Raw genomic sequence first — 144,179 nt, 5'->3', positions numbered from 1 at the left:
CCCAACTCGGCCCCACCCGTGAACGCGTCGGTGAGGCACCGTAGCTGGCAAGAGCGTCTCTCGTCGGGGTCTGTTGGGCCCGAAACGTGCGTTATTCAAACGCTGTGCGGTGAATTGCCGTCCTGGGAAAACCGCTGCAGCCATACATTCTCCGCGTAAAGCCGTGCATTTCCGAAACGATTGAGCCCAAAGCTCGGGAGCGGTTCCTCGGGCAAACCCAGCTCCGGAGCAGCGGGACGGTCGGTGCGGCGCGGTGAATTGTTATCTTCTGAAAACCGCTGCAGCCAAACATTAAAGCCATGGATTTCAGACACGATCGAGCGCCAAGCTCCGGAGCGGTTCCCCGGGCGAACACAACTGTAGGGCGATGGGGTAGGTGCTGCGGCGCGGTGAATTGCCGTCCTGGGGGAAAAACACGGCAGCCCTGGCATCGTCCGCCTGAGGGTCGCATTGAGCTGGGCAATCGCCGCGGTGCGAGAGCGCTGGCCGGCAGCCGCGGGGCCTGAGTCCCCCGCGAGAACACTGGCTGCTGGCAACAACAAGGGGAGTGCCAAAAAACCGGGAAGTTGCGGCGCGGGTCCCCCGCTCTCTGGCGAGGATGATATGGGAAATCTGCGGGCAGGCGAAGGGGCACCGGCCGGGCGCGGTCTCCGCGCGGAGGGCCGGGTCACTCCTCGGGGGAGTCCGCTGTGTATCCGCCCCACCCACGAGCGCCGGTCGTCCCCCCGGGTCGATCAAGAAAGACACAGGAGGCCTCGAGGGAGCGCACCGGAAGGAGGCAGGGCAGGCCAAGAGAGAAAAAGGGGAGGCCCGGCCCCGCCAGCGGGGACTGAGTGCCGCCGGCCCCGTGACAGATCTCCGAGTGGACCGCCGGAGAGGGAGCGGGCGCCCAGCACCGAGAGAGAGAGAAGAGAGCCCGCGCGGACAGGCCGAGGAGGGGGCCCCCGTTCCTGGCAGCCGCTGAGGCGCCGGGCGGGCCACCAAGAGGCGAGAGAGAGAGGGAGGTCAGGGCCTATTGCGAACCCATCGACCTCAGGTCGGGCGAAAGGACCCACTGGATTTAAGCATATCACTAAGCGGAGGAAAAGAAACTAACCAGGATTCCCCCAGTAGCGGCGAACAAAGCGGGAAGAGCCCAGCGCCGAATCCCCGGCCCCCAGCGGGCCCACGGGAACTGTGGCGTAGGGAAGTCCGGTCCTGCGGTCGCGGCCGCGCCCAGGTCCTTCTGATCGAGGCCCCCTCCGTCCCGTGGCGGCTCTCATGCAACTGCGGGCGCCGTCTGGCCGGCGACCAGGGCTTTCCGGGAGTTGGGTTGTTTTGTAGCGCAGCCCAAAGGCGGGTGGTAAACTCCATCCAAGGCTAAACACCGGCACTAGACCGATAGAGCTCAAGTACCGTGAGGAAAAGTTGAAAAGCACTCTGAAAAGAGAGTTCAAGAGTACGTGAAGCCGTCGAAGAGCAAACAAGAGGGCCGCGCAGATCGGGCCCGGGAGAGTCAGCGCGGCCGTTGCGGTGCCCGCCGTGGCCCCGCACCCGCCTAGCTGGGGGTTCCTCTCGTACCCTACAGTACGAGAGGAACCGCAGATTCGGACCTCTGGTTCAGGCGCTCGGTTGAGAGGCCGGTGGTGCGAGGCTACCACCCGAGATATTACGGCTGAACGCCTCTAAGTCGAAATCTCTCCCGGTGCGCCGCAACGCCGCCGGCGACCTGTCCGAGGGCGGCCCGCGTCAACGCCCACCCGCTCTCGACTTGGGGGCCAGGAGCTCCGGCGGAAGCCAAACCGCCGTCTCGAGAGGGACGCCATATAACTTGCAGACGACTTGGGTATGGATCAGGGTGTCGTGGCCAGTAGAGCAGCCGCCTCCCTGCGATCTGCCGAAACCAAACCTTTCGATTTAAGGGATTTGCCCGCGCCGCAGACGGGCCGATCCTGGGGGGGGGCCGGGTCGGAGGACGGGCGGCGGCGGCGGGAGGCGGCTGCCGGGAGAGTGGCGACGCCACTTGTGTGGCGGCAGCGAAGTCGGGACGGCGGGTTGGGGCGGCAGGCCGGTTTGTGAGGGGCCAGTCGGCTTGCGGCCTTCGGGCAGGCCGGACCCGGAGGAGGAGGAGACCGGGGAGGACCGGCGGCGGAGGAGCGGGCGAAGCCGGAGGAGGGCCCGCCGGGACTGACGGCGGAGTGAACTGGGGCTCGCCTGGCGGCCCTCAGGGAGGGGGAGTGGTTCCGAAGGACCGGCAGTGGGAGGGCCCCGTCGCATGGAGGGCCGGAGGTGGTGCCGGACCGGCGGCGGAGGAGGAGCGGGCGCAGCCGGAGGAGGGCCCGCCGGGACTGACGGTGGATAGAACCCCCGCTCGCCCAGCGGCCCGGGATGAGCTGCTTGGACGGGAGTCTGAGGGGGCCGCCCAGAACAGACTTGAAATCCAGGGTTGGCAGTACACCCCGTAGGAGGGCTCTGGGGGAATAGCGCCGGGGTGGCGAGTTGCCAAGTCGGTCCCAATGCCGTCGTGCGACGGGCCTCGTGCGGGGAGGGTCCGGGGCCTCAGGCCCGGGGACAGAGTCTTGCAGCGGGTGGCACCGGTCCCGCCGTGCGTGCCGGACGGGCGGCGTTGTGTGGGCGCCCGCTGAAGATTTCTTGCTCGGACTTCGTGGTCCGCCAAAGGTCGGATCTCCGGTTTCGACCCGACTCGGGCGCAAAAACTGACTCGTCCCCACCTGCGAACGCGTCGTCGAGGCACCCCGGCTCTCGAGAGCGTCTCTCGTAATCAGTACAGCCTTATATTGTCCATACGGTACGGCCATTCACACACAGTGGAGCCCAGGGCTCTGGTTTGATTCCCCCTGGGGTCTGGACAAGCCTGGCTCCGGAGCGGCGGGGACTGGTGGTGTAGCGCCGCAAATTGCCGTCCTGGGGAAAGAAAAACCCACTGCAGCCGCACGCCGTCCCCCTAAAGCCGTGCATTTCCGACATGCTTCCCCGGGCAAAAACGGCTCCATGCCGGCGGGGAGGGTGGTGCGGTGCGGTGAATCGCCTTCCTCGGAAACCCTGGTCCGAGAAGTTCGGATGTCCGGGGTTGCCCGCGGAAAGCGGGCCGGGCGCCTACAGCCTGCCGTCCATCGGCTCGCTGGCCCACCCAAGGTCTCTGAGAGGGCTTTGCGCCGGGACAGGTTGGGCCCAAAACGTGCGTATTTCAATGAGAGCATTTTGGACCTTAACCCCCACTCCCTGGTTTGCCTATTTATAGGGGGAAGGGTGGTCTCGAGCTCAGCTCCAGCTGCCAGAAATCAGTACAGCCATATATTGTCCATACAAAACGGCTATTCCTACACGGTCGAGCCCAAGCCTCGGGAGCGATTTCCCTTGGGGTCTGACAAGCCCCGCTCCGGAGCGGCTCGACGAAAGTGGCGGCTTGCCGTCCCGCCAGGAGGCCCTCCGGGCGCTCCGTCAACGGCGTTTTCGGCGCGGCCGGTCGACCCTTCATGCCAAGAAGAGCGTCGGCTGGCCCGCCCGGCCTTCCCTAGAGGTGTCGGGAAGGCCGTTCCCGGGGGCTCAGTTCGGCCGGACCCCGGGCCGGAAGAGCGGTGGTGCGTGGCCGGAAGCCTTAAGGAGGGGCTGGAGCAGCAGCCCCGCCCGCTGCGGAAGAGCGAGCGGGAGATAGAGGGAGAGGGGAGCAGGGCCCCTCGGAGAGCGGCGGGCTCTCCGCTGCCCCGAGCAGCAATATCTGGGACGTCTGGATTGGCCCAGCAGCTTCCAGAGGGACCGGCCCGCCCTGTGGCGGGCCGTATTAGAGCTCCGCCGGGTCCCAGCCGCCCAAGGCGCACTGACGTCGTGCGGTGGCGTCCCGGGCCCGGACAGCCGGCAGCGGGCCCCCCCAGACGGAGCCACTTGCGACCCCGCCGCCCGCCGAGCAGGCGGCAGGCGGCGCCCCAAGGTCGCTCCGAGCCGCAGCCGCGGCGGCAGGCAGGGGACCTCCCAGACGGAGGGAGCTCAGCTTGGCCAGCCTCCTGGCTTCCTGCCTGATCCGGGTGCCCCCTCCTGGATCGAGGCGAGAGGAAGCCGGCGCACCAGGCCGGCGGGCGGCATTCCAGCGGCCGCCCACGCGCCCGTGGAAGGAGAGGAAGTGCTGCCCGGGCCGGAGAGGGCGAGGGACCGTCGGCAGGCCGGAGGGAGCGGAGGCCGGGAGGTGAGCGAGAGCAGAGAGGCGCAGGACTCCAGCACCGCGGCCCGGCAGCTGCGGCGCTGCCGAGCAGTCTTGAGGGCCCGAGTTGGCGGGCCCCGGCCCCGAGGGGCTACCTGGTTGATCCTGCCAGTAGTCAAAGATTGTCTCAAAGATTAAGCCATGCATGTCTAAGTAAAAGCTTTACCAAGCGAAACTGCCGATGGCTCATTAAATCAGTTATGGTTCGAGCGCATACCCCTACACGGATAAGTGCGGTATTTCTAGAGCTAAAACATGCCAGCAAGCGCCGACCTTGCGGTAGGCGTGCTCTTATTAGGAACAAGACCAACCCGGGCCCGTCCCGGCTCCGTTGGTGAACTCTGGATAACCTGGCCGATCGCACAGTCCTCGCACCGGCGACGGATCCTTCGAATGTCTGCCACATCCAAGGAAGGCAGCAGGCGCGCAAATTACCCAATCCCGACACGGTGAGGTAGTGGACCATAAACGATGCCGACTGGCAATCCGCCGGCGTTACTCCAATGACGCAGTGGGCAGTCGGCGGGAAACCAAAGTCTTTGGGTTCCGGGGGAAGTATGGTTGCAAAGCTGAAACGTAAAGGAATTGACGGAAGTAAAAGTCGTAACAAGGTTTCCGTAGGTGAACCTGCGGAAGGATCATTACCGAGCAGAGAGAGCGTGCCCGACCGCCCCCCTTCCGACAGCTGAGGCGGTGAGGGCCGGCCACCGTGCTGTCTTCCGGGTGTAGGCGGGAGTGGCCCACGCCAGGGTGCACTGTAGCCCGAGCCGAGTGGGCGCGGGACTCCCAGCCCTCGCTGGGACCCCGGGACGCCGAGGCTCGGCCTCGAATGGACCGGGGGATTGGTGGGACGCAGTCGGAGCGGCCCCCCTTGGGGAAGGGAGCCGCCGCGTGAGAGGGGACAGGTCCCCGCTCGGCTGGCTCCTGCCGGTGTTTTTTTTTTTTTTTCGGATTCCAAAAAGAGCTGGATGCTCCTCGACCGGGCCACCGGCGCAGTTATCGAGATGTGATGGACAGAGCCAACCCCCCAAGCGAAAGACAATTCTCGGCGGTGGATCACTCGGCTCGTGCCCCGATGAGGAACGCAGCCAGCTGCGAGAATCAGTGTGAATGGCAGAACGCAGTGATCATCGGCATTTCGAACGCACATGGCGGCCCGGGCCCCCCGCGGCCCGGACCTCGTCCGCCTGAGGGTTGCATTGACCTGGGCAATTGCCACGGCCGGGAGGGGCCGCGGCGCGAGAGCGCCGGAGGGCAGCCGGGGGGCCCGAGGCCCCCGCGAGGACACTGGCTGCAGGCGGCAGCAATGGGAGTACCGAGACAGTGGGAGGATTCGGCGCGGGTCCCCCGCTCTCCGGGGAGGATGATATGGGAAATCTGAGGGCAGGCGAAGGGGCACCAGCCGGGCGCAGTCTCCGCGCGGAGGGCCGGATCGCTCCCTGGGGGAATTTGCCGTGGTGTGGCAGGTCAGCGCTGAGTATCCGGCACACCCACGAGCGCCGGTCGTCCCCCGAGCCGAACAAGAAAGACACGGGCGGCCTTGAGGGAGCGCGCCGGAAGGAGGCCATGCAGGCAGGCAGGGCAGGCCAAGAGAGAAAAAAAGGAGGCCTGGCCCCGCCAGCCCCGTGGCAGATTTCCGAGTGGACCGCCGGAGAGGGAGCGGGTGCCCAGCGCCGAGAGAGAGAGAGTGAGAGAGAAGAGAGCCCGCGCTGACGGGCCGCGGAGGTGGGCCCCTTTCCTGGCAGCAGCCGAAGCGCCGGCCGGACCCCCGAGAGGCGAGAGAGAGAGAGAGGCCAAGGCCTATCGCGAACCCATCGAATTCAGGTCGGGCGAGAGGACCCGCTGGATTTAAGCATATCACTAAGGGGAGGGAAAAAACCAAGCAGGATTCCCCCAGTAGCGGCGAGCGAAGCCGGAAGAGCACAGCGCCGAATCCCGGGCCCCCGGCGGGCCCACGGGAACTGTGGCGTAGGGAAGTCCGGTCCGGCGGTCGCAGCGGCGCCGAGGTCCTTCTGATCGAGGCCCCCACCGTCCCGTGGCGGGTATCAGGCCCCTGCAGACGCCGTCCGGCCGGCGACCAGGGCTTCTGGGAGTCGGGTTGTTTTGTGGCGCAGCCCGAAGGCGGGTGGTAAACTCCATCCAAGACTAAATACCGGCACTAGACCGATAGAGCACAAGTACCGTGAGGGAAAGATGAAAAGCACTCTGAAGAGAGAGTTCAGGAGTACGTGAAGCCGTCGAGAAGCAAACAGGAGGGCCGCGCAGATCGGGCCCAGAAGATTCAGCGCGGCCGGCGCGGTGCCCACCGCGGCCCAGCACCTCTGCAACCCCTTAGCAGGGGGGCGGGGCGCAGGAGCGCCTCCGCGCCCGGCCAAGTGCACTTCTCCTGGGCGCGGCGCCCGTGACCGGCTGGGCATCCGGGCCGGCATAGACCGGCCGGTTGGGGTTCGTCCGGCCACCCTGGTCCCCCGACAGGGGGGGGCGGTCGAAGAGCCTAGAGACCTGCCGTGGTCGCACCGGCCGCCCGGCTGAAGAAGGGACGACAGGCCGCACCCGCCTGCGCGTCGTCGCCTCCATGCGGCGGCCGCCTGGCTGGGTCTCCCGGTCCCCGGGTCCGCGGGCGATTGTTGCATGCCCTGCCGACCTGTCTTGAAACACGGACCAAGGATTCTATAGGGCCTACGAGTCGGGGCGCCGCCAGGCGAAGCCCCGAGGCGCAACGAGAGTGAAGGCCGGCCAGGGCCCGACCAAGGCGGGATCCGGCCGCGCGGCGGCCGGCGCACAAGCGCCCCACCTCCCCCCCCCTGCCTTGGGTACAGGGGCAAAAGACTAATCGAACCGTCTAGTAGCTGGTTCCCTCCGAAGTTTCCTTCAGGATAGCTGGCGCCCGGGAAAGAGAGAGAGAGCAATTGCATCCGGTAAAGCGGCAGGGCGCGCCGTGTCCTGGCGGCGGCGCTCCCCCCCCCCCGACTGCGGGGCCGTCCGCGCGCGGGCCCCCTCCGTCGCGCACGGCCGGCGGGTCGCGGCGTGCGGCGCCCGCGGGCCCCGGCACCGGGCAGGGGACCCTGTCAGGCCGACACGCCGGCTCTGGAGTCTCTGGCGCGCCGGGCGAGCCTGGACCGGCGTGGGACGTGCCTCGTGGACAGTCCTGGCTGCGCAGCCGCCTAGCTGCGGTCGCTTCGGCCGGCGCCCAACAGCTGGCTCAGAACTGGTACGGACCAGGGGAATCAGACTGTCTAATTAAAACAGAGCATCGCGACGTCCGCAGCCGGGGCGCTGACGCGATGTGATTTCTGCCCAGTGCTCTGAATGTCAAAGTGAAGAAATTCAGCGAAGCGCGGGTAAATGGCGCGAGTAACTATGACTCTCTTAAGGTAGCCAAATGCTTCGTCATTTAATTAGTTCTTAGAGATAAACATCGTGCCCAGTAGAGCAGCCGCTTCGCTGCGATCTACTGAAATTAAACCTTCGATCCGAGAATTTGCCCGCGCCGCAGACGGGCCGATCCTGGCGGGCCGGGTCGGACGACTTGCCACGGAGGAGCCAGCGTTCTCACCGCGGGAGCGGCTTCTGGGAGAAGGGCGCTTCCCCGGTGGCCGGGGAGGCGGGGATGATGGGGTCCAGCAGTGGGGGGAGGAGGTCGAGCGCGGAGGGCCGGCCGGTGCCGCCCGGTGGCCCTTGGGCGGACCGGACTTGGAGGAGGAGACCGGGGAGGACCAGCGGCGGGCCCGACGGGACTCCAACTCGGCGGAGGAGCGGGTGCTTCCCCGGTGGCTGATGATTGGCTGCTGGGCTGCATGTCTGACACGGCCGCCCCAAACTGACTTGAAATCCACGGTTAATAGTGCACCCCGCAGGAGGGCTCTCGGGGAGTTGCCAAGTCGGTCCCAATGCCATTCCTGCGATCAGCTGGTCGGCACGGATGAACCATGGCTTCCAGCCCGAGGGCGGCATGTTGCAGTGGGCGGCGTTGCTCCCGCCGTGGGTGCCGGACGGGGAGCGTTACGTGGGCGCCGGCTGAAGATTTCTTCCTCGGACTTCGTTGACCGCAAAAGGATTGCATCTCTAGTTACGCTTCGACTCGGGCGCAAAAACCGACTCGGCCCCACCCGTGAACGCGTCGGTGAGGCACCCTAGCTCGCAAGAGCGTCTCTCGTTGGGGTCTGTTGGACCCGAAACATTACTCCCATTTAAACGAATCCCAGTTAGTCTCCTGAAGACGGACAGAGTACACTGTTCGAAACGTCGAGTTATTCCCCGGTTCTTCTCAGAACCACACATACTCAAAGAAGAGATAAATACATGGTGTTACCGCAATCTTTACTATAAATACAATTAAATTGTTTTCATGTAAACCCTCAAAATGCACCTTTCTGTCTCAGTTTACCTTGCTTTCAACCTTTGTTTCACTATTTTCAAAGGGTGCACTAATTGATGCCTCTTGTTTTCACGGTAACAAATTTTCCCATATTCAAGCGCAACAGCCATACTTTCCCAGTAAGGGTTGGGGCTAGGGTTAGGATAATAGGGTTGGGGTTGGGATACAATTAGGGTTACAGATAGGGATGGGGTGAGGGTTGGGATTGTGGTTAGGGCAAGGTTTAGTGATACATAGGTTTGTGGTTAGGGTTAGGGGTAGGGTTAGGATAAAGGGATTGAGTTTAGGGGTAGGGTTAAGGTTAGGGTTAGGGTAAGTGATATATGGGTTTTGGTTAGGGCTAGGGTAGTTTTAGAGTAAGGGTTAGGGGTAAGGGCTAAGATTGGGGTTGTGGTAGGGTTATGTTTAGTGATATGTAGGTTTGTGGTTAGGGTTAGGGCTAGGGTTAGGATAATACGGTTAGGGATAGGGTTGGGGTTACAGACAGGGTTAGGGGCAGGGTTATGGATAGGGTTAGAGTTAGGGTTAGGGGTAGGGATAGGGGTATTGTAAGGGTTAGGATTGGGGTTGTGGTTAGGGTTAGCGATATGTAGGTTTGTGGTTAGGGCCAGGGTTAGGGTTAGAGTAAGGGTAAGGGTTAGGGTAAGGATTGGAGTTGTGGTTAGGGATAGCGATATATAGATTTGTGGTTAGGGTTAGGGCTAGGGTTAGGATAACAGGGTTGGGGTTAGGGACAGGGTTGGGGTTACAGATAAGGTTAGGGTTAGGGGTAGGAGTATTGTAAGGGTTAGGATTGGGGTTGTGGTTAGGGTTAGCGATATATAGGTTTGTGGTTAGGGTTAGGGCTAAGGTTAGGATAATAGGGTTGGGGTTAGGGATAGAGTTGGGGTTACAGATATGGTTACGGTTAAAGTTAAGGTTAGGGTTAGGGTAAGGGATAGGGGTAGGGGTATTGTCAGGGTTAGGATTTGGGTTGTGGTTAGGGTTAACGATTTACAGATTTGTGGTTCGGGTTAGGGGTAGGGTTAGGATAATAGGGTTTGGGTTAGGGATAGGGTTGGGGTTACAGATAGGGTAAGGGGTAGGGTTAAAGTTAGGGTTAGGGTTAGGGTTAGGGTTAGGATTGGGGTTGTGGTGAGGGTTAGCGACATATAGGTTTGTGGCTAGGGTTAGGGCTAGGGTAATAGGGTTGGGGCTAGGGACAGGGTTGGGGTTAAAGATAGGGTTAGGGATAGGGTAAGGGGTAGGGTATTGGAAGGGTTAGGATTGGGGTTGTGGTTAGGGTTAACGATATATAGGTTTGTGGTTAGTGTTAGGGCTATGGTTAGGATAATAGGGTTGGGGTTAGGGATAGGGTTGGGGTTACAGATAGGTTTAGGGTAAAGTTAGGGTTAGGGTAAGGATAAGGTTTGGTGTTGTGGTTAGCGTTAGCGATATATAGGTTTGTGGTTAAGGGTAGGGCTAGGGTTGGGATAATAGGGTTGGAGTTAGGGATAGAGTTGGGGTTACAGATTGGGTTAGGGCCAGGGTTAAAGTTAGGGTTAGGGTTAGGATTGGGTTTGTGGTTAGGGTTAGCGATATATAGGTTTGTGGTTAGGGTTAAGGCAAGGGTTAGGATAATAGGGTTGGGGTTTGGGATAGGGTTCGGGTTACAGATAGGGCCAGGGTTAGGGTTAGAGTAAGGGTTAGGGTAAGGGTTAGGATTGGGGTTCTGGTGAGGGTTAGCCATATATAGGTTTGTGGTTAGGGTTAGGGCTAGGGTTATGATAATAGGTTTGGGGTTAGGGACAGGAATGGGGATACAGATAGGGTTAGGGTTAGGGTTAGGGGTATTGTAAGGGTTAGGATTTGGGTTGCAGTGAGGGTTGCAGATAGGGTTAGGGGTAGGGTTAAAGTTAGGGTTAGGGTAAGGGTTAGGATTGGGGTTGTGGTGATGGTTAGCGATATATAGGTTTGTGGTTAGGGTTAGGGCTAGGGTTAGGGTAATAGGGTTGGGGCTAGGGACAGGGTTGGGGTTACAGATAGGGTTAGGGATAGGGCAAGGGGTAGGGGTATTGGAAGGGTTAGGATTGGGGTTGTGGTTAGGGTTAACGATATATAGGTTTGTGGTTAGGGTTAGGGCTAGGGTTAGGATAATAGGGTTGGGGTTAGGGATGGGGTTGGGGTTACAGATAGGGTTATTGTTAAAGTTCGTGTTAGGGTAAGGATAAGGATTGGGGTTGTGGTTAGCGTTAGCGATATATAGGTTTGTGGTAAGGGTTAGGGCTAGGGTTAGGATAATAGGGTTGGGGTTAGGGATAGAGTTGGGGTTACAGATAGGGTTAGGGGTAGGGTTAAAGTTAGGGTTAGGGTTTGGATTGGGGTTGTGGTTAAGGTTAGCGCTATATAAGTTTGTGGTTAGGGTTAGGATAATAGTGTTGCGGTTAGGGACAGGGTTGGGGTTACAGATAGGGTTAGGAATAGGGTTAGGGTTAAGGGGCAGGATTGGGGTTGTGGTTAGGGTTAGCGATACATAGGTTTGTGGATAGGGTGAGGGCTAAAGTTAAATTAATAGGGTTGGGGTTCGGGATAGGGTTCGGGTGACAGATAGGGTTAGGGGTAGGGTTAAAGTTAGGATTATGGTATTGTCAGGGTTAAGATTTGGGATGTGTTTAGGGTTAACGATACATAGGTTTGTGGTTAGGGTTAGGGCTAGGGTTACGATAATAGGGTTGGGGTTAGGGATAGAGTTGGGATTACAGATAGGGTAAGGGGTAGGGTTAAAGTTAGGGTTAGGGTTAGGATTGGGGTTGTGGTGAGGGTTAGCGATATATAGGTTTGTGGTTAGCGTTAGGGCTAGGGTTATGATAATAGGGTTGGGGTTAGAGACAGGAATGGGGATACAGATAGGGTTAGGGTTAGGGGTATTGTAAGGGTTAGGATTGGGGTTGCGGTGAGGGTTGCAGATAGGGTTAGGGGTAGGGTTGAAGTTAGGGTTAGGGTTAGGGTAAGGGTTAGGATTCGGGTTGTGGTGAGGGTTAGCGATATATAGGTTTGTGGTTAGGGTTAGGGCTAGGGTTATGATAAAAGGGTTGGGGTTAGGGACAGGAATGGGGATACAGATAGGGTTAGGGTTAGGGGTATTGTAAGGGTTAGGATTGGGGTTGCGGTGAGGGTTGCAGATAGGGTTAGGGGTAGGGTTGAAGTTAGGGTTAGGGTTAGGGTTAGGGTAAGGGTTAGGATTCGGGTTGTGGTGAGGGTTAGGGTTAGGGTTAGGGTTAGGGTTAGGGTTAGGATAATGGGGTTGGGGTTAGGGATAGGGTTGGGGTTACAGATAGGGTTAGGGTTAGGGTTAAAGTTAGGGTTAGGGTAAGGATAGGGATTGGGGTTGTGGTTAGCGTTAGCGATATATAGGTTTGTGGTTAGGGTTAGGGCTAGGGTTAGGATAATAGGGTTGGGGTTAGGGATAGAGTCGGAGTTACAGATAGGGTTAGGGGTAGGGTTAATGTAAGGGTTACGGTAAGGGATAGGGGTATTGTCAGGGTTAGGATTTGGGTTGTGGTTAGGATTAACGATATATAGGTTTGTGGTTAGGGTTAGGGCTAGGGTTAAGATAATAGGGTCTGGGTTAGGGATAGGATTGGGGTTACAGATAGGGCCAGGGTTAGGGTTAGAGTTAGGGCTAGGGTTTGGATAATAGGGTTGGAGTTAGGGATAGAGTTGGGGTTACAGATAGGGTTAGGGCCAGGGTTAAAGTTAGGGTTAGGGTGAGGATTGGGTTTGTGGTTAGGGTTAGCGATATATAGGTTTGTGGCTAGGGTTAGGGATAGGGTTAGGATAATAGGGTTGGGGTTAGGGATAGGGTTGGGGTTACAGATAGAGCCAGGGTTAGGGTTAGAGTAAGGGTTAGGGTTAAGGTAAGGGTTAGGATTGGGGTTGTGGTGAGGGTTAGCGATATAAAGGTTTGTGGTTAGGGTTAGGGGTAGGGTTAGGATAATAGGGTTCGGGTTAGGGACAGGAATGGGGTTACAGATAGGGTTAGGGGTAGGGGTATTGTAAGGGTTAGGATTGGGGTTGCGGTTAGGGTTAGCGTTATATAGGTTTCTGGTTAGGGTTAGGGCTAGGGTTAGGATAATAGGGTTAGGGTTAGGGATAGGGTTGGGGTTAAAGATAGGGTTAGGGGTAGGGTTGAAGTTAGGGTTAGGGTTGGGATTTGGTTTGTGGTTAGGGTTAGCGATATATAGGTTTGTGGTTAGGGTTAGGGTTAGGATAATAGCGTTGTGGTTAGGGATAGGGTTGAGGTTACAGATAGGGTTAAGGGTAGGATTAGAGTAAGGGCTAGGGTTAGGGTAAGGGTTAAGATTGGGGTTGTGGTTAGGGTTAGCGATATACAGGTTTGTGGTTAGGGTTAGGGCTAGGGTTAGGATAAGAGGGTTGGGGTTGGGAATAGGGTTAGGGTTACAGGTAGGGCCACAGTTAGGGTTAGAGTAAGGGTTGGGGGTAGGGTTAGGATTGGGGTTGTTGTGAGGTTTAGCGATATATAGGTTTGTGGTTAGGGTTAGGGCTATTGTTAGGATAATAGGGTTAGGGTTAGGGATAGGGTTGGGGTTACAGGTAGGGTTAAGGGTAGGGTTAAAGTTAGGGTTGGGGTAAGGGTTAGGATTGGGGTTGTTGTTAGGGTTAGCGATATATAGGTTTGTGGTTAGGGTTAGGGCTAGGGTTGGGATAATATGGTTGGGGTTAGGGACAGGAATGGGGTTACAGATATGGTTAGGGTTAGGGTTAGGGGTAGGGGTATTGTAAGGGTTAGGATTGGGGTTGCGGTTAGGGTTAGCGATATATAGGTTTCTGGTTAGGGTTACGGCTAGGGTTAGGATAATAGGGTTAGGGTTAGGGATAGGGTTGGGGTTAAAGATAGGTTTGGGGTAGGGTTGAAGTTAGGGTTAGGGTAAGGGTTGGGATTTGGGTTGTGGTTAGGGTTAGCGATATATAGGTTTGTGGTTAGGTTTAGGGATATATAGGTTTGTGGTTAGGGTTAGGGCTAGTCACCAAAGTTACTTGGTCAAGAATATGTCTCTTTTCAAACTCAAATAAAACACCACCAAAATTTACCTGCCATTTCTCAAAACCTAAGAAAATATCAAATGCAAGTATTGACCATTCCGTATTTCCCTAGGTGCTGTGCATGAAAACGGCATGATGAAACACCGTCTTTGGAGTTACGATGAACTCCTGCAAAAACAGTTGTGATTGTACACACACAACACAAAGTTGGCGTATATCTTCTTTTTTTTCTTTAACTCGTGTACAATTTGTCTAAAATGTACCTTTTTATTCAACCGCCGGCCTTGAGAATCAAAACCTTGACTTAACACTGGCTTGTACACAGACTGACGTATGTGAAATGACATAAATGATGACATGATCTTGTGATTTATAAATAAAATGTAACTTGGATAAAGATGCAAGATGACTTGTCAAAGAAAACATTAGATTTGACCACCTAAATTTCCAACCTCTTATTTCAATGACAGCTACAATTAAATTGTTTTCATGTAAACCCTCAAAATGCACCTTTTTGTCTCAAGTAACCTTGCGTTCAACTTTTGTTTCACTTTTTTCAAAGGGAGCTCTAAATAATGCCTGTTTTGTTTTCACGGTAACGAGCATTCCCATATTCAAGCGCAACAAACATGCTTTCTCAGTTAGGGTTCGGGCTAGGGTTAGGATAATAGGGTTGGGGTTAGGTCAGGGTTGGGGTTAGGGGTAGGGGTATTGTAAGGGTTAGGATTGGGGTTGTGGTTAGGGTTAGCGATATATAGGTTTGTGGTTAGGTTTAGGGATATATAGGTTTGTGGTTAGGGTTAGGGCTAGTCACCAAAGTTACTTGGTCAAGAATATGTCTCTTTTCAAACTCAAATAAAACACCATCAAATTTTACCGGCCATTTCTCAAAACCTAAGAAAATATCAAATGCAAGTATTGACCATTCCGTATTTCCCTAGGTGCTGTGCATGAAAACGGCATGATGAAACACCGTCTTTGGAGTTACGATGAACTCCTGCAAAAACAGTTGTGATTGTACACACACAACACAAAGTTGGCGTATATCTTCTTTTTTTCTTTAACTCGTGTACAATTTGTCTAAAATGTACCTTTTTATTCAACCGCCGGCCTTGAGAATCAAAACCTTGACTTAACACTGGCTTGTACACAGACTGACGTATGTGAAATGACATAAATGATGACGTGATCTTGTGATTTATAAATAAAATGTAACTTGGATAAAGATGCAAGATGACTTGTCAAAGAAAACATTAGATTTGACCATCTAAATTTCCAACCTCTTATTTCAATGACAGCTACAATTAAATTGTTTTCATGTAAACCCTCAAAATGCACCTTTTTGTCTCAAGTAACCTTGCGTTCAACTTTTGTTTCACTTTTTTCCAATGGAGCTCTAAATGATGCCTGTTTTGTTTTCACGGTAACGAGCATTCCCATATTCAAGCGCAACAGACATGCTTTCTCAGTTAGGGTTCGGGCTAGGGTTAGGATAATAGGGTTGGGGTTAAGGTTGGGATTGTGGTTAGGGTAAGGTTTAGTGATAAATAGGTTTGTGGTTAGGGGTAGGGTTAGGATAATAGTGTTTGGCTTAGGGGTAGGGTTAGAGTTACAGATAGGGTTAGGATTGGGGTTAGGGATAGGGTAACGGTTAGGATTGGGGTTGTGTTTAGGGTGTGTGATATATAGGTATGTGGTTAGGGCTAAGGTTGATGTTAGAGTAAGGGTTAAGGGTAGATGTAGGGTAAGGGCTAGGATTGGGGTTGTGGTTAGGGTTAGGTTCAGCGATTTATAGGTTTGTGGCTAGGGTTAGAGCAAGGGTTAGGATAATAGGGTTGGGGTTAGAGATAGGGTTGGGGTTACAAATAGGGTTAGGGGTAGGGTTAGGAATAGGGTTGGAGTTAGGGTTAGGGGTAGGGTTAGGGGTAGGGGTATTGGTAGGGTAAGGGTTAGGATTGGGGCTGTGGGCAGATTTACTTTTAGGGATATATAGGTTTGTGGTTAGGGTTAGGGACAGTAGGGTGAGGAATATTTTTGACGTTAGGGTTAGTGTTGGTGATTGGGTTAGAGAAAGGGACAGTTTTGATCAACATTTGACACAACTGAAAATACGACAACTCAAGTCAACATATTACAAATATGTTATAAAAATGACAGGAACAGTGCTCACTTTTCAAGTAACGAGGCTCGCATCACAGGGCAAAGTATCTGAATAACTAAACCATGTATCAGATCCACCTAACAACTGAACATTTTAGTCCTATTTAGCAGAACTCTTGGTGTTCCCGATTCACTCCCACCCCTAGATAAAATGGCCTACACCATACCATTAAGGTTGCATTTCGCGAAATGGTTATATTTCTGCGTGCAAATTCATTTATGTTTTGTGATCCGAGGGATTTTTACAATAAAACATGTCATCATCAGGAGGGATCACAGAAATATTTTTATGAATCCCGAATTTCCAGTTTGGGTTATTTCTTTCACAAAAAGCCCGAAGTTACGGGCCTGTTTGGAAAGACAATGAGAGCTGGGCGAACAGTTTTACTGTTTTTGATATATATTTGGGAAAAGGCAAATAAAAACAAATTGTGACTAAAACCCATAAAATTGAAAAGAAAAGTGATATACTGGCCATAATCTTGAATTTCCGGTGGAAAAAACGGAGACAAACCTTCTCCGAGAGTCAACAGGCGGCGCTATTTCGCTCTGATTTTTCACTGCTTTCTATTCGTGCACTGAACTAAAGGAAGCCTATTCGAAGACAAGGTAAAATCGACCACATTTGCATCCCAGGCGCCGGCAACTAAAGTCCTTCGGGCCTCTTAAACCTCCCTCGGGGCAACATGAAAAAAAAAATACAAACAAAACACAGAGTGTTCTTGGGTCATTCCGCTTTCTATTGATTTTTAATTTTTTAGGTTACTTAACCAATGAAATTTCTAATTATCCACCAAAAACAAACTCTCCCCAACCTAAAAAAAATGAAAGGTCCGAAGTCTGTCACCAGCAGTCATTTTTCAAATGAAATCCCTCCACCTTTTCAGTCTCTTGGAACAATTTGTCAGTAGCATTTTGCTGTGCTTGGCCCTGGGATGGGAGCCCTTGAATGTGGAGAGTTCATTCTGGGCCATTCTTCCACAATCCCACAATTTTTTGGGCCACACAATCTCCTCTTTTTCAAATAAACTATAGGGGTACTTTTTCAGCGCCTCAGTTTGGCGAAGAATTCTCCTTGAATTGGGCAGAGCACCCCAATGGGCGCGCATTTTGGTGTAGTGCAACCTTTAAGAGTTGAGACGTGTCCGGACGGACGTGCAGTCCGGGGACTTTACCATATTGATGCGCGCGCATTAATTTAAATTTATCAAGGAAGAGCTGCCAGTGAGATTTGTATGTAGGCCAATTGTGCATTTTTGCTACATGGTGCACTATTGTAGCGTTTTGATTGCTCCGTCTTTGCTGAGCAAAATTCTGTGCGGTATAATTTGGTTATTAATGTTTTTGTTATCTACGTAAATATGAACGACCCGAAGCAATTCTCTGAAATTGCCAAACGGTTAAGCTCGTGGTTATCAGATCGTCAGACCGTGGGTTCGAATCCGGCCGGTGACTTTTATTTTCCCAAAGCTTGCTGTCAGTCAGTAGCTATAAGAGACTCTAATTCACCCCCGCCAAATACCAACAGTACCTTAGCCCACGGGATAAGCTCTTCTGCTGGGACTGTCCGCGAAGTCCAGGTGAGCGCCTTAGTACAGGTTCGAGACGTATGGCCGACTCGGCGGCCAGGGCTTAGGGGCTTGTCTCGTTTCCTCCCTTTCATGGTCGCTCAAACTCTTTTTAGAGTTAAATGGATGGGCAGGGAGGAAGTGTGGTGGGCCGGGAACCCCGAGATCCCAGAAGAGTCCTATATGGAAGCCGGTAACTGCGATTCCTTGCGAATTTCAGGAGTCCGTGCGCCTGAATGCTTGGTCAACACCACATAACTTTTATATTTTTCCCTCACTTTTTTTTTTAATTTCCTGAGCACAAAACTCTTCAGGCTATTTTCTGGGTTGAATACACGGATCACTTTTTTATTCATAATGCAAATTTCTTAACTGTTTGACAATAAAGCCGATTTCAACCGTGTAGGGGTCCATTTCTGCCTAGAACTCGAAAAATTTATAGAAGTAAATGTGGATTGGCCATGTTGAAAGTAATTAAAGGGATGGCAAAAAGATTGGTCCAGCTGGATAAATTTCCAGGAGAGGCAGAATGCTCAAAAACATTCAGACTAAGTAAATAAGATAAGAGTCAATTTCAAAACTGAAGTAACACCTTAAATCTTCTCACCTGCAAGTCATACCATCATATGAGTAGGCCTTCATCTTGGGAGCAAATTGGTTTATGAGGTTGTGGAAGCTCTCCAGGGAGGACGTCTACGCTGCGGAAGACATTTTCCCAATGTCTTTCAGCAATGAGGTACCCTCCAGGATTTGGTACAGCTGGGTAGTTTCCTCTTTCCCTTTAAAGCCACGAGCGTGATTTGTTAATATCATTTTGTCTCAATTAATCTTCATGACTCCTATATTAAAGAACCATAAGGGAAAGCCTGAATGTAAATTCTTTTTTAATACCTGGCTTCGACTATTTCTTCTTTCGCCTCCCAAGTTGGCCATGGTCACACTTAGTATATAGAGCAGAGTGCCCTCGGTGTACTCCAACGATGTGGTTACATAAAGAGGCCCACTTGGCCTCCCGGAGATCCTCCTCTGTATCAGTGGTGGAAGAGGCACACCAGTGGACATGATTGTTTATGGATCTCTTCCATTCGGCCACACCCTCAAACCCTTTCCTCTTTGCTAACTTATCGACCGTCTTCTTGATCCCTTCATGAAAAAAAATGATACAAATTAAACTTCAGCATGTTAAGGCCTACGTTTCGTTTGCCAAGTGAAATCACTTTTTTGCAAAAAGGAAAGTAATTGTTCCATTAAAAAATTATATCTGAGATAATGCAAAGATACTTTGGGCCTTTCAAATAATTTCTTGCCATAACTATTTTCCTATGTATTTCTCAAGAACTCAGTTGAAAGTCTGTCAGTGACGAGCTTGCAGACAGTGAGGTCAGCTTCACGTAGGGTTGCCATTGTCCTTTTGAAGCCCTCCAGCTCCATGTGGTAGCTACTCTTGACTTCTTTGCACTGACAAATTAATACACAACAAAGAAATGTGCTAAATGTTAGTAACAAACAGTCAATCTGAGGCAGCGACAGCAGCAAATTGAAATAAGCAACTTTCAAATTGACTTTATATACAGAATAAAATTAGTGAAATGAATGCATCCTTTTGCTTGTACAAATTGTCCAGAACCATTTATCGAAAACCATCGCATGTACATCAACTCTACCTTTCTTTAGAAACAAAGACTCACCTGTACAAGCTGAATACCAACAATCTTGTTGGCGTGGAGTTCAGTTCCAGTGTAGCTCCCATATTTAGCGGAGTGGCCTGGACTATCTGCCCGTCCATCCCCGCCGATGACTAGCGCTTGATTATCAGCTTTCAAACGAAGCTTTACTTCGGTGATGTGTTGTGTCCACACCGCTTCAACTGATGGCAAGAGGTGTCTCTTCTGGTGGGAGAAAAAAGTGCGCAGCGAAATACAAGCTGCCCCCATACTGGTCAACATGCGGAGAACCTTTGATGGGCTGGCACCAGCAAACAGGACAGCTGCAGAGAGTAGCAGATTTCTGCAGGTGTTGCACCCAGCCATGGCTGGGAACCCCAGGTCGTCTCCTTAGACTTGCAGGCCCCTCATCGCTGAAAAACAGAAACGAAAGTCCCCACAGTTCGTTTCATCAGACTAATCTTCCGTGAACCGCACTTGAAACACTTCCTGAAAAGTTTGAAGAGCTCCCCCTCGAACACAGTGTACTTTGGATGATCTTGAGGAAGAACATCCGGTGATGTTGGAACGGTCCGTGGACTTCTCCCCCTTCTGTTTACAAAAGATCAATGGCATTTGGGTAAACCAAGGTGATACCACGGTGAGTGTAGGAATGAAAAGTAGTTTCTACTCTGCGATGAGAGAAGGTTAATTTTAAATTTAAAAAACATTTCGCTTTGTTTCTGATGTAACCTTATAAAATAAATTCTCGTTTCATATACTGCATCTATCGTACTTACTTTTTGAATGACCGGGTGCGAGAAGGTTATGAAGATGATGGCGAAGATGATGATGAGGATGGTTCATAGTCGGAGGAATCATCACGCTCTTGTTCCTCTTCTAACTCTTCCTCTTCTAATTCTTCAACTTCATTGTCTTGTACCTCCTCGACCTCTGAATCATCAAGCAGCTTGCATTGTATTCCAGTTTCGCTGACTTCGGGAATAGCTTGTATTTCGGCATCGGTATCTATCCGAAAAAAATTATATAAATTTGTTGTTTGTCATGAACTATGACGAGAGCAAGAAAACAGAATAAGAAGAAAAATGCCATTTATAAATCAATATGATAACAAAAATAGACATTTCAAATGCATTTTGATACTTACGTATATCACAACAAAGAATTTTCACTGGATCAGTCTGACAAGCAGCATCCACACTCTGTACGTGTAAAAGAACAAAATGAAAGTTATTTTAAAAATATTTCCAGAGAGAAAAATTGAAAGAACAATACCCATTTGTTCCTCTTGAATGTTCAACAATAGTTGAAGGGAGCAAGTGATTGTGATGGACTTACCGACACAGCTGGAATCATGCTACTAGCACCCGCAGTACACTCTGGGTCTGGCACACTTTCTATGCACAAGGTTCTATCTCCCACCTTTCCGACTTGGTTGCTGTCTCTTCTGGCTTGTTTCCGTGGAAGCACAGCCTCCATAACCTGATAGCAGTTTCCAATGAAAGAAAACAAATTAAATGAAATTAATCCTTGTTAAAATGAATAGGAGAAATAGTTCAGTAAAACAACAGTGTCATTTTTAAACTACCACAGTTGTGCTTATATAGTGAAAACATATTGAAAGGCAGAAGAAACAAAATCAGGGGCAGACACCTTACGGCTAATAATATTGTTGCTTCTGAGCTTCATGGCACACACATGAATGTCACGATCAGTAAAGCTTATGCTGATTGAAAAAGAACTGCACCTTGCATATTAGTGAGTGACCAGATTAATGTCAACAAGAAAGTGTTAACCGATTTCAACCCTGCCCCGTCATTAGCCTATCAAGATGTACAAATATTAAAGTAGGCTAATAAAATTGAATTTTGGGCAGTCGCCAGCATGGACAGTGCGAATAGTTGTCATTCGTGAAGTACGTGTGTACAGGTACAACTACAAGGCATGATGTACATGTACATGTATCCGTGTACACGTACGTGTAAGATTTGTAACTCTATAGTGTAAGCCCACGATGTCGTTCATTATACATGTACACGCACGCACCCACCCGGTAGCCACGTGTACGCACCCACCCCACGTACACGCACATATACTGTACATGAAGTGTACTTTGCATAACGAAACGTGTACAAACGATTACACGCACCATGCGATTATGAAACTAACGTGAATGCATGGCGAGTGAGAAACGATAAAACTTACTCAGAGTCGCTCGCGTTTTGCCAAAGCACCCTTCCTCTTCTCTTCCAGTACCGGCTCGCTTTTCTTGCTTGTTAGAAATATTGCGGGTACAGCATCAAGACGAAGCATATGCCTTGAACTTAATCTCAAACTGATGTTATTGATTGTTGGCGTTTCGATCAAAACAAGAAGGCTCGAAGTGTGCGGAGCAGATCAGTGAGTGCTCGTTTGGTCCGACCACTTGGCTCGGGTCAGCTTCACTTTCGCTGTCCAAATTTGTCGAAATTTTGGGTCAGATGGAAAACGATGCAGAGTAAAATCATCTTTGGTAGTGTTGCTGCAACCAGCAACAACACAGGTCGGTTGCATTCTGAAAAAACTACGTTATTTTCGTGAAGGAGTGCGGCGAAATTCTCAAGAAACTTTACAAGAAGTGCGTGTGATGCTGCTGATCAAGCTGCCACGTATTACCGGGAAAGTATGCCGATCTCCGGAGTTTACGTCACATATTCTTATGTTAACGAGGAGACAGGCGCGGCGTGTTGGTCACCCCTCAAACAAGTTTTTGTTTTTTTTATTGATATCAAGGCGGTGCAACCAAGGTAAAATGAGCAAACAATTGTTCAGGTAGAAACACTTTATCAATTGAAAAATAAAAAACACATAACATAAACCCTTTAAAGCCGTGCATTTCCGACACAATCGAGCGCCAAGCAGTGAATTGCCATCCTCTGAAAACTTCGCCTGATGTCCGGGGTTTCCTGCAGCCGCGCGGGCTGGGCGTCTCCAGCTTGCCGTCAAACAGCTCGCTGGCCCACCCAAGGCCTCTGAGAGGGCTTTGCCCCGGGAGCAGTTGGAACAAAAACGTGTGTATTTCAATGAGAGCATTTCCGACCTTAACCCCCACTCCCTGGTTCGCCTATTTATAGGGGGGAGGGTGGTCTTGAGCTCATAGGGATAGGGTGGCAGGGAGGCGGGGTGGTGGGGTCCAGCAGTGGAGGGAGGAGGTCGAACGCGGGAGGCCAGCCGGCGCCCAGTGGCCCTCGGGCGGGCCGGACCCGAGGAGGAGGAGACCGGGGAGGACCGGCGGCGGAGAAGGAGCGGGTGGAGCCGGAGGAGGGCCCGCCGGGACTGACGGCGGAGTGAACTGGCGCTCGCCCGGCGGCCCTGGGGGGGGTGGACCCGAAGGACCGGTGGTGGGAGGGCCCCGTTGCACGGAGGGCCGGAGGTGGTGCCGGACAGGCGGCGGAGGAGGAGCGGGCGCAGCCGGAGGAGGGCCCGCCGGGACTGACGGTGGATAGAACCCCCGCTCGCCCAGCGGCTGGGACGGGAGTCTGAGGGGGCCGCCCTGAACAGACTTGAAATCCAGGGTTGGCAGTACACCCCGTAGGAGGGCTCTGGGGGAATAGCGCTGGGGTGGCGAGTTGCCAAGTCGGTCCCAATGCCGTCGTGCGACGGGCCTCGTCTGGGGAGGGACCGGGGCCTCCGGCCCGGGGACAGAGTCTTGCAGCGGGCGGCGCCGGTCCCGCCGTGGGTGCCGGACGGGCGGCGTTGTGTGGGCGCCCGCTGAAGATTTCTTGCTCGGACTTCGTGGTCCGCCAAAGGTCGGATCTCCGGTTTCAACCCGACTCGGGCGCAAAAACTGACTCGTCCCCACCTGCGAACGCGTCGTCGAGGCACCCCGGCTCTCGAGAGCGTCTCTCGTAATCAGTACAGCCTTATATTGTCCATACGGTACGGCCATTCCCACACAGTGGAGCCCAGGGCTCTGGAGCGATTCCCCTGGGGTCTGGACAAGCCTGGCTCCGGAGCGGCGGGGACTGGTGGTGTAGCGCGGCAAATTGCCGTCCTGGGGAAAGAAAAACCCACTGCAGCCGCACGCCGTCCCCCTAAAGCCGTGCATTTCCGACATGCTTCCCCGGGCAAAAACGGCTCCATGCCGGCGGGGAGGGTGGTGCGGTGCGGTGAATCGCCTTCCTCGGAAACCCTGGTCCGAGAAGTTCGGATGTCCGGGGTTGCCCGCGGAAAGCGGGCCGGGCGCCTACAGCCTGCCGTCCATCGGCTCGCTGGCCCACCCAAGGTCTCTGAGAGGGCTTTGCGCCGGGACAGGTTGGGCCCAAAACGTGCGTATTTCAATGAGAGCATTTTGGACCTTAACCCCCACTCCCTGGTTTGCCTATTTATAGGGGGAAGGGTGGTCTCGAGCTCAGCTCCAGCTGCCAGAAATCAGTACAGCCATATATTGTCCATACAAAACGGCAATTCCTACACGGTCGAGCCCAAGCCTTGGGAGCGATTTCCCTCGGGGTCTGACAAGCCCCGCTCCGGAGCGGCTCGACGAAAGTGGCGGCTTGCCGTCCCGCCAGGAGGCCCTCCGGGCGCTCCGTCAACGGCGTTTTCGGCGCGGCCGGTCGACCCTTCATGCCAAGAAGAGCGTCGGCTGGCCGGCCCGGCCTTGCCTAGAGGTGTCGGAAAGGCCGTTCCCGGGGGTGCAGTTCGGCCGGACCCCGGGCCGGAAGAGCGGTGGTGCGTGGCCGGAAGCCTTAAGGAGGGGCTGGAGCAGCAGCCCGGCACGCTGCGGAAGAGCGAGCGGTAGATAGAGGGAGAGGGGAGCAGGGCCCCTCGGAGAGCGGCGGGCTCTCCGCTGCCCCGAGCAGCAATATTTGGGACGTCTGGATTGGCCCGGCAGCTTCCAGAGGGACCGGCCCGCCCTGTGGTGGGCCGTATTAGAGCTCCGCCGGGTCCCAGCCGCCCAAGGCGCACTGACGTCGTGCGGTGGCGTCCCAAGCCCGGAGAGCCGGCAGCGGGCCCCCCCGGACGGAGCCACGCGCGACCCCGCCGCCCGCCGAGCAGGCGGCGCCCCACGGTCAATCCGAGCCGCAGCCCCGGCGGCAGGCAGGGGACCTCCCACACGGAGGGAGCTCAGCTTGGCCAGCCTCCTGGCTTCCTGCCTGATCCGGGTGCCCACTCCTGGATCGAGGCGAGAGGAAGCCGGCGGGCGGCATTCCAGCGGCCGCCCGCGCGCCCAAGGAAGGAAAGGAAGTGCTGCCCGGGCCGGAGAGGGCGAGGGACCGTCGGCAGGCCGGAGGGAGCGGAGGCCGGGAGGTGAGCGAGAGCAGAGAGGCGCAGGACTCCAGCACCGCGGCCCGGCAGCCGCGGCGCTGCCGAGCAGTCTTGAGGGCCCGAGTTGGCGGGCCCCGGCCCCGAGGGGCTACCTGGTTGATCCTGCCATGCATGTCTAAGTAAAAGCTTTACCAAGCGAAACTGCCGATGGCTCATTAAATCAGTTATGGTTCGAGCGCATCCCCCTACACGGATAGCTGCGGTATTTCTAGAGCTAAAACATGCCAGCAAGCGCCGACCTTGCGGTAGGCGTGCTCTTAGTAGGAACAAGACCAACCCGGGCCCGTCCCGGCTCCGTTGATGAACTCTGGATAACCTGGCCGATCGCACGGTCCTCGCACCGGCGACGGATCCTTCGAATGTCTGTCACATCCAAGGAAGGCAGCAGGCGCGCAAATTAACCAATCCCGACACGGTGAGGTAGTGACCATAAACGATGCCGACTGGCAATCCGCCGGCGTTACTCCAATGACGCAGCGGGCAGTCGGCGGGAAACCAAAGTCTTTTGGGTTCCGGGGGAAGTATGGTTGCAAAGCTGAAACTTAAAGGAATTGACGGAAGGGCACCACCAGGAGTGGAGATTGCGGCTTAATTTGACTCAACACGGGGAAACTCACCCGGCCCGGACACAGTGAGGATTGACAGAATCAGAGCTCTTTCTTGATTGTGTGGGTGGTGGGGCATGACCCTTCTTAGTTGGTGGAGCGATTTGTCTGGTTAATTCCGATAACGAACGAGACTCTGGCTTGCTGAATAGACGCGCCGGAAGCAGCGCCGGAGGCTGACTTTTTAGAGGAACAAGTGGCGTTCAGCCACGCAAGATTGGGCCATAACAGGTCTGTGATGCCCTTAGATGTTCGGGGCCGCACGCACGCTACACTGAAATTATCAGCGGGTAGTCGCCCTTGGCTGGAAGGTCTTGGCAATCTGTTGAACCTCATTCGTGCTTGGGATAGGGAGTTGCAATTGTCTCCCTCAAACGAGGAATTCCCAGTGAGTCATCAGCGTGAGTCATCAGCTCGCGTTGATTACGTCCCTGCCCTTTGTACACACCGCCTGTCGCTACTACCGATTGAATGGTTTAGTGAGATCCTCGGACGGGCCGCGGCGGGGCCCCCGGCGCCTCGCTTTTGCGCCCGAAGACGATCGAACTTGATCATTTAGAGGAAGTAAAAGTCGTAACAAGGTTTCCGTAGGTGAACCTGCGGAAGGATCATTACCGAGCAGAGAGAGCGTGCCCGACCGGCCCCCTTCCGACAGCTGAGGCGGTGAGGGCCGGCCACCGTGCTGTCTTCCGGGTGTAGGCGGGAGTGGCCCACGCCAGGGTGCACTGTAGCCCGAGCCGAGTGGGCGCGGGACTCCTGGCGCTCGCCGGGGCCCCGGAACGCCGAGGCTCGGCCTCGAATGGATCGGTGAGACGCGGTCGGAGCGGCCCCCCTTGGGGAAGGGAGCCGCCGCGTGAGAGGCGACAGGTCCCCGCTCGGCTGGCTCCTGCCGGTGGTTTTTTTTTCGGATTCCAAAAAGAGCTGGATGCTCCTCGACCGGGCCACCGGCGCAGTTATCGAGATGTGATGGACAGAGCCAACCCCCCAAACGAAAGACAATTCTCGGCGGTGGATCACTCGGCTCGTGCCCCGATGAGGAACACAGCCAGCTGCGAAAATCAGTGTGAATGGCAGAACGCAGTGATCATCGGCATTTCGAACGCACATGGCGGCCCGGGCCCCCCGCGGCCCGGACTTCGTCCGCCTGAGGGTTGCATTGAGCTGGGCAATTGCCACGGCCGGGAGGGGCCGCGACGCGAGAGCGCCGGCCGGCAGCCGGGGGGCCCGAGGCCCCCGCGAGGACACTGGCTGCAGGCGGCAGCAATATGAGTACCGAGACACTGAGAGGATTCGGCGCGGGTCCCCAGCTCTCCGGGGAGGATGATATGGGAAATCTGCGGGCAGGCGAAGGGGCAACAGCCGGGCGCAGTCTCCGCGCGGAGGGCCGGATCGCTCCCTGGGGGAGTCCGCCGTGGTGTGGCAGGTCAGCGCTGAGTATCCGGCACACCCACGAGCGCCGGTCGTCCCCCGAGCCGAACAAGAAAGACACGGGCGGCCTTGAGGGAGCGCGCCGGAAGGAGGCCAAGCAGGCAGGCAGGGCAGGCCAAGAGAAAAAAAGGAGGCCTGGCACCGCCAGCGGGGACCGAGTGCCGCCAGCCCCGTGGCAGATTTCCGAGTGGACCGCCGGAGAGGGAGAGGAAGCGGGCGCCCAGCGCCGAGAGAGAGAGTGAGAGAGAAGAGAGCCCGCGAAGACGGGCCGCGGAGTTGGGCCCCTTTCCTGGCAGCAGCCGAGGCGCCGGCCGGGCACCCGAGAGGCGAGAGAGAGAGAGAGAGAGGCCAAGGCCTATCGCGAACCCATCGAACTCAGGTCGGGCGAGAGGACCCGCTGGATTTAAGCATATCACTAAGGGGAGGGAAAAAAACCAAGCAGGATTCCCCCAGTAGCGGCGAGCGAAGCCGGAAGAGCACAGCGCCGAGTCCAGGGCCCCCGGCGGGCCCACGGGAACTGTGGCGTAGGGAAGTCCGGTCCGGCGGTCGCAGCGGCGCCGAGGTCCTTCTGATCGAGGCCCCCTCCGTCCCGTGGCGGGTATCAGGCCCCTGCAGACGCGTCCGGCCGGCGACCAGGGCTTCTGGGAGTCGGGTTGTTTTGTGGCGCAGCCCAAAGGCGGGTGGTAAACTCCATCCAAGACTAAATACCGGCACTAGACCGATAGAGCACAAGTACCGTGAGGGAAAGTTGAAAAGCACTCTGAAGAGAGAGTTCAGGAGTACGTGAAGCCGTCGAGAAGCAAACAGGAGGGCCGCGCAGATCGGGCCCAGAAGATTCAGCGCGGCCGGCGCGGTGCCCACCGCGGCCCAGCACCTCTGCAACCCCCTAGCAGGGGGGCGGGGCGCAGGAGCGCCTCCGCGCCCGGCCAAGTGCACTTCTCCTGGGCGCGGCGCCCGTGACCGGCTGGGCATTCGGGCCGGCATTGACCGACCGGTTGGGTTCGTCCGGCCACCCTGGTCCCCCGACGGGGGGGCGGTCGAAGAGCCTAGAAACCTGCCGTGGTTGCACCGGCCGCCTGGCCGAAGAAGGGACGACAGGCCGCACCCGCCTGCGTGTCGTCGCCTCCTCGCGGCGGCCGCCTGGCTGGGTCTCCCGGTCCCCGGCCGGGCCGGTGTCGGCCGCGCCGAGGCGCCCCGGGTCCGCGGGCGATTGTTGCTTGCCCTGCCGACCTGTCTTGAAACACGGACCAAGGATTCTATAGGGCCTACGAGTCGGGGGGCCGCCAGGTGAAGCCCCGAGGCGCAACGAGAGTGAAGGCCGGCCAGAGCCCGGCCAAGGCGGGATCCGGCCGCGCGGCGGCCGGCGCACAAGCGCCCCACCTCCCCCCCCAATGCCTTGGGTACAGGGGCAAAAGTCTAATCGAACCGTCTAGTAGCTGGTTCCCTCCGAAGTTTCCCTCAGGATAGCTGGCGCCCAGGAAAGAGAGAGAGCAATTGCATCCGGTAAAGCGGCAGGGCGCGCCGTGTCCTGGCGGCGGCGCTTCCCCTCCGACTGCGGGGCCGTCCGCGCACGGGCCCCCTCCATCCCCTCCGCCGCCTGCCCCGTCATAGGGGCGCGGCCGGCGGTCGGGCACGGCCGGCGGGTCGCGGCGTGCGGCGCCAGCGGGCCCCGGCACCGGGCAGGGGACCCTTTCAGGCCGACACGCCGGCTCCGGAGCCTCTGGGGCGCCGGGCGAGCCTGGACTGGCGTGGGACGTGCCTCGTGGACAGTCCTGGCTGCGCAGCCGCCTAGCTGCGGTCGCTTCGGCCGGCGCCCAACAGCCAGCTCAGAACTGGTACGGACCATGGGAATCCCACTGTCTAATTAAAACAGAGCATCACGACGTCCGTAGCCGGGGCACTGACGCGATGTGATTTCTGCCCAGTGCTCTGAATTTCAAAGTGAAGAAATTCAGCGAAGCGCGGGTAAAAGGCGGGAGTACCTATGACTCTCTTAAGGTAGCCAAATGCCTCGTCGTCTAATTAGTGACGCGCATGAATGGATTAATGAGATTCCCACTGTCCCTATCTATCTGGCGAAACCACAGCAAAGGGAACGGGCTTGGCAGAATCAGCGGGGAAAGAAAACCCTGTTGAGCTTGACTCTAGGCTGACCTTGTGAAGAGACACTGGGGGTGTAGGATAGGTGGGAGAGCCCCGGCCCGACGGTGAAATACCACTACTCTCGTCGTTTCTGTACTTAGCCGGTGGGGCCGGGAGCGGGCCCCGGGCGGGCCCAGTCTTCTGGCGCTACGCGGCCGGCCACCTCACGGCGACGCCGGCCGCCACCCGCTCCTGCGACAGCTTTAGGCAGGGAGTTTGACTGGGGGTGGTACATCTGTCAAAGGGTAACGCGGGTGTCCTAAGGCGAGCTCAGCGAGGACGGAAACCTCGCGCGGAGCAAAAGGGCAAAAAGTCGTTGGATTTTGATTTTCAGTATGAATACGGACCGTCAAAGCGTGGCCTATCGATCCTTTCGAGCTTCGGAGTTTGAAGCAAGAGGTGTCAGAAAAGTTACAACAGGGATAACTGGCTTGTGGCAGCCAAGCGTTCATGGCGACGTTGCTTTTTGATCCTTCGATGTCGGCTCTTCCTATCATTGCGAAGCAGAAATCACCAGGTGTTGGATTGTTCACCCACCAATAGGGAACGTGAGCTGGGTTTAGTCCGTCGTGAGACAGGTTAGATTTACCCTACTGATGAGAGGTCGTCGCCACGGTAATCCTGCTCAGTACGAGAGGAACCGCAGATTGGACCCCTGGTTCAGGCGCTCGGTCGAAAAGCAGGTGGTGCAAGGTTACCACCCGAGAGATTACGGCTGAATGCCTCTAAGTCGAAATCTCTGCCGATGCGTCCCGCCCGAGGGCGGCTCGCATTAGCGCCCACCCGCTCTTGCATTGGGGGCCGGGCCGACTCCGCCGACTCCGCCGCGGTCCCTGTCCGGGGACCGGGAGCTCTGGCGGAAGCCGAACCGCCGTCTCGAGAGGGATGCCAGATCACTTGCAGACGACTTGGGTATGGATCCCCCGATCGTGCTCAGTTAAGCAGCCGCTTCGCTGCAATCTGCTGAAACTAAACCTTTCGATCTGAGGGATTTGCCCGCGCCGCAAACAGGCCGATCCTGGCGGGCCGGGTCGGACGTTTTGCCGCGGAGGAGGCAGCGTCGCCCCCGCAGGAGCGGCTTCTGGGAGAGGGGGTGGGGTCCAGCAGCGGGGAGACGAGGTCGAGCGCGGAGGGCCATCCTGCGCCGCCTGGTGGCCCTCGGACGGACCGGACTTGGAGGAGGAGCCAGGGGAGGACAAGCGGCGGGCCCGGCGGGACTCGGCAGAGGAGCGGACACAGCCGGAGGAGGGCATGCCGGAACTGACGGCGGAGTGAACAAGCGCTTCCCCAGTGACTGATGATTGGCTGCTGGGCTGCATGTCTGACACGGCCGCCCCAAACTGACTTGAAATCCACGGTTAATAGTGCACCCCGCAGGAGGGCTCCCGGGGAGTTGCCAAGTCGGTCCCAATGCCATTCGTGCAATCAGCTGGTCGGCACGGATGAACCATGGCTTCCAGCCCGAGGGCGGCATGTTGCAGTGGGCGGCGTCGCTCCCGCCGTGGGTGCCGGACGGGGAGCGTTACGTGGGCGCCCGCTGAAGATTTCTTCCTCGGACTTCGTTGACCGCAAAAGGATTGCATCTCCAGTTACGCTTCGACTCGGGCGCAAAAACCGACTCGGCCCCACCCGTGAACGCGTCGGTGAGGCACCCTAGCTCGCAAGAGCGTCTCTCGTTGGGGTCTGTTGGACCCGAAACATTACTCCCATTTAAACGAATCCCAGTTAGTCTCCTGAAGACGGACAGAGTACACTGTTCGAAACGTCGAGTTATTCCCCGGTTTTTCTCAGAACCACACATACTCAAAGAAGAGATAAATACATGGTGTAACCGCAATCTTTACTATAAATACAATTAAATTGTTTTCATGTAAACCCTCAAAATGCACCTTTCTGTCTCAGTTTACCTTGCTTTCAACCTTTGTTTCACTATTTTCAAAGGGTGCACTAATTGATGCCTCTTGTTTTCACGGTAACAAATTTTCCCATATTCAAGCGCAACAGCGATACTTTCCCAGTAGGGGTTGGGGCTAGGGTTAGGATAATAGGGTTTGGGTTGGGATACAGTTGGGGTTACAGATAGGGATGGGGTGAGGGTTGGGATTGTGGTTAGGGCAAGGTTTAGTGATATACAAGTTTGTGGTTAGGGTTAGGGGTAGGGTTAGGATAATGGGATTAAGTTTAGGGGTAAGGGTTAAGGTTAGGGTTAGGGTAAGTGATATATGGGTTTTGGTTAGGGCTAGGGTAGTTTTAGAGTAAGGGTTAGGGGTGGGGTAAGGGTTAGGATTGGGGTTGTGGTTAGGGTTATGTTTAGTGATATATAGGTTTGTGGTTAGGGTTAGGGCTAGGGTTAGGATAATACGGTTAGGGATAGGGTTGGGGTTACAGGCAGGGTTAGGGGTAGGGTTATGGATAGGGTTAAAGTTAGGGTTAGGGGTAGGGATAGGGGTATTGTAAGGGTTAGGATTGGGGTTGTGGTTAGGGTTAGCGATATATAGGTTTGTGGTTAGGGCCAGGGTTAGCGTTAGAGTAAGGGTTAGGGTAAGGGTTAGGATTGGGGTTGTGGTTAGGGTTAGCGATATATAGGTTTGTGGTTAGGGTTAGGGCTAGGGTTAGGATAATAGGGTTGGGATAAGGGATAGGGTTGGGGTTACAGAGAGGGTTAGGGGTAGGGTTAAATTTAGGGTTAGGGTTAGGGTAAGGGTTAGGATTGGGGTTGTGGTTAGGGTTAGCGATATAAAGGTTTGTGGTTAGGGTTGGGGATAGGGTTAGGATAATAGGGTTGGGGTTGGGGATAGGGTTAGGGTCACAGGTAGGGCCAGGGTTAGGGTTAGAGTAAGGGTTGGGGTAAGGGTTAGGATTGGGGTTGTGGTGAGGGTTAGCGATATTTAGGTTTGTGGTTAGGGTTAGGGCTAGGGTTAGGGTAATAGGGTTGGCGTTAGGGACAGGGTTGGGGTTACAGATAGGGTTAGGGATAGGGTTAGGGTAGGGGTATTGTAAGGGTTAGGATTGGGGTTGTGGTTAGGGTTATCGATATATAGGTTTGTGGTTAGGGTTGGGGCTAGGGTTAGGATAATAGGGTTGGGGTTACATATAGGGTTAGGGGTAGGGTTAAAGTTAAGATTAGGGTTAGGGGTAGGGGTATTGTAACGGTTAGGATTGGGGTTGTGGTTAGGGATAACGATATATAGATTTGTGGTTAGGGTTAGGGCTAGGGTTAGGATAATAGCGTTGGGGTTAGGGATAGGGTTGGGGTTACAGATATGGTTAGGGGTAGGGTTAAAGTTAGGGTTAGGATTAGGGTAAGGGTTGCAATTGGGGTTGTGGTTAGGGTTAGCGATATATAGGTTTGTGGCTAGGGTTAGGGTTAGGGTTAGGATAATAGGGTTGGGGTTAGGGATAGGGTTCAGGTTACAGATAGGGCCAGGGTTAGGGCTAGAGTATGGGTTAGGGTTAGGGTAAGGGTTAGGATTGGGGTTGTTGTGAGGGTTAGCGATATATACGTTTGTGGTTAGGGTTAGGGCTAGGGTTAGGATAATAGGGTTGGGGTTAGGGATAGGGTTGGGGTTACAGATAGGGTTAGGGGTACGGTTAAAGTTAGGATTAGGGTTAGGGTAAGGGATAGGGGTAGGGGTATTGTCAGAGTTAGGATTTGGGTTGTGGTTAGGGTTAACGATTTATAGGTTTGTGGTTCGGGTTAGGGGTAGGGTTAGGGCAATAGAGTTGGGGTTAGGGATAGGGTTGGGGTTACAGATAGGGCCAGGGTTAGGGTTAGAGTAAGGGTTAGGGTTAGGGTAAGGGTTAGGATTGGGGTTGTGGTGAGGGTTAGCAATATATAGGTTTGTGGTTAGGGTTAGGGTTAGGATAATAGCGTTGGGGGTTAGGGATGGGGTTGAGGTTACAGATAGGGTTAGGGGTAGGATTAGAGTAGGGGCTAGGGTTAGGGTAAGGGTTAGGATTGGGGTTGTGGTTAGGGTTAGCGATATACAGGTTTGTGGCTAGGGTTAGGGCTAGGGTTAGGATAAGAGGGTTGGGGTTGGGAATAGGGTTAGGGTTACAGTAGGGCCACAGTTAGGGTTAGAGTAAGGGTTGGGGGTAGGGTTAGGATTGGGGTTGTTGTGAGGTTTAGCGATATATAGGTTTGCGGTTAGGGTTAGGGCTAGGGTTAGGGTAATAGGGTTGGGGTTAGGGACAGGGTTGTGGTTACAGATAGGGCCAGGGTTAGGGTTAGAGTAAGGGTTAGGGTTAGGGTAAGGGTGAGGATTGAGGTTGTGGTGAGGGTTAGCGATATATAGGTTTGTGGTTAGGGTTAGGGCTAGGGTTATGATAATAGGGTTGGGGTTAGGGACAGGAATGGGGATACAGATAGGGTTAGGGTTAGGGTTAGGGGTATTGTAAGGGTTAGGATTGGGGTTGCGGTGAAGGTTGCAGATAAGGTTAGGGGTAGGGTTAAAGTTATAGTTAGGGTTAGGGTAAGGGTTAGGATTGGGGTTGTGGTGAGGGTTAGTGAAATATAGGTTTGTGGTTAGGGTTAGGGTTAAGGTAATAGGGTTAGGGCTAGGGACAGGGTTGGGGTTACAGATAGGGTTAGGGATAGGGTAAGGGGTAGGGGTATTGGAAGGGTTAGGATTGGGGTTGTGGTTAGGGTTAACGATATATAGGTTTGTGGTTAGGGTTAGGGCTAGGGTTAGGATAATAGGGTTGGGGTTAGGGATAGGGTTGGGGTTACAGATAGGGTTAGGGTTAGGGTTAAAGTTAGGGTTAGGGTAAAGATAAGGATTGGGGTTGTTGTGAGGGTTAGCGATATATAGGTTTGTGGTTAGGGTTAGGGCTAGGGTTAGGATAATAGGGTTGGGGTTAGGGATAGAGTTGGGGTTACAGATAGGGTTAGGGGTAGGGTTAAAGTTAAGGTTAGGGTAAGGGTAAGGGATAGGGGTAGGGGTAATTGTCAGAGTTAGGATTTGGGTTGTGGTTAGGGTTAACGATTTATAGGTTTGTGGTTCGGGTTAGGGGTAGGGTTAGGGCAATAGAGTTGGGGTTAGGGATAGGGTTGGGGTTACAGATAGGGCCAGGGTTAGGGTTAGAGTAAGGGTTAGGGTTAGGGTAAGGGTTAGGATTGGGGTTGTGGTGAGGGTTAGCGATATATAGGTTTGTGGTTAGGGTTAGGGTTAGGATAATAGCGTTGGGGTTAGGGATGGGGTTGAGGTTACAGATAGGGTTAGGGGTAGGATTAGAGTAGGGGCTAGGGTTAGGGTAAGGGTTAGGATTGGGGTTGTGGTTTAGGGTTAGCGATATACAGGTTTGTGGCTAGGGTTAGGGCTAGGGTTAGGATAAGAGGGTTGGGGTTGGGAATAGGGTTAGGGTTACAGTAGGGCCACAGTTAGGGTTAGAGTAAGGGTTGGGGGTAGGGTTAGGATTGGGGGTGTTGTGAGGTTTAGCGATATATAGGTTTGCGGTTAGGGTTAGGGCTAGGGTTAGGGTAATAGGGTTGGGGTTAGGGACAGGGTTGTGGTTACAGATAGGGCCAGGGTTAGGGTTAGAGTAAGGGTTAGGGTTAGGGTAAGGGTGAGGATTGAGGTTGTGGTGAGGGTTAGCGATATATAGGTTTGTGGTTAGGGTTAGGGCTAGGGTTATGATAATAGGGTTGGGGTTAGGGACAGGAATGGGGATACAGATAGGGTTAGGGGTTAGGGTTAGGGGTATTGTAAGGGTTAGGATTGGGGTTGCGGTGAAGGTTGCAGATAAGGTTAGGGGTAGGGTTAAAGTTATAGTTAGGGTTAGGGTAAGGGTTAGGATTGGGGTTGTGGTGAGGGTTAGCGATATATAGGTTTGTGGTTAGGGTTAGGGTTAGGGTAATAGGGTTGGGGGCTAGGGACAGGGTTGGGGTTACAAATAGGGTTAGGGATAGGGTAAGGGGTAGGGGTATTGTAAGGGTTAGGATTGGGGTTGTGGTTAGGGTTAACGATATATAGGTTTGTGGTTAGGGTTAGGGCTAGGGTTAGGATAATAGGGTTGGGGTTAGGGATAGGGTTGGGGTTACAGATAGGGTTAGGGTTAGGGTTAAAGTTAGGTTTAGGGTAAGGATAAGGATTGGGGTTGTGGTTAACGTTAGCGATATATAGGTTTGTGGGTAGGGTTAGGGCTAGGGTTAGGATAATAGGGTTGGGGTTAGGGATAGAGATGGGGGTACAGATAGGGTTAGGGGTAGGGTTAAAGTTAAGGTTAGGGTAAGGGTAAGGGATAGGGGTATTGTCAGGGTTAAGATTTGGGTTGTGGTTAGGATTAAACGATATATGGGTTTGTGGTTAGGGTTAGGGGTAGGGTTAAGATAATAGGGTTGGGGTTAGGGATAGGGTTGGGGTTAGGGATAGGGCCAGGGTTAGGGTTAGAGTAAGGGTTAGGGTAAGGGTAAGGGTTAGGATTAGGGTTGTGGTGAGGGTTAGCGATATATAGGTTTGTGGTTAGGGTTAGGGTTAGGATAATAGCGTTGGGGTTAGGGATAGGGTTGAGGTTACAGATAGGGTTAGGGGTAGGATTAGAGTAGGGGCTAGGGTTAGGGTAAGGGTTAGGATTGGGGTTGTTGTGAGGGTTAGCGATATATACGTTTGTGGTTAGGGTTAGGGTTAGGGTTAGGATAATAGCGTTGGGGTTAGGGATAGGGTTGAGGTTACAGATAGGGTTAGGGGTAGGATTAGAGTAGGGGCTAGGGTTAGGGTAAGGGTTAGGATTGGGGTTGTGGTTAGGGTTAGCGATATACAGGTTTGTGGTTAGGGTTAGGTCTAGGGTTAGGATAAGAGGGTTGGGGTTGGGAATAGGGTTAGGGTTACAGTAGGGCCACAGTTAGGGTTAGAGTAAGGGTTGGGGGTAGGGTTAGGATTGGGGTTGTCGTGAGGTTTAGCGATATATAGGTTTGTGGTTAGGGTTAGGGCTAGGGTTAGGGTAATAGGGTTGGGGTTAGGGACAGGGTTGGGGTTACAGATAGGGTTAGGGATAGGGCTAGGGGTAGGAGTATTGTAAGGGTCAGGATTGGGGTTGTCATTAGGGTTAGCGATATACAGGTTTGTGGTTAGGGTTAGGGCTAGGGTCAGATTAATAGGGTTGGGGTTACAGATAGGGTTAGGGGTAAGGGTTAAAGTTAAGATTAGGGCTAGGGTAAGAGTTAAGGGTTGGGGTATTGTAAGGGTTAGGATTTGGGTTGTGGTTAGGGTTAGCGATATATAGGTTTGTGGTTAGGGTTAGGGCTAGGGTCAGGATAATAGGGTTAGGGTTAGGGATTGGGTTGGGGTTACAGGTAGGGTTAAGGGTAGGGTTAAAGTTAGGGTTAGGGTAAGGGTTAGAATTGGGGTTGTTGTTAGGGTTAGCGATATATAGGTTTGTGGTTAGGGTTAGGGCTAGGGTTAGGATAATAGGGTTGGGGTTAGGGATAGGGTTGGGGTTACAGATAGGGTTAGGGGTAGGGTTAAAGTTAGGGTTAGGATTAAGGGTCAGGAGTGGGGTTGTGGTTAGGGTTAACAATACATAGGTTTGTGGGTAGGGTTAGGATAATAGGGTTTTGGTTAGGGACAGGATTGGGGTTACAGATAGGGCCAGGGTTAGGGTTAGAGTAAGGGTTAGGGTTAGGGTAAGGGTTAGGATTGGGGTTGTGGTGAGGGTTAGCGATATATAGGTTTGTGGTTAGGGTTAGGGTTAGTATAATAGCGTTAGGGTTAGGGATAGGGTTGAGGTTACAGAGAGGGTTAAGGGTAGGATTAGAGTAGGGGCTAGGGTTAGGGTAAGGGTTAGGATTGGGGTTGTTGTGAGGGTTAGCGATATACAGGTTTGTGGTTAGGGTTAGGGCTAGGGTTAGGATAATAATAATAATAATAATACAGCATTTATAAGGCGCCTGTATCTGGTGACCATTCAAAGGCGCCGGTCTGATGAAAGAGCCTCGGTCTCAAGAAGGAAAAGCTAGGACATAAAGGTGGGTTTTTAATCTCTGGGCAAAGAGTGTGGGGTTATGTGTTTCTCTCAGATCTACCGGGAGGGAGTTCCAAAGACGGGGGGCGGCACTTGAAAAGGCCCTGTCACCATAACTGCTCAGGCGGGTTCGAGGAACAAATAGTGACTTTCCTGATGACCTCAAGCCCGACCTGGAGCTGCGAACCTGTAATAGTGATTGTACATAGTCTGGGGCGGAACCGTGAAGTGCTTTGAATGTGAGCAAAATGATCTTGTATTGTATTCTATACTGGATAGGCAGCCAGTGAAGGGCTTGAAAAATAGGGGTGATGTGTGTGGATTTCTTATGGCCAGTTAGCAGGCGTGCAGCAGCATTCTGAACCAGTTGAAGGCGACGGAGCGTGTTATTAGAGAGACCAGAAAGTAAGCTGTTGCAGAAGTCGAGTCTGGAAGTTATGAAAGCATGAATGAGCTGTTCGGCTGCCTGATTTGTAAGCATTCGCCGGATAGTAGCGATGCGCCGGAGATGAGCGTATGATGTTTGACAAATGTGTGAGACGTGTTTCTCGAAGGTCACGTGCTGATCGAACAAAACGCCAAGATTACGTGCATCTGAACACGGTACTACCTGGGCATCACCAACCTGCATGTTTGGAATGTGGAATTTATTTCTGAGCTGTGGAGAACAGATAATTAGAAATTTCGTTTTTTTGGGAGTTGAACTTCAGGAAGTTTGCAGCCATCCACTCTTGTATATCATGTAAACAAGATGTCATGGAGTGGAGTGCATTACAGTCGTCGCCACTGATAGTCGGGCAAAATGTTGTGTACAATTGTGTGTCGTCGGCGTAGAAATGTGACTGTAGACCGTGTTTGCGAGAAATGTGTCCAAGTGGAGAAGTGTAAAGGGTAAAGAGTACAGGACCGAGGACAGAGCCCTGGGGTACGCCGTATGGGACACAAGTTTCTGCTGATGATGCTCCTAGAATCTGCACAGCCTGACGGCGATTACTAAGATACGATTGGAGCCAGGTCAAAGCTAATCCCTTTATACCAAAATTAACATTCAATCTTTCAAGAAGTACAGCATGATCGATTGTGTCGAATGCAGCAGAGAGGTCAAGCAGGACGAGCAGCACCGCTTTTTTGGCATCCACAGCACACATGATATCGTTGTGAACACTCACTAGAGCCGTTTCAACACTGTGGAGTTTTCTGTAAGCAGATTGTTGGTTCTCCCGTAGGCGATGCTTAGTCAGATGTGCGTTTAACCTGTCCGCCACAGCCCTCTCTACTACCTTCGACACAAAAGAAAGGTTAGATATGGGTCTGTAATTGTTCATGTCGTTACAGTCTAGATTGTCTTTCTTGATGACTGGGGTAACTAGAGCAGCTTTGAAAGAGCTAGGAAACTGCCCGTCTTCAAATGACATGTTGATAAGTCGAGTTATTGGCCCAGCTAGTGTGTCCAAGCAGTTCTTGACCAGTTGTGTTGGAAGAGGGTCCAGTGGGCTTGACTTGGGCGGGGACATCTTGATGGTTTTGATGATTTCCTCTTCGGATGCAGGTGCAAAAGTTGTGAGGGAGGACTGGCACGCAGACTCATGATGAACTACTGCAGGTGGAAGATTAATCGCCACCGCCTGTAAGTTGTCTCTAATGTTGTGTATTTTGCCGACAAAATGGGCTGAGAAGCGACTAGCTAGTTCCTCGTGGGATGAGCAGGTCGGAAGTTTTGGAGTAGAACTTCGATGCATGAGATGATTTGTTATTTTAAAAAGGGCTTTTTGGTCCCCTGCGCAGCCCTGAATTTTCTTATGGTAGTAGTCAGACTTAGCTTGATGAAACATGAATTTGACTAAGTCTCGTTGTGCCTTGAAATTGTCATGATCTATTTGGTTCTTAGTATTTCGCCATTTCCTTTCCAACTGACGACGTCGGCGTTTTTCTTTGGTAAGGCTTTCATTATACCAAGGGACAGCAGGTCGGTCCGTTATTGCATGTTTCTTGAGGGGTGCATGGTTATTTAGAAGTTGCCCCAGTACTCTATTGTACTGATCGGCTAAGGAATCCAGGGAAGTTGCAGGATTAGTTATCAGGGGCGATGCAATAAGGTCATGTTGAAATTCACTGAGGTCAATAGACTTCAATTTCCGATAGCTGACTTGTCTTTTTGTGAATTTGGGTTTCTGTAAGTTCAAGATGCAGTGGATGACGCAGTGATCGGAAACAAACTCAGAGGGGTAGACCGATTTCAATAGAGTCTCTGATCGGCTAGTGATAATAAGGTCGATGGTATGGCCAGACTTGTGCGTTTCACAGTCGACCATTTGCTGTAAATTGAATTGTTGGATGACTGCACTGAGGAGTTTGGCTTCAGCTGTGTTTTCATTCCAGTGAACATTGAAGTCTCCAAGCACAATGAGAGTGCCAGTGAACAGCACTTGCTGGTTGAGTAGTTTGGAGAATTCATCAATGAACGAACTGAATGGGACCCGGTGTTTCGGTGAAGGTGGAGGACGATATACCACAATGAGACGGAAGTGCCGATTGTCATGCATAATATCGACTTGGATGTATTCAAAGGATGTGGGCGACGGCGTCTGGTTGCTAAATGGTTGCTCGGTAGTCAATGACGCCTTAAGTGCCGAATTGTAAACTAATGCAACCCCGCCACCTCTCCGACCCTTTCTGGGGGCGTGGATGAGCTGATATCCATTGGGGGTGGTGGCTGCAACATTATGGTCAGTTTGTGATCGGAACCAGGTCTCGGTGAGGGCTAATATGTCAATTCCATGGTCGAGGATATGATCCCTTATTAAATCAGATTTGTTGCAGGCTGACTGACAATTTATCAAACCGAGCTTCATTGTACTGTTTAGGATAAGAGGGTTGGGGTTGGGAATAGGGTTAGGGTTACAGTAGGGCCACAGTTAGGGTTAGAGTAAGGGTTGGGGGTAGGGTTAGGATTGGGGTAGGGTTAGGATTGGGGTTGTCGTGAGGTTTAGCGATATATAGGTTTGTGGTTAGGGTTAAGGCTAGGGTTAGGATAATAGGGTTGGGGTTAGGGATAGGGTTGGGGTTACAGATAGGGCCAGGGTTAGGGTTAGAGTAAGGGTTAGGGTTAGGGTAAGGGTTAGGATTGGGGTTGTGGTGAGGGTTAGCGATATATAGGTTCGTGGTTACGGTTAGGGTTAGGATAATAGGGTTGGGGTTAGGTCAGGGTTAGGGTTAGGGGTAGGGGTATTGTAAGGGTTAGGATTGGGGTTGTGGTTAGGGTTAGCGATATATAGGTTTGTGGTTAGGTTTAGGGATATATAGGTTTGTGGTTAGGGTTAGGGCTAGTCACCAAAGTTACTTGGTCAAGAATATGTCTCTTTTTAAACTCAAATAAAACACCATCAAAATTTACCTGCCATTTCTCAAAACCTAAAAAAATATCAAATGCAAGTATTGACCATTCCGTATTTCCCTAGGTGCTGTGCCTGAAAACAGCACGATGAAACACCGTCTTTGGAGTTACGATGAACTCCAGCAAAAACAGTTGTGATTGTACACACACAACACAAAGTTGGCGTATAACTTCTTTTTTTCTTTAACTCGTGTACAATTTGTCTAAAATGTACCTTTTTATTCAACCGCCGGCCTTGAGAATCAAAACCTTGACTTAACACTGGCTTGTACACAGACTGACGTATGTGAAATGACATAAATGATGACGTGATCTTGTGATTTATAAATAAAATGTAACTTGGATAAAGATGCAAGATGACTTGTCAAAGAAAACATTAGATTTGACCATCTAAATTTCCAACCTCTTATTTCAATGACAGCTACAATTAAATTGTTTTCATGTAAACCCTCAAAATGCACCTTTTTGTCTCAAGTAACCTTGCGTTCAACTTTTGTCTCACTTTTTTCAAAGGGAGCTCTAAATGATGCCTGTTTTGTTTTCACGGTAACGAGCATTCCCATATTCAAGCGCAACAGACATGCTTTCTCAGTTAGGGTTCGGGCTAGGGTTAGGATAATAGGGTTGGGGTTAGGGTTGGGATTGTGGTTAGGGTAGGGTTTAGTGATATATAGGTTTGTGGTTAGGGTTAGGGGTAGGGTTAGGATAATTGTGTTTGGCTTAGGGGTAGGGTTAGAGTTACAGATAGGGTTAGGATTGGGGTTAGGGATAGGGTAACGGTTAGGATTGGGGTTGTGTTTAGGGTAAGTGATATATAGGTATGTGGTTAGGGCTAGGGTTGATGTTAGAGTAAGGGTTAAGGGTAGATGTAGGGTAAGGGCTAAGATTGGGGTTGTGGTTAGGGTTAGGTTCAGCGATTTATAGGTTTGTGGTTAGGGTTAGGGCAAGGGTTAGGATAATAGGGTTGGGGTTAGAGATAGGGTTGGGGTTACAAATAGGGTTAGGGGTAGGGTTAGGAATAGGGTTAGAGTTAGGGTTAGGGATAGGGTTAGGAGTAGGGGTATTGGTAGGGTAAGGGTTAGGATTGGGGCTGTGGGCAGATTTACTTTTAGGGATATATAGGTTTGTGGTTAGGGTTAGGGACAGTAGGGTGAGGAATATTTTTGACGTTAGGGTTAGGATAGCGTGAGTGTTGGTGATTGGGTTAGAGAAAGGGACAGTTTTGATCAACATTTGACACAACTGAAAATACGACAACTCAAGTCAACATATTACAAATATGTTATAAAAATGACAGGAACAGTGCTCACTTTTCAAGTAACGACGCTCGCATCACAGGGCAAAGTATCTGAATAACTAAACCATGTATCAGATCCTATCAGGTACTTTTTTTCAGGGCCTCAGTTTGGCGAAGAATTCTCCTTGAATTGGGCAGAGCATAACTATGGGCGCGCATTTTGGTGTAGTGCAACCTTTAAGAGTTGAGACGTGTCCGGACGGACGTGCAGTCCGGGAACCATATTGATGCGCGCGCATTAATTTAAATTTATCAAGGAAGAGCTGCCAGTGAGATTTGTATGTAGGCCAATTGTGCATTTTTGCTACATGGTGCACTATTGTAGCGTTTTGATTGCTCCGTCTTTGCTGAGCAAAATTCTGTGCGGTATAATTTGGTTATTAATGTTTTTGTTATCTACGTAAATATGAACGACCCGAAGCAATTCTCGGAAATTGCCAAACGGTTAAGCTCGTGGTTATCAGATCGTCAGACCGTGGGTTCGAATCCCGCCGGTGACTTTTATTTTCCCAAAGCTTGCTGTCAGTCAGTAGCTATAAGAGAGTCTAATTCACCCCGCCAAATACCAACAGCACCTTAGCCCACGGGATAAGCTCTTCTGCTGGAACTGTCCGCGAAGTCCAGGTGAGCGCCTTAGTACAGGTTCGAGACGTATGGCCGACTCGGCGGCCAGGGCTTAGGGGCTTGTCTCGTTTCCTCCCTTGCTTGGTCGCTTGAACTCTTTTTAGAGTTAAATGGATGGGCAGGGAGGAAGTGTGGTGGGCCAGGAACCCCGAGATCCCAGAAGAGTCCTATATGGAAGCCGGTAACTGCGATTCCTTGCGAATTTCAGGAGTCCGTGCGCCTGAATGCTTGGTCAACACCACATAACTTTTATATTTTTCCCTCACTTTTTTTTTAATTTCCTGAGCACAAAACTCTTCAGGCTATTTTCTTGGTTGAATACACGGATCACTTTTTTTATTCATAATGCAAATTTCTTACATGTTTGACAATAAAGCCGATTTCAACCGTGTAGGGGTCCATTTCTGCCTAGAACTCGAAAAATTTATAGAAGTAAATGTCGATTGGCCATATTGAAAGTAATTAAAGGGATGGCAAAAAGATTGGTCCAGCTGGATAAATTTCCAGGAGAGGCAGAATGCTCAAAAACATTCAGACTAAGTAAATAAGATAAGAGTCAATTTCAAAACTGAAGTAACACCTTAAATCTTCTCACCTGCAAGTCATACCATCATATGAGTAGGCCTTCATCTTGGGAGCAAATTGGTTTATGAGGTTGTGGAAGCTGTCCAGGGAGGACGTCTACGCTGCGGAAGACATTTTCCCAATGTCTTTCAGCAATGAGGTACCCTCCAGGATTTGGTACAGCTGGGTAGTTTCCTCTGTCCCTTTAAAGCCACGAGCGTGATTTGTTAATATCATTTTGTCTCAATTAATCTTCATGACTCCTATATTAAAGAACCATCAGGGAAAGCCTGAATGTAAATTCTTTTTTGATACCTGGCTTCGACTATTTCTTCTTTCGCCTCCCAAGTTGGCCATGGTCACACTTAGTATATAGAGCAGAGTGCCCTCGGTGTACTCCAACGATGTGGTTACATAAAGAGGCCCACTTGGCCTCCCGGAGATCCTCCTCTGTATCAGTGGTGGAAGAGGCACACCAGTGGACATGATTGTTTATGGATCTCTTCCATTCGGCCACACCCTCAAACCCTTTCCTCTTTGCTAACTTATCGACCGTCTTCTTGATCCCTTCATGAAAAAAAATGATACAAATTAAACTTCAGCATGTTAAGGCCTACGTTTTGTTTACCAAGTGAAATCACTTTTTTGCAAAAAGGAAAGTAATTGTTCCATTAAAAATTATATCTGAGATAATGCAAAGATACTTTGGGCCTTTCAAATAATTTCTTGCCATAACTATTTTCCTATGTATTTCTCAAGAACTCAGTTGAAAGTCTGTAGTCTCGACAAATGGTCTTGAAGGTCATAAAAACAAATATTGATTTTGGGATATAACTTCAAATCTATATTTTCAACTATCGGTACCTTTTGCTATATGCCAGACGTCATACATGTGCAGAACTGTTAGCTCATGTTCCCCCACATATTTGGCCAAAGACCGATGACAGTCAGTGACGAGCTTGCAGACAGTGAGGTCAGCTTCACGTAGGGTTGCCATTGTCCTTTTGAAGCCCTCCAGCTCCATGTGGTAGCTACTCTTGACTTCTTTGCACTGACAAATTAATACACAACAAAGAAATGTGCTAAATGTTAGTAACAAACAGTCAATCTGAGGCTATCAATCAAGGCGCAGCGACAGCAGCAAATTGAAATAAGCAACTTTCAAATTGACTTTATATACAGAATAAAATTAGTGAAATGAATGCATCCTTTTGCTTGTACAAATTGTCCAGAACCATTTATCGAAAACCATCGCATGTACATCAACTCTACCTTTCTTTAGAAACAAAGACTCACCTGTACAAGCTGAATATCAACAATCTTGTTGGCGTGGAGTTCAGTTCCAGTGTAGCTCCCATATTTAGCGGAGTGGCCTGGACTATCTGCCCGTCCATCCCCGCCGATGACTAGCGCTTGATTATCAGCTTTCAAACGAAGCTTTACTTCGGTGATGTGTTGTGTCCACACCGCTTCAACTGATGGCAAGAGGTGTCTCTTCTGGTGGGAGAAAAAAGTGCTCAGCGAAATACAAGCTGCCCCCATACTGGTCAACATGCAGAGAACCTTTGATGGGCTGGCACCAGCAAACAGGACAGCTGCAGAGAGTAGCAGATTTCCTGCAGGTGTTGCACCCAGCCATGGCTGGGAACCCCAGGTCGTCTCCTTAGACTTGCAGGCCCCTCATCGCTGAAAAACAGAAACGAAAGTCCCCACAGTTCGTTTCATCAGACTAATCTTCCGTGAACCGCACTTGAAACACTTCCTGAAAAGTTTGATGAGCTCCCCCTCGAACACAGTGTACTTTGGATGATCTTGAGGAAGAACATCCGGTGATGTTGGAACGGTCCGTGGACTTCTCCCCCTTCTGTTTACAAAAGATCAATGGCATTTGGGTAAACCAAGGTGATACCACGGTGAGTGTAGGAATGAAAAGTAGTTTCTACTCTGCGATGAGAGAAGGTTAATTTTAAATTTAAAAAAACATTTCGCTTTGTTTCTGTTGTAACCTTATAAAATAAATTCTCGTTTCATATACTGCATCTATCGTACTTACTTTTTGAATGACCGGGTGCGAGAAGGTTATGAAGATGATGGCGAAGATGATGATGAGGATGGTTCATAGTCGGAGGAATCATCACGCTCTTGTTCCTCTTCTAACTCTTCCTCTTCTAATTCTTCAACTTCATTGTCTTGTACCTCCTCGACCTCTGAATTATCAAGCAGCTTGCATTGTATTCCAGTTTCGCTGACTTCGGGAATAGCTTGTATTTCGGCATCGGTATCTATCCGAAAAAAATTACATAAATTTGTTGTTTATCATGAACTATGGCGAGAGCAAGAAAACAGAATAAGAAGAAAAATGCCATTTATAAATCAATATGATAACAAAAATAGACATTTCAAATGCATTTCGATACTTACGTATATCACAACAAAGAATTTTCACTGGATCAGTCTGACAAGCAGCATCCACACTCTGTACATGTAAAAGAACAAAATGAAAGTTATTTTAAAAATATTTCCAGAGAGAAAAATTGAAAGAACAATACCCATTTGTTCCTCTTGAATGTTCAACAATAGTTGAAGGGAGCAAGTGATTGTGATGGACTTACCGACACAGCTGGAATCATGCTACTAGCACCCGCAGTACACTCTGGGTCTGGCACACTTTCTATGCACAAGGTTCTATCTCCCACCTTTCCGACATGGTTGCTGTCTCTTCTGGCTTGTTTCCGTGGAAGCACAGCCTCCATAACCTGATAGCAGTTTCCAATGAAAGAAAACAAATTAAATGAAATTAATCCTTGTTAAAATGAATAGGAGAAATAGTTCAGTAAAACAACAGTGTCATTTTTAAACTACCACAGTTGTGCTTATAGAGTGTTAACCGATTTCAACCCTGCCCCGTCATTAGCCTATCAAGATGTACAAATATTAAAGTAGGCTAATAAAATTGAATTTTGGGCAGTCACCAGCATGGACAGTGCGAATAGTTGTCATTCGTGAAGTACGTGTGTACAGGTACAACTACAAGGCATGATGTACATGTACATGTATCCGTGTACACGTACGTGTAAGATTTGTAACTCTATAGTGTAAGCCCACGATGTCGTTCATTATACATGTACACGCACGCACCCACCCGGTAGCCACGTGTACGCACCCACCCCACGTACACGCACATATACTGTACATGAAGTGTACTTTGCATAACGAAACGTGTACAAACGATTACACGCACCATGCGATTATGAAACTAACGTGAATGCATGGCGAGTGAGAAACGATAAAACTTACTCAGAGTCGCTCGCGTTTTGCCAAAGCACCCTTCCTCTTCTCTTCCAGTACCGGCTCGCTTTTCTTGCTTGTTAGAAATATTGCGGGTACAGCATCAAGACGAAGCATATGCCTTGAACTTAATCTCAAACTGATGTTATTGATTGTTGGCGTTTCGATCAAAACAAGAAGGCTCGAAGTTTGTCGAAATTTTGGGTCAGATGGAAAACGATGCAGAGTAAAATCATCTTTGGTAGTGTTGCTGCAACCAGCAACAACACAGGTCGGTTGCATTCTGAAAAAAACTACGTTATTTTCGTGAAGGAGTGCGGCGAAATTCTCAAGAAACTTTACAAGAAGTGCGTGTGACGCTGCTGATCAAGCTGCCACGTATTACCGGGAAAGTATGCCGATCTCCAGAGTTTACGTCACATATTCTTATATTAACGAGGAGACAGGCGCGGCGTGTTGGTCACCCCTCAAACAAGTTTTTATTTTTTTTATTGATATCAAGGCGGTGCAACCAAGGTAAAATGAGCAAACAATTGTTCAGGTAGAAACACTTTATCAATTGAAAAATAAAAAACACATAACATAAACCCTTTAAAGCCGTGCATTTCCGACACAATCGAGCGCCAAGCAGTGAATTGCCATCCTCTGAAAACTTCGCCTGAGAGGTTCGGATGTCCGGGGTTTCCTGCAGCCGAGCGGGCTGGGCGTCTCCAGCTTGCCGTCAATCAGCTCGCTGGCCCACCCAAGGCCTCTGAGAGGGCTTTGCCCCGGGAGCAGTTGGAACAGAAACGTGTGTATTTCAATGAGAGCATTTCCGACCTTAACCCCCACTCCCTGGTTGGCCTATTTATAGGAGGGAGGGTGGTCTTGAGCTCATAGGGATAGGGTGGCAGGGAGGCGGGGTGGTGGGGTCCAGCAGCGGGGGGAGGAGGTCGAGCGCGGGAGGCCAGCCGGCGCCCAGTGGCCCTCGGGCGGGCCGGACCCGAGGAGGAGGAGGAGACCGGGGAGGACCGGCGGCGGAGAAGGAGCGGGCGGAGCCGGAGGAGGGCCCGCCGGGACTGACGGCGGAGTGAACTGGCGCTCGCCCGGCGGCCCTGGGGGGGGGAAGTGGACCCGAAGGACCGGTGGTGGGAGGGCCCCGTTGCACGGAGGGCCGGAGGTGGTGCCGGACAGGCGGCGGAGGAGGAGCGGGCGCAGCCGGAGGAGGGCCCGCCGGGACTGACGGTGGATAGAACCCCCGCTCGCCCAGCGGCTGGGACGGGAGTCTGAGGGGGCCGCCCTGAACAGACTTGAAATCCAGGGTAGGAGGGCTCTGGGGGAATAGCACCGGGGTGGCAAGTTGCCAAGTCGGTCCCAATGCCGTCGTGCGACGGGCCTCGTGCGGGGAGGGACCGGGGCCTCCGGCCCGGGGACAGAGTCTTGCAGCGGGCGGCGCCGGTCCCGCCGTGGGTGCCGGACGGGCGGCGTTGTGTGGGCGCCCGCTGAAGATTTCTTGCTCGGACTTCGTGGTCCGCCAAAGGTCGGATCTCCGGTTTCAACCCGACTCGGGCGCAAAAACTGACTCGTCCCCACCTGCGAACGCGTCGTCGAGGCACCCCCGCTCTTGAGAGCGTCTCTCGTAATCAGTACAGCCTTATATTGTCCATACGGTACGGCCATTCCCACACAGTGGAGCCCAGGGCTCTGGAGCGATTCCCCCTGGGGTCTGGACAAGCCTGGTTCCGGAGTGGCGGGGACTGGTGGTGTGGCGCGGCAAATTTCCGTCCTGGGGAAAAAAAAACCCACTGCAGCCGCACGCCGTCCCCCTAAAGCCGTGCATTTCCGACATGCTTCCCCGAGCAAAAACGGCTCCATGCCGGCGGGGAGGGTGGTGCGGTGCAGTGAATCGCCTTCCTCGGAAAACCTGGTCCGAGAAGTTCGGATGTCCGGGGTTGCCCGCGGAAAGCGGGCCGGGCGCCTAGAGCCTGCCGTCCATCGGCTCGCTGACCCACCCAAGGTCTCTGAGAGGGCTTTGCGCCGGGACAGGTTGGGCCCAAAACGTGTGTATTTCAATGAGAGCATTTTGGACCTTAACCCCCACTCCCTGGTTTGCCTATTTATAGGGGGAAGGGTGGTCTCGAGCTCAGCTCCAGCTGCCAGAAATCAGTACAGCCATATATTGTCCATACAAAACGGCTATTCCTACACGGTCGAGCCCAAGCCTCGGGAGCGATTTCCCTCGGGGTCTGACAAGCCCCGCTCCGGAGCGGCTCGACGAAAGTGGCGGCTTGCCGTCCCGCCAGGAGGCCCTCCGGGCGCTCCGTCAACGGCGTTTTCGGCGCGGCCGGTCGACCCTTCATGCCAAGAAGAGCGTCGGCTGGCCGGCCAGGCCTTGCCTAGAGGTGTCGGAAAGGCCGTTCCTGGGGGTGCAGTTCGGCCGGACCCCGGGCCGGAAGAGCGGTGGTGCGTGGCCGGAAGCCTTAAGGAGGGGCTGGAGCAGCAGCCCGGCCCGCTGCGGAAGAGCGAGCGGTAGATAGAGGGAGAGGGGAGCAGGGCCCCTCGGAGAGCGGCGGGCTCTCCGCTGCCCCGAGCAGCAATATTTGGGACGTTTGGATTGGCCTGGCAGCTTCCAGAGGGACCGGCCCGCCCTGTGGCGGGCCGTATTAGAGCTCCGCCGGGTCCCAGCCGCCCAAGGCGCACTGACGTCGTGCGGTGGCGTCCCAAGCCCGGAGAGCCGGCAGCGGGCCCCCCCGGACGGAGCCACGCGCGACCCCGCCGCCCGCCGAGCAGGCGGCAGGCGGCGCCCCACGGTCGCTCCAAGCTGCAGCCCCGGCGGCAGGCAGGGGACCTCCCAGACGGAGGGAGCTCAGCTTGGCCAGCCTCCTGGCTTCCTGCCTGATCCGGGTGCCCCCTCCTGGATCGAGGCGAGAGGAAGCCGGCGCACCGGGCCGGCGGGCGGCATTCCAGCGGCCGCCCGCGCGCCCAAGGAAGGAGAGGAAGTGCTGCCCGGGCCGGAGAGGGCGAGGGACCGTCGGCAGGCCGGAGGGAGCGGAGGCCAGGAGGTGAGCGAGAGCAGAGAGGCGCAGGACTCCAGCACCGCGGCCCAGCAGCCGCGGCGCTGCCGAGCAGTCTTGAGGGCCCGAGTTGGCGGGCCCCGGCCCCGAGGGGCTACCTGGTTGATCCTGCCAGTAGTTAAAGATTGTCTCAAAGATTAAGCTATGCATGTCTAAGTAAAAGCTTTACCAAGCGAAACTGCCGATGGCTCATTGAATCAGTTATGGTTCGAGCGCATCCCCCTACACGGATAGCTGCGGTATTTCTAGAGCTAAAACATGCCAGCAAGCGCCGACCTTGCGGTAGGCGTGCTCTTAGTAGGAACAAGACCAACCCGGGCCCGTCCCGGCTCCGTTGGTGAACTCTGGATAACCTGGCCGATTGCACGGTCCTCGCACCGGCGACAGATCCTTCGAATGTCTGTCAAATCCAAGGAAGGCAGCAGGCGCGCCCCCTTGGGGTCTGAAAAGCCCCGCTCCGGAGCGGCTCGACGAAAGTGGCGGCTTGCCGCCCCGCCGGGAGGCCCTCCGGGCGCTCCGTCAACGGCGTTTTCGGCGCGGCCGGCCGATCCTTCATGCCAAGAAGAGCGTTGGTTGGCCGGCCCGCCCGGCCTTGCCAAGAGGTGTCAGAAAGGCCGCTCCCAGGCCACAGTTGGCCCTGCCGGAGATCCCCGGGACGGGAGGTGCGCAAAAAAGTGGCAACCCGCCGCCCCGCCGGGAGGCCCTCCGGGCACTACGTCAATGGCGTTTTTCGGCGCGGCCGGCCGACTTTTCATGCCCAGAAGAGCTTTGGTTGGCTGGCCCGCCCGGCCTTGCCTAGAGGTGTCAGAAATGCCGCTCCCAGGCCACAGCTGGCCCTGCCGGAGATCCCCGGGACGGGAGGTGCGCAAAAAAGTGGCAACCCGCCGCCCCGCCGGGAGGCCCTCCGGGCGCTACGTCAATGGCATTTTTCGGCGCGGCCGGCCGACTTTTCATGCCCAGAAGAGCTTTGGTTGGCCTGCCCGCCCAGCCTTGCCTAGAGGTGTCAGAAAGGCCGCTCCTGGGGCCGCAGTTCGGCCGGACCCCGGGCCGGGAGGTGCAGTGGTGCGTGGCTGCAAGCCTGCAGATGGGCTGGAGCTTCAGCCCAGCCAACTGCGGAATAGCAATCGGGAGAGAGCGAGGGAGAGGGGAGCCAGAGCCCCTCGGAGAGCGGCAGGCTCTCTGCTGCCCCCGAGCAGCAATATCTGCGAAGTCCGGATTGGCCCGGCAGCTTCCGTGGAGCGGAGGGACCGGCCCGCCCTGGGGCGGGCCGCACCCGACCTCCGCCGGGTCCCAGCAGCCCAAGGCGCACTGACGTCCCAGGCCCGGAGAGCCGAGCAGGCGGCGGGCGGCGCCCCACGGTCGCGCCGAGACGCAGCCCCGGCGGCGGCAGGCAGGATCCCCGACTGGGGACCTCCCAGACGGAGGGAGCTCAGCCTCCTGGCTAGTCTGGGCGCCCCCTCCGGGATCGAGGCGAGAGCTGGCCGGCGCACCGGGCCGGCGGGCGGCATTCTAGCGGCCGCCCGCGCGCCGGGGAAGGAGAGGAAGTGGCGGGCACCGGCCGGGCCGGAGAGGGCGAGGGACCGTCGGCGGGCCGGAGGGAGCGGAGGCCGGATGGCGAGCGAGAGCAGAGAGGCGCAAGACTCCGGCACCGCGGCCCGGCAGCCGCGGCGCGGCCGAGCAGTCCGGAGGGCCCCGGCCCCGAGGGGCTACCTGGTTGATCCTGCCAGTAGTCAGATTGTCTCAAAGATTAAGCCATGCATGTCTAAGTAAAAGCTTTACCAAGCGAAACTGCCGACGGCTCATTAAATCAGTTATGGTTCCTTGGAGCGCATCCCCCTACATGGATAACTGCGGTAATTCTAGAGCTAATACATGCCAGCAAGCACCGACCTTGCGGGAGGCGTGCTCTTATTAGGAACAAGACCAACCCGGGCCCGTCCCGGCTCCGTTGGTGAACTCTGGATAACCTGGCCGATTGCACAGTCCGGGCACCGGCGACGGATCCTTCGAATGTCTGCCATATTAACTTTCGATGGTATGTTATGCGCCTACTATGGTCGTAACGGGTAACGGGGAATCAGGGTTCGATTCCTGAGAGGGAGCTTGAGAAATGGCTACCACATCCAAGGAAGGCAGCAGGCATGCAAATTACCCACTCCCGAAACGGTGAGGTAGTGATCATAAACGATGCCGACTGGCGATCCGCCGGCGTTACTCCAATGACGCGGCGGGCAGTCTGCGGGAAACCAAAGTCCTTGGGTTCCGGGGGAGATATGGTTAAGCTGAAACTTAAAGGAATTGACGGAAGGGCACCACCAGGAGTGGAGCCTGCGGCTTAATTTGACTCAACACGGGGAAACTCACTAGGCCCGGACACAGTGAGGATTGACAGATTCAGAGCTCTTTCTTGATTCTGTGGGTGGTGGTGCATGGCCGTGCTTAGCTGGTGGAGCGATTTGTCTGGGTAATTCCGATAACGAATGAGACTCTGGCTTGCTCAATAGTCACGCCGGCCGCCGCGCCGGACGCTGACTTCTTAGAGGGACAAGTGGCGTTCAGCCACGCGAGATTGAGCAATAACAGGTCTGTGATGTCCTTAGATGTTCGGCGCCGAGCGCACTCTACACTGAAGTTATCAGCAGGTAGCCGCCCTTGGCCGGAAGGTCTGGGCAATCCGTTGAACCTCATTCGCGCTTGGGATAGGGAGTTGCAATTGTCTCCCTTAAACGAGGAATTCCCAGTAAGCGCGAGTCATCAGCTCGCGTTGATTACGTCCCTGCCCTTTGTACGTGATCGTAATACACCTGCATTAAAATTTCACATGATTTAGTAGATTTCAGCAAGCAAAAAAAAAATTTGAAGTGAGGGTGAAAGGGAAACCAACACACACTTTTTTATTAAATGGATTGAAAAGTTCTTTGACCTCACAATCCATGCGTTCACTCGTCACAAACCATCCATACAGCGCAGGGCGCTGAGAGGGGCAAATAAATAGCGTATTTATTTGTCGAGAACTAATATTGGATGGAGTTTATTTTAAGATTTAAACACGGGTTGACACTTCCGGCCACTTCCGCACGACACGTGAACACTTAAACTATGGGGATTAAGGTACTAAGTAACCTAAAATCCTTTGAGCGTCCAAAGCTGTGAGGTATTTAATTTACGTTCATAAAAGTACTGTTTTAATCTCCATTGTGAGTACTATAAAGGAAGAAATTTCGGTTGACGGAAGTGTAAATGTAACTTTTAAGTCCGCTGTTAGGCAGTACACACGCATTCACTGTACGTATGGCAGATGGTACCGCAAACGATTCTCTATGACCCGCGTTTGACCCCAGGCCACATTGAATGACCTCGGTAACAGAGTCATGAATATTCTCGTAGTTCGTCCGGGAAATTTGTTGTTAAGTAGACGATATTTCCAGTTATCTAGTGTACAGCCTGGGGGTTTCTTGTAAGAATAAGTAATGCTTAAAAGTCTATTTAAGAAACTTGCGTAATGAGAAGAAATTTCTGGAAAAATTGTAGGATATAAAATATGGGCTCTGGCAGGGGAGAGAGAGACACACACACAGCTAGAGAGTTTTAGGACGTCACGCTGGTGAGAAGTCTTTGACTAGTTGACTTCTTCTGCACCATTTCAACCTGTGGTGGCGAGTCGTCTGTGGAGCGATCGGATATGTGTAAGTTCGTCCAGACCAAGGGAAGTGCAGAGCTGAATTTTGTTCCGGAAGAGACAATTCATGAACTGAATGGGAGCATCAAGTCCCGTATTTACGACGGTCATCTCGAACCCGGTCATTCTTATTGGACGTGGTCTCCGTCCCTGTTGCATCTTATTTTTTCCACTGTCAAGGGCTTAACTTTTTTTGGCCATCTGTGACATCCAGTATTTTTCACTATCGTGCCTGCCAAGCTCTCGCCCGTAAGAACATCTAAGTATAACATTCTCATTTGTTCCTTATCTCAGTTTTCATATCTGATTTCTTTGTTGTATCGGAGAAAATTCAAGTGAGCTTTAGAATAATTAAATAGTTTGGAGTTTTTCGGATCGCAACACCGCTTGCTTTTGTTCGGCACTTGGAAAATGTGGGAAAGAATTAAAAATAGTCTACCTCTCATCTGAATGTGGAAATTCACACCACAAAATAAGATTTCTTCTGTTTCCTTTTGTGTTGGAAAACAAGCTTTGTTTGAAACATTCCCTTTTGTTCCAAATAGCGATCTAAAAACCATTTCACTGCATTTCACCCCGGAGATGCATTTGAAAACGGCGTGCTAAATAGCCTAGGACTCATGAAACTATTGAATATTCGCTGTGGCGGGATATCAATTTTACGCCGCCGCGCGACAATAGCTGATATCTCACCGCGGTAATAACTGGAAATCTTTTTTGCAAGTGGCCTTTATACGCTTCCGTACGTAAACGCTCCGACCACCGAACCGTGCGCAATCCTGTTTCCATTCATTGCGTCATTCCATGGGGCTATAAAAAAATTAATCGATATTAAAGACTAAATTCGAAAGGCTTTCTTTTTTTTATTTATGCAATCATCACGAGAAAAACAAACCATTAATTTGTTATGGAACGACATTGATTCTATTTGTTGGTTTTTCAATGATATAGCTTCACTGTTAATATTTGAAAATTAATTCTCTTGCATTTTTCGTTGAGTAATTAATTGCTTTTACACATTCGAATTTGCAATTTTTAATATCCATCATCTCTCAATAAAAGGTTATTCAATCCCCATTTCCAAAGTCGAACACCAACGGTTAATGGACACAATTTCTCTGCAACTTTGTACTCTTCTTCAGTGTATGATAAATCTTTAAGTTTCATGTCTGGTTAAATACATTGAAAAGTGCACTTTTCAAAACTTTCAGTGCTTTCCTGGACAACTGAGGGAGCTGTTGCCGTGATGTCTTCTAGGAAAGACAGAGTTCAATTCGTATTGTTTTTCTGTTGAAATTATGAACCCAGAATTTACTTACTGAAAACATTTCTGAGAAAGGGATTGATGCTCGCTTATTGATGTGGACATAAACAACATGGATTCAGCAAAGAAAACAAAATTTCGTCCTGCAATATCTACAAAAATGCAACATTGTCTGTAAGAGTAATACTTGTTCATTGCATTTTTCGGTTGATTTATTGTGCATCCTTTCGCAGCAGAACACCTATGGTAAATAGAACCCGCGCCAATTCGGCTTGACCAATAACGTTTTAGAGAATTTTTCCCGCCAAACGATTTTTCAGCCCGCGTAAAAATCCCCGATCACCAAAGGTTGCTTAAAGGACGCGATCGAGTGGTGCGTCTGTAGTTGCCACGGGCTTACGTAACTTCCGCCTGGCAATGGTTATTGTTAAACTAAATTTGTGTTTTGTTTGTACAACCGGTGTTTTCGTTTGTGATTCACTTTGTTTATATTCATGCGTTTTGGGTAGAGTAGATTCTGATCTTGGAAAGAGTGTCTGTGTGTGAGAACGGTTTTGATCTCCAAGGCGGTAGCATCGAGTGTGTGAGCTGAGAATTTTTGCAAGTGAATTGTCCTTTGACTTAGATGTAGTAAATAATAGGACAATTATTTCAAATTCAAGGGCCCACTATACCGATCATTCGTCTAACTTCAACATCATTGTAAATAGTGTTCATAATCTGGAACTGTAAATATACAGGCCCGAACTGTACAAACTGGTTGCAAGTCATTTTTTCCCACGTGTCTGAAGTATCTTTACCCGGAGTCATCACTAACATAATGATCAAACTGTTCAGTTTAAAGAAGTGGTGACACTGTCTTATGTACAAAACCAATGTAAGCTAGAGGCTTTTTCCTGAGATAACATCACAGTTTTGCTCATGAATATAAAAGTCCTCATTATAGCATACAAGCAAAAAGCCAGTAAAAATACCTTTTGGAATAGGTTAACTGAGGCACAGGGGTGCATTTTGAAAGTCTGTATTAAAACAAATTGATTTCAGCTATCATGATATGTCACCGTAACAGAGAAATTCATCAAAGCAAACGCAAACAATCCTAACTTTCCAGAAATGCTGCTATAATACAGGTGATTCACAATAGTGTGCCTCCAAGGGTTTGCAACGACTTGACTGATTACATTACGCGAAATCTGTCGACCCTTTCCAAATTGGGTCGACAGATTTCGCGCATTGTGATTGGTCAACGCGTTGCAAACTCTTGGGGGGGGCACTATTGTGAATCGCTCGTATTCATGGAGCTCGCCGACTGGTTCGACTGATCAGTAATCCTGATCTGTGTCTTCGTCTGCAGTCTGGCTCACTTCGGCATCTCGACATATCGTGAAGCCACCAGACGAAAGATAACAAGCAGGTGCGGTAACCTTTCAGGAGTCTTGCCTACACTGAATCAATGTCGGGTCACATACACACACACAAATCACGAGCAAAATGAACCTAAGTGGAACGGTGACATATTAGTTTCTAAGCGTGGTTTCTGGGAAATTGCTGTAATGAATGGTTGTCAGACTACAGACAGGATAATTTGATTTCTTTACATTTTCTTTTACTTATTTGTTTAGTACCCAGACATCAGTTGCGAGTTGTAAAAAAAGATTACATAACCCATTTAAAACTCCACAATTGCATTAAATATTAGAAACAAGATTAAATATATTGAGTCCGAAATAGAAAAGAGAGAAAACATAAATTTGACCAAAACACAAAGCGAATAAGCATGAACCAAAATCGAATCGAATACACGACTGAGGTAACAGAGACAGGATTTAGAAAAGAACATAATGTAAAATAGAAAACAATTCAGCAATGCTAGAGAAATGAGTATAAATGTATCACAGATACATGAAAAATTCCAAAATAACAGTCATGAAACCTTGAACATCTAGCCGTCACAATCGCCATTTCCCTTCCAAGGTCTAGCCTAAAATCAGGACAAGAAGTCACATTCCGAATCCACCCACGCTTCAACAGACGTTTCTGTGCGTCTGGCATTTTTTTCTTATCATTTGACAATATATTTAATTCATTTACCGTCTACCGTCTGCCATTTTGTGTGAAGAGGTGTGTGTTACAGCAATTTCCGTTAAAAAAAGTACGCAAAGATGGTGGCTGATACAAAATGGTGTTCGACTTCAGTAAACGAAAAGGAAAGGCCTAATAGTGGCACAATTTAAAGGCGATTTATCAATGCCAGGACCCATCAATTTTGTTGAAATCAACAATATTTTCACTTTGCCAGGACTCTGAGAATTGGCACTTTTGATTTTTCATCCAACTTCTCGTTGAGGATGTACTGAATCCAGCGATATCCCACAATCTCCCATCGTCCCTGTTGGCTGTGAGCACCAATGGCTACTTCCATCCTCTCCTCTATCTGCTCAAGCACCTTTTCGCTCACAGTAAACATGATGTAACCACCTGATAAAAAACACCACCGATTACACAATCAGAATACTACCAAGGTGACTGTAACGGGCTAATAGGGGTCATGCCCCCCCTCCCCAAAAGGAGCAAAAACGGTCTCCTTTTTATAACAAAAAATGAAAGTTGGTCTATTTGGTCTATTTCATCGTTCTTGCTACCCAACGTATGTGAAAAGCCGCCAAATTCAGCCAGCCCCTCAGACAGCTAGTTAAGTTACCGGAATTTGATTATAGGTTCGCCCTGAAAACCCACTTATAACGTGACGACCTTGTGTCATGAGACTGCAGCATTAATTTTGATGGCATCAGACTCCAAGCATTTCGAAAATAATGTCCAAAAATCGGAACTATCTGTAAATTTCCTGTTAATTCCCACATTAATCTTCTCAGCTTGTTTTATGTATGTGTGCATGTAAATTATACTTTACTTATTTTAATGAATTAATCATTTATGCAGGGGCCCACTGGAAACCAGTTTTAAAATCATTTAGGCATTTAATAATCTGGCCTCTGCGAATTAAGATCTTAACCTTTCAACACCACATCCTGACATTATCCCAGTGGCAATAACTCTAATGTCTACCTGGATTTGTAATGCGAATAAGTTCTGGAAAACTGGATTCGTCCACGTGACCAGGGACACCAAATGCGGCAGCTATCAAAACTGCATTGTAGTGATCTGGAGGCGAAATGGAGGAAAACTCTTCTCATTTTTGGCAGCATCTCAAATGCCCCGTACGCTTAATTCACGCAACATCCGGTGTCGACAAAAGAAAATTAGAATTTGAGGCGGCTTATAACAGTAATTCACTCATGGACGAGCACATTTTTATAAACGGTTACGGAGTTGGGATCAAATGAATCACGATCGTTATCCCTTGACGAAATGTGACAATATATCCTGAGATGCCAGAAATCAGTGTCAAATCTATTGTAGCAGATTGGTCAGACAACAACAGCATTCATCATTAAATTGGGAAAAAAAATTACTGTCTGGAATGTTTGTCTTGTGCCCGTCCAGCCTGTCACATATATACTCGCTGTAGGACTGATGTTCCTTGCTCTGATCCAGGGAGGCTTGGGAAGGATCCAAAGCGTCAATGCAAGTGAAGCCGACTCTCTTCAACTGCGTACAGAAGAAAGTAACAGAATTACACGACACTTTTGATACAGAATTAGTTTCTTGCACTTGAGCATATGCATTGTTATTGGAATGAAAACTTCACACATACAGGGTGTCCATGCACATAGAAAGTATACTGAGGTAAAAAAAATTACATAAAAATGTCACATGTGCATTGACAGGAATGATGGCCACGTGGAGGACAATGCAGTACATCAAACTTTTGAGGTAAGTAGCGAAAGTAGAGCAGATTAGATTGGTTTAGGTACATTCCTATAGTGCTTGGTACGTATGTGCTTTTTGAATGATAAATCGAGGTGCCAAATGGACCGAAAAGAAATCGGTCTTTTAAATAAAGACGACTTTGCACAAAAACATATTTTACTGCGTTCCATCTCACTTGCACACAGTTCAACCGAAAGGTCTTTTTAGTCCGTGTGCGTTTCGTTAGTTTCTCGATTTGAAAACAAAAATTTGATATTAAAGCACCTGTCTTGTTTTGTTTATTGTGATAACGAAAAGCAAAAATTGAAAAACAAGTCGTTTCTCGCTTTGTCATTTGAAACGAAAAATTAAAAAAATGAAACGACTTTTTCGGTTTACATTATTGAAGACAAAAACGAAAATCACTTTGTGTTCCGTTTTTAATGTGAAACGCAAGTGCATCCCCAATTTTTTATTTTGTAAACTCTTTATGCAAAATTGTCGCCCGCTATAAATTAGACGAATTAAACATGGCTGAAATAGAGGATTATGATGAATTCGTTGCTTCCAAAGTACAAGGAAGAGGGGCAACCCACAAACAATTTCTCAAATTCAAACTAGCAATGTCTATCTTATAGGAAGTGCACTGGTGATTCTATCCGCAAAAATTGGGCGTGTATTGCTTCACTTAGCCGATTTCCCGATATGAAAGGAAATTTTGAAACACTTCCTGGTGTTTTTTTCTTCTTCTTCTTCTTCCTTTCTTTTGGCCTGATGATCTCAGCTTTGGCTCAATTTTATTACACTAACTGTACTAACAAAAACAGACGTGTGGCATAATGCACCCCCTCGACCTGATGCCATACTTTATATAAGGAGGCGGCGGCTACCTGCTGCACATTATTATAGTAACAAGACTACTTCGAACTGAACATGTCCTCAAAGGCGAAACTTGGCTTACAATGAAATTTAAAAGAAATAGACTTTTGTCCCTTTAATTTGATGCCACATTAATTGTGCAGATACCTACCGGTATGGTTCTGAATATTTAATTAATTCCTGTTTTCGAATTATGGCCACTTGCTCGTGGAATTATTCTGCTGCTCAATTACGAGGCGCCCTCACGAGTATATTATCTTACTAGTCATAAATCAGCTGTGAATGGCAATTCTCTCTTGAGCATAGCCAACTGTTGTAAAATTTTTGTTTGTAATCTTTCCCCAAATCGTGCATGGCTTACAGTTGTACAAAAAAAAACATGTCAATACATCCCTACCAAGGCTACACTTTGGATTTCCTCATCAGACGTTTTGGGGTCTAATTTTACACCTTACCTCTTGTCCAATCAGTCCTGTTCCTGAGGCGGCATCAAGAATCCTGGAAGATTTGTCATCAATCAACTCAGCTGCTATAGCAGCAAATTCAACCGGAGCTTTATAACCTCCGCCCAAAGTATCCTGAAACAGACATATCTACTGATTATGTTAGCCTGGCTAGAGAAGGGGAAAAACATATTTTTCAGTAGAAACATTCAAACGCACAACTATGACCCGGAAGTTGCCCGAGGTAAGCCAGTAAAATCGGCATTTTCTACCTCTAACCTACCTGATCGTACCTTCGTGCCCACGAGTTGTAAAAGTCGGCCACAGATTCATTAGATGCAAAGATTTGAGCCTGTGCCCGATAACTCTCTAGAATCTCCGCCGGGCTTCGTTTGTCGCAGTTAGCCGCCATATTCTGTTGTTACTTACCGTCAATAAACTAACTTTTGACCTTGTGAGTCACATAAGTATACCAAGTTAAACTTGCATAAGTGATCTGCACATTTTGGCGCAATCTTTTTTAAATTGTAAATACGTCGGTCATTCCGAGTCAAATCAAACACTTTTTGGATGTAAATCGACAGATTTTCATGAAACCGGCTAAAACTGTTTTGTCCAAAATCCAAAACGCGATGTTAAGTGCTCTGGGACACGCGCTTTGTGAGTTACAGGTCATCGAACTGCCATTTTCCATTTCGGCTTCGAACGTCTCTGATTAGGAATGTCAGATAGGATGACCTTAATTTTCAGGTCGTACATAAGAAATAATTCCCCTCCCAAACGCACTGAGATCCCATTTTTATATATTGCAAGCACAATAAATACACTTGTGTCTTTCATTCGGCAAATTTCAAAGAAATTAATTTTGCAGCCCACGGGTCAAAGTTCATTTGTTTGACATCCAGATATTCATGGCTTTTTTTTCCCTTCTGGAGTGATATTGAATGCATTTTAGTCGTTGAGAAGTCTAAAATATTCATCACAGTCCACTTTAATTTTTTGCTCACCACAAAAAATGGGGGTGTGATTCAACAGCAAACCCCGCCCCCTAGAAAGTGGGGGAATAAATACTCCCCATCCCCCGGGATTTGCTTCCATGCATTGCTTGCAGGTTGTTCACGAGCGAAAAGGTATGAAAAAGCGCTTTCGGGTATTTGCGCAAGTCCATACATTAAGGGACTTGGTCAAGTTTAATTTCTGTTTATTTTATTTTTTTCAGGTGTATTTTGGTGGGATGCAGCACGTCGGGGTTGCATACCATTTATCAACCTGCAACAAATGTAATGTGCACCCACTTTGCAAACCGGGGAAAAGCACACACAAGCTTTTCCGATGTAGACACATGTCAAATTAAAGCTTATTCTCTCATCTTACATTTTTTTCGAATTCTGCTGACTTACCCAATGACTTTTTGGCCGTCCAAAGTTGGTCAGCCGCAGTAGATCGAGTCAAAAATTAGAAAAAAGGGAGTTCTGGCGGCCCAGTTAGTAGATCTCGTCATGCATATATCATGAAGTTATCGCCATTTGAAAACTGACGTGAACGCACCGCTTTGAGAAACGGTCATTTAGAAGGCTCCGATTTGATTAAATTTCTCAGTAATACAGTGGAACGTCGCTTTACCGAACACCGCTATACCGAACATTCAGCTGTACTGAACATCGTCCTTGGCTCCTAATATTTTGTGCACAAAACCTATCGAACATTATGCAGTAGCAAATCAACCGAGATTTGCCACAGCATGACTCAGAGATCGATCATGCACAGGGTAGTCCTGTTAATGGCTCTCTGCCTTTTCCCACAAACACTCCAGTCCACGGGCAACAAATGGTTGTATGCAAATAAATTAAATGATGATTTGTTGTATGCGGGCAATTTGGGGCAAAAGTCTTGTACCCAAAATAATACATTCCGTCTTACTACCATTCAACATGAGCCTGTCCTGGAGTGTCCAGCTCCTGAAAGCCTGAATACAATTCTCCATAGGCGATATTGCTGCAGCCTGATTAAATAAATGACCCAGTCGGAAAGAAACATAACACATCAGGTAAGTGTGACTGGGTTACATCAAATAAAAAAGATGAATACATGATACACAATAACAAATGGGAAGAAAACAAATCTAAAGCTGAACCCGAAATACCAAATTTAGAATGAATGCAATTTAATAAAAGAGCATGGTCTACTGTGTCAAAGGCGAACGTGAAATCGAGTAAAAAGAAGAACAACTTGTTGCGAATTCAATTTGAAAGAAAATCTTTCGTCAGTTTAATTAAGGAAATTTCTGTACTGTGATTTTTTTTCCTATAGGCAAACTGAGGCCGTGTCCGAAATGGGCTTCCAGAGCTACGGCTAGGTCTATTGTCTGCGCGTCTCCACGCATTTCCAATGGAGCAAAGACCTAGACCTAGCTCTAGACAAGAGATTCGGATGCAGCCTCAGTGGATTTAAGAGTCACGTGAGCATGGATCCGGTTGAAAACAGCTTTCTCGATCAGGTTTGACACAAATGAAGATTACTAATTGGCCTATAATTTTCAAGTTTGGTCGGATCAAGATTAGTTTTCTTCAACACTGAAACGACGAGCGACTCTATCCAGGCGGCTGGGAAGGTTCCAGTAACTAATGATTAAGATTAATAATCTTAGTGATAACCGGAAGAAGAACATCAAGATTGTTTACAACGACCGATGTGGGAACTTGATCGAGATAGCAGGATTTACGAGCGGATTGTAAAATAAGCGTCTGAACCTCCATTTCAGTTGATGAAGAAAAGCAATTCAACTGTAATATCAGCTGGGCAGCTATTGTTTTAATTGTAGATAATATCATGGGTGTAGTGTCTTCCAAACTACTGAGCTGGAGATCGAAAATGATATGAGTTTTCTGCACCTTTGACAAAAAGAAATTTCCCATGCGATTGGCTAAGTCAAATTCTTTATCCAAGGAAGGTGACAGAGAAGTTGTATCTAGTTTGAATAATTTCCTGGTCACGCCAAGTAACTTTCCCATATCTCTAGAGTTCTCATCAATAATTCTGGAATAAAAATCACGCCTAGCTTTATTCATAACAGTAGTGGCAGCATTCCTGCAATTCTTAAAATGCAAAAAACCAGAGACACGTTTACTCATTCGCCACTTACGATCAGCTTGTCACTTCAGTCTTTTAGCCGCACTGATGTCATTACTATACCATGGAACATGGGGACGGATTTTGACTAATTTTGTACGTTCAGGCGCATGACAATCCAATAGCTGAATGAGAGTACTGTTGCAAACATTCGGAGACGTGCTCCAAGTGATCCTAGCCGTAATTACTCAACGTTGATACAAATTTAAAGGCATCGGCATCAAAATAACGCCCTGTAGGCTACGTTCGCCTTTTAGCAGTGCAGTTGGGTTTTGAAAAACACAAATCACACAACCCTGAGAAATGATCGGAGATCAAGTGAGGAGTGCGAATAGTGGACTCTGAATTGTATGTAATGAATGAGAAGATCTAGCACGTGTCGAGACCGGTGAAATGGTTTATCGACAAATTGTTGAAGGCCAAAGGATGCCAGTAGCTCAGCAAAGCGTAGAGCATCACAATTTCGTTAGCATGAAAATTGAAATCGCCAGCAATCAACAAAGGTTCATCAACTAAAATTACAGTTTCAAGATAGATGGCAGATCCATCAAAGAATGGGCCAGTGGCGACTCTGTTTTTGAGACTAGGGATGATCTGTCTGAAAAGAATTACTATGCGTAATCTGTAAAAACCTGTAGGCCTACAAGTTAATCATTCAGAATATTCAAATGAAGAGAGTTCGTCTGCGTCAACTTTCCCGACTTGAGTCACGCAAAAGTAGTCCCGCCCCGGTACGAGGACAACATGCATGGTCCAAGAGATGAAAGCCGGGTGGTTAATTTGCTCCTGGGACTACCACAATATCCTTAAGCCACGTCTCTGTCAAGATGAGAATGTCGAGACATGAAGACACAGCATTCTTGAAGTGCAGCGGTTTTATTCCTGACCGACTGAGCGTTGATACAGCAAACTTAAAAGATTGAAGAACCACCTCGATGATAGTTCACATAGCCAGGGAAGACGTTACGTCAACTAGAGTTCTGGGTCAACTAACGACTAAACGACGACGACGGAGTAAACTGGGGAGGATTGGCAGTTGACGCAAATGACGGCGGCGGCCGGCCCGGCGACCGTGGAAACGCCAAGGTCCTTCAGTTTAGAGAGTAGGTTAGGTTGCATATCGTCTTGCCCCAAGACTTTACTGTTTGGCCGGCGTACAGTGCAGGCGACATGCGCTAGCAAGCGGCTTGTTCGTCTCTTAGAATATAGCGCCCTCTACTGCTACAGCTATTTGGCTGTGCTTGCTGACGCGTATCGCATGCACGATGCAACAGCCAAAAAATTAGAACCAGTCTTGGGACAAGACTAGGGTTGCATGAGGTGGGGAGAGGCGGACGGCACACTGTACATGGATGTACTGTCATCTCGTCCGGTTCGACCGATTTGTGAACCCACAACATGAAGTGTCCACACACGCTCAGTATACCATTACGGGTGCCACAGAGGCCTAGCCAGCTTTCGGTGGGGAAGGGCAAATTCAAAAGCGAATGCGGCTTCGAACTCATTGAACATGATTTTAGGGAGAAAAATCAAAAGCCTTATTCACAGTCCTGATATCCTTGCTGTTATGTTAGGCTATTGTTTTCATAGGGTTTTGGTGCTCATATTTGATGAATAATATACCGATTATTCTTACCTATGAAGTAATCTTTGTATTAAAAAAAATCTGCCGAGGGGGGGGGGGGCTTGCCCCTTGTCCCCCACTGGATACGCCACTGGGGATGGGGTGCCGTGAAACCAAAGGACCACAATGTACAAACTCTTATGCGCAGGTACAGCCGTTGAGTTTCAATTAATAGTCGATTAGAATATAAGAGGTGGAAACGTCGATTCGAGAACCAGTTTTCTACTTCCAATAGATACAAATATAACATGGTTTGAGGGTGAATAGTCGATGTTAGATCTGCGAGATACTGGAAGTTAACAAATAATTCCTAAACCGTAAACAAAAGCCGAGGAAACTATTTTTTCAGCCTTCAATAGTGATTTGCAAGTCCCCCTCCCCCCTCGCCACTTTCCGTCACCCACGGGAACAAACTTAATTCATTTGTTCCAAAACATACTTTGGAATTGCCCTGTTTTCACTGAAACCGAGTTGGCTAATTTTTCCAATCTAAACTATAATCAGTACATTTCATTAGATGCCACAAAAGAACGTGAAGTCACTGACAAAGAGAGCCAAAGACGGAAGTTGGCACGTCGCTTCCAAAAAAATGTGCTTTGTCCTGATTCATTTTGTGATAACAAATCACAATTAAGTGCTTTATTTCCCCCTTCAATTTCCTGCAAACTTGACAATATCGTGATTTCTGACTCTCATATCCAAGTTTTAGTAGCAGTCAATATGCGGATATTGCCCAGGACAAAGTGGTGCATAAAATGTAATTCATATGTGGCGACATGCTGAAAAAATTCTAAGATGGAATTAATTTCAGGCTTTTCGTGGTGAAAAACAGCAGTAAGTGGAAAGGTTTTCTGTAGCACCATGCAAAGGAATATCTCTTATGAGTATGTGTGGTTCTGAAAAGAACGGGAGTAGGAATCCTGAGACCAATAATACAGGGTTGGAATCGATTAGCAGATCAGTTGATCGGTTCAAATACTGTCCCAATCAAGTCATTTGCTGAATGGAATTCCATTTTGATATGTAGATTGCACACTTCATCCATTGGGCAATTACAGGCAAAATGCTCACTTCAGTGAAAAAATAAAGTGGCAAATTGCACTTAATGATAGCTTAGTAAGTAATGTGTCAATTTTCATTTTCCAATAGAAAAATCATTATCATAACAAAATTTGGTATTTTTTCCACCAGTGAAAATATTTTATAAAGTATCACAATAACACGGATATTTGGCTATTTTTGAAGAGTTTATTCTTCCCGTCTCCAAAGAAGGCAAAAAATGTCTTTAAGGTTTTTTAACTTTTAAACAGTAGTTCAGTGTAAAAATCAACAGAAAATCACAATGGATTTTTATATCATTCATCAATTTTCAAGCACTGATCCTCAAAGTTGTGTGCTTTTTAACATTAGAAGTGTCATGTCCGTTAGTTTCTCACTATAACTTTTCATAACCGTAAAGAAATTTATAAGAGGTTACTGCAAATTCAGTTTCTATGTTAAGATTAAGTCTCCTTACACGTGTAGCAACAATTATTCTTTCCCACATCTAGTTTTCACACAAGTGGCGTATTACGGACAGGGCACTGCCTAACGGACATGACACCTAAGTGGCAGGAACAACATTGCGACTCAGTATAACAGACTGATGATCAGTTTCAACTGCTCGAGAATAGTGGGCTGTTTCTACATACTTTCAGACCTTTTTCACCCACGTGACTAGATGTAAACAATACCACCACATGTGGACCGCCTTGGCCACGGTGATCGAATATATTCCTTCGAGCAGCTTCAACCACGTGCAAGCGCACGTGTGAACGTTCCATCCATGACTAGTTTATCTTGAATAGGTAGATTACTATCACAACACTATGCACTCATTACCATCACGACACATCATAGGTCCAGCACGATCGTGACATCACAAATACTTAGTCGCCAAGGTGACCAACTTGCAAGAGAATTGAAATGATGTAAAATTTCTCAGAAATCAAGAGGTTTCATTCTCTTGCAGTCAAGAAAAGGAAGCATTTATTGACAATAATCAGGTTGTGGATGTTTTAGACTATACAAGATTGGATGACAGAGGATGATTCCACTTCAAGGATGACATTAATGCTGAATGAAAGAACTTTTCAGAAGTCAAACAAACATGCCATTTTCCTTTCAGGTGATAACTTTAATTTGATAATGACACTGGCTCTGGGATACTTCTTTAGTGCATTTTGCAGATATTTAACGTCCTCCAAACTGATGTGGCTCATACTTGTACATTTTCATGATACATGTCTGTTCAAACTTTAGATTTTATACAGGTCTGATATGTTTAGTTTTCTTTGCCTCAAAGCTTGAGATGTGATCTTCTTTGTTGTATGTCGCCGTGGTACTCCAAGCATTGTATTCTATGTACAAGAGGATAGCTGTTGGATCACTAAATCTACAAAAAGAACTGTTTAGATGTATTCTTCAAGAACATTAGGTAGTAGTACTGTGCCATTAGTTTCTTCTTTTTCATTTTGGAACAATGTATGTTTTTTTGGTCTAAGCACAAGCATCACAACGTGACGACCAACTCTGACAGAAGTCCAATGTTTACCCACTACGAGCTGCAGGTTTTTATATGGCAACTTGTCCTGTATGATAGGTTTATTAACGCAAGGACTAGTGCGCTTTTCTTCCACGAACAGTCTATTCCTTCGCCAGGACTCTGAGAATTGGTACTTTTGCCTTTTCATCCAACTTCTCATTGAGGAAGTATTGGATCCAGCGATATCCCACAATCTCCCATCGTCCCTGCTGGCTGTGAGCACCGATGGCTACTTCCATCCTCTCCTCTATCTGCTCAAGCACCTTTTCGCTCACAGTAAATATGATGTAACCACCTTGTAAAAACGCAGTATTAACAGAATCAGATTACTTCTTGGTAAAATCAGTACCGTCCATGTCACAGGAGACTACAGCATCAGATGGCATTAAAGATCAGACTTGATTCAAGCATTTTGAAAAGAAAGTTCAAAACTTTCAAATTATTTGAAAAGTTTTCTATTCTTGCAATCGTTTTTTTTTCTTAGCCAGGTTCAGTAACATGCTTTTTATTTAACTTATTTAATTAATGAATTAATTTATAAATTATACAGTTTGAAATGTTTGGATAATACCCACAGTAAAAATGTGTAAATAAATACATGAATAAATCCAGGTTCAACGAATTGAATTTCTAACTTTGCAAAAATTCTGAATCCCCCCCCAACATCTCGGTGGCAACAGCTCTGCTTACCTGGTTTTGTAAGGCGAATTAGTTCTGTAAAACAGGACTCGTCCACGTGACCAGCAATACCAAACGCGCCAACCATCACAATTGCATTGTAGTGATCTGAAGACGAATTAATTGGAGGAAAACTAGGCTCACTTTTGTGGAAGCTCAAATGCTTAATTTATTCGAAGCATCTTCCGCTTTCAACAACTGAAACAAAATAATATCTCAGATATTTAGCGACAAATTGCTGCTAACAGTAATTAATGATGGAAGAGCAAATTGTTATGGTAATGGTTAGAGTTAGATCACACGGGTCGTGGTCATTTTAGACACAATGCGACGTGCAGTGACTTCTGTCAAACATTTTGGTTAATTTATCGAATAAGACCATAATATGACTGTCACAACTGTCAGTTCCCAATCGATTGATGCCAATCTTGAGTGTCAGAAGTTGCAATTTGTCCTATATAACCGAATCCAAAACACCCACAAGGCAACAACAGCTAGAATTCATCGTCGTCGGATCGAACAAAATTATTAAGCCCCTACTGTCTGGAATTTTCGTCTGGTGCTCATCTAGCGTGTCGCAAATATACTCGCTGTAAGACTGATGTTCCTTGCTCTTGTCAAGGGAATCCTGTGAAGGATCCAGTGCGTCAATGCACGTGAAACCGAGTTTCTTCAACTGTATTGTAGAAAGAAATCAAATAACATGGGTGTCCCGATATAGAGCAATTCCTGACACTTGAGTATACACTTAACGTTTTGGAATTAAGACTAACAGGTTCACCTGCAATGTTGGTGTCATTTCATTTTGTGTTGAGCAGTTGAGTAACGATGTGGCATTAGCAGGGGTTTCCTTAAACTTTGGACTATTCTTTTCATTACTGTACTATGGAAATAAGAGTGTTTTTGGCAAAGGGTAAAAAGGGAACTCTCTGCCCGATTAATAAAAGTTTTTAATACGGGTTATTCGCGTTGCGACAAAATGTATGTCAAAAATGTGCCGTAATGTGCTACTTCGACAGCTCCCTCAAACAGATAAATTGGCAGAAACGTCATCACGAGCCACCTTACTGGTAAATTTTTAGAGACATAAATCAAGAAACTTGCATTAGGAAGCTCTGGAAGTGCCATCCGACTTGTCGAGATCCTGACATTTTATCTCAGGATGATGACATATTACGGGCAATATGGCGAGACCATGAGATGTTTTATCGTATGATGAAGACATCCTGTAATGGAAATGGCCACATCCGGCGATTGTTTATCATGGGATGACTATATCTTAAAAGCTGGATGACGGCATAATTAGTTGATTTATCAAGGGATGACGACATCGTGAAAGTGATATGATGGCATTATTTATCAACGGTTACCTTGACAAACCACCTCGAAAACAGCTGCAGGTGGCTTGACATGGTAGAGATTTCAAAGCAATGTCCGGTTGCCGTACATATGATATTATTTAGATGATGTCTCAACGCCTGTTACAAGTTGTACGTAGACATGACGTACAATTGGTGGATGTCTCTGGATGATGACATCCTGAGCTGATGATTATCGTCATTATCTGAGGATGTCATCATCCAACTTTTACGATGTCGTCATCCTTTGATAAATTATCTCAGAATGTCGTCATCCAACTTTTACGATGTCGTCATGCTATGATAAATTATCTCAGGATGTCGTCATCTTGCGTTTATTATGTCGTCATCCCGAGAAAAACATGTCAGGATCTCAAAAAGGCGGATGGCACTTCCAGAGGTTCCGTAGTATCCAGCAAGTGTGATTTCTACCCTTTCATGCTAAATTATTTCAGGATGTCGTCATCCAGTTGTTACGATGTCGTCTTCCCATTAAGAATTATAGCAAAAAGTCGCCGTCCAACTTTTACGATGTTGTCATCTCGAGATTAATTAGCTGCAGGTTGTGAACATCTTCCCTGTATCATTTCGTTACCCCGAGAAACAATTAATATGTCAGGATGTCAACATGTCCGATGGCACTTCCAGAGCTCCGTACACGAACTCCTGCCATGCCAGTTTTTAACAATGAAAGGTTCGAGGAACGTAGTCAACACGGAAATAGACAGTAAAATGTACCTTTCAATAGGTGCCTTTCGAGGTGCCTATCAAAACTCTAACAAAATGTTCCTGATGAATTATTTTATATCACGGCATTTTAAACCAAAAACACAACTATACATCCATCTCACTGTCTGAAATTTTATGTTACACCTTAGGCCTACCTCTTTTCCAATCAGTCCTGTTCCTGAGGCGGCATCCAGAACCCTGGAAGATTTGTCATCAATCACCTCATCTGCTACAGCAGCAAATGTAAAAGGAGCTTTATAACCTCCACCCAAAGCGACCTGAAACAGACAAGCATAAATTCCTTATCATGCACAGTCATGTTTCTGATGAGGAAGAGCTGGACCCGCTTTCAAACGCAGAACTTGTTCCCGAGACCCCCCTCTGCTCTGACTAACCTGATCGAATGTTTGTGCCCACGAGTTGTAAAACTCCAATAGAGCTTCAGCAGATGTGTGGCTGTGCGCCTCTTTCCGATAGTTGTCTATAATGACCGCTGGGTTTTGTCTGTCGCTGTCGGTCGCCATTTTCTCTCAATACGTTTCACCCAAGAATAAATACAGCATCTGAAAATTTCGATCCCGTTCGTGTCTTTAAATGAATTAAACTTGGATAAGTGATGGCACATTGTGGTGTAATGTGTTAAATAGCATAGGCCTAGTCCACAAACTGGTCTGATGGCTGAGAGTTGGGTATGCAAATTGTGATTTAGTCGGCGTAGGCAATACAGTCAGGATGACCTCGTGACAGTGCTATAGTTGCAACGTGGGGATATATGGGGACGTGTCCATCACACGTCCTTTTGTAAGTCCATCAAAAGTCAGGTCACTGTGGTGGCCCTGGGGGGACATCGCCAATTGTCAATATTGACGTCAATATTCACGACCAAAATTCACGACTCGCTCTCTGGTCACGAATATTGCCGTCAATGTTCACGACCAAAATTCACAACTTGCTCTTCACTGAGTGGCAAAGAGTGACGCCAACATTTGCGTCCAAATGTTGACATGACTCGTTGTATCTCCGGTCGCAAATATTGCGACTAAAAAGCGACTCGTGAATTCAGGTCGTGAATATTAACGGCAATATTGACAATTGCGATGTCCCTCCAGGGCCACCATATGTCATCGACATGCGCTATCAAAACGAGTCCAGCGAACAGAGGGCTACGATGTACAAATATTGGGCCTACAGTATGGACTGGCAATAGAGGTTAATACTGGCGGCTCCATGGTGTCTCCAGAGGCTGTTTTTGTTATTTAAAATTATTGGTTAATTTGTTACAACGAATACACAAAAGATTGACTCGAGCCTATGGTGATACAAAGCTCTTGCCTTCAGAAGACCTCAATCAAAATGGTCACTAAAGCGTGAATATCACTGCGCCCCGAGTGACTTTGAGTGACCAGAAGCTCGAGGGTGCTATTTTCAGAGGCCGAAACTTGTATGAAACGGAATGGCACAAAATTTAAATTGGCTTCTGAGTTGCTGAATTGACCGAGACAACCTTTTATTCCTAAACCAAGCAAAACCAAGGAAACTTTTAGGCCTATGTCAACTTCAATAGTTAGTTGCAAGTCCCCCCCCCCATACGTCAGTGTTCGTCACCCACGAGTGTTATGGTTTGGGCCAGAAAACTGGACATTTTTGCAACCACATGGATCGAGAAATTCTCCACTCCAGTATGATTACCTCGAATTCTGAATTCAACTGAAAAGATAGGGCTACTAAAGGTTTTCCCGGCCAATTTCGGAAAATGTCTAAACGAATTAGTAGTAGCAGCATTCGTTGTCGAGCGACATAGAACGAACATTCAAATCCCCGTTTCTATTTAACAAATAAAAATTCTATTCCACGAGAGTGCATTCAGTTGTATAAAGTCAGCGTTCAATTTCTCGATATTGCACTGGTTTAGTATATTGACATTCATTTTTGCGCGAAATCGAATGCAACTCTGCAATCCTGCATTCATCTTAATTTGAATTCAACTAATTTCCGAAAATGAGCAGGCCATTTTGGGCAAGTTAACGTATGCCTGGCCAAGAATTAGAATGCGTTTGTGTGCTCACAGAAGTTACATTCTTTGAAGTTTTTAGTTTAAAAGTTTTGAATATTCATCATTGAAATGAACCATTCATGTTGTCATTGGAAACATTGTAAGAAACCTATAAACACCGGCACTGAGGGAACCTTCCTTCTTGTGCTGCGTTTCAACCATAAAAACCTAATATGTTTTTAGAATTTAATTACAAACACAATATAAATGTTCATGAGTAACATGACATTTATCTCAGTGGTGTCATGATATGTATATTCTAATCAAATTGAACGTATATTGTGCAAATTTATATTTCAGCAAATGAAAATGAATACTCATTTTCAAAGGGTAACGGTAAAAGATTTTTAGTGAATAAGAATATATATATTTGTTGTAACTGACAAAAAATACGTCAATCCGAAATCCCAGTCACGTATCTGTAACCTCTTTAATGAAACGTAATATATGTTCATTTATTTGAAGGATGCAAAATGAAATCGAATGCTTGTTATTGCGAAAATGAAACCAGGTCTTAAGTCGTATTCAAAATCTACGCCAAATTGAATTTTTATTTTACAAATTAGATCGCACATTTTCTGAAATTGGCCAGGAAAACCTATATTTATCAATCTTCGTGCACCACTACTGGGAAACCATTTCTGACAAGACGAAAAAAACAGGAACTGAAGATGCATTTGATTGCAAGGGGACGTGGCTATCACCAGGTTCAACGCTCTATCAACAGTGCCCGCTCAGTCCAAGAAGTCTTGCTCTCAAGGAGAAGAACCCCCCCATGAAGAAACCATCCCCAGGGTTCCCTTGGTCACCACTTTTCATCTGCGCCTTCCTCCCCTCCGCAAAATAATGGACAATCATCATATCCTCCTCGCTTCAGACCGCCTTGCCAGTGCCATCCCAGACACCCTGGGGAGTCGGGTTGGCGTAGTGGTTCTCTCCTCGCATTCCACCTCTGCGGTCCGCATTCGATTCCCGGCTCGGTCCACATGGATTGGATTTTCAGTCCTTCGCGGGATTTACCCAATATATTCCTCTGAGGATTTCCCCCATAACTAAAACTGTAACTGCTTCTCGTTGTCTCTTCTCTACAGGTTTCTTCAGGCTTGCGAGCGACAGTGCCTAGGGCGCTTTTGAGGAATCCTTGGTGTCATTACCAGAAATTAATAAAAATAATAACCCACCGCAACCTGTGGGACCTGATCGTTCGGGCAGCCCCCCCCCACCGCATACCCACCCACATATTATTCAGATAAATTCTGGACAGCTCCTCGATAAGGTCATAAATCTTATTTCTTGCACGGTGCGCAGTATTCCGTATGCCCGAGAGACGATAAGAACACTCTCAAGAAGCCTTTCTATGGCTATAGACCTACGTTTAATTGACACCAAACTAGATATCCCTGTGGGCCACCACTTCAACCTTCCTAACCATTCTATGTCTGACATGATCTTACAAGGCACAAAATATTTTGGGCTCCGTAAAGATGCTGTTCACTTCAACAGGGAGAACCCTTCGTATGCACCGTGACCAGAACATTAAAGAGGGACACTCTTTTTCTCTCCCTCTCTTTTGTCTGCAGATTATACCCCCCCCCTCCTACTATACTTGGGGTCCAATTGCATCCATTGTATTTTTTCTTTAATCTCTCCCCACTTACATCCCTCTGTTGTTCAACCATGCCTTTCACGCAGTCCCTTTACCCCTTGCCCCTCTATCCAGCCTACAGCTTTCTTGATCTTTCCTTTTGTCATCCTGCATTCGTCCCTGTTTGGTTGATTCCCTGTTTGCTTGTTTGTCCCTATCTCTCTACCTCACTAGTCATTTTTCCTTTGAGCAGTAGCGTAGCCACGTTCCCCCCGCCCACAAATTCCCGGTGCCCCTCCCCCACTGAAAAAAAACGGGAGGAATGGATATTGGACACGGCTAACAAAAGCCTTCCCCCCCCCAAAAAAAACACTCAAAGCTGGTTCCCTCATAAGATGCTGGTGCCCCCTTTGCGCCCCCCCCCGTAAAAATCCTAGCTACGCCACTGCCTTTGAGAAAGATTATGCAAGCATCGAAACGTCAAGCCCTCCATATTTTGTGATTTGAATTACATAGGCCTACATGTTTGTTCTGCAAGACGAAAATAGTAATACATGTATATGGTGAGCAGTTGAGGTTTCTTTATCGCTGCTGTTGATGTTCCGGTATCTCCTCTGCAAAACTTTATGCTAGGACCAACATGTCTGCATACCTTTTCTTCATACTATGCCCCTTTGAACCAAGCGTACAAAGCAGAGCGATGCATTAACTCATTAATTTGTAGAGGGGATCCGTCACTGAAATGCAATTTTTTCAGTTGAGTATGGATATCATGGTTTCAGTGTTGATGTCTTTACAGATATCATACATGTGAACGACTAACAAGAATGAAAACATATCACTCCCGGTGAAATTGGTGACAAATTTGTTTCTTTAAATACCGACCACGTCTCTTCTGTGTCCATTGAAGCGTGTGTGTGAATTATTTCTAAAATGACTGCTCCAAATGGACTTGGCAATGATGGTGTGACGACATACCGTTCGAACGAATTGGATATGCAGACAACATTAACGGCAATCGTTTCAGTTACTAACTGACATTAGTGAGAAAAAAACCAGAAAACTCAACCAGCATGTTGAAAGTTGGCTCTTTCTTTGAACTTAAGAAGCACATGAAACATCAATAATATTGCAAAATTTGATAGTCGTTGGGTAGCAGTAAAACGTTTTCACAAAAGTTCGTGAGTCAGTAAGATATTTGTATCATGAAGGTATACATCATATTCAGGTGTTTTAACTTCTCAGATTTTGCGTAACGGCGCGTTTGTGCACAAGGGCAAATTTTGAAGTGATGCAGTGGAGACTGGAAGACTTGGTGATATCTTTAAATGGCTGCATACCGTACAGTGGCAGGTGGTTGGGCGATTTGTCACCGCTTCCACCATTTCCCGCATTTCAAGTTATTCCACATCTCAAGGGACGGGGAACAGTGAAACTTAAAACTTGGCTCTGAATTAAGTCCCAGGGTTATGATAAATTATAAGCAAAGGTCTGTGGTTCTTTAAATTTGACGGGCATATCAACAATCAGTACTAAAATATTCTTAAGGCTGAAGAGCATTCGACAATGAGCTGACATAAATGTCACTTGCGTACATGGTCAAATGCCTTCGTATCTAAATTTGCAAGTACACATAGCACGTTCTCACTGCACTACACCGTGAAGGTGTAAAACGATCTATGATCTAATGTCAATTCTGCTGGGTCCATTTTCCATGTCGCTACGAAACATGAAAACCAAAAACTACTGGACAAAGTGGGTTAAACCCCAAAGCAATGGACAGACAACTCAAAGCTGCCCAGTGGTATTGTTAGAAGGCTGATATATACTCCAAAACAACTTTCGGTAATACATGTAGGCCTATGTGGATTGCAGTGCACTTTGAACAAAACGAAAACGCCTGAAATTCTTTGGTGTGAGTGGTTTTACATGTAATTACAGAGTGACATCATAACTTAAAGAGTCTTTGAGACACTGTAAAAGAAGTTCTTTTAAATTTGTTTTAAAGAAATACTTTAAAAACTGTTTTGGTATAAATCACAAAGGAAATTGAAGAGATGTAGAATTATTTTTTTAACAATTACTTCCCTGTCTGTGATGCACTGTGTTAAATTACAGAACGGCTGATACGCCAACTTTTGAAGATGTGCAAAGTAAGACCATTTTCAGACGTGAGACCATTTTCGGAAGTGAAATTTAGTTCGTTTTCATGGGTGACAGAATGAGCCAAACTATGGGTAGTCATATGTACAATGTAGTAATTATTTTGAACAACTAACAATATAAAGAGCATTTACCCTCGTGATATAATTCGTGATATAAAATAACGCTTTCCTACCAGACATATGGTAGAACTGATGCAAAACTTGAATGGACTTCATTTAATGTATACATTTGCACATTGTGTGTACTTACACACAGGATAATAGTGAAATTAAATCATACATACAGTGTTTGCACATACATATGGTCATAAATCACATAATGGAATGTCAGCTGGGCAACTCTGCCTCTTCAAACCATTTAAAACCAGTTACAAACGGAAGCTCTACAAACAAATGGCCAAGGGAAATGAATATTCATTCATGTACAAGTTCCAATTCAGGATATCAAGAAATCTTTGGATGAGTTGGAGAACATTGGTATTAAAGCAACGCTTGTCAGAATAATGTTACTGTTAAGACTCAAAGTATTAAGCATATAATAAAAGTTAATTCCGAATTTCAATAAACAATGATTATAATACCCAATACCCCACATAACTACAATCATAAAAATATATGATTATTACATAGATTTGAAATCATTTTGAATACATATATACATGTGCACAATGTCACAATCCATACTTGGAAATTACTAAATATTGCAAAGGGAACAAAACAGAAATCCTGTAATTGTAAACTGAAAAAAAATACATTGCAAATTACAAGTTGTGTTAATAATAGTGAGCTCATATTTATTTATGAAGACAAAATAGCATTAAACAGACACAAAGACATCCTAACAAACAAACAAACAAACCAACAATGGAACAAGATGCCCAAGTTAAAATTGGACACCAAAGTGCAGCCAAATATATCTGACGGTACAAGTCAACAGACACAAAATGAGTAACAACAGGAAACAGTGAAACCCAAGCAAGTCTTAGATACAGAAGACATGTACATACAGTTGCGGAAAACATCAGAATGCTAATAAGTGTTAATAATGCAACTTTTAGGGAATGAAAACGAAATTAAAGCTTACTGCTTTTTTACTGTTTGGGAAGTTGCCAATCACTTCAGATTATCCCTAGGGTCAATGTCCGACTACAATCACTGTTTGGTTATGTACGTTCCCATACATTTGTACATGTTTGTAAAATGAACCATCTGCATGTAGTGTTGAACACTTCAGCATCCTTCGTAATTTGCCAGACTGCTTGTGCCCCTTATGTGCAAACCCGAGAAAAAAATACCTGACGGGCAAGCTTCGCCTTTCAGAGTAATCAATTCAGCAAAAACAGAGGGACACACTGTCTGGTGCTTCAGGACAGTTAATGCAGTTAATGCGTCAAAAACCTGCCCACAAGCAACCTTCAAGGGCTTTGTAGAGCTTTGCTGATTACATCCTATATTATGTATGTTGGGTTGACAAGGATAGGAATGAGTTATCGATTGAAAGTATTCTAAATTCTTGTCGAGGTGATTACTAATAAGGTGCAAATAATTGGAGATGCCCAGTACAAATGTTTTCAGCTTTTGCCAATCACAACAGCACAATTTTCTTTAAAATGGAGGTGCACCGAAGGCAAACACCCTCCATTCGTGCTGTTCATGTCAAGGCAAGGAATTCACCTAAAGTAGAAATAATCACAAATGTTTCTGCTATAATAGGCATCTTCCCATTTATTCAGCAGCCTGTCCGACTGGTTTCAATGATGTAGTCATAAAATAATATTTAACAATACTGAGGGTGTGTCTGAGCTTTGGGGCTTTAATACTGAAACACAATGTCATCTTTGCTTATTAGATGCCATGTAACATTATTATTGGTACCTTTTCCATTTGGGGTGGGGGAGAATCCTTATAGAATTTTTTAATCATAAACTATCAATAAATACATGGTTTTTTTTAAGTTACCACTTTGGCAATTGCAGTTAAATTACTTCATGTAAATAATTCAATTCTTACAGTGATTTCCTTTGCAAGGTAAGTATTTATAGTAGTTTTATGGAGGTGAAAAGAGGATAAGCCTAAATCCTCAAGGTGAGTGGAAAAAGTCATCACATTAAAATTGAAGGGCTGGGGACTATAAGTCAACTTAGCAGGAGTTCATGGACTAAGCACATAAATGTCAATCAAAATCATACATGTAAATCAAAATCATCCATGTAGATCAAAATCATAAATGTGAAGCAAAGTCATACATGTACCTCACATGTACATGACATGTCCACATATCATAGTGGAATAATACCTGACCAAAACACTGTTGTGCAAATCACAAACTGAGGAATAAAAAATGACACTCATCCTTGTAGTGAAAGAACTCTATACATGTACAAACAACACATGTTCCTGACCCCACGGCTGAAAGTGTAGACCCCAATTTGAAAGGCCCTAAATAATGAAAACCTTATGAGAAGATGGCTAAAATAACGAACATTGAGCTTTATTTCACAGACTGTAACAATCACTGACTGTACATGTAATTTTCAACAAATTATCTGAATGTGCAGTGGTATCTGCTCTCATTACGGACTATCATCAAAAAGGTATTTCAACCATCCTCTCCCATCAAGCATGTTCTTTAATTAAACAGGATCAGGTAGGTGTACATGTAGGTAGGTGTACATGTAGGTAGGTGTACATGTACATGTAGGTAGGTGTACATGTAGGTAAGTGTACATGTAGATAGGTGTACATGTAGGTAGGTGAACATGTAGGTAAGTGTACATGTAGGTAGGTGTACATGTAGGTAAGTGTACATGTAGGTAGGTGTACATGTAGGTAGGTGAACATGTAGGTAAGTGTACATGTACATGTAGGTAGGTGTACATGTACAGTACATGCAGTTATTTTGTGCATAATTCTTGAGTGCAAAAAGGAACTGCACAAAAAAAAAAAGCACTTCACTCCAACAAAAATTCCACTTGGCTCCTCTTCAGTAATCAGTAGCATATTAAAGGGGGTACTTGCCCCTCCCCCAGAGACATATTGCTGACCTTTCTTATGGGTACCGAAATTGCTTGCACTTAAAAAAAAGGTACCACCACCTGAAGGGGGGGTGTGTAGACTTTTTATGGATGAAAAAAACTTCGACCACAGTTAGAGAAAATTGCCCTCCGTAATGGAAGTACGTGCCATACATGCCACGCTATAGACCTCCACACTATTAGTACCACAACGCCATTGTGAAGATCTCATGGTGATATTTGGGAATTCCAATAACAGGTCTAATGCTACGGTATTCACTACACAAAGGAAAATGTTCGGCAAGTATACTCCTGCCTCTCATAGATCACCATATGTCCATTAACATTATGGTGCACCAGTAGGTTCCCTGCCAACTGCAATTAACTCGTCAAGGCAATTTGCCTTGTCAACAGATATGTTGAGCCGCCAGTGGGAGCGTGGGTACATGTATGTTCATGTTAATGTAAAGGTACATGTATTCTACAATAAGGACTTGGATAAGAAAAAGAGTCAAACAATCCATGGACGTAGTGAGCAAATCGGCAATAAATATAAATGGCTGAACATAAAAAAAATTCTAGTAATTACACATCCCTCAAGGGTGATTGAACAATAGCACATAGGGTGAAATGAGAGAACATTGCAGCTTTCTGTGTTCACCAGTCCTATTCTGTGACGAGGACTGCAGGAAGTGACAGCACGCTCAGGCCACTGCACTTGGGCTTTCTAGTATAAGGCCCATTCCCATTTTTGCTTCATCACTGTAAGCGTTCAAAAACCCACCTTCTCTACCTTCCTTAAGAAAGGAGATTGAAGTGAAAAATTCTGTTTTCGACAGAGTATTGCCATTTTCTTTCTTTTTCTTGAAGGTAAGCACATGGTCCTGTAATTCCAAACAGGTTGCATACTCATGAAAATGAGGAGAAAAATAAATGGCCAGCAAGGTGAATTTGTCAAGTAAGTTCAATCGTAAGAGGCATGAACAAAATGTATGTAGCAAAATATTCGTGCACATTACGTGTCAGCGCATGATTGTATGAAAGTTCACAGCATCAGTCAACATTTACACTACACAGTGTTCAATACCACAAGTGCATGTGCAATATCATATTACATGCACAGGTACATGTACATGTATGTACATGTACTGGTAAAATGCATGTCATTACACACAACACCACCAAGAATAAGCATAACAGCACTAACTTCAAATACATACTCCACATTAAAGAGCCTGTGTGTGATGTACATGTACATGTATGTACATGTACATAATAAATTTATACGAACTGTACACTGTAGATTTACAAGTTGATCTACATGCAAATGTATTTAATGAGAATTTCAGAATCCCTTGTTGTAGGTAAAGGAACATAGCGAGGACGGTTAGGATGTTATCTTTATTAGATGACAGTAAAGTCAGTTGGACATTTATACATTGGACATTCACATTGGTTTGTACATGTACAGCAAATGTCTGAATGTTTTTCTTGACAATGGACATTCCCATAGGTTTGTACATCGAATGTTCACTGTGTTGAGGAAAATCAGACATTATCAAACAATATCCAACTAACTTTACGGTCATCTTTATTAGTCAAAAATGATTACATACAACATATTAAATACAAGGTCGAGTTTCAAAAGTCGGGTTTGCTGTGCCACAAACCCAGACGTCTGAGCTGCACCGGTATACGAAGCGCTTCTAAATCACTTCTTGCTACTTGCGCTTTTACAACAGCCAATAAATACTTAACTGCACAAGCATGAAAGCTTGTCTTGAATGAAAGTGCCCTTGCTAAACACAGAGTGCATTACCATACTTAAGCAGCAGAACATGAATAGAAGCTGAGAATTTCCTTTTAGTAATACTGGCTTGGGGCTAGGGGAAGGCTCCAAAGGGCAAAGATTAAATCAGCGAGTTGTGTGGAAATCGAAAAGGGCTTACATGTGTGTGTGTACATGTACAATGTACGTACATGTACGTGGAAAATATGGCCGCCTGTACATCAAGCTGACTTGAGGAATTCATGAATACGTCAGACACAGTTGTCAAATAGGGTCTAGAAAGACTTTTGAAAGCAGGTGCTGTGATGTGGTGTGACACATCTGTGTGGTTGTGCAAGCAGTAAGCAAAACCTGCTCAAAATACGGTACACAGGGGATTGGTATTTCCAGCTCTTAGATTCATACCTCATATAATTTGGTAAAAGCTTCAATATGTACAGACAACATTTCTTCTATGTATATAAACATGACTAAAAAATAAATATTTTGTTATGCATGATCAACACCCGCTTAATAAGTTGAAACTAATAAATCCATGCTAGCATCCGCCAGTCGCTTTGATGTATAAATGTGCCCACAAACAGTCTCACCATTGTGCAGGCAAATCGTCTCAAAAGATTAATCTTACTTCTTACTTCCTTAAGTACACAGATCAAGCTCTTTCTTGGAAAGAACTCAAACGACCTTTTGTACATGTGCACCATGTACGAAATTCTACAGAGAGCTGCAAAATTTGCATGCTGTTAACACACAGGTTCACGGTTCCAAAATGTGGCATCTGGCTACTGCAAGCTTTCCATTTTCTTTGGTACCAAACCACAACTATACAGTATACAGCTGGATGTATGAAGTTCAACATTTTACAACTGTGTACTTGTTGGCTTGCATTTACACTTGCGCCATACCACAAAAACAGCTCAAATGAAAGTCTCAGTCACATCACACAATACATGTAGGTTCCTCATAAAGGAATACAGCTATGGTAGCTTAAACGAAGACTGAATCATTGCGTGCTAAGGCGTGATACTTTACTAGCCATCAGCATGGATTTCAGACTTTGGTTTCATGTACATGTACTTATATCCCGAAGACGAAAGTGTCCAGCATAACACGGTATCATTTGAATGTTGCTATAGGTATCGGTACATTAGATAGCCCCTTGAGGCCAAATTGGTTCCTGTGGTGAAACTTTGAAAACAAATAAAGACCAGGACAAACAGGGGGCTGATGTAAGCACAGCCAAGAAACTTACTGAAGATATTCAATACTGGCATTCAATTTGACCAACAAAGAGAGGGCCGATGTAGGATGTGAATTGCAACTATGTCCTTGATGTCTTGGAGAATTTCTTGAGATGTGACACCTGTTTCCACAGCAACGACTTGAGGTTGTTGAGAACCAGGGAATGGTCCATGTTCATATTTTTGCTGCCAAACTTCAAATCCTCGCACTTGCTCAGGAGATCTTGGAGCTCTTGGAGTATTTCATACGGCGAATCGTCCAGGAGGTAAGCGCTGAGCATATGGCAGACGCGCTGGAGGTTTGGTTGCATCATCTCACCCGTGCATCTCCCCGTCAACTTGTCACACGGGGAGCGGCAGTTCTCCCCGAGCAAGCAGTCGCCGTCCCCAAAGCACGTCCGGTCTCGCAGGCTGCTCTGTACAGCCTGCTCGGTCAGCACGCCGTCCAATCGCAGGATCTTCACGTCGCTATATGCCGTGTACCCAATCCCCATTTCATTTACATGGCACATGTAAAGATTGCCCGCTGGCCCTTCCATGATTTCCTCAACAAATTCCAACAATCCAACAACAATATGAGCCCTGTCTGTCCAGGGCGGGGCAATCTTTCTTTGAAAAAACCTTTGGGCTGAATTTGGCAAAACAAAGTCAACAAATGGCGGGAACTCTGCACCATACAGCCTGAAGGCGTGAATGCCCTCCATGATGTACATGTTGCCGCAGAATCCCAGGAGGCGTGGAATGTAGTCGCTCTCACCGAGGACCATCATCATCAGAAACTCTTTGGCCTGAAGGAGGGACCAGATGGAGCGGGCCTCCGGCAGCGAGACCTTACCATCATTATTGCTGTCAGCGAGGTTGAGTATTCGGGACTGGACTCTGTCCAGGTTGATAGCGTCACCCAGATGGCGCTTAAGGTTGGCCGAGATCATGATGCGCAGGTCCTCCATGGAGCTACCAGAGGCAGGCTTGTTGAACCCTTCCCGCTGAGGATTCAAGAGCTGCTTGATGTACAGGGGTTCATCAATATTCTTTCTTTGTTTCGGTGGTTTCTTCAGTGTACCTGTGAATGCCTTAGAAAGGACAGAAAAAAAAGAGTTATCGACTGCAAACTTGACATTCAACACTTGGAATTTACACAGGTATAAAAAAAAAATATGCATTTAGCCCTATTTTAATCCTCCAAGAACCTTCAAAATTGATCAAAGGGTTTGGGGGGATTTTCAACAATTGAAGAAACTTTTTGCGTCACATGGGGCTTTATGCCCTTAACTGCAATGAATGTACAGTGTACCACTGGTTTCTTGCACAACACATTTGAAATATTCTGGAACACTCCTCGCAAGAACTTTATGGCTTGGAAATTGCAGTTAATCCACATGCCATGCCAAATTCAACAAGATTCTGCATGGGTTACACAACACTTCAAGGATCAGGGCTAAATGAGATTTCAAAAGACACAAAACACACACAATAAGCCTTTTCACAAGAGCACCGATAACAGAGGTCGTACCCTATGCTATGAAATCATATCGATGTTACAATTACAGTGATATCGCGTCGTGTGAAGGTCGACCTCTGTCAAAAAATCACACGCTTATAGCACAGGTCTCGAGTGATGGTCGCGGCGATCGAGACCTTCTCCACAGCTTCGCATCAATGTGAAATCTGTGTAATGATCACCAAGATCGGTCACGTGAATGCAGAGCGCGCGATCGTTGCGAGGGTCCTTGGGCTGAATTTTATTATGCATGTGCACCTAGTTGATGACATCTTCAAAAATGGCGGCTCTCCACACAGAAATACTCCTTTGGCTACTCCAAATGGTGATGTGTAAAATGGAAAGTCAATGCATCCTTCTTCCATTCGGGCTGCTACATGTAAATCTAGCATGTACATGTAGGCTAGCAGAACGGAACAGAGTACGGACACGCAATAAACTACATGAACTATCAAATTCCGCAAAGAACGCATGGCCTGCAAATGCATAGCAGGAAAACTGCAGGTACCGCATGATTCTAACTTTAAGAACATAGCAAACTACTAGCAATGCAAATTAACCCTTGACCGCAACTGCAAATCATGGCCAAACGAGGAACGTCAGCTACGCGATAAACATTGCACCATCTGAAAGGCCGCGAAGAAATCTCACACGTCGTATGACACAGACGCTGTGGCACCGACTGTCGCAGATGTGCGGTTTCCGCGCTCGTGTGAAAAGGCCTAATGTAAATACTTTACATGTGTACAGTACAATTAATGTGCATTCATAAATACATGTACCTACTGGTAAGACAGTTTCCCCATTCAACGATGCGCAATGTAACTCACCGCGTATTAACGTTTGATAATGCCTGCGGAGATTTGATAATGCCTGCTTTATAAAAAATGCTCTGGCACCTGGATACAAGGCAATTTAATCCATCCCTATTGTTCAAGAGTCTCAGGCAACATGGCATGAAGAACACGCCATGTGCAGGTCAACATGTGGAGATTATACTGAACAACTTGCACAGGGAATATACCATAGAATGGATGGGGGTGTTGGGAATAGGAAAGTAAAATTCTAGAACAAAATTGGTGGAAACTCGTCATGTATTGATTTCTTTTGACTATGGTATTTGAATAAGGTATTTCTGAATGGAATACATATGAATGCTGAAAATGCCCTCGCCTGCAGCTTAGGAATTTGTCATGTCCATTCTCCAAAGCCAGTAATTCCATTTTGTACATATGATTGATACACATATGATTCATGAAGTATAATACCATTACTCAAGATATTTCAACATTTTGCATTAAACTGTATGCAAGAACAAAAAAGACCTCCCAACTGTAATCACTACATGTACATGAATGTAGAAACACACTGGACAAGACTGGACGGGGCTCACAGATCATTCAGACAACTGCTTGTATAAATTTCCACGTACATTTTCATTTTTGTGAATTTATCACCACTTTCTACTGGTTCCAGATCTGAAAGATGATGTTTTCCAACTGAGTCGTAAGAGGATTTTCTGTGCTGAAAATGTTGGAAACAAACTATCAAACAAAGCATACTATGGGAAAGCCAACTTGGTGCTAACATACATGTACATGAACATGTATAGTATTCATGTTCATGTATAAAAATAGACTGGACGGAAGAAATTGAGTGGAAAGAGATTTGAACCTGTAACTGAAGATTACCCATACCGAGGCTCTACCAACTTACTAGCAAATTTATAGGAGGAACTACATGTACATGTACATTGTATATGTACCACAACAGGGTTGGGTACCAGAATACCGGTACATGTATATGTACGTGTACAAATACTGACTGTTTCGAGTTACCGGTACAGTAAAACTAGCCTCCCGAGGTGATCCATGTAGTATTCAATTTACCTGAGGTGAAGCCAAGGGAATATACAAATGTAGAATGCTTCATGGATCACTGAGCGGGACTAGTTTTACTTCATCAGGAGACAAAGCAGTCAATTTGTGTTTTATGACACTCACCTACAGATTCTGCACAATGTAAGTTAAAAATCAATAATAAAGCACCAAAGAGCATAGCATCAGTGTTCCTTTTTGCAAATCCTGTGAGACATTAGAATGTGTGTATCGACAACTTACACTACGTAACATAAAGGTATTTAAAAGGGCACCTGACTATTTGCATCCTTGTTCTCTTAACCAACAACTTTGTAGCTAGTACGTACATGTACATGTACCGTAGCCTGGTTCAACGGGTGACAGATAAAGGTTTAAGCTACATGTACATGTATGAGCTGAAATACATGTACACGCCTCGGTACTATTTCTTAAGTTTTCGTTGCTACAGACATAGTTCTTTTTCAGAGCGGGGCTGCATGTGTATAGCCTTTTAGCATGTTTAGGAGTGGTGGTACAAAAACAGTACGACTAGCAAGCATCACATGACACACTTTCAGCCAATCAAAGCACAGAATATGTGGGTGAGATGTTAGAATACCTTATTTGGTAGTGCACAGTATGGTATTCTGGAGGTTCAAATCCTGCTCCAGTTAATTTATCTGTTGTTCTAGTTTCATACGGAGAGTTACAGGACACATGAACAGGCCCGTTTTCTAATTCTTAAAACAAGTAATATGGACTTTTGTGTTGAACTTGTTTAATTCAGATATGAAGCATTTCTGTCGAGTATTTCCAGTAACATGAACATGTACGCATACAACAATACTGAGCTTTAGTTCAAAGAAATGTAACTGCAACTGTACATGTACCGGTAGGCCAAATTTACCAAACCCCTGGATATTCTCAGGACATTTTAGAAAGACACAAACAGTATGTTGGAAGTGATTCAAGATTATCGCTGGGCAAACTGTCACTCTTGGGAGCTGAGCGACAATTTTCGGGCAAAGTGATTTCCTTGTGAGAGCTCCAGCTGCCCTGATGAGTCACACCAAATGGGCGACCACACCGAAGTGTTTCCCTATTCCAATCTGCCACAAACCAAGTAAGTTGTCACCAACACCACGAACCAAGTGAATTGTCACCAACAGCACTCAACTGCACTTGCGTGCTATTTTGTCAAACCATATACAGTAATTTCGATTTCACAAAGTAGCACTCAAGTGTGCGCACGCACATCGTACACTGATGCATAATTTCTTAGCCACAGAACAGTTCTTTTAAGAAAACAGTCTGCGAAAAAAAAAAGAAATTCATGGTGGCAGCCAAACTCCACTCCTCTAACCTTATCACGCAGAGGCAACATGTATGATTAGCCTCTTTCCCAATAAACATACAAGATACAAGGCACAATATGTGAAACGGAGATGTGAGATAGAGATACGAGATGCGATATACAAGGTTGAAAAACAGACCACCATAAAAAATGTTCCCTGCCTTCGCCTTGGGCATTATCAGCGTCCATTCTCCCAATCCAGTAAAGATTGGCCAAGCACATATTTATTCCCTTTACAGTGCCGGTATATTTCAATGACCTTTTCATGCCTTACAATGACAAGTGCAGTGCCTGTTTTCATAATGATCTCAGCGCTACCCCCACTTGGGACCCAAAACCCCAACCTTACCGAGGAAGTATGAATAAATGATCCACTGCATGCTTGCCAAAGCCCCTGCACAGCACTGATGATGGGGGAATAACCAAGGACTGTTAACATGGTTAATACGTATGTATGGTACATGCCTCTTGAAGGCACCCTGCTGTAAGTGAACTTATTCTATGGAGCTAATGACCTGTGCAACTAGCACCTCGGCATGCATGAAATCGACACGCCAAGCCTCAACACTCCTCCCCACGGGTTCTGCTGGGCATGGGCAATATGCACAACGGATCGCTGCATGGGCTGGGATCGGATATGACGCAAGTTAGCGCTATATCACAGAGGGCATCTATTATACCATGGTGCACGTTAGCCAAATCATACCTGGTGAAATGTATCCTGGGCTAGACAGCCATCGAGCGTCACTTTCGTCTGCTTGCAGAGTTCTTCGCACATGGAGCCAGCCACAACGCCTTTGTCGTAGTTATCACACTTTCACAGGGAAAAAGCAATCAAATCAAAATGGTGGTGTGAAAGCACATTTCAATTTAGCAGACATAAGCGCACGAAGACCATGGGCTTGGAAGAAAGTGGCAGTACTTTGTACACTTCCATCTTTCATATATCAATGTATTCAGACACAGTGAAATCTCTCAGCTCCTCACTTGATTATTTCCAAGCCTTTACATGCTTGACCTGCATGCATGCTACATGTATCACCAAACTGTACAAGAATGGTATGAGCCAGAGTTTCCATACTATCTTGATTTCATACATGGGTGGTTGTACACACCAAGACTTACATGTACATGTACATGTACATGTAGCTTGCCCTGCACAAATAAACTTTCCAAAGGAGTTGTTGGACATACAAATCTGGATTATTGATTTACCTCTGTGTTAACTTTTCATTTACAAAAAAAGGGGCTATTTGCAAGCATTCATCACATGGCAATTGCGGGTACGTGTACAGGTACTTGTAATTTCTTTCCATCTTATCAATCGCTATTGCCTCCCCTGCCCCTGCCCCCCCCAGGCAATCACATGACTCCTTGCAATTACTCCAGGACCAATTTGGCCTAAGTAACCGACCTGCTGAGCCAGTTGCTTGGGGAAGCTTATCCCGGTGCAATGCGAAAGCATTGCGGCTTAGTTGAACATTGTGAAGGAAAGTTGACACTGTTGTACATGTATATGGATTTTTTTTTTTAATGAACGTTGTAACAGAATGGCTCAAGTCAACAACAGTACCATAAGTTCTGTGAATGAATGGCCAGAAATGTGTTTGGATGTCCACGGCTTTCAATAATTCCAACTCATTTTGCACATTTAATCACTGCACGTCCTCCGTGCCTCTCGATCAGGGCATCTTAAGTCGAGATTGTTCACTTATCACCACAGACTCTACATGTACATACCTGTCTACATTGTAAACCTGTGACAACATGATGGATAAGCATTAGGCAAGTAATCAAATACATGTACACTGATAGTTCTGGAAATTCATTTACGACACATTCGTGTACATGGACTTTAACATTCAAGAGCAGGGGACGTGCTAATAATAATGCAACCATTCCACATATCGGTACATGTGCATAGTTCCCGAACAAGAAAAATCACAAAAAATAACACAGAAAAAACTCACTATACCGGTACATGTATGTACCGGTACATGTTGGATTCCTAAAATGATAGTTACAGCCTCTCAAAACATACCACATGACGGCAGTTTTCCTGCAGGATTATTGATCACCAGTACTTGAACCAAGACTAGGAGCTGGTATGACAGTGTGCTAAGGAAGATACATGTACTACACATAGGGGCACTTCCATGCACATGTGCATTGTCCAGTAAATGTACTTGTAACATTTTTTCATAAGCCTGTTTGAGTTACCCCTATGGCGGACACAATAGGAGGGTGCTATTGGATTACACCTGTATACATGTACATGTACATGTACCCACTTCAAATACCGGTAGCGCACTCCTGTTGTGTCTGCCACATTTCAAAAGGCTAATGGCATTTGGCTCATTTTGCAGTCATCCAGGTGGAAACATTTTAATGCATACGCACTGGTACATGTACATACCTTTTTTTCATGGAAAAATACATGCATTAATAATTCAGAGTGCTTGTTCTTAAGTCCGCTAGAACAGTATCAATAATTGAAATGCTTTGGATTATATTACAGCTGAGGTTCTTATGAGTGGAGTTGTGGAGTGCCGTGGCCTTGTGGTTAAGAGTACTGGATTCCCAGTTGGCGGATAAAGCGCAGGTTGCGGGTTCGAATCCAGCCCGGGGTCATGGTGCATGTGCCCTTGGACAAGGCACCTTGTCACTCATTGCCTATCTCCACTCAGGAGTAATTGGGTACTTGTGAGGGCAGCGATGGTTCTTGTGGTTGATTTAGCCGCTTTGCACCGAATAGTGGCTGCATCAAGCTGTATACTCCCCAGGGAGCTGAGATGGTATTTGGAATGTTTCATGGGCCCAGTGAGCAGGGGTAATAATGATCTACAGTGCTTTGATCTGTATTTAAGGTGCTTTATGAATCACTATTATTGAGAGCCTCAGCGGGTAATGTGGAAGAAAGTACATGTACATGTACCCTGAATGTTTTTACAGACACATGGTGCGTGTAGAGTACCGGTACAGCGGTACACACTGCCAAATTTTCTAGACAGCAGCTTATCCTATTAGCCTAAATATTGTTTTTCATGTATATACCAAGTATTTCAGTTGTACAAATCTAGGGAATTGATGTTCTTACGTCGTATCCTAATCTACTTTAGTTTGCTTCCTTCCCTCTAACACCTCTCTAAGTCCAGAGGCTTGAAGAAAAACTTCCAAACTTACAAACAGTGACAAATGATTTCACTCAAGCTCACTATGCCCTTGCCACAAAGTACATTTACTTGCTTACATGTACATGTAACGGACAATGACATATGCACCTTATACAAGCAATAAACCTGCATACATGTACATGTACCAGGGTATGTGTGTACTGGGTACAGCGTGAATTGTTCATAATAAAAAATTACCAGTCTAGTTTTCACACTTTGAAGCTTTTGTGGCAAAAACTTGTAGAAAAGCCTGTGTAGCTCAGCAGGCTTTGAGTTGGAAATAAATTGTCAAGGTACAGTGTACATGGACATGTACTGGGGAGGGGAACTGCTACAAAATGTTACACAACAAATTTGAGCTGGTAACTTGTGCACTCCAAGGCTGCATAATTAGAGTTGGCACAAAATTTATATGTGACCTAACGCCACAAAATCTGTTGAAAGTTGGAATTTTCAAAAAATGGAGATATTGATATTTTTGAATTCAGCAGAAAGAGAGCTTTCCAATGGCATGTACATGTACATGGAACACTTAGGATAAAAGTTTAAGGTGACAGCGTGACATTATTCTGGCAACTTTGTGTCTTTATTTCTGACATTGTTTCAACATTTCTGACTGGGCACGAATAATGCTATCATCCAAAATGCTGAGCAAATGACATTTTTATATACATGCACATATGTACAGTATCTGATCCAGTGAAAAAACTTTGAAAAAATAGACGGATTACTCTTTCCAAATATTACAAAATCCTCCACTTCAACATTTAACTTTGAACCCTCACAATAGGAAGAGCGGAGTGCCAGGTCACATACAGTGTACATGTACATGTGTATACATGAATTTAAGTGGGGACAATGTGTCACCACATACCGTACAACACTACATGCGCATGTGCATTTAACTATGTATTGGGACCAAAGGGAAAGGATTGGCACACATGTTCCTTACCGGCACATCCTCCAACTTAAAAAAGTGAAACTGTATTAAAACTGTTTGGCTCAGAGAACAGAAATGCCCATGGCCCTACTGGTACCCCCCTTTTCCGAATGCAGCCCCACCCCCAGAGGCCCCATATACATGTACATGTATGTATACAGCGCTGCATGTACATGTACGTGTACAATCAATTAAAACTAGTATGCCAAAGAAACTTGTCCAGTGCACTTTACTCCATAAATATTAAGTATTGTACACGTACATGTCCATGCTCATCTATTTTTCTAGAGAACAAAATGGACTTTTCCAGAGGAAAACCTAGACAGAGGCAGTGAATAATTAAGGAATTAATGGCTTTCAAGTTTGAAGTTTTCGTCATCTGTACATCATTTACAATGTAAGCCTTAAGGGCATAAAATATGTACCGTACAATGCACTAAGTAGGAAGGTGCCTCTGCTTCAAAATAAAGTACCCAGCAATATGCTCCGGTTGTACAAATGTGCATACATGTACAACGTAGCTTTAAATTCAATTAATGTGTACGGGCGAAACTGGAATAAGTAAGGAAACTGGCTTGATGCTTACAGAGCTGGATTGGGAGGGATGGATGAGGGAACAGACACATTTTATGCAAATATTCAGCAGTTTTTTAATGTGTGAAGTCCCCGCGACACCTACATGTACATGTACAGTGCATGTACATGTGGGATGGAGAAGCTCGACTACAACAGAGAGAAGTTAATTGAGTGTGAAACACACCTGCATTATTGATAGGCTGTGGTGTCGCGTTCTTCACGGGCCGATACGGCGTGTTGTCTGCGATGAGTAGTTGGATGCGCCCGTACACATTTTATAATTTACGGTGCCGGTCCAGTGAACCACGGATAGAGTGAAAAGCACTTTCTGCACTTACTGTACCATAGCACAGGATTGTTCAGAATGCTGTTTGAAATTTGCACAAATAAATTTACGCGTGGCAAAAGTTCTTGTCATCACAGTTTGCTAAGCTATCAAAAGATGAATACCAGCTTCCATGGCTACTGGGCTCATGTACCGTACATGTACTGTACCGGTAACTACTCACAATCATGACAATTTGCTCACACTGTTGCAAGACTGAGATTATTGCCGAAGAATTAGATATACATGTAACTGGTAACCGCCAACCACTATCAAGGATCCATGAAAGCATGTAGGCAAGAGGAAAAGTGACATGCGATGTTAGAAAAGGAGTAACAATAAACCATGGGGGTGAAGAAACTAACACTGGTAACCGATTCTTTGCTTCAACATTTTTCCTTGGGAAAGAGCACTATTATTGCAACAGACAAGCAAAAGAACTCTGGATTTTTCTTTGCAAGTTGGGAAAGACCACAAACTCCCCTAAGTCAACATTAGATCCAGAAGAATTCTGCTTGAATCAGTGAAGACTATTCTGAAAGCCAACAAAAACATATCCTGAATCAACACTGGCTTTATGACTTCATCTCTCAGACAAATAAACTGACGTACTGGCACATTGTACTGTGTAGCGCTTGGAAACGCACTGCTACACAGGATTTTTCACTGAATGATCAACTTTTCATCTCTATTCATCAGTTTCCAACATATAAATATTATAGAAGCTATTAAAGGAAAAAACACAAAATCACATTTTTGAAGAAATTTTGCCCTCTCCAAAATAAATGTAGAACAGGCCATTATGTGTTTTGGCATTGCGGGACTTATTACCCTTTTTTGCAGAACAGGTCACAATTTTTGTGCCTATTGGCAGTACAAGCTGAAAGATTTGTACACATACACATGTACACATAGCTACATGTACATGTTTGTAAACACTTTAACAAATATACATGTACATGTACATGTACCGTACATGTATATACCGGTAATGTGCCAATTGGTGAAAACATTGAACTTCCACAGCTGGGATACATGTACCAATAAGTACTCCATGAATGCTGATTGTACATGTATTTAGTGATACTATAGTTTCCGGTGAAAGACATTATTGCTTGTGTTGCAAGAAACTGGAGAGCAGATGGTATCAAACACTGGCTCCAATTTTTACAAATGAAATGGACACCATTTTTCCATTTAAATGTTTCAATACGGGAATGCACCCATAAAGTCACTGGAGAGCAGATGATACATGTACACGTATAAAACACTGGCTTTGGAGTCATTAATGGAGTAATTTGCATGTAAACAGATTTTTGTCTTGCATGTAAATATAGGATACCTACCCGCATACTTTCCATCACCATTTTCCATTACCACTGCCTGTTTAAATATGGCAAGATATCATTACTCACTACAAATGTCCTGGCCTGTTCTCCACTGCACGTTTCAGGGTCGCCGTATCTGAAGTACATCACCCACAGCCCAATGAAACACAGCATCCACAACACAAGCAGCGTCTTGACCTTCACACTGTATCGCCCCTGAAAGGAAAAGATCAAAGCATGGACAATAAGATATGTACTAGTATGCATCTCAAGTCCTATCCAATCATTACCATCAACCAGCAAATCTTTCTGCACATTTTTTTCTCTCTTGATTTTTTGGTGCATACTTTTCCGGTGGAAAATTTGGTCAGAGGAATGAGACAATTAATAATAATAATAAAGCATTTATAAGGCGCACTATATCTGCAAAGCATTCAGAGGCGCCGGTCTAGGTGGAAAATGAAAAACTCAATTGTGCATTCATAGTGAAAAAGCTTGTGAGAAGAAGAATGTTTTGAGATGATGCTGAAATTGCTTGATGTCATGTTCTTGTCTTAGATGATCCGGGAGTGAGTTCCATAAGCGTGGTGCAATTGTAGAAAAAGCCCTGTCTCCGGCACTGGCCAGCCGAGTCCGGGGAACAACTAGGGTATTACTTGTTGACCTCAGACCCGGCCTGACGGAGCGGAGTTGCAGCATGTTTGCAAGATAAAGGGGACTAGAGCCGTGGAGTGTCTTGAATGTGAGGAGGATCTTGAACTGAATTCTGTATTTGATGGGTAACCAATGTAGTTTGTTGAGAATGGGAGTTATGTGAGCTGTTCTTTTGGTGCTCGTTAGAAGACGTGTGGCAGCGTTCTGTACAAGTTGCAAACGATGAATTGTACCGTGCGGAAGACCGGTGAGCAGGCTATTGCAAAAATCAAGTTTAGCAGTGATAAAGGCATGAATGAGTTGCTCTGCTGCGTTCTGAGAAAGTAAGTGTCTGATACTTGCTACTCGTCTTAGATGCATGTCTGACAAATCTTGGACACATGTTTTTCAAAGTTTAAGAACCGGTCAAACACCACACCAAGATTGCGGGCATGCGTACTGGGTACCAGAACAGCATCGCCTATTTGTAGGTTTTGGATTTTGATTTTGTGTTGAAGTTGTGGGGAAGAAATAATCATGAACTTTGTCTTAATTCAATTCAATTCAATTCAAAAGCAACATTTATTTCCATACTTTCATTAAAATACGAATCAAGAATACACGTAAAATACATAAGATCCATAAATACTGTGTCATACAATAAGAGAAAATAGAGGAAACTTGTGAAGATAGAAAGTATGGAGCTGTTCATGTAAGCAAGGGCTTGTAGAGAACAGTCTGTAGACAGACAATTGGACTAGGGACATCTTGAAAATAGTTCGTGGTACCCGTTGCTTCATTTGACTTGGGCCGGCCAGCCGACCCCGGCAAGCTCGGTGGTCGAGTGGTTGAGACATCTGCACCAGTAAGCAGGAGGTCGTGGGTTCGAGTCCCACCCGAGTAAGCTTGTGAGGTTTTTTTCGCAAGCTCTCGGACAAGCACTGAGCATACAGTGCTTATTAATATACGTTGGGTAAGGGCAAACCCATTATATATAATTAACATCTCCCCAACGCAAAAAAAATTCATCTTGAAAATGCATAGATACAGAAGTAAAGGCGAGATAAAGGATGAAGTAAAGGAAGACATTGTCTAAGGATGAGAAGCATGTAACATATTGTGAGAGGAAGCTTTTGTAGGAGGACTTGAAGCGGCCAATGGACAGCATTGTTCTGATTTCCCTATCAATGGTGTTCCACAGACGGGGACCACAGAAGCGAAGAGTAAAACTGGAATACAGGGTGCCGGTGAATGGAACATACAAATTGTGACGGGATCTGGGAGAATAACCGTGTGTATCTTGGATTGAAGAAAAGAAACAAGAGAAGCTGGTGGGCAAATGATTCTGTGTGAATTTGTACATAAAGATACCAGTGAGATATTTATTTAAGTCATAAAAAGTAAGAGTACATGTATGTAACCTTGAAAATAGAGGTGCAGAGTGTTCCTGATGGTGTGATAGAGTGCCGATTAAGATACATGTAGCTCGCTTTTGAGTGATGTATAGAGAGTGTACATGTAGCTTTGTGTTAGATGTATGCAAAAAGACAATATTGCAATAATTTAAGTAAGGTAAGATAAGGGAATTATGAAGAACTAAGCATTCGGGAGGTAGAAAGAGACAAAGTTTGGACAATACGCCTGTGCTGCCAGAAATAATATTAGTAATAGAAGAGATGTGCTCTGTCCAAGTGAGTTTGTGGTTGACATAGACACCGAAGAATTTCGGCGAATCGACCCTTGTGATGGGAATACCATCGACCTTTACTAGAGGTAAGTCGATGTTTTGAGAACAAGCAGCCTTGCTAAAGAAGATGAAGTCTGTTTTGGAGAAATTCAGGGAGAGTTTATTGGCTTTGGACCAAGAGGAAACATTGATAAGTTCAGAATTGAGAGTTTCGACCAATGAAGAGACGCTAGGGCTGGAGTAGAAAATCGAGGTATCATCAGCGAAGAGAGTAAAGTGTGGGGTTGGAGAAGAAAAACAAAGGTCATTAACAAAGATCAAAAAGAGCACAGGACCAAGGATGGACCCCTGAGGGACCCCATGTTGAATATTGAGTTGAGGAGACTCAACATTTTTAATGGAAGTATATTGATACCTATCAGAAAGATAGTCAGAAAACCAGGTGAGAGGGACTCCCCTGATACCGTAGTAATTAAGTTTAGAGAGAAGAATAGAATGATTGATAGTGTCAAAGGCTTTAGAGAGATCAATAAACAGACCAATAAATGACTCTTTGTTGGTGAATGCAGTGTTGATTTTGTCAACCAGTTGGATGAGAGCCATGTCAATTGAGTGTTTGGAGCGAAAACCACACTGCTAATCAAACAAGATCTGAAATTGAAAGATGAATTGTGAAAGACGATTGTAGACGAGCCTCTCAAGAATTTTGGAAAAACAAGGTAAAATAGAAATAGGTCTGCAGTTATTGATGGTTCGCTTATCACCACTTTTGAAAATAGGGATGATTTTGGCAATCTTGAGTTTCAGGGGGACAGAGCCGGTTAGGAAAGAATGACTGAAGATATACATGTGCATGTCCATGTACTGTAGCTCAGTGGTTCAGCAAAAAGAGGAATAACAGTGGAGCTAATCTCATCAAATCCACAGCTGCTTCCCTTCTTAAATTTCTTGCCACTCTGAATGATTTCTAGTGTATTAGTTGGTGTGAGGAAAAAAGAGGAAGGATTACATGTAGGACTGTGAAGGGTGTCGGTAAAGTTAGTGGCCGAGGAAGGAATTTTGTTTGCTAGGGAAGAACCAATACTTGTAAAAAATGTGTTAAAAGAATTGGCAATATCTGCAGGGATGGAGAGGATGTTTCCTCCATGGACAAAGTCATCAGGCGAGGAAGTATGTTTCCTCTTGGCTAGAATGCTGTTTATTTCTCTCCAAAGTCCTTTAAGGTTGTCCTTTTCTCGATGAAGCTGATAAGCGTAGTAATCTCTCTTTGCAGAGCGAATAGTAACTGTTAATCGGTTGCGAAAAACCTTATAATATTGCTTGTTTGCTTCCGTGGGATTACGCAAGAATCTCCTACGCAGCCTGTTTTTGAAAATGCAGGAATCGATGATGGACCGATTAATCCAAGGTTGATTTTTCTTGGTTTTCCCAACTGTTTTAGAGATGAGAGGAAAGTGGTAGTTGTAGAGGGAAGAGAACGTTGAGAGAACAGTCCTTTTATCAAAATAAACATCATCACTTTGGCTAAAGTACAAGGTAACAAAAGACAGATTACAGTTCTACATGTACCTGTATGTGAACTTATCATACAAATATGCAATGGGGGGAGGGGGGAGAGAATTGTCAAACTCCCATGTGGACCTTCTTACATTTACACAATACCCTACCTCCTATACAGTACGTGTACATGCTGATAGACACCTTAGTTGGCACACTTTCCTTCATTTTACCCAGTATAGCTTTGTGTTAGATGTATGCGACCAGATAATATTGCAATAATTTAAGTCAGGTAAGATAAGGGAATTAGAAGAACTAAGCATTCGGAGACTCATTGGAACAGGGGAAGGGTTTTATTTAGAGTTCTCCCCTCCCCTCTGCCATCAAGTACTGGGTACTGTCATCCAGACCATTTGGGCCTGTTTTCCTTTGGTTATATGTCGAGAAAGTTATGTGTACATGTATATCAGGATTTACTACCCGGTATCTGAGTTGCATGTAATCATTACAGCAATTTTAACACTTTTGAACTACACCTGTACATGTGTACAACTAACTGTGCATGAATCTTGTATCCATGTATTGTGAATGTGCACACTGTGCATGACACGGCTAATATTATTATGCCCTCAAAGCATAAAACTTTGTTTTTTCTTTACTGTGGAGTACATGTACGTGCACTGGTGTGGTAAATGCACATGTACATGTACACAACATGTAAATCACATCACCAAAATCTCCATTACGCAGCTTTCTCTTGATTCCTGATGGAGCAGGTGCTTCCTGCGACAAGAGCAGGATAAGTATACATTGCTAATCTATCAGTACGTGTGTATATGTACGAATACTAGACTTCGCAAACCCTGTAGCGTCATTGTGTGAAATACACAAAGCCGAACTCCCCCTTTGGTGTACGGTAGAAAATAAGTTCCATCACTGCACTGAGAGGAGAGGTATGGATCTTGCAGGTGCATGAAGGGAAGTGGCTATCAAATGGGATTTAATAATAAAGAGTGTGAATTGATTTGAAACCTCCTCTTGGAGCTCACGCCCAAGATATTAGAATTTCAAAAGGGACGCAGTGCCAGTGGCAGGGGTTTAGATAATTGTCTTCTAGCCATGAGTACAATACCCTTCTTCCTTACTCAGAGTAGAGAACAGTACTCTTTAGCCCTCAGTATGGTTTCGTATTGTGCTCTTCTTTTTTGTGGGGAAAGTACTGTACTCCCTAAGAGATGGAGGAACTGAGTACCGATATTATGTAAGTTAGTCCTTTTACCTCTGTAAACACGGTACAATAATACTAGTAAAGCAATTTTACTAGTAATTGTTATTTCTCTTGAAAAAGACAGTAAAAAAAACAGTGCTTAGTGATAACCATGAACTCATGACAGCATAGACCAAATCATGTAAGTCCGTAACCACCCATGTACAGTGGCACATGTGAGACTACCGCCCATGGACGCCAAGTTGACCGGCCGCAAATCAGAAAATCATGGTGCACTTCATCGCTTGGTGGTCAAATGCACTCACATTCACGATCTAAACTTCAATCTTTCTAAGGTGTTTCAGACTCAAATCATCCAAAAATGATATCTGGTTTTGTGTAGATGTACCGGAAAGCCTCTAAAATGCTACTTGAAAAAAATGCCCGTGTTTAGCAGATCAAAACTTACAAAAATCTGTGAAATAGTGAGGTCTCATGAAAGCAATTTTACTGCATCATGGGGAGTCCGCTGACGAAGTTTTTGGATACAAAAATGATCCATGCACAATGTAGTAGCCCATTTCGGTCTACAACACATTTCGCTTCAGACAAAGGGAACTGGGCCTTGTAACAAAAGACCGTACTTGTAACAAAAGACCAGGCTGCTGGGCATTACCAACATTTTTTCACTCTCAACAGTGGAGACAATCCAGCCGTGTTTTAAAACAGTATACCACAGTTTTGGGAATTTAGCGCGATCAGATTACCACCGGGGATAAAAGCGTTCCACCAATGCAGCGATGAGCCACACAGCACCGCTGCATGCTAATTTGGCCCCTATCGAAAAGAGGTCAGCAGCGCACTGTGCCAGGTTTGTGAACAAAAGAAAATTACGTAACACCACACAATCTGGGCTCTTTTTACAAGGCAGCAGGCCTGGCTGATATATTCCAGCATCAATACATGTTGTCTGTCAGATTAGAGCAGAAACCAGACAGTCCTTTGTGTGAGTGTGAATGCCCAGTAAATGAAGTTCGGAATTGTTAAAAAATTTTGAAAGCAGAAAAAAAACGATAATTATCCAGCCCAAGCATCATCAACATTGGTAACTGCCAACGGCGCAAAGTGGTTAAAACGTTTCTTTAAAATGGATGGAACCAGAGAAAGCAAAGTCCAAGCCGAATCCACTCATTTCAAAAACGCTCTTTGTATGCAGCAGACTAAGCGCTGGTAAACAGCCCTGATACTAAAGCATAATAGGGGCATGGCAAGTTTTGCCTTGACTTTGTATAAAAAAGCAGGGCACCAATGCAATTTTCAGAATTATTAAAGGGCTTCAAGGCAATAGCACAAGTACTGCATAGGGTAGCGAGGCACTTTTGCAAATGGGACATTGTTTAAAAAAAGACGTAAATAAACATATTTTAAGTCAGTAAGTAAAAATTATTCAGACTGTAGTCTTTTCTCTGTTTCCTTGACGGTTAAATTTTATTAATCAACAGAAAGGCTTGCTTATTCTTTATGTTATAGGCCTATTATAGGAAGTGGGCATTAAGCTACAATGTGAGTTAGCTGGTGCATGCGAATGCATACCGGTGCATGTACATGTATATTGAAAATGACACTTCGATTTTGGGCAGACACCAGTGAAGGTTAGCAACTGACGCTTGCTGTGCAGTGCGCACTGTTTCTAGCAAATTACATGTACATGTACTTATGCGTGTACATGTAGCTGTACAACGTACCGGTATAGGGCCTACACGTGTGGATCCATGTGCAATCATCATCACACATGTACCATTACATGTATATGTTTTGACATCGAGGAACAAAAATAAGCTCTCTAAAAATAAGGTGTTGCCTGCAAAGTTCAGCGGTCGGCCTTGTCAGGACTTGAGGGTATGGGTCAGCACGACAGCAACACTCTTGAAAGGTACGGCAAGTCACTGCCGTTAAAAATGGGCATTTTTGAAAGGCATCACAGCAATGGCTGAGGAATTGCCATCGATGGCTGGGTAAATCCTGAATGTACTTACTCCACATTTTCTTCCATGTAATTTTCTATTTAGTAGTACTCTGTGTGGCGAATGGCCTGTCCGAGCTACCACCCACATTCTAGGCATCTTCACACTCTGTCAAAGCACTTTAGTTCTCTCCTTCCAAGCCTCCGCCCCAACAATGCATGCATGCAAACTTGCAGAAAGTACTGATACTACATGTAAGTACATGTACATTACACATGTACATATCTGGAGCAGGGAAGCACCCAGGAGTGATTTGTGATGGTTCATTAAACCCATTCTACCAGTGACTGTATACATGTATGTACTTTATACAACTGCCTTATGCACACTGCAATGGTCCACTGCACACTGATACAGTCTCATGAGCTCTCTCTCTACAAAACAGGTCAGTACATACATACATGTACACTCACCATTCTGATGTGGGCGTTCAACAGTAACCGCGTCCAGCCCATCATCCTGCTGATGGCATCATAAGCCGTGCACTAACTGTCGTCCTTCCCACACGACAACGGTTGATGTCTTGCTATCCATTATACAGCCCACCTGCCCGCTGGTGCACTCTATCTGCCCGTAAAAACATTAAAGAGTAATTAAAGTGCCAAACACAGCTCGGTTGGGATATCTGACGGTGCATTGGGCTCCCGTCGAGGGTCAACATATTGTACAAGCATTGTCAGAGATTGTCAGGCGTATTAGTATAATTCATAAGAACTACCTAAGCCACTGCTCCATCCCCGTTAACCCTAACAGTCCTCAATCCTTCACCCGTTGGAGGACTGAGGACGGTTAGGCTTAAGATGAGGAGTATAAGTGCAGTCACATTACGTATGGTACATGTAAACAAGGGGATGGTTCTAATACACTGCCAGTGCATTGTTTCTCAATGTAACCATACTGTACGGACCATAGACGTGTGATGCACCCGCTTAACATACATGTACATGTACCTGGTACGTGTTTGCAACGGTGGCAGAAAGAAGTGGGGGGGGGGGAGAGTTGTGAAACCATCAGGTACATGTACCTACATGTACGTGTACAGGTAAAAGCCGAAGCATTGAGCCCTACCCCATTATAGGAACTGCAAAAAGTGGGAGGGGGGAATGTCCCCCAAGTTGAGAAAGTTGGGGCCAACCCCCTCCTCCTTCCCGGCATCCGCTGCCAGTGTAATGGGGTACCCGGTGCATACATGTACATGTACATGTAAGTAGCCGTTAGGGAAAGAAACATACTGATACATGTACATGTACATGTATGCGCACGCCTGCCACATGTACTTGAATATAAGAGGTCATCGCCCATTTCCTTTTTCACTTTCACAAGTGAAGAAAACAATCCGCACTTTTCCTTTAACCCCTCCCTCTCTCACAAGAGTTCACAAAAATGACGGTCCGCATTCTCACAGTTTTGGAAAAAACAATGCTGTTAACCCTCCCTGACCAGTGTAACGGTACATTTAGTATGCTCCTACATGTACATGTAAATGTTTCAAAAATTTATGACCCCTAAAAAGACTTGATGTCCATGTACCGGTAATTGGGACAGTATCCATGTGTAAGTAAAGTACATGTGCATGTATGTGTCCCATACAAGACACCTGAAATGATAATAGGAAATTGTCAACCAATTAACCTTCAAGCCACTGATGACTGCACAAGTACATCTAAGCTTAGTATAATGTACATGTATGTACAGTAATGAAGAGCCTGACCATGTTTTAAGTCTTGAAAGTACAAATTAACACCTAGGGAACCACCCACTCCTGAACTACATGTAGGGAGGGTACATGTAGTACCAGTCCGCTCTGAGCAGAACAAAACAGGGCATTTTTTTTGGTACTCACCGCATAGGGACGTGTTCACATGTATAATGGAGATCAATGGTGTGTTTGACGTGCAGCATGCTGAATACACGTCATGAATTTATTTCTTAATGCGTGGTCTTTGCGTATATGCAGAATGCGTACAAGAACTTGGAAAAATTACAACCTTTTGCCGCTTGGGAGCGCACTTCAACTCAGGGCGGATAACAAACTCTAATCTTTTAAGACACACCCCTTCCCTTTTTTTAATCTTCTCATAGCTGAAGCAGACAATTTTGTGAATTTACGGTATCTGGGAAGTTTATTTACACACATAAAAAAAATCATGCAAGTTGTACATGAACATGTATCCTTGTAATACATGTACATGTACCTCCACATGATTTGGTGACAACAGTGCTTTTACATGTTTGGTATTTTCTTGCCGTGCTGCAGAGCAAAAACTACACAAAATGCTTTCAAAGCTTGCTTTTTCCAAAGAACTTTTTTGAACCAACTGAAACATGAGTAGAATAAATCATGCAGAGTTCCAAATCTACGGCAAAAAGAGAACAGTTCATTTAATATGATATGAGCAACTCCACAGAAAGCTACTGTTCAGGTACCTGTATACATGTACATGTACTTGTACATGTACATTAACAAGTACATGCATGACTAAGACTTGATACGTAGTTTGGCCCACAAACACAATTATTATTTCTGATACAATGATGGTTTCTAATTTAACAATTACAAAACTGTAGGAGGAACATGTACACTGTACAATGTACATGTGCATGTAGTATGTACCGACGGATACTACATACATGTATGTAAAAACACTGTGACACTGGAGTGAAATCACAGCATTGGAAACTGTATACCAACAATTACTCCTGATTTACAGTCACAAATGGGCGGAAGTACACACAGTACATGTACAGTATGTGGTTTCACTCGTAAGTTGTAGATTGAATGATGATACATTGTACATGTACTAGTACATGTACATTTTACACATGTAAAAAGGATATACATGTATATGGCAGTGCTCAAGAAGTGGCAGACTGTTATTACTCTCACTGTCCCACTAACGCAACTGATGTGGCAGTCAGTCATCTACTGCATCTTCAGGTCCCTTTTTGCCAGTTGCTTGCTCTCTGTTATTTATGTTGATGAGCGTGATGAAATAAAACATCTGATCATTTGTTTTTTCTTTTTTCACTTGGTTTCAAAATGACTTCAATTACAGACACTTGTTTTTACACTCTTTGGTTGGACTTTTTCCCCGATGACTGCAGTACACAGTCTTATGACATGTACCGGCGTACAATGTAAGTTACAGTTATGTACATGTAAGCCACAAACTATTGATACATTAACATACATACATGTAACACCATACGGTACATCATTCTTTAACCTACCGTAAGTTCTTTTACTGGGTACTTTCACAAAATTAACCTAAATATATGTGCAAAACAGAAACAATAGCAATCACTTCAAATGAGCCCAAAGACATGTAACACAATACTCTTTTGGTACCTACATGTATCATATGAACATTCCCTGATAATTTAAAGTCAATTCTTTAAATTACCTGTAGTTACATGTACATATACATGAGAGTATGTTTGACAACATCAATTTCTCAATTAAACTATTGAATGTAACGGTACGTACATGTATGTACATGTACATGTACATGTACATGATGTGAACTGCATTTGATGTTGTGGTGGATCACAGTTCAGCACTAAATTGACAGGTTAATTTTCAAGACAAATTGTTCACGCATATACCATTACATGTACATATACTCATAAGAGGCATTGGAAAATGCATTCCTCTATACATGTACATGCATCTGTACATGTACATACATGTACCGGTATGTACCGTACATGTACATGTACATGCTGCTCAGCATTAAGTTATCGATAAAGCCTTCTGGCAGAATAAAATTCATTACTCTTAACAGGCACGTAGCGGTACACTGAGCACACAAGGGAGAATTTAAAGTAATCACGAATCCACTCTTTGCATTCAATGCATCTTCCCAATCAATCTTCATTGTCCCCAAATGACCACTCAGACTACGAGAAGCAAATTATTTACCATAAAGAAGCTGGTACCCACATACATGAACATTCAAAATGTACATGTACATACATACCTGTACACGTTCACCCACATGGCCAAATGTTGATTGTTGACTATTTACAATAAAGCAGGCGGCAAGGCTGCATCAATATGAATAATTGAACATTTGACCTTCTATGAGATTTAATTCTCAAACATTTGGTTATTCATACCATTTCCACCACAGCAGGTGGTCTAGATTGTTGAGTTTCAAGACTGGGGTCCAGCGCTCTTGAGAGCATCTTGTGGCCTTTTTTGCCTGGCATATGCATCAGCTGTCTTCAAGTAACAACTTGAAACTGCACTTTTGGAATGCAATTAAATATTGTATCCAAATGCTACTTTTCCACTTTTATTTCTCTGATTCTCACTGCAGTCTCAAAAACAGGTACTCTGATTTTCATAACAGACAGAAAACATGTACCGGTATTTTAATATGCAGCACAACAGTAACACTTGAAGTGAAATACATGTGCGTGGCATGCATAATTCATGTTGTCCAGGGCAATAGTAAAATAAATCTACATGTCACAATTTGTGGTTAATTTTGTTGCATATAATTATTTTAGTTATCATAATCATGGACCTACATGTACATGTAAAATGTACATGTACATGTATATTTTCATTTCAACATGGACAAAATATACCAGTATGACTCGAAATCAAAAAAGATGTCTTCAGCTTGCCCACACTTCTGGAACTCTTTTCTTTTTCATTACCAGGAAACAGATTGAAATTGTCAATTTGTGCTCCCAATCACGGTTGCTTGCAAAACCACTGGGGGGCAGATCAGCCAATCTGATTGCAAACATGACCAGATAGAGGAGTTGGGTTCAAGGGTTTGGTCAAGATCCAACCAGGAGAACTGTGAGTGCAGAGGGGAATTAGCCTGCCCCAAAACATGTGTACATGTACAGTACAGTGTCAGTGGTCAGGTAGGAATTTTTAGAACACAACTTCAGCAGGTCAGGAATTCCCTGCAACTCTGCATGTACACGTATCATTTTTAAGTTGGTCAGAAAGTAAAATTAAAAATTTTGAGACGGTAAATAAAATCAAATTTACATTTTACACATACATACATGTATACATACTGGTATGTGTATACATGTACATGTACATGTACATATAATTACAGTAAGCATACAAAAACACCGAGGTACAACGTAGACGGTGGCCTAAAACGTCTAAACGTTTAAACAGTATGCAAAAGTTTTCAAATTAAACGTACATGTAAATTCTTACTCTTAGTACATGTACATGTACATGTACTTCACTGCTTAAATTACATACATGTACACTTCAGCCTTGGTGCTCTGTTGCTATTTTGGTTCAATGATAACATGCCAAAGAGCAAAGTGCATAGATCATAATTATTTGCTACATATGTATATCAGCAAATTTTGGTTTAACAATCTGAAAAGAAAATTCCCATAATGCACTGTTTCTTCCTGTAATGACCTCACAGCAAAAGCACCCTCATTTGTCAGGAAAAGCTGAGACATTTTCAGTTAAAAAGCACACATTTCAAAGAGAAATGCCAGACAGAGATGTCAGATAGTTTTCTTACATTTACATGTGAGTGAAAAGTTGCACAATACTCCCATTCATTAGCAATTGTGGGATAATATCTTGTTGAAATGCGAACGTACATGTACATGTACATGTACACATGAATAACTTTCTAGATACATGTACATGCATGTGCCGGTACATGTACATGTAAATGTTTGCAGTTGACAATATATCATACATTGACACTGCAATGACTTTTTTGTGCACATGTACATGTATACGTACAGTACACATACATGTACAGTATGAAGTTATTCACGTCAATGTACATCGATACCTACATGTACTGGTATCGTTACATATTTGGAGTGTATGAAGGCATTGAATTAAAAATTTATCTGAAGTGACATTCGTCCACAAGACAGGATACAAAATATGCTAAATTTGTGTTGAAGAAGGATTTACTGTGGATGTGGACAGCAGCTACGGGAAATATCTCAAGACAAATACATGTACACGTACATGCATGATTTCTACAGGGCTACACACGTGTCTACCTCTTTGACAGATGTGCTGGTACATGTATATGTACACATGGACAAGTAGTCATTTAATTTTCAATTTGAGAGCTTGAGAGCTTACTTGTAAGCTTTCAACTTGAGAGTTACTCATGTACATATACACAAATGAAATTCACAAGCAATAATTCAGAAACAAAGATAACAGACTAACTGGTAAGACATTGTACATTGTACATGTAATAACGTCATATCTTATTTATAATTATGTGCACTTTCCTAGAGGACTGGGAAATTTCTCAGTATTTTGTGCGTATTGATTCCTGGATTAGAGATAATCAGAGCCTGTCATAACCTGATGAGATACAGTATCCTTCTGGATGCACTTTGCATTGCATGTTTACATGTACATACATGTACATGTATGTGAACCTTTCCTTGAAGTAGGAACACACGGTATCTTTGTCCATGTACATGTACATGTAGAAAAGAAAACCTTGTACAGGGCTAGCTGGCCTATACTTTGCACTAGAATAACGTTAAAGGGGATGGGCCGTGCTGGGAAGATTTCGTGTACAACATGCATCAACACATAAAATAAACATACTGTACATACAACAAGAAAAAACACCGATATGTTAAAAATTATAGTTTTCATGACCATATTTCGCTCCCTCCTCAGAGCAAAAGCTTACAACAGCCGTCGGGTACCGAAAGTTGTCTGAGAAATTGTGACGTCATAGGACGGAGTCCTTTATCCGGTCACTGTTTACTGTTACGCAACAACCTGTTGACATGTAAGCAATGTACGTCATGTCAGATTCAAACAACGATAATTCCAGCGTTGATACGGTACTTTTTCTGATCACAGTGATCAGTTGTCATGTTCATCTCATTCATTTGACGAAGAAAGTGACACTGAAGGAGCTGATGAGGCACAAGAAATACTGCCTTCTCAGTTCGAACCAGAATATACTCAGGAAGAGATTTTGCAACTCGAGGCTATTGGCCACGGGCATGGCCGCGACCCGGAGGATTGACGACAAAACTGACTCATTCGGGATTTTTGCCCTTCCCGACGACGTGTATTAAAATACTGTATATTCAGTGTTTCCCCCGAAGGCTTGTGAGAAAACCCACAAGCGTACTCAGCAGGGACTCAAACCCACGACCTCCTGCTTACTAGTGCAGAGGGCTTAACCACTCCCCCACCCAGCTTGCCGGTGTCGGCTGGCTGGTTCGAGGCAGATGTACCGGTACATGTAGCAGTGGGTACCGCAAACAGCTTTTTCCAAGGATGGAAGGATGGCAAGCTTTGTGGTCCCCCGTCAAAAATCCATCCTCGGAAAAACACTGACTGTTAATGATTTTTTCCTGCACCATTATAAAAATTTGTCTTTCTGAAAAGACGTACAATGTGATTGTCCTACCACTTGCTATTCGATAGCTGTATTCACTTATGCTTGTTTGAAAAATCCTGTTTTAAAGTGGAGCATGCACGTAACTATCGTCGTTTTTTTCACCGTGCACTGCGAGTCATTTGCTTGGACCAATCAACTTTCTTGCTGGAACTATGCGTTCTGGTCTGACAAGTCGAGTCTGTCCTATGATGTCACAGTTTTGCCAAGATTTGTTTGCTACCTCATTGATGACTGATTTCAATAAATTTTTGCGAAGAGCCCAGGTGGAGATTGACAAAAGCCAACAGAAAAAAACACCAAGTTTTGCTGATTTAATGACAAAAAAGAGGGGTTAAATCCAACTTATTGTTTATAAGACAGTTGAAAACTATCATATAACATCAAGCTAACCCTACTGTACATGGCCCATCCCCTAAATAAAGGGTTTCATCTGGGCCTGATTTCGTGGAGCTGCTCAACAGTTAGCAGAAAAGTTATGCCTTGTACATGGTTTCCCAGCCCACAATGTTATGTTAATACCTTTGTGGATCTCTTTTGCTCGTGGGTCTACACTAGTTACATGTATGTAAACTTACTGTCAACACACGTTGCCCTATTTTACTGTAAAACTACCACAAAGGACAAGGCATTGTACGGACTAAGCTTCTATGACACTACTGAGGACAACAGAGGGACCTCCGAGGACAGGGAAACACCCTTTTTCCTGTGTGTACCATGTACATACTGTGCATATACTTGTGACAAGTGTCAAAGAATAGAATCTTCTCCGTGCAACACTCACTCGCCCTGTTGTGCCCTGTAGACATGAACATTTTAATTTTTGAGGAGGCTCCGGTGGATTTTTTTTATTTTACATGTACATGTAGTTAACCACGGACCCTGGTTAAGCCCACTTCTTGAACTCAGGGCAACCAGTTCGATAAAAATGGAGAATGCGTTGATACGTACAGTGTACTGTACTAGCACATGCTGGTTTCCAATCACAACCAACATAGCGGTACATGTACAGCACCTGTACATGGACCACTCTCATTTTGCCTACATGTACAACTTGTATGGGCATCCAATGTCTGCAGAAATATCACCTGTTGGTTGGTTTTGATTTTATCCCCATTTCATTCATAATGGACATTTGTCTCATTGATTATAAATAGCAGTAGGGTTGTGTTTTCATCAAGTATTTAGTAGTATGCATTTTTTATTATCTGGTGTTGTGATACATGTACATGTACATGTACCGTAGCTGCGAGGGATTCTTAACACATTGTGTAAAATTCTTGTACGGCCAACCATAGTTTTAGTAGCCAATTGTAAGATAATGCTATTTTAATGTCAACAGATTGGACCCTATTGAAGCCAATGTACATGTCAACTTGTGTCCCATCAATGCCTTCCCCCCCCCTTAAAAAACGAAATATAGTTTCATAAAATCGTGCTTGGCAAGCTTGAATAAAATGTTTCAAATTGCTAGGTCATATTACTCTCCCCACATTACAATGCATTCTTCTACACGACTGCTCATGCATTGATGAGGTTGTCAATGTTCCATGAAGCAGCTGTGCGCATTAGAATAGGTAAACGCACATCACTAACTGTACAATATCCGCAGTGAACATACTGTGAGGAGATACAGTCTGCAAAATATTCAACTCAAAGGAATTGACATCTCTGGATGATTATCAGCCAACTGGTGTTTCCAGATGCCCCTACATGTCCATGTAGGTGAGATAAATCAATGTATTCACTTCAGACTACACCTGTCTACATTACCAGTACATGATGTGAAACAATGCCGAGTTAATTTGTTTTTAAACCAGCAACAAAACTCTACATTTGTGGGTTGATTTCAGACACTTTGGGGAACCCGGTACCCATTTCCAAAACAGTCAGATACCCATGGTGGAACCCTGAGTACTGCTGACAACCAGACATCGTGATCGAGGCAAAAAGTTGCATTTCCCTAGCCAGGTGCCCCATGCTACATGTAAAAGTCTGAGAATTTACGGTGATGATTCAGGGGATAAAACTACCATAAAAAGGGGAGTGGGTACTCAACACTCATGCCCATAGCTGTTGTAGTTGCCTATTGGGTTCAATCACATATACTGATACTCATCAAAGTCAGGTACACATAACTGAACATTGATATCATACTCCTCCAACTACTGGTACATGTACATGTACATGTATTGCACACCTCCTCCAACTACTGGTACATGTATTTGACAAAGGGAATGAGCAATGTGGTCACCTCCCCACACACACATGGTGACGCCCACTTGTTTCACATGTACCAGTAGAGTAACACTGCTTTGTTCTCCTGTGATTACGAAAATGTGGGGAAAATGCTGCTTTTTCTCCCACTTGGATACCACTAAGTCCTCCAAGATGGATTTTTGATGATGACTTCCTACACTGTTCCTTTTCATTTTGCAGTAGAAATCCTGACCCCAAAATGCCCCTGAAGCTATTTTACAGAGAGGGCCGGTGGGCATGTGTGAGGTCCACCCAGTGTCTTCTAACCCTACATGTATATCTCCCCTAAAAAAAGGTACATGGGCTTTTTCCATTGCACACTGGGTACTTGTACACGTATACATGTGACCCTAGCACAGTACACACACAATTTTTGGATGTCAGAAAAAAAAGAGCTTGTTTTTCTGTGGCAGCTCTTCACACGAACAGACAAAATTTCAGGCTACACTGATTTACACAAAATGCAAAACCAAACATTAAAATGCCACAGAGCAATTAGTTTATAAAAACTTGTCAATGTATCTACATGTATGAAGCTGCTGAAAAGGATCTGTGAATTTTATTTTTAAAACTATTACATTGATAGTGATGTTTGTGAAGATTTTTTTCTTGAGAAATCCTCTTGTATGTACTTCCGCAAACTGAGGCCCAATACATCTTTTCACTCAATGCTTTTCCACAATTCCAGGGTTGGCAATCTTTCATTCTGTTTTTTTTTTAATTTTTAAATCAGATCTTTTTAATTAAATCAATTTTTTTTATTTTTAAAAATAGAAGATAATCTATTCAAGAGCAAGCAAATTAGCTGCATGTGTATCAGTTCTTTTGTTTAACTCATTTATTACAAAATTAAACAAAATGGATTCACACAAAGAAATGTAGCGGTAATTTTAAATCAAGTGATTTAATTAAAATCATAATATTGTCTAAGCCAAGGTGTATAATGCATGCAGTATAGCACCTACCCGTACATTGTACCCACACATGTACTGTACCAGCAGAGAAGACAGTTCCTTCAGAGATACATGTACATGTAGGTATCATGGTGTACCCTTAATTCGCCCATACATATATTCGTGCATCCAACTCTCTCATCGTTAAGCTCTTGAACAAAACTGCATGTACATGTACATGTATGCACTGACGTTATTTAATGGCAATGATCAATCGTCACCTCAGCATTTCTCTTTTTGCAGCCATGAGTGAATTAAATGCTTTTCCAGTGAGAATTCGGGACGAAATGTCAGCAGAGCTACGGGTAAAGTTTCACTTTACAGACTAAATACAACAATGAACCGTCTGAAATTGTCTAAAAAACGGACAAAATGATCACTGTTCGCTCACAATCTGTGTTGGATGTCTGATACAGGCATTTTTGACAACTTCGATCAACTTTTGCCAACTACTGTATGAGGGCATTATCAAAAATACAGAGCCTGAGTGTGAAGCACTGAGCACCTTGAATGAGATTTCCATTGCTGACAATGGATGGCTTTGGCAGCACTGTATTTTGGGACTTTTTTCCAGAAATGCATGTACACGAAGAAAGAGAAGTTTTGTCATAACATCCAGATCCATTGCACGTATTAATGCTAATTATGATTTACGCGAGGGAACAAAAAAATTTATGCCACACTTTAACTTGACATTAAATTGGAAAAATTAAAAGAGGAGAACGAAAGAGAAAGCGTTGGCAAGTCAAGCTACTGGTACATGTATGACTAAAAAATGGTTTTTCCTCAAACTGCATCACCAAACCAAAGCATTTAATGCAAAAACTAATTCCTCATTCATGAGACATTAACTGGCAGATTTTTCAGAAGTAGGGCATTACCGATACCCCATAAAAGGACGTTTGAAAGGTACGTGCGCAAATTTTGGTGACATACATGTAGGTTTTACTACAGCCGATCCAACTCATTTGCAGACAACATTGTTCACGTTGCTTCAGAGACATCCGATGTTCTTCATATTATTCCCTGTAGTATTTTAGTCACACATTCAGCTAGTGAGAATGAACTCATTAAAAATTTAGTTTAGTTAAGAACAAATTTTGGTCAAAGTATCGTACTTCCGGTATGTGAATGAATTACATGTATGGTGACTTGTGGATACATGTACATGTATGTGTATGTACATGTACTTGTACATGATGTTTATGATGTACATGTACAGTACTGGTACAGTGTACGTACATGTACATGGTTTGTACATGTACATGGTGTACATGTACATGTACATGGTGCACATGTACATGTACATGTACCGGTACAGTGTACATGAACATACATGTATGTACAGTGTACCGGTACATACATGTACATGTACAGTGTAGATGTACCGGTAGGCCTACACTGTACATACCGCTACATGTATACCAGTATACTGTATCTGTTGGAACTCCATTTTACACTAGGCATTTAACAAGTTCAAAAGAACTTCAACACTGCAGTTTTTATTTCTACGGATGACCAAAGGGACAATCCCTCTAGAGGTCAGGAGGGAGACATACATGTACATGTATTCTTCCCCCCTTCCATTTACATGTACATCCAAGGGGGAATTCAAGGTTCCCTACCCCCTCCCCCAAAAGTTGGGGAAAACAAAATTGTCACTAGCTAAAGTTGTGGTGAGGTACATGTACAAACCAAAGACCCGTTTAGGGACAGATGAGATTAGTAATGGCCGAAGTAACTACATGTATAAGCCAGTAATTGTCCAGAACACTCATCAATTTTGTGGAGTGGATCCCAGTGTACCACCATTAATGAGTGACTTCCTGAGGTGAAAGCACACAGGGTTGCACTCCATTAAATAAACTGCTATTGGACAACAATAGTAAATGACTCCATGGCAAGGCATTACGAGAAATAATCTAGGTGAGACGTACATCAAATTAAAGCTAATTTCCTCATCTTTTATTTTCTGAAACATTCAATTTGTGGTGGCAATGTATTTAATAGCATGTCACTGTAGGTTCACTCCCACCACTTAGTTTTGCTTTATTGTTCAGGGTCAAACACTGAACGCCAGCACCGCTTTTGTGATGGAAACAAGATGCCTGATGTACCGGTAATCTGTCTGTTATTCAGTCATGTAATGCAGAAACAGCTTTTTTCAAGCAGTGCGATTCGTTGATTTCCTGTGTTACCCTAAAACAAATCATTTTTGCATCCGGAGTTTTCCCAAGAATTTGAAACCCATAAAGGTGAAGCCAGCACTGAATTAAAGGCCATCCTGATGTTAGCTGGCTACGTTTTCAAAGCCAGATTCAAGAACTTAAATTTGGTTCACGTTGTGATTTTATTTTGTCACAGCAAGTCATTTCATAACCGAAAGTTGAGAGATATTCGAATAGCATAGAATTCAGTTGGGTTGAACGGTATTGATAAAAACTGCTTTACTATTTATCAAGGATTGACACTGGCTTCTGTGGACACTAAAAGGACTTAATATCACTTTTAAAAAATTGTAGCACTTTTCGCTTTATTGTGCACATCATGACTGATGTACATGTACTTTGCAAAGATACCGGTAGATATGGGGCATATCTCCAGGAAAACTCCTGTAAGAAATGTTTTCAACGGTTTATGTTGCACGCTATGCATCCTACATGTACACGTGTATATATATGCAACAACCGTGCGGCATCTCCACATGAGACAACAACATCCACTAGTATCGAACACTGGCTTTGGCTCTTCACCGTTATGATCAAAAACAGAAGCCATAGTCGTAGGAGACACGACCAGAACGCGACTCATAACCCCACAAAAACCTGTGTATTAACTCAGTGGTGCACAAGCAGTGATGGGCGAACATACTGGTACATGTACATGATGTGTTTGGGAAAAACATTTAAGTTAATAACATTTATTGGAAACTCTGTAGGCCATTTTAGATACCTTTTCACAAAAACACATAATTAGGATTTACCACGTCTTATCTTAAACCTGCGCAGCACTTTTATTTTCAATTTATTTTATTAGAACTCGAAAAGGTTCTCTCAACACAAATCTACACCAGAACATGGAAGTAGAAAAACATGTTGACCAGAACCAACCTGAAATTGGGTCAAAAATACAACAAATTCCAACATGATACCGGTAACTGAGCAGCAAGCAGTGTATACAATTCAACAATTGATCAGAAACTGGATCACAGAAAACTGACGTTTTCGCACCTGCCTAGCATAAAACATACAAAATGACTCAGTTGCTGACTGCACACTGCCTCAGTTGCTGACTGTACACTGCCTCAGTTGTTGACTGTACACTGCGTTCAAAGAGTCTTACATTGTACGCGTACTGTTCATACATGTACTGTAAGTCTACAACTGTGTATGATGTATGTGTGTGTCACCCGTGACATCCCTGTGCAAATATACCAGGACCAGTCTGGCCAAGTGCCATTTAACTAATGCATACATGTACAGTATGTATAATCCGAAGGATTATCAAAGTCATAAATAGAAGGTGTAACCGGAAACTGGAGGCACGGCTCATTAAACGTGAAATGCTAAAACATGGGGCTTTATTGGAGTACCGGTACATTGAAACCCTGGAGGGTAAATATCGTCGCATGTCTGAAAAACTGGCGAATCGACCATTCTGGTGATTTTCAGATTTTATCTCAAGAACTGACGATAGTATTGCATGTGTGCAATAATAGGAAGCACTTGATGAGTGCAATCTGATGCAGGGCAAGTGCAGGAATTTTCAACCTGGGGGAGAATTGAACTACTGTACATGTAACTGCATTCAAAAATGACACAGCGTTTTTCTTGCGTTTCTTGTCTAAAACCCCCACCTTTACCATACTGGTAGCTACTGGTGTAACACTGTTGGGTCATGGGTGATCATATGATCTGCACGATTGCCGTAGAATGCTGAGTGGGGTATGCTGATTTTGCATGAAATCTCGAACTTTACTTTCCTTTTGCGAAACAATCTTTCACAACCGTGAATAAGAAAGAAAAGGCTATCGGCTGATGGAGAAATTATCGAAAAATCAGGAATAAGATTGAGTGGTCGCATAATGGACGGCGACCAGCCCAATGATGTAACCTCGTTTCCATAGTTACAGTACGATCTTGCCATGCCATGTTGGCTCCCAGTGAAAGCACACGCGCACACAGCCAATGAAGTTGAGGTTGCCAATGAGGGGTACATGTACATGTATATCAGGAAAGTAAAAGGTCTGGATTTTGCCAAAAATACCAGTAGACGGTTACACAGTCTAAAAGCCATGCCATGAATTTTCTTAAAATCACTATTTGTGCATGTTTAAACTCTTCTTCAATGTAGGAGAACTGCTTGATATCTTTTTTGGGTTAACTGATCTGCCAAATGACCAAGCTTTTTCAGACAAGTGAGGGTGCTGTTGGTGTGATGCAAATCCAGGAAGAACACTGTTCAATTCGCATGCATTCATGTTCAAATTTTGGTCTTCAAATTTAGCCCTTTGAAAACATTTATTACAAAACGTTGCCCATTGGCTCATTGCCATACACTTATACAATAAAGTGGCAGAGGAAACGCAAATCTTCGATGTTGAATTACAAAAAAATCTAGCAATTTTTTGTGCCCAAATCAATGCAATATTGAGGCTCAGTGCCTCCGATTAGTATCACGATTTTGCTCATGAATATGGAAATTTGCATTAATATGAAACAAAAAAGGCCCCCAAATACAAATAAAACAAGCAAAACAAATATTGAAATTCAGGTGAATTAAAGGTTCCCAGCTATTTAAAATAAAACATAGTTATGGTGATTGAAAACATGGATAAGATACATTTCTATCACATGGTCCCTTTACTTGGAAAGATAGGCCTGCATGCATAAATTTAGTTTTGATAGCTTTTGGGGAGGAAGATTTGATTGAGAAGTTTTGTGCTGTTTTAGGCAAAATAACTGGGCACATTCAAATTTCCATATAGTTACAAACTAATACAGGAACTGTGAGGGTGAGTCACATGGCTCACAGTGCTGGGAGTGGCGGAGGTTATGCATTGCTGGGGTCTTGGGAGGGCTATTCTTCGTTTTTCAAGTTACATGTACTGTACATGTATGATGTAGGTCTACAATGATGAACGAATGCACAAAAGATTTACCGGATTCTACTCGGAGAACTCTGAGTCACTTCGTGCTACGAACATGAACTTATAGTAGCATGTCTGACATGTCTGGATATGGGAGAAACGGAAGTGGACAAAACTTACACATTTTAGAAGCTCTCAATTTGCAGTGGATTCAGCTAGCTCTCGAAAGTGTCATCAAGTACACAATGTAGCCCGTCGCATACGTGAACATGTATGTTCGTCGTAGATGTACGTGCACGTACGTACTGTGTGCAGCTACATATAGCTCGACAGTGGCGCGAACGATCAAATGCCTCGTACTTGTCGTAGTCGTACGCAAAGATTATATAGCGCCGCGTAGCGGCGCAAGATAGATAATTCTGCCATAAAGGTGTTATCACCCTAAGCGCCATTCCAGTGTGAACGTTAGTGCGTGTGCGTGCCTGTAGCGGCGCCTGTGCCTAGTGCCTGTGCCTAGTGCGCGCGCACGCGCATTGACATGCACTGCGCAGGCGTAGTTCAACCAGAATGGCGTCTATGTGATAACAACGTTTTACGCGTATTCATGGTAAAGTTAACTTCACTAGTTCCCCATCTTGCGCCGCTATGCGGCGCTATACGATCTTTGGTCGTACGTATACGTACGTACAGAGGCGGCATGGCAGAAGACGCACATGTGTTTGTAATAGCGTCCTCTGTTGACATGTATGTTTCTTGCAGGTTCTTTGGGTTTTAAAGTGGCGGGTTTGTTTACTTTTGGTTTCAGGAAATGTTACGCCCCGGCCGGCCCAAGTTGTGTGCTTCATATCATTGACATTAAATACCCATGTTTGATTTTTGGAACGTTTCCTGGTTTGAAACCAAAAGTTGAAGCATTTCTTCTTGGTTTTTACATCAGAATGTGGAATTTCATCTCTTAAAGTCGAAGCCTTTGCTGAGACGATCGAAGTCGAAGTTTTGAAATGACTTTTGTGTAAGTCCAGCGGTTTTAGTCCTTTTATAAAAACTGGAAACTCTGTTGTAATTTTATTTAAATGGGATGAAACTTGAAAGACTTAATATAAAAAAGTAGATCAAGACCGTTTAAAACACTTACAATCTTACAGTTCATATAGCATCGACATGTAACTGCGATAAATTATTTAATAAAGTCCCCTAACTTGGCGCACTTCCACTTTAATTTGACTTTCCTCTCACAGCATTTGCCAAACCTTTTTGTTGAAAAACCTGAAAGTCATTTGGTTAAATACTCATACTATAGTCCCCCCATGATACCATATATATATCCTATATGCCTATATATATCATATATAGGTGTTGAACCTCTGTGAACGTGAAATTTCGTCTGAAATCCAAAAATGTCGGCGTCCTGAAATTGGGCTCAAATTCAGCTGAGTGTTCCAATATATTTCAAATATCTCAGAAAATCCTACATAAACAGTTTCGAAATTCTTTAAAGTTGATTACTTCTAGTAAAGCTAATTCCTTCCACGTACATACCCATCCATAAGTTTGTCAAAAAATTATTTTCATAGTTTTGTGCTCATTTTGAAAGTATTCATTTTGCCATCGGAAAAAAAATTGGAAAATCGGCCGAAAAGAAAAATTTCATCAAAACTTTGTAGCATGTTCATAATATCGCGATTTATGAATCAGAATATTGAGAGTTTGATGAAGTTTCATTAATTGTGGAATTTGAGGTAAAAATATTGCTCCGGTAAGACACAAGAGGCGAAAATGAAAGCGCGCCACGCCATGTTGTTAGGGATCAATTGCGCGCGCCAAGTGAAGGACATTAACTATATTATGCTAATTCATTAGTGACGTAATATGCGTCATTCATTTACGAACACGCACTCTGCATTTCTGGAAAACCGTGTGCCGAGGAGAGGCCATTTTGCACCCTGAGATTAGGACGAAAATGACCGATTTTCAGGCCGTCGCACCGCCAGCTTCTATCTCCAACGACGGAAAGTCAGCTTTTGCTGACGCAGTACAACGGGCTAAGCAGGTTTGTACGGATTATGAAGAACAAAGTGGTGAATTTTGATACCAAAGTTGGGACTTCTAAACATGCGGCGGGTTTATCTTCAGCCAGTGACGTAGCTGCACCACGTTCCCTTTGTGCATGACAAAATGTGCAGTGGTCGAACCAGTGAGAACGTGAGAACCGTGTATTTCCGACACGCGACGCGCATCTACCAAAAAGTAAAGATAGGCCTATTCCAGTATTCGGGTTTGACCATCTTGCCCCGTAACTACTTTAAAACAAGCCAGAACTGTAACTGTCAGTGGCTCTATTACTTGCATGATTATGAAGATGATGATTTGCAGATTTTAGACATGTCGACATAGGCCTACATATGTAGAGTAGCCTACATTGCATGACCACGATGATGACACTTCGCCCCATTTCCACTTGGCCCTTGACGGGTGCAGACCACTAATTCAAGTGACAATTTCTGACCAGCTCATTAGCATTACAGGTGCCCCCCAGTATCTTTTGAAAAAGGAGACTGTTTGGCCCCCAAAATGGTGAGATTGTGTAAATCATTGCCAGGATCAACTCCCTGGGTCTTTGAGCTTTCATATGAGGGCAGAAGGGCTGAAAACTACGGTTGAAAAATGGTCCTAAGTGCCCGAGAAAGTTGAAGGTTGCCACTTGAAAAATGGCTGCAATCAGACTTCGGAAAAATCACTTTTGGGGGGGTGATTTTGTTTTGTGGGAATAATTAAAAATGTAATTGGTTAACCCACAAAAAATTGAAAAGAAATTGAAAGATAAGTGACCAGACAAGAATTTCATTTGTGTTTCAAAAAATCTCAGGGATGTTGGCGTGCATGCTATTGGGCCCTGAACGGTGCTGATTTTACACTGTTTTCAATGGGGCTTGAATTAGTGGACGTCCAGTCCTATGACGCGACGGCTTTGCCCCAATTAGCCACATAGCCCCATTCCCATTTCGCCCATTGCCACTTTGCCATATCCCCACCTTGGCCCAATTCCACTTTGCCCTGCTCCAGTGTTATTACTTTAACCAGGTTTCACCTAGCCCCAGACTGGGGGCCTGTCTACTGGACTCCCTCTGCATGCTCTGTATCCTTGGCCTTACTTCGAGAACTCAAAGTCACTACTCCATGTGACTTTGAGCACACTTGGTTTACATGGTGTCGTAATTCTATGGGGGTTTGAAAAGTGCTTTGCCATGGTCAGGTAGTTGTACCTGAGAAAACCTCCGTTTGCACTTTCTGGAGCTAGTCTACCCCTTAATGAACCTCTACCTATATCGAACATCCAGGTTCTTGTGTATTTTGTAGAATTTAAGCTATATTATTGTGTGTGTTTTTTTTTAACCATCCTCACCTCTCATCCCTCGACGATCCGCACACATGTACATTCTTTAAAGGCCATACGTCACATGATTAAACAGACGTAGCGTACTTGCGTAATGAACGTTTATGTTGCTTTGGATACCAGTCCGGATAATTCCGACTACTCTCGTTAAGATTATGTATAGAGATATCTGGGAAATCTGTGGTCAGGGAACTTTGTATTTATTGAACTAAATGCTTTCAATTTCTGTTGCCCTTTCATCTTGGCCAATACTAGCTCAAGAGACCGGTAGCTCAAGTTTCATGTACTTGTATAGTTCATTATGGTTAGATATATACATTTATGACATCACAAGTTGTACCGAAGCCACGTTTCCTGCACAGTCCATCCGGATATCAGACCTCCTAAAATATCCATCCCAATGAAAACTCTCCAAGTGCTGTGCAAAAGGGTCATCTTGAAGTGGATCAGACTTTTGTTAAACATAAGAAGCAGGCTTTATGCCCAATTCCTAGACTATCACCACCAAGCCACTATCTTTCAAGGTAGAGAAACACCTATCGGACACCATTTTAGCTTGTGAGATGTTCTACATTTGACCTAGAACAGTTGGTGACTTACACATAAGTCAAATATTTAACCAGAAAAGGAAAATGAGATACATGTGCATGTACATCACTGCAAATTTTACTGATCAAAATCACTGTCAGAGTCGGTGCTTTCACTGGAATCTGACGAGGGTTCTGCAGAATTTCGAACGGCTTTGATTTTGGCCTCTTGCAAACTACATTGCTCACAGTAAAGGACATTGTCTTCCGACTGATTCTCTTGTTTCAGCCAAGGCATACATTTATCTTTCTGCCATTTTTCAGCGGTACATTTGGACGGTGCTTTTGGCATTTTTGTTGCACATTGATCACCACGGAATGACAGAAGTTAACACTTGCTTACATGTATGTACGTGCAAAGCTGGTATCGCGCTTGGGGAGTATGTACCAAGGCGTCACTTATCGCGCATTGAAAGTATATGTGTGCACTCGGTACCGTACTGTACCGAACTACACATGCTGTATAATCCCACCAAATCACAGCAACCTCATTTCCCCCGCAATCCGTGGGCCTCGTGCTGCTTGAAACTAGGACAAGAAACTGGGGGCGAGTTTGTTTTGTCAAACATTTCATTTTTGCTGTGAAGCCGCTAGCGCTCCAGCTCCAAGCAGGGCGCTGGGTCGGTTTCCGATCCATGCCGCGAATATGCCGTGTGCACTGTGGTTATGGCCGGCTGGGGCAGGTTGTGTGGCCGTTGTTACGCGTGATTTTAAAAGAAATTTCCATTCACAAAAATTGCACATTAGTTTCATGTTTGTCTCGCTTTTGGCACAAAATTTATCGCATTTCCATCACTGATGGTTCATGCTTACATTGCTGTTCATATTCACTACCTCTAATGACGATCCCCATAGTTCTTTTGGTACATACATGTATTTGCATAATTGGATTTACACTTACTGGTACATATTGTTCAATTTCCGATATAATGCCTATTTTTCCCAAGGAACTCGAGCCACATTGGGTGACAAAAAGAGTGAAATATCCAGCAATGACATGCATGATTAAATTTGAAACAAAACTTTCCTGGAGGAGTAAAAATACTCCCAGTCATGCAGCTGGACTTGAACCCGACACTGGCTAGTGTGCTCACCAGTTTCTTGAGACCACACACTGACTTGATTCCACGTTGAAAACGAGCATGATAAATGGTACACACAAGAACAAAAATTCACAAGTTTTCTATTTTGCTTCAGATTGCAGCCAAAATTGGAGGGTCGACGTTGCCTGCTGGCCAAGCAGGTGACCCGTCGGTGTCGCTGGGTCTCAAGAGACCCCTGGATGAGCTGTCAGGGGAGGAGCCAGCTGGAAAGAAAAACATGGCCTTCCCAAATATGAGTGACCGTGAGTTCATCTCATGTTGGTTCATACTGTCCTTGAATATGGCCAAAGCCCTAGGTAACACTTTCAGCACCTGTTTTTCTATACGACCCAAGTGCGGAAAAAGGAAGAGGTCTGCATCTGGCCTCCAAGAATTTTGAGTTTCATAAAACACTTAGTATAAAACAGGTTCAGAGATGGCACACGTTCTGTCTCCTCCAGTTACAGAATCCCCTTTCCTCGCTAAAATCTTCCCGAAATAAACAGGGTGTTTATTAAATGAAACTGGAAAGCTCAGAATACTTAACAGAGAAAGATGAAAATTCTGAACACTTTCCGAAATTTCATTTAGGCAGGAAGAAGGTCCTTTGCATTTCAACAGCAAGATTTGAGGTGTCTGTTGAAACTTTAAAAGAGAAATTTCAAACATATGCGGCAGAGACTGAAGAGAGTAATTTAAGCCTAAAATGTCTGGAGAAGACAATAATATGATTATTGACGGCTCTCAAATTTTCTGGTTTTCAGCTTTGGGGAGTAACATGTACTCCATGAAACCGGGTATGCCTGGGTAAGTGGTGGTTGGTTTTTGTTCCTCGATCTAAACTTAGTAGGCCTTTTAGAAGAAGGCAACTTGCGTGTATATCCTGCTACTGCTGCCTCATAACATTTGCATAAGTCCTCTATCTTTTGGTGTCCGTTATTTCTCTAACCCTACTACCCCAAACCTGCTGTACTCAAAGGCAGGTTTTGTGAGGTTTGGGCAGGTTTGGTACCATACCTGATGAACTTCCTGTTTGAATGTTGTGAAACTGGGGATGAAAGGCCCAGGGAGATGGTGTTTGATTCTGTGTGAGTTGGGACACACGTGGTTCGTTGTGTGCAGTTGTGCCAGTTGTTGGACTATGCTTGATTTCGTCAGGTTTGGTACTGTTCAGCGCAAGTCATCCTATACTGCATAGACCCATTCATACCATATCACTCAAACTCCAACGGGCTTATTCTGTTAGAGTTTATCAGGTTTTGTACAGTGACCTGCATGTACAAGTACATAGACAAGTACATGAACCTGTTGATTTTGTGAGGTTCAGTGTACTTTCTAGTGTAAGAGCCTAGGGGGTTAGGGTTAATGTGATCTTTGGTGTTTTAACTATTACTTGAAATTCCTCCAGCAATAGCAGTCGGCATGCTGAGGCAGTGTAAATGATATCCTGTAGAAGTGCTCATAATTTTCAATATAATTTAGGCCTATGTGTATGCATACCTGAGCAAAGGCAGCGCGAGGTCCATCCCAAGACCTTAAGACAGTGCATTCTTCAAAATCAAAAGAAATGTTTGCCATACTGCATTGCACCGCATTTATTCTTCAAAACCTGGCATTTATGCAGGGAGGATTTGGAAAGACTTTGGAAGGTTCGCGTCTAGCAAAAGGATGTTTGTTTTCCTTGGTAAAAAGTCCTTTTTTGTTGTTTTTGGTCCTTATAGTATTGGAAGTGCGACGGAGAACTACAAGGTGCCGGCCAATCTAGTTGGTTTGAGTAAGTACATGGGGGCCTTGCATTAAAACCGTGTTATTCTGGTGAAGTTATTGGCCAGCCGGCAGGATTTGTAGGGTGAAATACACTTTATCAGTTAACCCTCCTACGCTGAAGTCACTCTTTGGGTCATTTGGTGAACACCTCAAAGAAGCACAGCTGTGTCATGTTGTGCACTGCACCAACTGTCCCTCACAGGAATATCAGATTGCACTTTTGTGCTGCCCGAGAACTGTGCTTCACTGTTTCATGTGCATAATTGTGCAGTAAACCAAATGCAGTGAAGAGGATTGCACAAAAGACCCTGGGTCATTTTGTGCTGGCAATCTAGTGTGTACACACTGAACCTGTGCATGTTTGAGTTCCATATAAATATTACATGCTCACCAGTGACTGTGGGCATTTGTGCACATTTGTGCTGTAAAACCAAAGGAGGGTTAAGACTCAAGATGAAGAGAGTTGAAGGGTTCCGTTTACACAGCCAGGGTTTACCTCTCGGCATTCCTTGGAGTGTGTGGATTGCAGGCGCTGTGATAATGGTTAGAAAGTATTGGGAGAGAGGGTGTACATTTTGGTATAAAAAATGCTGATTAACAAGGGTTTTCTGGAGAGACGGACAGGGTTCCCACAGTAATGGAATATCCATGAAAGAGAGTCCTGGAATATTGTGAAAACTCATGAAAATTGGGGAAAACATGACCCCATGGATCCCTCCTATTGGAGCAAACAATTCATTGACAAGTAATGGGAATCAAGATCATTCATGGTTATTAAATTATATTATGGAGTTGTGGGCTGCTTCAAGGGAATGATAATTTTACAGACCGTATCCTTGTCGGTCAAAAGTGTAGGCTAATGCAATATTCCAGTACCTAATACCAGGCACAAGCAACTGTTTTCGGCAAAGTGACAAGAAATGTCATGGCAATTGTCATATTGTAGTCCTGGAAAAGTCATGGAATTCGGTTTCCAGGTTTCTGTGAGGACCCTGGCTAGTCCCTGTGCCTGGATTTCACAAGGAGTTCACTCACGGAGTGATAATGGCCGTGTCCGAAACAGGCTTCCAGAGCTACGGCTAGGTCTATTGTCTACGCGTCTCCACGCATTTCCAACGGAACGAAGACCTAGACCTAGCTCTAGACAAGAGATTCGGATGCAGCCATTGATTCAACCCATCACTTTCTGTCTCCCACAGTTATTGGAAAGGGCGGAGAGACAATCAATAAAATCCAGGAAGCTTCGGATTGCAAAGTACAGGTTGCTGGACGTAAGTTGGACTTGTCTTGCAGCTGCATCTGAATTAACCGGCTGTGGCTAGGAACCACTCAAGCATTGGATACTAGCCTTTGTTATTGCCAGCCACACCTTTTAAAGAGACCATGCGAAAGAATTATTTTACTACACCCACTGAAATTACACCTTCATGGTTTTTAATTAACATCTTTGTGGATGTTTCTTTTGCTATTTCAATCTCCTTTTGGAGCCTGTTTAGCTTTCATGCCGATGCAAATTTGCATTTTTATGATCCAAACGGTGACATCATCCCAAGCACTGAACCTTGATGAAACACTGCTGGATTTTTTTCTATAATTTGCTGTCATAAATTTCCATTTCTTTGGTAATTTATTGTTGTGTACAGTATATGGCAATAAGCCAGCAAGCAATACATTTTCAGAATTTCTTTTCAAAGAGCAAATACACGGTACAACATTTGAACATTAAAAAAATTCAACTGAAATATGTCTCTCCTGATAAATCACGGCAACAAAGCCTTCATTCGTCTGGAAAAGCTTGGACCAATTTTTCAATGTCTTAAAAAGTGCATTTTTAAAAAACCTTCACTCCAAAATGATTTCGTGTTTTTCACACATTGAAGAAGATAAAGATCGACGTAAAGTGATTCTTAGAAAATGCATTGCATGGAGTATTTGCCATTGCATGTAGTGTGTGATGGGTTAATTGGTTCTGAAGGACACGCAGCCAGGCTGTTTGTTTGGAGCTCAGTAAATGTGCGGTTGGGTCTGTCGCAGTGGTTTCTATTGTACCACACAATTCAAGATGCTTTCTTTTGCACATGCACTTGCAGAGAACGACATTGAAAACCCGGATGTAAGAACTTGCACACTGATGGGGACACCAGAAGCTGTGCAGTAAGTATTTGGGGCTTGGACTGTTTCTGTATTGTGTTGGCATGGAGTGCAACAGCAGCGTGCATGTGTGGGACATTCACCAATAGAGAAGTCACATACCGTCCAGTGTACTCGCTCAGCTTTCTCAGAGAATTTTGACGACTGTACTGCTGTGCGTAACACCCTTAGATGAGCAGCTCTGTGTGTAATAGCGAGCAATAGCCGTGATCAACTTGGCGATCTTTGACTTTCACCAGGGCAGTTGTTCTTGATGTCACTTTTGTGGTCTCTTACATATGGGTGCTCACACACTACATTATGAACATGTACGTGGGACACTGATGACTGGGTTTTTTTACCCTAATCCTTACTTAAATGTCTGGGACCTTTTTATTTTAGGAAGTTGATGCCTCAAAAAGTTTGGTTTCAGATTCCAATTTTGGAATCGATGCAGCTCATTTTTGACGCGGTCACCCAAGCACGATTTCAGCGTTTTGCACCCAATTTAAATTTCGTCTGACTGAAGTGTTCATATCTGGTTCGTAAGCGACTTAATTGTACACGCAGACGAGCCATGATTAGCAGGCTCCCCGTTGGACGATTGCTGAAGTCGCACATTAACTTCCGGTTCCATGGTTCCACGTAAATGGGGATCAATACATGTAATTCTGTGCGCAGTGTATGTGCAGTGGGCGTGATTTAAACTGAAGTGACGTCACACGATAGGGCCATAATTAAACACAGACGTTTTCATACAAGGTGCCCATTTTAAAATCAAAGCCTTTGTGTTATTAACAAGAGAAAACTGAAGCATCAGTTGTCTTATATTTATGGCCCAACAAACAAAAGGTCACTCCACGCTTACAGTTGACAGGAACATTTCTATTTCCTGCAGGAGAGCGAAACAGGAGCTGGACAACATCATCTACAATTCCAAGGAGGCCGTGACGGAGCAGTTGATGATCAAGGCCAACAAAGTGGGCCTGGTCATTGGCAAGAAGGGAGAGACCATCCGCAAGCTCATGGTAAGGAGGGAAGTTGGCCATTTTGTCACTTTTGTTCAAGTCCCCATCTCCATAGGTAATTTTGGCTTGTACGCTTCAAGTCCTTCAGGTGGTGTTCAATTTTTCCACTTACTGTTTTCATGCAGTTAATCCAAAACTACCGTGAACACTTCCTTTAACCCTAACTTTCTAGTGTCTTGCACTGGACCAAATCCATCAAAATCTAACACTCCCTGTACAATCCACATTTCCTGCTAAAGAGAGCACCACTAGCATGATGGTCTTTGTTATGGACCTATCACACGGCATACCTGACGTCAACAGTACTTATTGCCATGACAGCATGCACTGAATACCCTGGGAGAACTTCAAGCCTCCTGGGCCAAGTCCATCAATATCCATCAACAAGTGGAAATGGATTTTGATGGATTTGGGATGGTTAGAGTTGAGAGGATACAAGAGAATGAGCAAAAACTGTAACAACCAAAATCTTAAGATTTTATTCACTTTTTTCAATGAAATTGGGGAAAAATACAGAGATGGGCATACTTGGTCAAAAGGTCCATATTGATGACATGCGCCTTAAAGATTCACATTGGTTGATCTCAAAATAGGTCAATTGCTCCTTGATCATCGTTGATTCAACCTTGAATAAAAATAAGCATGGAAACAAATTAAGCTGATCAACAGATCAAAACTTTAATCAAAACAGACCAATTTATCAGTGGAACTGCGTTTCTTTTTTCTCACATGCCCTAGGGTTTAGATCAAAAGGCAAGAGTTGACGTATTCTCCCAGTACTTTGATTTTGAATTTCATTTTTGTATTTTTAGCATTGTTTTTTAAGCAACGTGGCCTTCAAAAGCACATGGCCTCAGAAGGACATGATGCCTGAGGGGGCATTTGCCCCAGTGGTTAAGGTTTGAAGCTAGTCCAGCAGCCGGTTACATTGTGCAATCTTAAGTGAGTCACCCTAAATCTATCTGGATTTCTTCACCCAAGAGCAAGGATGGTCAATGTGTTTAACCACTTAGCTCTATTCTCCCCCGGGAGTTGAGCTGTTACCAGCAATGTTTGGATGAGCAAAGAGGAGGATAATATACCAGCTTCTGAATAACGGTTTGGTTAAATGCCTTACATGTGATTATTCTACCAATTGCCTTCAGGAACAGTCTGGTGCCAGGATGATGATGATTCAGGACAGCACTGCCAACACTGGCATGGAAAAACCCCTCAAAATCACTGGTGACCCATCTCAAGTGGAAGTGAGTATTCACTACCGGCATGGTCTGTTCAGGGCCAGTCTGGAAACAATCACCTTAAGAACAAGTTTTTATCTAAATTGAAAATGGTGGTTGTGCCCCACTGGTAATGAGAACAGTGGTTCCACAAGGCATGGTGCTCAAAGGCAATAGAGGATTTCCCCCCCCCACTAAAAAAATACACTGATTTACCGTGATTCAAAGCATGTGCCAGTGAAAGACAGTCAATGCACGCACATTTTGGAGGATGTAGCAGTAAAAAGCTCAAAACAAATAGCATTGAGCGTTTGTGAAATGGGAATCTTTTGCCCAGTATTTCATCCGTGCTGTTGATTGTATGAGAAGAATTACAGATGCTGGCTTTGCATCAGTGTTTTGGTCGAGACCATCACAAGACCTGACACGCGAGACCTCACACAATGACAAAGGAATGCTTTTGTTGCAGTTCATTTTGATAGCTCGTGATGTGAATTCAGACTGGAGGGCTTGTGTTGGTCTTGTGAAAGTCTTTAGTGGTCTTGACTACAGCATTGCCTTGCATGCATTGGTTTGTAGTGCACACTGTGCTGTCTGCCAGTCCTTGTGGTCCATTGTGTTTTGCATCATTTGCTGTGCACTGCACCTGTTTTTATTTCTTGCAGCATCTCAAGGTTTGCCTACTGTTAGGCTTGTCTGAAGCTGAGATGTTGAATTTTTGCCAACCCTGATGAAGTTATTGTTGGTCCGACAAATGGAAATGTAAAACATTGCTTGTCAGTATCAGGCACTTCCCTGGTTTGCGTGTACATCGTTCAAATGGTCTAGTTACAGACCTGCAGTTGATGACTGATGTTTTGTGAGTTTATAGGAATGGGATTTGTGTATTGTCAGTGGTCTGTGGCAACTGTAATGAAATGGAATTGTTTCTTTGCCTTGACAGAGAGCCAAAGAACTGATCAGCGAATTGTTGGATGTAAGTTATCTTTGCAGTCACATTTTGTTCTGCCAAATCCTTCAGGATATTGTGTATTCTATGCATTGCATCATAATCATTGTATTTCACCGTGTAATAATGCCGTTAAAACACTGTACATGTACTCCTTAAGTGTTGGCCATCATGTTTCTGCCATAGCAATCCCCGCTGTCATGAACATAGCCTTATTCCCAAAGGACTTCAATATCCTTCAAGTCGGGTTCGTCTCTGGGCCAAGGCAATAAGGATATGTATTAAGTTTCAAAGCATGCCTTTTTTGGCCCAACACCAATATGGGAAATTCTAAGATAAGTAGACCCTGTTTTGTTCTCTCGCCCCAAGACTACAGAGCTTCCCAGTGTGTTCGGCCAGATAATTCCTTCCACAAATAAATGAAGTTCGAACTTGTTCTCCTTTGGTGTTAGAAACAGCAGCAAGAGTACAACAACAGCGTGGGAGGGGGCGGACAAGGAGCTCCACGGGGTCAGTCCAATTACGGTGGAGGTGACAACAGAGAGGTAAGCAGCCCCAGGCTTTGACCCTCATTACAAAGTCCAGCTGACTTGATTTCCAATTGTTTACAATCCCGATCAGGAGTTTCCAAACCCTGAACCCAACAATGCCGTGATTTCTCATGCGTTTTCAGTGGGTTGAGGTTGGTGTTATTTAACAGGGGATTACCTGTCCTCAGATGTGATTTAAGTTTGTACAAACTCAAATCACATTTTACCGAAGAGCAGATTCAGAAGCTGCTTTTTCAAAGTTGTTTGACAAAACTTTCAATGTGTTGCATCTGACAATATGTCCTGTTCTTCGTGTTTGGCATGGCTCAGTTCACTGTCCCGAGACAGACAGTAGGCATCATCATCGGCAAGAAGGGTGAGATGATCCGTAGCATCCAGGAAGACACAGGGGCCCGTGTGCAGTTCAAGGAGGATGACGGCTGCGAGGAGCGAGTCTGCATCATCACTGGGCCGACACCTGCTGTGGATCGAGCCCAGGAGATTGTGGACGAGATCGTGCAAGAGGCAAAGGTTAGTACTATTTGCTGATGGTATGCTGTTCAACTTTTAGTTAGGAGGCTGTCATCCAAAGTAAAGAGGCTGTCAATCTGGATTAAGGGCTTCTTACATTAGTTTAGAGGCTTTGAAAGAGGCAATAAAAAAAAAAAACTCACCCCAGTTATAACTTTTATGCAACAGGTGGCAAGACCATCTTCCAAATTTAACATGAAAATATGGAACAGTTTTCCCATTTATGTTCAAAAAAATGTTAAAAACGCAGGCTGCCGCAAGACCCTTCCTCAGAAACACTTGTTATGTATCAATGATGTGCCAGTGACCCTAAAACGTCTGGGGAGCTACTGCTGTTAATGCTGTATTTGGAGGGTGCATGTTTACATGCAAGTCTCGCAGTAAAGGCGTGCTAAAAAAATCCAGTGTTCTTGCATGGTTCTTGTCCGCTATGTTGATGGTTCCATTCATCGAGTTTAAGTGCAAGATTTGTTGTGTTGCTGTCATAAAATAAAACATCTTGTGCAATTTGTAGTTTGGGAGAGGAATCTTGTAAACTGAGACTTGGTGTTCTCCAGGTTTCTGTGGAATAACATGTTGAATCTATCATTCCCCAACAATGCTCAACACAATAAGGGTAGATACACGTTCCCAGTTGTTACCGATAAGTAATATGCCAAGGATTTTCAGAGGACTGCTTAGACAAATATTCAGCATCTGCAAAAGCAATTTGAATTTAGGAAAGCGATGGATAAGCTTCGCTGACTGCTCATGTTATGTTGCAGCTGCCAGCAGGGCCTTTTATTTCTCTGGTGTTGATTTGCGGCTGATGAGTTCATTGTATATTGGTTTTGGGGTAGTCAATCTATCTCTTAGATGTCAAAATCAAAATATTTGAAGCGTCTTGATGACGGTAATTAGCTCCAATGGACTCGCCAAGAGAGGCCGCTCACTCTACCGAGGGTAAAATTAATTAACTAAACTTAGGAAGCTGTGTAGCCATGACAAAGACAAGATTTGTCAGTGTTTAAGTCTACACTGAACAGTAACGCCGCTGTTGTGTTTGGTATCAAGCAGGGCCTCTGTGGAGGGTCAAGACTAAGTGTCTTTCATTGTAGATTCGAAAGTTGTAGTGAGTAAAGGATTAGTGCTCAGGGTTAGGCATTTGTGATTTGTAACAAACTGAACCAGAGGTGTGCATGTGTGTTACTGTGTTTGAGCTTTAAGTTCAATGGCATTACATGTGTTCAGTCTGTTGCGCCTTCAACATTGATGTTCTTTTGTTTGACCTTTGGTGGGGGTTTACAGGGGATGAGATTTATCAGGGTATTTCCCAAGTCAGGATTTTTTCCTCAGGATTTTCCTCATTTTCCTTTTTTAAATCAGGAAAATCCTGATCTTACCATTTAAGTTGTTTTCTACAGTATTGATATAAAAAGCAAGAAACTAAATTTTAAGGCGTACTTTTTGTTAAGCACAAATGGTGAGCCTATTTAAATTTTGGGCGAATCGTGGATATTTCACTTTCCTCAAATCTCACCCTTAGTTTTAGTTTGTACTGCGTTCTGTACTGCGTTCATTTCCCCGATACGCATCCCGCTAGAACCCTGTGCCTCGTACACTCTGTGGGCTCCGGGTGTAAAGTGGATGCTACAGAAACCACCTAGCCTGGATTTCGCTAACGCCACAAGGGTCACTCCCCAATGAGTGGAGTTTGATAGTAGACCAGGCTACATGTGTTTGAGCTGTTGGGACTTCCAACTTGTTTTGTTGGGTTGGCTAGGGCATTTGCGAGTGAAATGTGCATGCCTTTTATTTTTTTCATTCTGTAGCAACGTGACATGGAGAGGGGTATGGGCATGCGAGGCAGGGGGCGGGGCCGGGGAGGGGGACCCAACAACTTTGGCAACCGGGGTGGCTTCATGGGCGGCCGGCCGGGCATGATGAGGGATAACCAGTACCGCAACGGTGGCGAAATGAGGGAAATCCCGGTGGCTGCCAACAAGTGTGGCTTGATCATTGGTAGAGGTAAGCCGTTCTGCAGTTGTAATTCTAGCACTGTTCACCATGTTTGTGTTGACACTTTTAGACAATTAGGGAATACACTAAATTCAACTCTTTCTCCGTAAGTAGGATTCCTCTAGAATTCTTCTAAAAACATCCCCCATGATCTCTGCTTTTCCTTGTTTGTTCAAAATTATTCAAAATTCCTTATAGATTTTGAAGCGTTTGAGAGATGAAGTATTTAACTGCTCATACCACAAACCTTGGCATTTCTCCTGTCTTCGTTTCAACATCAACAAAATTGCCAACTTTCAAAGTCGTTGCCCAGTGTGGTTGAGTTGTTATCAAATGTAACATGTAGCAAGCAAAAGATTTGAGTCTTTTGGTCAAACATGAGAGATCTATCCCAAGGTTAGAGACAGGGAGATATAATCCAGCTTTGAATGATTGCCTGTACATGTTTTTGCAACAGATTAAAGAATGTCAGCATTTCCTAGCTGTGACTTAACCAAGACACGAAGATGAAAGCTGGTCTGCTAATTGGGGGGGTGGTTTCTGTTAAGCTTTTATGGAGTTGACCATTCATTTATGAAGATGACCATTCATTTATGAAGATGACCATTGTGGTTTTTCTGTTTTCAGGTGGTGCAAACATCCAAGCCATTACAGCCAGGTCAGGGGCCCGGGTAGAGATGACCCCTCGTGTCAACCAAATGGGGGAGAAGATCTTCACCATCCAGGGGACGTCTGAACAGATCAGCTCTGCTGAGCAGCTTATCCAAGAGAAACTCAACGTAAGTGTTGAACAACACCTTTGCAAACATTTTTCAGATGTGTAATTTCTCGAAGCCCAGAAAATTTCTTTTTTAAAAAGTGATTTTTATTGAAGAGTGGTAGAAAGATGTATAAAAGTTGACTTCTGAGGTTATCTTGTCAAGTGTGACCACTCGGCATCCAGCTACAGCCTGTCAACCTTGTGTTGGCAGTGGGTGCTGGGCATAACCATGGTGCAATAGGAAACCCAAGCCTGGATTTCACTAATGCCGCCAGGATTTAGATGTCCAGTGAGTGGTGTTTGATAGTAGACCAGGCAACGTGATGCCCCCTGTAGATAATCTGACCTTTGTGAACAGCATGCTTCATGGTTGGGGGCTGTCTTACACTAGACTGCAGTGTAATGGTACCCTAGAACAGAACATGAAAAGGCCACATTGTAGGGTAATCGGACTACTGATATTTGGAGTCATTACTGCAGTGGCACTAGGCTTGTGCATAACGGATAATAATTATGCAGGGTACATACTTCTTCAGCCAATGGGACGTAGTGACTTGCCAAAAATGAAAATGCATCAAGGTTTAAGAATACCTGCCTGGGTGTGGTGCCACTACAGTCATGGGATCTCTTCTGCTCCGTCTTCAGAAGGTGATGCCAATTACGCAAATGCTAATGTCACCTTTTTGTTTCTATAGCAGGGACCAATGGGCGGGGGACCAGGAGGTGGTGGTGGATATAACCAAGGGTAAGGTTTGATTTGTGTTTGCCTAACTGTCTGGTTAGAGAGCTAAAGGTGTGGGCTATTGGAAAGATTACCAGAGAGACTTTTTGGCACCACCATCATGTAAGACTCCAATAGGGGCTGTGAGGGGCTGTGTGGAGGAAGAAATCCCCCATGCAAGAAATCGAGGAAGTGTTTGGTATGCTCACAAAAGAGCAGCAACTTGTTGCAAACAAATCTGTTGTCAAGCCGCCTCTCACATGGGGCTGTACACAAAGTTGGATTGACATAGACAGTCACAGTGGGAAGCCGAAACCGTTTGAATGCATTCTATTGGAGTCTTACATGATGGTGGTGCCAAAAAGTCTCTCTGGTAATCTGGTTTTTGTTCCAGCATTGCTATTCTGTTCAAGGAGCGTGCTGTTTGTCAGTATTGAACGAAGACAGACATGCATCAGAACGGTGTAGCTTGCTGTATTATTTGTCAGCCCATAACAAATATACCTATTGCGCTAGTTACGTTAGCATTTCTGTCCAAATGTACATTGGGAACAGAGCCGTCTTTCAGTCGGAAGTAATCAAGTGAAGTGTTGACGTTTGTGTACTACAGCAGGGGATTTTCCTTGACTTTCAGTACAAAAGCTGGGATAAAACCTGGAATTTCACCAATCCATTACTTCTATTATTTGTGTCGCTCCCTTTCTCAGCGGAGGGCACCAGGGTAACCAGAACTACAACCCCGGGGGTGGGGGCGGCGGTTGGGGTAACGGCGGCTACGGTGGGGGTGGCGGTGGTGGAGGCTGGGGACAGCCCCAGGGACAGCAACAGCAGCAACAGCAGCAGGTAAGCCAAATGAAGTGTTGGGCCTCTCCCCTGACGGTGGGGAATGTTAAAGACTACTTGACCCATAGTTGCTGAAGTGTACAGGGTTGCTCACAGTCTTCCACTGGTTCCCAGCTGGTATCATATTTTGAAGAGTTAATTTTACAAATACAACTTTTTATCAAAATTGACAAACATCTGGAAGCTTTTTGTACCAGTTCGCCCAAGAAAATAGCAGAGATCCCTTTGTTTCTCCCCAAACCTTTGTTGGGAAAACATTATATATCAACAGTTGGTACATACTTTGTCGTACCACAAAGATTTCTCCGAGTGTCGTGGAGACTTCACTTAAAATTTCCCTGATGCGAGTCGGTATTGATAGTGAATTGTGTGTTCTCAGCTATCTATTTGGATAACTGATGGTAAGAAATGAAAATAAACTCAGTAAACTTGCTGAACTGAGCCTCACCGACATTTTCTATTCTCGACACAAAATTCTCAAACTTTCTGCAGCAAAAATAAATGTGACAAACTCAAAGAAATGTCGTCGGAAGATACAGGTGAATAACATGAACTGAAGAGAAACTTCAGTGAAAAAAACCTCCCAAAGTGGGATTGCCTGCTTGTTTATCATTGCCAGTGAAACTGACGTGTAGGGCTGTGCCGAATACAGTGGATTATTATTTGCCAAATTTGAATCTTTGAATGCAAAATTTATGAAACTGAAGGGAGCATTTTCTTTTGTTTTAAATGAGAAATACTGTTTAATGGACGCTCGTTTGAAGCAGATTCAAATGAAAAGCGACAAATACAATGATTCGAAAAGTAAGTTATTTATTACAGAATTTAAAAGGAATAGAAATTTTCAAGAGGGCAAGAAGTTTTGTTCGTCTCTTAAATCGTGGCTGGGGATACTCCTAGAAGTGAGAAGCTATTATAGTGATTATAACGACAATTGCGTGTAACTGATTTTGTATAAGGTTTCTTCATCAACAGTCTGCCGGTCAGTACGACCGAATAATCAGTCATTCAGTCGAATTGAATATTCGAATAGTGAACTGTTCGAATTGACTCATCCCTACCTGTGAGAAAATTGGAGCCCAAAAAGTTGCTAATCCATAAGTTAAACCCGTAATCACACAAGGAATAGTACATTGATTGAAAAACAGAATGGAAACTTCTGGGCGTAGTGACCCTGTTACATGTGCAAGGACTTAAGTAGTTGGGTTTGGTTTTTTTTGGTAAATGCTAAATTGTATCTGAATCGGCCCCGAGTTCACACACACCCTCATTGGCAAAGGAGGGACATTGGAAGGTTTTCAACTGGGCTCGCACAGGTGCCCGGCACACATGCGAAGACCATACATTCCAATATAAATTGATTGCGTACACTCAGCTTGCTCTGATGCAAATGCACGTAAACCTGCACTCGTTCCCACCAAAGACAATCGTTTCCACGTAAAAACATGCCCTACTTGCTCAGAGTGGATAGTTTGAGACATAATACCTTGTTGAAAACTCCCCGTTGGTTGTTTTGTGTGGTTGCTTAATTAATATTTTGAGAAGAAAATGGTGTCTGCGTCCTCTTGTGTCATCAAAGATGCGTAACCGAGGAACAGGGATGACACTGTTTGGTTACCGGTTTGTACGGACAGTTGCTCCTTTGCATTCAGTTAGAGCCCAACACCCACTTCCTCCATGGGTGGTGGGTGTCGAATGAATGCTACAGTAAACGTTGCGAGCCAGGCCTTGGTTGTTCAGAGGTCGAGATGGAGCAAGGTGTTCTTGCTCTTCACAACCGGCATGTGATTGGAAGACCTGGTGACAAGCATGATTCTCAAAGAACATGGCATCTGGTCACAATGTGACAATTGTGCATTCCAGTTTGAGAGTTGGTTGTAATATACACCTGTCTCTCATAGGCTGCAGTACAAATGTTTTAAACAGAGATTTTCTGGTCTCAACAGCCGGGCCAGGACCAGGCTAAGAGCAACGAGGCAGCATGGCAGGCCTTCTACCAGCAGCAGCAACAGTACTACCAGCAGCAGCAGCCTGGGCAGGCCATGCAGCCACAGGCTGCTGCCACCAGCACCCCGCAGTCAGCCACCGGCAGCCAGCCCACGGCCACACAGTCACAAGGTAGCGACACTCTCCCCCACCGGCCCCTATGTTCCCACGCCAAGTCACGGCTTCTGTCTCTAGCAGTCAGGAGCCTTGAGCGACATCTCATCAGCTATCCCATAATGTCCTGGTTCGTTGCAGACCTGTGGCCAGATTAACTTTGATCCATATTGGAAACCTGTCAAGTTGACTGAGGCTAAGCTTCTCACATTTAACCACTCAGATGGCATTTAGACCATAGGGGTAACTTAGAGCCAAAAAATAGCAGGATGAGTATCCTTGTTTGCTTATATTTGCACATGACAGTTTCCAAGATGGGAGGGTGCTGTCGACAGATCTGCACTAACCAATGCTGCCCTTGAAAGGACTCAGAGCTGGACTACATCTCAATTTCTCCCCCCCAAAACAAAAGTCAAAAATGATTTTCACCTCAAAACACCACCTCACTGTCACATTGGCAGTTCATCAAGTGACCAATTTTTTTAGTGCACATCAGCCGTGTGGATTTATTGGACAAAACATGTTCTGACACATTGCTTTGTCAGCAATAGTCTGGTGCCCCATAGTCTGTGGAAGGTAACCATCAGCCCAAAGTCAGTGGCCAAGACCAATATGGCCATTGCGTATAACATTCAGTAGCTCATCACTTGTGGTATACACTAGCCAATGCAGACAGAGGGGTGGTGAGAAACCAATGGGAGACAGTAAAACGGTGCCCAGATCCAGATAATGGGGGTCCACCCTGTGTATTTTGCTTGTGTTGCTTTCCATACTAGGGCAAACCCAGACCCAGGCAGGCCAACCAGACTATTCAAGCCAGTGGGCAGAATACTACAGGCAACAAGGTAGGTATATCCTGGGAAAATCCTTTTTTTTTTCCCCCTTCCCCCCAATGCAAGCAGGTGAACTGTGATGTCAGAATGAATGTGTCCTTGCTTGTCCTTGTCCATCTCATGTCAGTGCCGCAAAGCTTACTTGTATACTGCACATGCTGCTGTGCTTCGCCAGGCTTTGTTTCATAGTTGCCAGGGTTTTAGTACCTCAGTGTCAGCAGGAAAAGCCCAAGAATTGCTTGTAGTTTTCTCTCACTGCTTAGCTTAAAGCTGACTTCCTCAGTTAACAGCATTTTGATGTAAAAGAGCCATCTCATATGTTGCCTAATACTATCTGTTGGGACAAAAAACTTGATACAGCGATGTTATAATTGCAAGGGAATTTAGTCATTAAATTTTTCTTTTAGCTTTTATGTGGGCCTCTACCACCTGAAAGGAAGTTTGAATGCAATAGAAGGTTTGCAGTGGTGGAGACAAATTGGTTTTGATCTGTTGAGGAAGTTGGTATGAAATTACAAAAGAAAAAAAAAATCCAGCTTGATCCAAGCTCCATTTTGCCAATCTGTTCGCCAAGTTACAGAGTCAACAGGCAGTCTTTAGCTGGTTCATCGTCAGGTTCATCGTCTATTTTCACATACTGGAGTAGACAGGTCTGCCTCAAGTATATTTTCACGCACTTTAAGAGACTCCAGCAATCCCTAAGGCACTTTTAGATTGCTTGTCTGAAGCCGTCTGAGGTAGATCGTCAGTGCATAAGTTGAAGAGAGCAGCAGCAAGCTCCGATCCCTGTGGTACGTCATGACAGAGGTATCCGTTTCCTGCTCCATTCACCAGTTGAGGTCCCCAGATAGAATAAGATAAGAATCACAAAGAAAAAGACAAGGTTTAGGTCAAAGGTCAAAGTAGATACCATAGAGCTTGTATGAGATGTGGTCGATGATGTCGAAGTCCTGTGTTTGCAGCTTGTCCTTATTCCCTGTGTGGGTCTCCAGCAGAATGGTTAGAGTGGCCTCATTCGCAGTTAGGTGGAAGATTAAGATCACGCTTGGCCCAGGTGATGACTTGTTTTTGTTTAAGAAGTGCTCCCAGTCTCGACAGTAATGTGGTTGAGATACACTGGTGTTGGGATGGTGAACAGCGACGGACCTTGAAATAAGCCAGCAAGCCGAAAACCATGTGGTGGACTTGCTGATTCAGTTTGCTTAGACCAGCCACTGTGTTACGTCACGCTGGCGTGACCACCAATCGAGGAGATTCTGAGCAGGCCGTCAGTGATAGCATTATTAAGCCAGATGGGCATTAACTACTTGCCGCCGGGGAGCCTGGTACCGGAGACATGGTGCCGTGTTTCATGGCCGAGGTGCCTGAAATCAGAACTAAAGAACTGGGTCTTACAACAAAAGACCGAACTCGTTACAAAAGACGAGCTGCTGGGACTTGCCAATCAAGGTTCATATGCTGTCAGCAGAGAGTGCTGGCATTAGGGGAGGTAATCTGTCATTGTTTCAAAACAGTACCATTTTTTGCCACTGCCAGCGCCAGCAGATTATCAGTGGGGACAAAAGTCTTCCAGCACTCCAGGAATGAGCGATACAATACTGCTGCATGCTCATGGAATCTGGCCGCATTAGTAAAGACAATACTGCCATTCAGCAACACACTGGGCCAATTTCCGGAAGACAGGAAATTATGCGATATCGTACAATGGGGGCTCTTTACTAGGCAGCAGGCACGGCTGCAATGCTCGCGCATCAATGGAGGTTGTGAGATTAGACCAGCCACCAGACGGTCATGCATGTGGGTGTATGCATCCAGTAAATGAAGATAAGAATTTTTGAAGAATTTTGAAAACGGAAAATTGACCACCAGCGCGTCCTGCATGATCAAACTCCAGCCAGAGGGAAGTGGTTAAACAAGCAGCAGAAACATTATGCCAAGCTTAAACACAATTCATGTCCTGGATGTCAATGCTAAAGTGAAATGGATGGAGGCTGTATTGGCCGAGAATTATTTCCTTTAATAGCGCCATGATATTGGGTTCAGTTACTGTCCAAAGAACACCATTACAGCACTCCGTTATGAAATTCCAACATTCCTCCACCAAACGCAAAGGCTCACCCCCACTTTTTTCCCTGCAAACTTGGTTCACAGCAGGAAACTTTTTTTTTTGTTTTTTCCTCTCCCCAATACCTCAACTCCACCCTCCCCACTTTTCCAGCAGAGGCAATGAGGGCGCAAGGGGGTACACAGCAAGGCGGTGCCCAGCCAGACTACAGTGCAGCCTGGGCAGAGTACTTCCGACAGCAGCAGGCGATGTATGCCTCACAGCAGGGGCAGCAGGGGCAGGCGCCACCTGCCGGCCAGCCTGGCCAGCAGCCTAATCAGCAGGTACAAAAAATTAAAAAGGATCGTGTCATTTCTAGCAACTAGCACAGGTATTATCGAGTGATCATGAGTCCATCGCGAGTCACTTTGTGTGACTTGAATACCCAAACTGACAGTGATTCCTTTCAACCATTCAGCATCACTCATCCCTTGAGTGATATGCATAAAGTGACTCGTGATTTGAGTTCTGAGCTGACTTTGGGTAGCTTTATGATCAACTGGATCAGAACTCCTGTAACCATTGGCCAATTGCACCCAAAATCAATATCAAGGCAATGAAAGCTCCTGATCTGTCAAGTTTGTCACCAAACATGCATGACATATTTTACAAGAGTTACCCATGGCCCAAGTCTCCAGCTTCCACAGATTTGAGAAGTATAAGTATATAGGGTGGACTTATGCCCCACGCTACAGTAGCTTGTCCGTGTAAAGTACACTACTATACCATGACAGCAGAAAACTTGAAACCAGGAATAATCACAGTTTGGGAATATTAATCGTGATTGTCCAGCAGCAGATGTTACAAAAGTTACCACAGTGGTATAACTCCACCTGTGCCAGATTTGAGGAAACAGATAGTCATGGCACTTTAATAGGCAGTGAGCAAGACCGCATATCAAATCTTGCAACCAATGATGTAATTTTGAGCGATTATCTCAAATGCCCAAATAGGGCCCCTGAAATTGAAAAGTTGAAATGAAATTAAAGTTTCCACAAGCAAATGGAATAGGGACAATTTTTCTGATAATTAGAATCATCTGAAAGCTCATTATTGGTCAGCTTGCCAACAGTGGTACTAAAATGAAAAAAAAAGCTTTAGAAGAGTAATGAAATTCTTGTCTGCCTTTGAGAGAACTTTGAGATTTCCCGGCCGACAAGAGTAGGCAGATCCTATTTAGCAACTTTTCAGTGACAGTAAACATGATCATTCATGAGGGGCTGTCATAAAAGCTGTGATCATTGTTCAAGTTTTTTGAAATACATGTATATGCTATGTTGTGCAATTATTCAAATCTTTATGAAATGGATTATAAATGCAGTGCAAGATTGTTCAAGATTTTTGAAGTACTTGCTATTTTGTGCAATTATTCAAATCTTTATGAAATGGATTGTAAATGCAATGCCGCCTTCGCAGATGTGCAGTTAAAAGCTTACACAATCTACAAGGTTATGCCAACTTTCATGAAATTGCATGCTGAACTGGGCACTGGCCTGTTGCCTGACAGCCAGTCCAACAGATTGTCCGATGGGGAGATTGCATTGTGAATATCATCCCACACTGCGAATATGCAAATGACATCCAGAAAATGGTTTGTCTTTCTTACCTGCAGGCTACCGGCTACCCCCAGTAATATGCACAGTTTTCTAACCTTTGACAAGAGGTTACCAGGTAAGGATGTTTTACACTGTGGTGATATATTCCATCCTCCCTTCGCCCACTTGACCAATTCATGCCTTCTTACTTTGATCTGCATCTCTCGTTGTTTTATTTAATACGTCTTTTGTGCCATGGTGATTTTTGCTTTTTTTTTTGTTTTTTTGTTTTTTGGTCATATCTGTTGCTGTTGTTGGGAAAATACTTGGCATTTAAAAAGTGTATATTACAGCATTAATTAGTGACTGCTTGTTGTGAATTGCTCCTCGGGCAAAATGTTTCAGTCCTCACTCAAGATGATTTTGTGATTTGATTTCTTCATCAAAATAAGTTTTCACTGATGATTGTCCACTATTTCCTTGTGTGGTTTCCTCACTCTTTTTGTCAAACATTTGGATGATGTGCATTTTCATGAATGGTTCTCTACAACTGTAATTTCTAGCAGCTTGTTTCATTTGTCGACTCGGAGGATTTGAGAGTTGTCGCAATATTCTCCTTTTTCCTTGCAGGAAATACACTTTTTGAAACCATTTGCAATGTTAATAATGTAGCGTTTGATTGTGGAAGTTCATGCTGATGTTGTCATTCTTTCATGTATTTTTTCTATGATTATGAAGGTTTACTGGCCACTTTGGTCTATATCATTGGTGCACATTATCTTTATTTTTTTGGTTATTTGGTGAAACATTTTTTCATGTTTTTTATTGTCTAATTTGCACAATGGTTCAACTCTGTGCAGGTTTTGAATGTGCATTGTAATCTTGGACTAACCCATTATTCATCATAGTTTTGCCCTCTGCATTGTCTGTGTCCTGTCTATCCTTATGACGTAATTCTAATTTTATCTGAAAAACCCTGTCGTTGTGAAACTCCTTCCAACAGACGGGGGCCATTGGTGTTCTATTGATATACAACGCTCTGTGTACTTTTCTTGTTTTCCCCTGCTGTTTTTTCCCCACAGGCTCAGAATTGTCAACTGAATTACCCTTCCACATCCAGTGCTTTATCCAAAAAAAAATTGCTGTTTTGGTCGTCTCTGACAAAAAAAATGTATTCACCAAATCCCAATACATGTTCTGTGCATTGTACAAAGAAAAAAAACACCACCTGATTCCAAAATGTCAGAAAAAGATAAGGTAATGTTATTGAGGAAATTCACTGCTGTCGTTAGATTGAAGCATGCGTTTTAGTTGAAAAACAGAAAACCAAAAAATTCCATGATTAGTTTGAATGCGAAGATGATGCATTGTCCGATTTTGTAACTTGTTACGAGAGAGAAGTTGGGTGAGAGGCACATGCATGAAGCTTTCAGAGTAAAATTGAGTAGTCGTCTCTCAAGTGGCCAAGAAGAATTCCGCAGACCCACCCATTTCTTCTGTATAGTGCATTCCGTGGCCACTGTGCTCAAAACTCAAAAATGAACGACCAGAGGGTAATAAATACATGTAGCATGTTTACAACCACCTATGCCTCCTCTCTGAAAATTTGCCATTTGAAAGGTTTTGCCACTTGTTGCATTGCTTTGAATGAATGCATTGATTGATGTTCTGAAATGGATAGCAGTTTGGAGGTTTCCATCTCTCATTTTGCAAACTGTTGATTGTACACACATTGTTGAATATATTGGGGTTTTGGTTTAGTGACGTCACCAGAGCACCGTCACCAGTCTACTGATGCAGTCTTCAGGAGATGTGCATGATAGTCTACCAGATGGAAGATCTTCAGTCCCTGTAGTTTTATGCAGAGACACTATTAGTGCTGGGTTGGTAACGATACTCCAAGAAATTAACCATTTTTGTCAAGAGACCTGTGTATAGACATGCTTAGAAATTCTCTTAAATGTAGTAAATATTTTTCTGAATGTAAGTTTTACTTGGTCAACTTAGATAGCATTCATTTTCATGTTTAAAATTGATTGAATTACGTTTATTGTTAATTTTTTTTCTTGTGTCTTGGTATTACAATTGATCATGCCTATGCGGAGGTTTTATTGTATATAGCATGACGTAGGGAAGGGGTGGGATATTTTTCTGTCGTGTTTTGCAGATACCTTAAACTTTTAATGATCACGTTAAGTTTGCCATGTGCTTTGAGTGCTTTGTCTGTTAAAACAGGAGGCAAAGGATGCCAGGAAAGCAACCAGAGAAACGGTAGGATGGTATGAAATGGAAACCAGATATTGGAATGACCTAGATGACATTGTTGATCAAGTGTACTGCATTCTCTGTGATTAATTAAGTATGGATTGACCAAAATGGCATTGTTAGTATGTGGCATTCTCTGAATCAAAGGGCTTATACCATGTAACATCGCATTTGAAGGTGGTTTTTTTTTCTATTTGCATATTTATAAACTGGTTTTATCCTTATCATTGATGATCATCGTCAGTCCACTTTGCCTTTTTTTAATTGATTGTTACCTTGAAATCATGTCAAATCTGGGATTCTAATTTACATTTTATGCTTCTCTGGATATACATGTATTTCGTTCTTTTTGTATGTGTATTTTTTTTATTTATCAAGTGTGTAGGTGGCTTCCTCTTCTCACGGGAAACCGTAAGTAAATGCCAACAGCAGCCCAAGGAATAATTTGCAAATTTCATGTACCAATTATTTTCCGTGTCAGAGTGATTTCAGCGCTGTCCAACATTGAGGACCGTAATGTGATATTATGTATGTTTTTAAATTATTGTTTTCTTTATTGCAAGTGTAAGTTGATTTGGCAAGGCTTGGAATTGGAATTGTCATTTATTTACCGCGTATAGAAAGTATTCTATGTAGAAACACACTAAATGTCATGTTGAGGTGGTTCGATCAGTCACATTTATATGAGTGCATAAATTGTTTGGGAGGGGATAGTGTAGTCCAGTTTTCCAGCAGGTCGGCTGAGAGAACGCTGGGGTCAGTGCGAGGTCAGAGTGGTGACCTGCCGTGGCTGGGGATGTAGTGATACTCTGGCTTCAGAAGCAAGACAGGTAGCCAATGCGAGGGTAAGATTCCTGTGTAAGAGGGCCATATTCTGCATTGTAGATGTACATTTGATACTGTGACCGTATCTCATTGACCTTTCCATACTGAAATGTATCCAGATGCACTATTCTCCCATCCTTTCCTGGTGTATTTGACTTGTTGCGTTATTATGTGTGTATTAAAACTGGTGACATCTTATAAATATGTTTACGCACCAAATGTACCAGGTTTTATTTTCCTTGTTTGAATATTAAATGCATTTTTACACCTTCCATGTTGTGCCAGTTTTGCCTTAATTTTGTCTGTATTTTTTGTTTTTGACTTTGCTAGCGCAACAAAATAAATGAATTGAATAATATTGGATTTGGGATGTCATGAGGGCTTAACAGTAACAACCTTTTATAATGCTCCATGTATTGAGGTGAGCAAATTTTTAACTTTCTAAATGTAGTTACGCGTGCCTTAAGTATAAAGCTATTCTGACTGAACTTTGACCGTTTCAACAGCCATCATCATCCTGCCCTTTGATTCCGTTGGTCATTTCCACGTGATGTCTGTGTATTGCCTAATCAGACACTGTATGTGCATTGAACCAAGTTGCCTGTGTGCGTTATTTAGAAAAGATGCAGTATTGCTTGTAGCTCACTGTCGGTGTCATCAAATTTTATGTAGGCGTATGTGGTAAATTTATTCCAAGCACCTAATAAAAGCAGGAGTGAAAAAACATGCCATGTTGCAATTCTTCACGCATAACAGCGGACTGATGTAATCTCCCACACACACACACTCCCAAAGAAGTGAGGTGCAGTGCACTTTTGACATGACTCATAAGGTCACTCACCCATTCCCTTACCCACGCGGCGATTAATTTACTGTTCCCAGTCTACACCCAGAAATTCATTGCATCTACATGTACAACTCATTCGTGGACTTCTGGTTTACCAAAAATCTTGCTGGTTTCCATCACCCATTTTGCAGTTTGAATCGTTCGAATTGTTGAGATTGTACTTTCATTGGACCAGGCTTCTCAATGACTAATGATGTTGAATTACTACAAATAAACTTCAATGGGTGGGCTCATTAGATTTTTTTACATATTTAAAATGACGTGATCGCAGACCTCTAAAGGGAAACACTGGCAAGTTTTTAATACGCACCGTCAATTTTTTCTTCTTTCACAGCCAGTGCCGATTTCCATTCAGTTTCATGTTGACAAAGTTTGCTACATTATAGTGAACAAGAGAAAAAAGAAATAATTACTTGTACATGTATGTTCGTCGCCTGCGATCTGTGTTTGGCTCTAGCAAATCGTTAAATGCTTCGATACATGTAATCGCATGTTTGTACTCTAAGAATTTAAAACGGGTCATGTGAATAACCTGGCGTTGTCGATATTTCCGCATCATGTGTTGTCTTTACATTTGTACTTCCTATTTTTGGCTTAGAATTTTCACAGCCCATGTACTTTTGAAGTCCTCAACTTGGTCATAAATAATAGCAGCCTTCTGGAATTGGGCGGGTGGCTGTTGCCGTGTTTGTTTACTTCTCTGCCTGGTTGTTAACTGCTAAGGCAGAAGTTTTCGCAGCGTGCCCAATTGTGTCCTGTTCATTTTACCCCGTCCCAGTTCCCTAAAAATGATGATCCTACATGGTATAGTGAATGGTGTGTCCTGCTAATGAGAAACAAGTTTTGATTTGTTCATTCTGCCTGCATTCCGTAATTTCTGTTGGATAGAAATACATTGATGCAGATATCAGTTATGCTAAATCACTTTAGATTTCGCAACGGGGGATTTCCAGTGTACCGCGAAATCCCGATTGCGCAAGTCTGTAGCTTGTGGCGGTTTGAGGGGGATATGGTTGGCAAATTTGTTTTGAAGGAACAATGAATTTCGTTGAGGGTACAACATAGTTCATTCTATTAAAACGGGCGCTGAAACTACACTGCAGCGAACATGACTAAGAGAGATAGACATGTTAATATGGCGGGAAAGGAAGCCCTCTACACTTGTGTGCGCTTTAAGGAGTATCTCAAATCTCGTTAAAAATTGTAAAGAGAATGAATCATTTCCCCGCAAGAAGTCGTGGAGTTTTTGTATTAGCACATGTAGCTAGGTCACTTACTGTGAAGGACTGCTTACATTACCGGAAGGGTAGTAACAGGTGGTCCAGTCAAACGGTTGGCGGTTTACTCCGCTGGCGCCATGCGGTGACGGCTGCGTGTGTATGGGAAACACTCCGTCAATCGTTCGTCCAACAAAATTTTGTTGTTCCCTCAACAAAGTTTTGTTGATCCCGTAAAATTTTCAGTGTTGGTCCCTCAACAAAATTTTCTTTGAACGACCATGTTTTTCCTAGCGTATCCGTTTAGAACTACCGTAATAGCTTCATGATTCGTGATTTCGCAACAGCCGGAAAAGCGATCGCACATTATGTACACTCGGGATTTTCTGCGGGGAATTTGCGGTCGAGATTTTCAAGA

The 144,179-nt window shown here is 45.2% G+C and overlaps 3 protein-coding genes, 2 non-coding genes and 3 pseudogenes across 11 annotated transcripts; 6 read left to right on the top strand and 2 right to left on the bottom strand.

Moving 5' to 3' along the window:
• Window positions 1–5,235: 5,235 nt before the first annotated feature.
• Window positions 5,236–5,392, top strand: LOC147795594 (5.8S ribosomal RNA). Its single transcript, XR_015423736.1, has one exon. It is a non-coding gene; the product is annotated as a 5.8S ribosomal RNA (ribosomal RNA).
• An 18,988-nt stretch (window positions 5,393–24,380) lies between these two features.
• Window positions 24,381–25,534, top strand: LOC147795593 (small subunit ribosomal RNA; annotated as a pseudogene).
• Window positions 25,535–25,917: 383 nt separating this feature from the next.
• LOC147795592 (5.8S ribosomal RNA) lies at window positions 25,918–26,074 on the top strand. The gene has a single exon (XR_015423738.1). It is a non-coding gene; the product is annotated as a 5.8S ribosomal RNA (ribosomal RNA).
• Window positions 26,075–26,718: 644 nt separating this feature from the next.
• Window positions 26,719–29,477, top strand: LOC147795591 (large subunit ribosomal RNA; annotated as a pseudogene).
• Window positions 29,478–50,376: 20,899 nt separating this feature from the next.
• LOC147795590 (small subunit ribosomal RNA) lies at window positions 50,377–51,468 on the top strand (annotated as a pseudogene).
• Window positions 51,469–53,191: 1,723 nt separating this feature from the next.
• On the bottom strand, window positions 53,192–69,624 carry LOC110981058 (uncharacterized). The gene is made up of 9 exons (XM_087131601.1): window positions 69,242–69,624; window positions 69,002–69,124; window positions 67,300–67,435; window positions 66,772–66,867; window positions 66,201–66,376; window positions 58,757–58,879; window positions 57,086–57,221; window positions 56,679–56,774; window positions 53,192–56,090 (listed from the first exon to the last, which is right to left on the bottom strand). The coding sequence occupies exons 1-9, from the start codon at window positions 69,368–69,370 to the stop codon at window positions 55,900–55,902; spliced, it is 1,206 nt and encodes a 401-aa protein (XP_086987727.1). The 5' UTR covers window positions 69,371–69,624; the 3' UTR covers window positions 53,192–55,899.
• A 5,226-nt stretch (window positions 69,625–74,850) lies between these two features.
• LOC110981057 (divergent protein kinase domain 1A-like) lies at window positions 74,851–114,880 on the bottom strand. Of its 4 annotated transcripts, XM_087131593.1 has the most exons (6): window positions 114,679–114,877; window positions 112,640–112,731; window positions 99,211–99,364; window positions 91,837–91,965; window positions 86,114–86,221; window positions 74,851–81,766 (listed from the first exon to the last, which is right to left on the bottom strand). In XM_087131593.1, exons 3-6 carry the CDS (start codon window positions 99,253–99,255, stop codon window positions 80,774–80,776), a joined length of 1,275 nt encoding a protein of 424 aa, XP_086987719.1. In that variant the 5' UTR covers window positions 99,256–99,364; window positions 112,640–112,731; window positions 114,679–114,877; the 3' UTR covers window positions 74,851–80,773. The 4 variants fall into 4 exon arrangements, with proteins under 4 accessions (XP_086987719.1, XP_022093931.1, XP_022093929.1 ...); XM_022238239.2 differs by lacking the exon at window positions 112,640–112,731 and having other exon boundaries at window positions 99,211–99,360; XM_022238237.2 differs by lacking the exon at window positions 112,640–112,731 and having other exon boundaries at window positions 114,679–114,876.
• Window positions 114,881–116,385: 1,505 nt separating this feature from the next.
• LOC110981056 (far upstream element-binding protein 1-like) lies at window positions 116,386–141,969 on the top strand. 4 transcript variants are annotated; one of them, XM_022238234.2, is made up of 20 exons: window positions 116,386–116,548; window positions 119,677–119,824; window positions 120,326–120,368; window positions 121,283–121,335; window positions 122,528–122,599; window positions 123,419–123,482; window positions 124,357–124,486; window positions 125,632–125,730; window positions 126,647–126,679; window positions 127,105–127,197; window positions 127,513–127,713; window positions 129,525–129,720; window positions 130,339–130,490; window positions 131,167–131,216; window positions 131,900–132,035; window positions 133,982–134,153; window positions 134,912–134,980; window positions 137,190–137,356; window positions 138,685–138,743; window positions 139,690–141,969. In XM_022238234.2, the coding sequence occupies exons 1-19, from the start codon at window positions 116,459–116,461 to the stop codon at window positions 138,703–138,705; spliced, it is 1,989 nt and encodes a 662-aa protein (XP_022093926.2). In that variant the 5' UTR covers window positions 116,386–116,458; the 3' UTR covers window positions 138,706–138,743; window positions 139,690–141,969. The 4 variants fall into 4 exon arrangements, with proteins under 4 accessions (XP_022093926.2, XP_022093925.2, XP_086987720.1 ...); XM_022238233.2 differs by having other exon boundaries at window positions 137,187–137,356; XM_087131594.1 differs by lacking the exon at window positions 134,912–134,980.
• Window positions 141,970–144,179: the final 2,210 nt, after the last annotated feature.

Source organism: Acanthaster planci, unplaced genomic scaffold (genome assembly GCF_054643075.1).
Source record: "Acanthaster planci isolate LZ-2023a unplaced genomic scaffold, COTS_SCS Contig3, whole genome shotgun sequence".
Taxonomy (NCBI): domain Eukaryota; kingdom Metazoa; phylum Echinodermata; class Asteroidea; order Valvatida; family Acanthasteridae; genus Acanthaster; species Acanthaster planci.
The sequence above is the reverse complement of the archived record's forward strand: the minus strand, read 5'-3'. Positions and strand labels throughout refer to the sequence as shown.

Bases quoted from the DNA above. Each gene is read 5' to 3' on its own strand.
- LOC110981056 (XM_022238233.2), top strand. From the start codon at position 116,459: ATGACCGATTTTCAGGCCGTCGCACCGCCAGCTTCTATCTCCAACGAC. The intron at 116,549-119,676 runs GTTTGTACGGAT...ATTTTGCTTCAG, and splicing joins CAGTACAACGGGCTAAGCAG to ATTGCAGCCAAAATTGGAGG. The intron at 126,680-127,104 runs GTAAGTTATCTT...CTTTGGTGTTAG, and splicing joins TGATCAGCGAATTGTTGGAT to AAACAGCAGCAAGAGTACAA.
- LOC110981058 (XM_087131601.1), bottom strand. From the start codon at position 69,370: ATGGCGACCGACAGCGACAGACAAAACCCAGCGGTCATTATAGACAAC. The intron at 66,868-67,299 runs GTAGGGGCTTAA...ATTCGTCTTCAG, and splicing joins CCAGACGAAAATTCCAGACA to ATCACTACAATGCAATTGTG. The intron at 66,377-66,771 runs GTAAGCAGAGCT...CGTTTTTACAAG, and splicing joins AATTCGCCTTACAAAACCAG to GTGGTTACATCATATTTACT.
- LOC110981057 (XM_087131593.1), bottom strand. From the start codon at position 99,255: ATGATGGGCTGGACGCGGTTACTGTTGAACGCCCACATCAGAATG. The intron at 86,222-91,836 runs GTGAGTAATGAT...TCCCTGTGAAAG, and splicing joins AACAGGCCAGGACATTTGTA to TGTGATAACTACGACAAAGG. The intron at 81,767-86,113 runs GTATGATTTGGC...GTCCTTTCTAAG, and splicing joins CCCAGGATACATTTCACCAG to GCATTCACAGGTACACTGAA.